This window comes from Astyanax mexicanus, chromosome 2 (genome assembly GCF_023375975.1).
Source record: "Astyanax mexicanus isolate ESR-SI-001 chromosome 2, AstMex3_surface, whole genome shotgun sequence".
In the NCBI taxonomy this organism is placed as follows: Eukaryota; Metazoa; Chordata; class Actinopteri; order Characiformes; family Acestrorhamphidae; genus Astyanax; species Astyanax mexicanus.
In genome coordinates, this window is record NC_064409.1 from 30,939,965 (window position 1) to 31,063,283 (window position 123,319).

At 37.9% G+C, this 123,319-nt stretch overlaps 1 protein-coding gene across 2 annotated transcripts; it reads right to left on the minus strand.

The window, feature by feature from the left end:
- Positions 1-911: 911 nt before the first annotated feature.
- ptpro (protein tyrosine phosphatase receptor type O) lies at positions 912-107,797 on the minus strand. 2 transcript variants are annotated; one of them, XM_007256013.4, is made up of 27 exons: positions 107,402-107,797; positions 55,164-55,443; positions 54,213-54,368; positions 53,449-53,601; positions 51,383-51,931; positions 49,426-49,587; positions 45,956-46,152; positions 44,540-44,660; positions 43,424-43,617; positions 41,258-41,369; positions 39,448-39,611; positions 33,504-33,624; positions 32,281-32,414; positions 28,265-28,403; positions 25,203-25,323; positions 24,971-25,039; positions 23,679-23,762; positions 22,087-22,122; positions 21,581-21,662; positions 14,585-14,675; positions 14,343-14,419; positions 13,718-13,852; positions 12,338-12,460; positions 10,718-10,872; positions 5,660-5,795; positions 5,390-5,509; positions 912-4,686 (listed from the first exon to the last, which is right to left on the minus strand). In XM_007256013.4, the coding sequence occupies exons 1-26, from the start codon at positions 107,534-107,536 to the stop codon at positions 5,405-5,407; spliced, it is 3,831 nt and encodes a 1,276-aa protein (XP_007256075.3). In that variant the 5' UTR covers positions 107,537-107,797; the 3' UTR covers positions 912-4,686; positions 5,390-5,404. The 2 variants fall into 2 exon arrangements, with proteins under 2 accessions (XP_007256075.3, XP_007256076.3); XM_007256014.4 differs by lacking the exon at positions 23,679-23,762.
- Between the last annotated feature and the right edge of the window lie 15,522 nt (positions 107,798-123,319).

Here is a 123,319-nt window from a genome sequence, read left to right on the forward strand (position 1 = left end):
GTGCGCCTTATGTATAAAAAATAAACCCAGAAAATAGACAGAAATACGGTAAGCAGTGCTTGACAAATATTTATATCATTAAGAAAAAAATACTCAGTTTTGTGTCTGTGTACCAAGATGAGTATAAGAATAAGAAAGCTTAAAGAACTGTCTGATGATTCTAGATGATCTCAAGACTTCAAGTCTACTATTACAAGCCACTATAGCTAACCTTGTTGGATGTGTACGGAAGAGCAGAATGAATCAGAATTTTGGTGGCTAAAGAACCTCAGTCAAATTTCTAGCCAATTCAAGCTGGCCTGCACACACGACACACGGTCCAGTCATGGTTCAGATGGTGTTGCCATCTGAATTACATGAGATTATTATGTTAGGAGATCAAGGGAAAGACATAGAGACATAGTTACAGAAATGTACCTGAAAAAATGTCCTGTGGATAGAGGTTTTGCTTCCTCTGCCTCAGTTTTTTAAATGTGTGCATGATATTATGAATATCTAAAGACCAGTTTTTACCAGTGATTACTTTTTTTTTGTCAGTGTAGAGACCAGTTTCAGAGGTTATGGCTATTCCAGCAAAGCAATGATTTAAAATAAAACTCTGTTTTCTGAAGTATTTCTAAAGAATTCTGAAGTGGTCATCAATGACCCCAGATCTGAATTCTATTGAAAGGTGGAGAAACAGCAGCTGAATTAAAAAGCAGCTTACTTTTTTTTCTTTTCTTCCTTTTTTGTGTTGTTCCAATGTTAATAAATAAATAAACAAACATGTAATATTAAAGAATTTGAAATTGCAACAGTGTTCTGGGAGGAGTGTTGCATTTTCTGAAAGAAGTGCAGGAATGGAAATATTTTATATATTGTTTCCAACAATTCAGAAAAGTAATTTGATTCATCCAGGAAAAGAAAACATATTTAAACATTTGCATTTCTTGTTTTATTTCCAGTAATCACACATAAAACTTCTGTGAAGATGATCAGTGATCGCCCCTCTAGTTTAAGTGACACATTGCACAAAAAAATGGCACCAAAGACAAACCGGACGCAAGTCTGAACTCAACGCACACTACGATAAAGAAAAAAAGAACAAAAAAAGAGCAGAAAAGCCCATTTTCCTTCTCTTCTATAATGTGCCTGCTGGTGCTGGGAAGAGCTGTCTCGGCCGATCCACTACATGCCAGCTCTCCGAGCAGGAAACGTGAGGTGACTCTCAAACGACGATTCAGAAATTCTCCACAAGTATCTGCACAGCTTCCTAAAGTAGTGGATATTTGATCCGGTCATTTGCTGCTGAGAGAAATCTTTACAGTGAATAACTTTACTATTCGGCAGATCATCCTAGAAAAAGCTGCTGTATTTAACGCTGAATTTGTTAACACTGTAGAGCTGGATTTGATCCACTTATTTTCTACATGGTGGACATGCTGTTATCTTAAAGGCTCTGTAAATGAACTCTGCTGCTACTGTCTGAATGAACTGATTATACAGGCATGTCTAATGTGTGGGTGAGATTTTAGATTTTGTTCAATAGCATGCATTGTTCCCTATTCTATACCCCATACTGGAAAACAGCTAAGGGATTCTTGAAAATCAAGTTATTGTCAATTAATATCCTACAGTGATTAGAATCCTCAGTTTTTACACTGCAGCAGACATCTATACTGTGTCTTTAAAGGGAAATTCCACAGATTTTCACAATCTCTGCAGTAATCTATTGTTCATCTTTAAGAAAATGTATTAAGAGTGGTTTTCTTTGTCGTAATAAATTCACAGTGATCGTCACAGGAACCAGAGGGTGGAAGAATTTAACTTTTTTTTTTTGTTGCTATTATAAGTTATTTTGACATTATGTCAAGAAGTGCCTTCTTGAATGGAGAAATAGAAGTTTAAATAATTTTAGGTTTTTGTGATGTAAAAAAGTTCAATGAAAGAGATCGTGTTCTGAGACCAAGTTTCCAAATGAGACCAAGCACCATTTATGGTAGAGGAGGGCAGTGTGACCACATCTTATATTATTGTGTTGTTTTCATGGTGAATAATATATATAATAATATAATAATAATAATATAATTTTCCTGAGCATATTATATACATGGACAATGACCAATGAAAACAGATGAGCTGTATGTTTTATTACTGAGAATATAATTAAGTAACGTTTATTAAAGTGAAGTGCAGCACATTATAATGTGGGTTTAGGGTTATATTTTTAGGAATATGGCACTATTGATGGATTTTGTCTGCATGTCAATATATCACAAATAATACTGTTTATCATACAAGTTTATCATGTTATCATATATATTAATCGTTCACCTCTAATACATGCATTTTTAATACAGCTGTCAGCGAAACAAATAAAAATAAAAACATGTGCAGGTGGGTTTGGATAGTAAATTAAATGACAACACTATATAGACAGAAGTATTGCCTATACCTTGCCTGTAGTTTCGGTTTAATCTGAACTCAAATGTATTATCCTGTAGGAGGAGCTGTTGCTAACTTTTTCTACTAGATTTTGGAGCACTGCTGTGACGATCTGATTGCTGAACTCCCATTCCAGAGAACACAGTTCCACTGCTGCACAGCTCAATACTGGGGGGATTTAACCTTTCAAATAATTGTATTGTTCTTCTTGTCTTCAGTGTCTTTTTGTCTTATATGTCTAACAGGGATCTTAAGATACAACACTTTACTGTATCTTGTGCTTTTTCCTTTTTATTTTTCCCATTTTTTAGTGCATATTATTGAATTGTTAAATGTCTGAATGTTTAGTGCTGCACTGTGGGTCTGAGAGTAACTGTGCTGTACAGTATTGCAGTATTGACTTTAATGTCATCAATGAACACCACTTAATGCATTCGTTTTTTAGATGTATTTTTGGGTTAAAGACATTGTGCTCTTGGTTGCTATAACCACCACTGTAAATAAAGGTGAGTTTATTAAACCACTCTCAACTACTTTTTTCTACATCTTGATGACGGAGCTGTGCAGAGAATTTGAAAAAACGGTATAATTTTCCTTTAAGAGAGTGTGCTGTATCGTGGTATAGAGTGTGCTCACAGTCATGAGACTCTGAAGAAGAGCTGAAGAAGAACTCTAAGGACTGTCTGTAGTATCAGTAGTGCTATACTGGGGCTCTAAACTCATTTTCAGTTTATAACAACAGAGAATTTACACTTCCAGTCACTCAAAGTCCAGCTGTTCAGACCTCAGACACAAGTTTAAACAGAAACGCTTGAAGATACGATGTACCGGGATACCGGACTTGCGTGACCATTACAGATAGTTTCACATTGGCTGATACAGTTGCGAATACAGCTGTTGCACACCTCATACGTTGTAAGCACAAATACAGGTGATAACAGTTGAATATCAAACAGCTTCACCACCTTCAAGCCTCCGCACATGAAGGACACACCCCACTTCATGCATCCCTCCTGGAACAGATATGTTTCTTGTCCGAGTTGATCAGTTGGTTAAGCCAGTCAAACTCAACAGGTCTTGGAGTTCCCTTTTAAACTGATGTTGTTTTATCATTCAGTCTGCGAGTCAGCTACTGTTGATTATGTGTGAGAATACTGATATGCACATTCCTGTTCTGGACACTCCAGACACTTTGGGTTCCCTCAGCTTTGATGCGGTAAAGTCCTCTAAGCGTGGGTTTTGTTCTTGAACTTGTTCCGCAATGAAACAGTCCAGCCAGTAGGAGGAGCTGTTGCGAAGAGCACAGAAGCTGCTGCTCAGTTCACTCTCCACAGTGGCGTAACACAGCTGAGCATCAGCGTAGCAGCGCATAGCGTACAGTACAGAGAATACAGTGCAAATCATACAGTACCGAATGTGGGCAGTTTAAACCGTGCCTTGTCACCTCAACAAATCCTATATCCAGTGGGCCCTAGTACCAAAGAATAGTTTGTGTGTGTGGAGAAAGTTTTACAGCAGTAGATAACGCACGCACACGCAGATGCACATACACACTTCACTTATACGGAATGTTCCCCTGCAGGGAGTGGCAGTGTGACAGTTAAGAGTCCGACGCAGCTGGCTTTAGCGCTTTTTAGCATGCTGCAGCCGCAGAAACCAAGGCAATGAATACTAACACTATTCCATGTGTACGGGTTACAATGTGTGTGAAACGAGCACACGAAATTACACTCTACAACAGCCTAGAACAAACTCGGAGACTGAACCCCTGGACAAACGCCTGGTCCTCCTGCTCTTCACTGTGCTGCGCACTCAGCCGTGTCCACTGGCAGGGTTATACAGATAACTCCTGAGATAAAAAAAAATATATATAATAAAAATAAAACAAAATAACAAAACAAACAAAAAACTCTAACACTAATCCAAGTTTCTTTTTCTTGCCTCCACTAGAGGGCGCCAGTGCTTCAACATGCTCTCGCCTCCATGGCTCCCACTAGAACATTTTGCAGTCACTTTCTCTCTTCACGACCAGGGTTGCAGAAAGTATCCTGGCTTGTGGACGGACGGTGATGTAGGTTCCTTAAGGCAAATGTTTTCTTCTGTCATGCTTTTACCAATTCGAACAACAGAATGGGGGTAACTTGGGTGGTGTCTTTCTCTCCTTGGCTGCAGTTTTCTTCTCGTTTTTTTTGTTGTTGTTGTAGGCCTCTAAGCAGAGAACAGATGTCTGAAGCAAAGGAGAGTGAAGTGCTTTGCCACAGCCTGCAACAAACACAAAGCCACGCCTGGATTAGATTTAGCAAAACATCAAAAGTTAGGGTCAGTTTTCTGGGCTGGGATTTAGTCAGGTCAAAGACTACACTTTCCTTTCGAAATGTCCATTCAAAATACTATGTACCATATTTTTCGGACTTTAAGGCATACTTGAAATCCTTTAATTTTTTCCAAATATCATCAGTGTGCCTTATAATCCTTATAATGCGCCTTATGTAAGAATTTTACCAGTCAGGTTGTAAGGAGCAGTCAAGCTGCTCTGCTTAAGTGCAGCGTTATACAGAAGTTTCAGCAGTATTAGCAGTAGTTGCTTAGTTCAACATTTGTAAGTTAAAAGAACCATAAGCAGAAAAGGTACAAAGGTTCTTATCCTTTTCCCTGAAGGAAACACAGCTCATGAGAAAACAAAATGTTTTTTTTTTAGATAAGCCTCATTAATATTTTATTATAGTTAATCTTATTAGTAGGTATGATGATTCATTTTTTATAAAAAAAATTCTCTACCTTTAGTCTGCTCTCTGCAAATATCACATTTTTGTTGTGTTAAATAAAACTTGATTAACTCCAGTCTTTAACTCAATAACAGTAATTGCGACTTTATATTTTAGCTACAGCATTGTTATTTGAGTAAGACAACAAAACAATTTGAATGATTGAAATAAACGTTTTAGTTTTCTATTTGCATACGTACTTGTCGTGGGCATCATTAGGACTTGGTGACGTTCTCATAGATCACATCACTTGTGAGACTCTGCTGTTTCTTCTTTTTCCACATAAGCAGGACGCACTGATGAATGAAGACGTACTGCTCCTGCACAGGAGGTTCAACAACAGTTCAGCACTTGCATTTTTATATGTGCTCCAAGCTTATAAAGAATATTTCTTTTTTATTATTTATTTATTCTATGACTGATAACAGATGCTCATAGAGACAAGACAGATATCAAATCCCCCTCATTACCTCTGTTTGAACCATGGAGAGTCGATGGGAGCGCATCTCTGATACCATGCCCAAAATATCAGCGTACTCATGCTCCCGAATGTGCTGCATCAGACGGTCCAGAGCAATGAACGTGCCCGTCCGACCCACTCCAGCACTGCAAACAGAAACCACATAAAAACAAGCGTTCAGATCCTTCTTCCTTTCATATGATTTATATCTGAATAATTCCTGCTTTTACTAATACATTTATTAATCACGGTCACAGCAAGCAGTCACACAGACAATACAGAGAACCCACTTACAATAAAAACAGTATACATAAATACACTATACAGCTCTGTACAAAAATAAGAGATCACTTCAGTTTCTGAATCAGTTTCTCTGATGTTGTTTTATTCTATAAACTATGGACAACATTTCTCTCAAATTCCAAATAAAAATATTGTCATTTAGAGCATTTATTTCCAGTCCATATTCATAAAGTTTTAAGAGTTTAGAAATCAATATTTGGTGGAATAACCCTGGTTTTTAATCACAGTTTTTATGCATCTTGGCATGTTCTCCTCCACCAGTCTTACACACTGCTTTTGGATAACTTTATGCCACTACTGGTGCAAAAATGCAAGCAGTTCAGTTTGGTTTGATGGCTTGTGATCACCAATCTTCCTCTTGATTATATTCCAGAGTTCTTCAATTTGGTAAAATCAAAGAAACTCAAGTTTAATTGGTGCTTAATTAACACATTATAGACTGTCTTAACTACCTCAGGGGGGCGCTTCATGGCACTAAACAGGACAAACTGAATTTGTACAACAGGCAAGAAAGAAAAATGGTGAATCTGTGTATTTAGAGCAGTCTAAAAATAAAAATTTAAATGAAATCATCCAGTTACAACTGCACCCAACTACCTTGAATGTGTCTGATGGAGGTCACAGAAAGAGAGGGCCAGCAGTCCTTACAAACAGCAGGTGCTCGACAGCAGGAGCAGCATGAGCCAAATCAAGCCAGTGTCCAGCTGCTACGTTTAACCTCAGGCCTGAGACTGTGACAGCAAGCCTGTCTGAGCTGAGAGCTCACTGACAGCTATGTGAGAAACTCAACTACAGGCAGTAAGATTAAACAGAGGCACAACAGAATTAAAGCTTTACTAAAGCAACGTATCAAAGTCCTTATAGACAAGTCTGTTCACTTGCCAGACATTGTTGCAATGCAGTTCAGCAGTTTCTATTCACACAAAACTAGCCTTCAATATGAATAGGGAGAGACCGAAGAAGGAAATATACAGCTCTGAAAAAAATAAGAGAGAGCACTTAAAAATGTTAAGTTTCTTTGATTTTACCAAATTGAAAAACCTCTGGAATATAATCAAGAGTAAGATGAATGATCACAAGCCATCAAACCAAGCTGAACTGCTTGAATTGTTGCACCAGGAGTGGCATAAAGTTATTAAAAAGCAGTGTGTAAGACTGATGCATGAAAACTGTGATTAAAACCAGGGTTATTCTACCAAATATTGATTTTTTAACACTTAACCACTTTATAAATATGAACTTGTTTTCTTTGCATTATTTGTGGTCTGAAAGCTCTACATCTTTTTTGTTATTTCAGCCATTTCTCATTTTCTGCGTAGCAGTAGAATTTCAGAAACTTATAAAATCAAATAGTTTGTAATGTTTGGTACAAAAATGCATGTAAAATGTTATTTATTGGGCTTGTCTTGTATTTGGTGCTAGCACATGTCACCGCTCTCACGGTGTAACCAGCAAGCTGATTAGCTGCTCTATTGACGGGCGGGACTTCATCCACAAACTGATGCCATGTTGAATGTTACAATAAATTCAATACATATTTCAACCAGTAACCTGTCTGCTCACATACAATGTTTCAGAATGTGTTTGCTCTAATGGCTAACCCATGTTTAAGAGTAGCTATGATTTGCAATAGTGCTGTGTGGCGTAAAAGTGAAAAATAATCATACTCTTTCTTAGACAGGGGCATGCCACAAGTCATGATTGACTTGATCGAGACAAAAGATTATCAAATAAAAGAAGCCCTGAAGAAAAATAAACTCTAAAGATTGTACAGCTTGACCTCAACATATGAAAAAAAGAGCATGATTTTACACTTCTTGGAGGAATACTACTGAAATCCATACACTGTAACTATTTTAGTTTATTAGAGGATGTATTATTTTAAAGCAAAGACACAATTTTTTTAATACATTTAAACAACTGTTGAAGGCAGCACATGTATCTATTTATGCCTCAAAGTGAAAGAGAAACCCAGTTGAAGAAAAGCTTCATTTAGTTTGCAGAAAACTGAAGCATTCTTTTTCTGTAGAACAGAGGGGCTTAAACCCAGGGTCTAAGGTTCATTGCTGTGGTTTGAGAATAAAACAGGGAATGTGGCTTAGAGGCACTGTTAACTGTAAAGCTGGGTTACATGAAGCAATCTTAAGCAGCTCACAGATACTGTGAAACATGGACTAATAATATACGTACACTAAATGCAGTCTGTGTATTCAGGTATGCAATAAAAAAGTCCTACAGTGTAGATTCTCAATGATTAAACTGGATTATACTTTAATGGTATAGAGCATAATGTCACAGTCAGGCAAAAACAGCTCCAAAATATCAAATGAAAAAAATATATATATTTTGATCCATTCATCATGAAAATGACAACATACAAAGATCACCTGCCAGATTCACATTCAGATATTGTAAGTAAGAGGACTTAAGGAACAATGGATTCTCCACCCACAACATTCACTGCTGCTGTGACCAAGGCAGGTGTTGACTAGCTGTCCACTGCTACTGGTGTGTATTCACTGCCAAAATCACTAGTGGAGTGAACACCTACCTCATCTGTCCTATATATGTATATATACACATATATATAACCTATCCCACTCGACCCTCGATGCCGCCTCCACCCCAGCCCTTTCTCTCAACAGGGCAGGGCCTGCCTTCTCCCAAAAGCCAAGGGTCATAACATTTTTGATTAGCTGACATTATAATGTTGACATTATAAGCTTGCATTATAGAGGGTTCTGTTATTGTAACAAAAATACCTTCTGTAATGCAGTATTATTTAGTTGATACTTTACCTTTTTCCCCCTAAATGCACAAACAATAGAAAAAGTGGGGACAAACAATGTTGAATAAAACTGTGTGCAGTCACTACGCCATCACCTTCGGGTTCGTGGAAGATTAGGATTTGTCTTGATACAGTCTCTGTAACGTCCTCTTAACCAGACTCTTCTGCCTCACACTGAATCAATAACTGGCAACCAGCCACAACGATTGCAACTGTCTACTCAGCCCACTTTGTAACAGTAGTCCACTGTAGTGTAAATTAGTCTAAATGCTTCACTGATGTGCTTCTGAGACTCTCTAACATTAACAGAGCTCTCATACTCCACTTGTTTCAGACTGGTTTTCTCTGAATGACCACTAAACATTGCCAAGGACTGCGGGTTTTTTTTTTGTGGTTCAGAATTTTTAATATTATCTGCTAGAGTTTCTGCCTCTTGCTAGCTGAGCTCAAACTGCAGTCGGATGACTGAATGACTGAATGGGGCTGTTACAAGTATCCAGTGTGAATCACATTACCCTCTCAGCTGCTTGATGCTTTAACTATCACACTGGCGTTCTGTGAATGAATCCATTGTTCTCATTCTTTTCTCCTGAAATAATGCAAACCCTTATAAAAAAGAACTGAAGAATACCACTGGAATAAAGAGCGAGTGTAGAACTCTCCACTGAGCTGTAGAGGAACTTCTATGTGTTTTTTTCTCTCACAGACAGTGGATGGAATTTATTAGTTACATTTGCTCGGTAACATGTATCTCAAAACGTTTTTTTTCTAATGATAATATGTTTATTGAGTACATTTGTTAATAAAAAGTAATCTATCCTTTAAATTAATTCAATTTAAATCTGTCTGCATGCTGATGCAGGGTAGAAGAGTACAATGATATAATATTGGAGCTAACGTGCATATAAGTGAAAGTGAGGTACAGTATTTGGGGAAGACTAGGGTGTCCAGGTTGTGGTTGTAACCAGACAAGCTAAAGTATACATAGATCTTTCTGTTCATATGTGTAGGTGTAGTTCTTATGCTTGTCGATATACAGCCCTGGGAAAAAATAAGAGAGCACTTAAAAATTATGAGTTTCTTTGATTTTACCAAATTGAAATCCTCTGGAATATAATCAAGAGTAAGATGGATGATCACAAACCATTAAACCATCAAGCTGAACTGCACCAGGAGTGGCATAAAGTTATCCAAAAGCAGTATGTAATATTGGTGTAGGAGAACGTGCCAAGACGCATGAAAACTGTAATTAAAAACCAGGGTTATCCCACCAAATACTGAATTCTGAACTATTGAAACTGTCTTTGATTTTTCAAGGTCTGAAAGCTCAATGTTTAAATGTTCATTTTACACAAACATATATATATATATATATATATATATATATATATATATATATATATATATATATATATATATATATAAATAGCAAAATCAGAGAAACTGGTTTAGAAACTGAAGTTGTCTCCTAATTTTTTTTGTCTAATTTTCTTTACAGTCCATTGTTCATTGTTATAAATTGTCTTAATATAACACTAATATTGTTTATTGCGCTTATGTTTGGGAAAATATATTGTCCAAACAAATATAGTTATTGTAACAGTAACTAATATAGCTAATATAGGATAAATTAGTGTTTTCATTAATTCAGTAGTATTTCTAAATGTCTTCATTCTCCTTAAAAATGTGTAAAAAAAAAAATAAAGATAAAAAATAAAAACAATGAAGTCTTTCAGAAAGAGCACTGTGGTAGTCACAGCCTGAAGCTGTTGGGAGATAAATATTTCACTGATGTAAGAATATTTTTACTCCTACATGTGATTAAGCTGCTCTACACACCTCTGGGTTAGTACGGTCATTGTTTAGATGTTTTCAACACAGCAAACATATTTCCTCAGTTTTCTTTCTTTTCAGCCTATCAAAACCTGATATATAAAGATATCCAGAGAGCTTCTTCTGAAGCAGAGCAGTGCTCACCTGCAGTGGACTATAACTGGCCCTTTAGTCCTGTTGACCTGCTGACGGACAAGCTGCACAAACTGCAGGATGCTCTCAATGGCGTTCACCGTGGGGACCCCGTGGTCAGGCCAAGACGTGTAGTTAAAATGCAGAACGTCCTGCGTCTCATCTGCCTGTAGGGGGCAACAGCAACAGCTACACTGAGAGCAAGTCATGAGACAGAGGAGCACAAGACACAAACCTGACTCCACACACAACAGCTCTCAAGAGCTGTGACTCACAACACGCAGTACTAGCTGCTAGCATGAGCTATTTAAAAACCCACCACATCTAGTTCCGTCACATACTATTTATGCAGTGTTGGTCTTTCTTTCTTAGAAAAAGAAAAGAAGAAAGAAGCAGCTGCACTGAAAATAACTCATACACACCAGTACACATAAGGCACACTGGATTATAAGGCGCATTATGCAACAATAGTAAGGAATAGGGGTGTTCCATGTTTTCCTTCTAATTCAGTTGGTCTCACTGCTGGGTGGTGGCTTGGCTAAGCTAAGCTAAGCTAAAAAAAACGAATGCTGGATGTAAATCTACACATATTTCTCTAACGAAAACTGTTTATTTTGGTGAGTAAAGCACTTCCTTTTATTTACAGTAGACTTAGATTTGCAAATTTCCTGGGTGCGGCACCATTAGCATTAGCAGCCAACCGCTAGTGCTAGGCTAATGCCGCCCAACAGCGCTACACTGAGATACCCTGAGTCTTCCGGTAAGCCAGGGCAATATTATATAGCACATAGTTTGCCCCACGTTGCATGTTTAAACATGGTAAACACACAGGCTACAGTCTGATATACTTGCCTCTGGATGGCAAAAAAGAAAGAACGCTTAGTGCGGTTAACCGGTAATACTAATGCTGCTCCAGTTGAGCTAGCCAGAGTTAGCAGCAGGCTACAGGCCAAAAATACTCACCTTTGAATGGCTAAAGAGCTAGCGCTAAGCGCGGTTTTCGGCTAATGCTACTCCAGTCCCGAGTCTCAGTACTGGAGAACCCCACTCCACAGCAGAGTGGCTTTACTGCTCCTTACAGCAGTAAATAATGATCCCAATTTCAGTTGGAAACAATGACCACAGCAGATTTTCAGGCTGTATTTTTAGTTTGCAAAAGCACTTCTGCTTGTGTAGTCACTAGTCCCTCACTCAGACAGAACACAATATATACACCTCTGCCCCAAGCACTGGACACTAATGGGCAGATTAGTAAAAGAGCTAGGCTAAGGGGCGTGGCCAATGTAGCATGTTATTTACTCAGTTCTACAGTGCAACCTCATAATTAATCTATGACCACAGCATTCTTCTATCAACATGTTTCTGAAAGGTAGACGGTTTTTAGCTTAAAACCTCTGTTTCACTCATTAGTTTAAAAATTGTGAACAGTTGTTCCAAGTTACATTTATAGTTTCTTTTATAAAACACTTTTTAGTTTGTGGTTTTGGTGCTTCTGAGTGCTGGTAAAGCAGTAACTTCTGCACTGTGATTAGGGTTGTAACGATGTTGACATATGTTTTAAGTCAACTAATCATTGCAGCGCTAATTTTGATACAGATGCTTTCTAGCATCTCCTGTCTCTCATATACTCACATATCCCAGCCGAAAGTTCCTGATGGTCCACTCAGGAGACTCGCTCTCCGACAGCATCTCCACTGTGATCTCCCCATATGACACGGGCTCATCTGTAAACGGCCAGTAGTGATCACACTTCACCTGCGGGAGAAACCACAGAACATATTAACAAAAATAACAGGCATAATTTATAGTACACCATTCCCAATAACATGTGGATGCTTGGATTTGTCTTTATTAATCAGCATTATTCAAACACTATATGTCCAAATACTTGTGGACACCCTTCTAATAAAAGAATTCAAGCCATACAAAGATGTTGTCCTTGCATTTTCATTTATTGTTAAAAATTTCAGGATAAATGTGCTAATAGAAATGATCCAGTATTACTTTCAATAAAACACCTTTACATTGACTTCTATTGAGAAAAACAAACAAACATTTGGTTTCATGTAAAGCTGTAATTTGAGAGAAACAGTGTTTGTGTAACAGTGCTGATATGCTTATTTAGAAAAAAAAACATGCTTTTGCATCTTTGATTACACAGTTACACAGTATTGTCTGGGGTGTTGATACCACATTGTGAAACTTTAATAAAAAATACATAAACCTCAAAAATTCTACATAAACTGTAGTTTTGTAAATGTATTTATATGTATGTTTATTTTTTGATAAAACCCATTTTAAGAGGCAATAAACAAATATAGTTTGCACAAATTTGAAAAAGGCTAAAAAATGTGAGGGGTAGTTTGGACAGGTAACTGGTTGATGTATGGGTTTAAAGGCAGGGCAGGAGGGAGTGCTGATTGGCTGAGCAGCATCAGTGTGCCTCTGATAGCGGTGAGATGCAGATGGTGGGACGTCAGCAGGGGGGTTGTATTATTGATTGACTGATCTGCAATATTATGATGTGTCTGCGTACCAAAGTACACAAACACATCATCCACGCCTATAGCACAGTTGAACCTGAGAGGGCGCTGCAGAGGTGGAAATTACCATAATAAAAAGCCTTTTTAAAGGGTTAGAAAATGTTTCTTAATGTTTTAAGCAGCACTTCAAAGGAACATGTTTCAGCTATTAATGAAAAAAAAATAGTTTTCAGGGTTTAGTGGCTCTTTAAGGTGAAAAAGCCCATTCATTTGAGTTTTGTACTTTTACAAAAATCTATTTGCTAAAGAGCTGTCAGTGTTTAAACAGTGTTAAAAAATGTGTAAAACACTTTTCTAACACTCAGTCAGATCCTACACAGAAATCCAGTTCAGATCATCCTCTTTTTCCTCTGTAATGATTGTGGGCTTGAGTTAAGCGAAGCTGTCACTTTCTGCGCTCATTAATTACGGTGCCATGGGGTCCAGAAGAATAAAGGACAGACTCAACCAAGTTGCCATGGGAACTGACCCTCCTGCGCTCGTTGCACTGAGTCAACATGACGATGACGTGTGAGTTCTGCTGCAGCACCATCTTCCAGAAATCGTTGCGTGTCTCTGGGAGCGGCCCCTGCGTGGCGATGTACTCACGAGGAGACTTATAGCCCTGTTGAGAACACAGTGAAGAGGTGAACATTACTCTGTTTAGTAACACTGACTAACTTCAGTCTGTTATAACGACTGAAAACAGCTGAAAGTGCAGACTAGCACCTGTTGATTCAGAAGTAATTTTAATGCAAATGTCCTTAAGATAACTGAGGTCTTCCTAATAAATAACTATGAATAAACAATTAGGCCCTTTTGGGAGAAATAAATTATATTGTCAGTTGTTTTATGAATGAATAAATTCATAAAATCTAAATAAAGTCTATATAAAGAACATTGTAGTTTTTGTCCACATTATGTAAAACATAAGAACACTTGATCTCTCCTATAAGAAAGAAATGCTCAATAAATGTTTATTTGTTGTTGTTAGGACCTTTTTACAAATTTCTTTTTCAATTATGTAGCATTTAAATAAAAAAATAAAATAATCCTTCTTACAGAATACTGTAGTGTTTATGTGCTCACAGGTGAAACGTCATGGCAGTACTCACTGGGATATAGTTGGCGTTGATGTAGTCTGAACCTTCGTCATTGTGCATAGAGATAAGCTTAACTCGACTGAAGTCATCTGTGTGAAAACATGCACCTCATCAGCGCCAGTGATAGCAGACAGTGACATAATGTCTTTATAAACACAAGAGACATAACAAAGCATATTACACACAACTTATTCTTATCACTCTGTATGTGTGTGTGCACTCTTAGTGATGACTGGGTGTGCAAGTTCACTCACATGGCAAAATGTTGGTATAGCGGTTTTTGGGTCTGTTTACTGGCAGATCAGCTGCATCATGGGAAAGGTCCAGCCCCACACTCTTCAACTCCTGTTGAATACACACACACACAAGATGATCGTGCGGGATCGTGCACTTAGAGTTCATGCCTTTAAGAGTTCAAAAACTATATTATTAAGGGAAGCAGCAGTGTGTATATAATAAAATAAGTATCAGAGTGGATCATTACTGCCCATTAGGTTACTTTAACTTTAATAAGCACAGCAAATGTTTATGGACACCCATTGCATTGTTTGTGTTTAGATACTTTAGGTACTTTTTCTGATATAGATGTGTATGTCTCTGTAAAGAAGTACTGTCAGTACAACAGGTCCCTATAGTGCAGATCTACATGAACCTATTGGCACCATGCCCAATGCCAGACATGGGCTAGAGGAATAAAAAGCCTCCAGTAGTGAGCGGTGGAGCAGTGGAACTGTGTTTCTCTGGAATGATGGTGCTCATGGTGATCATTTTATAATTGTTGAGAAGAAACCACAAACGAGCAGGTATCATTCAATACCAAATATCAACAACACCCAGAAACGCAGCCGGCTTCTCTGGACCGGAGCTCATCATTTGATCTGAAACAAAGTGAAAAAGTGTCCTGTATTCTGAAGAGTCCACATTTTAAATTGTTTTGAGAAATCATGAACATTGTGTTCTCCGGGCCAAAGGCAAGGCAAGGCAAGGCAAGTTTATTTATATAGCACCTTTCATACACAACGGTCATTCAAAGTGCTTTACAAATTAGAAAATACACAGAGAAATCAAATAAAAAAATAAAAATAAAGATAAGTCAAATTAAAAATATGTAAAAGAACAAAAAGAATTTGAAATAAAAATAAAATAAGAATAAAGCATGAATAAAACATACATGATTAAAACAAAGAGAAGTAAAATTAAAAACATGTAAAAGAACAACAAGGAATTGGAAATAAAATTAAAATAAGAAAAAACATAATATAAAAGTGCCGTTACAAAGTAAAAGTGGGCGGAGCTGCAGTGTTTTAAACTGAGCTGAAAGCCTGATCAAACATGTAGGTTTTCAGTCTGGATTTAAACATGTTTAGTGTTGGAGCTCTTCTAATGCTCTCTGTTAACTGGTTCCATTTAAGAGCAGCGTAGTAACTAAACGCTGCCTCTCCGTGTTTAGTTTTTACTTTAGGCAGCTCTAACTGAGCAGTTCCTGATGATCTGAGAGTTCTGCTCGGCTCATACTGCTGGAGCTCATTAGATAAATATGCTGGTCCTGCACCATTAACACATTTATAGACCAGTAACAGTACCTTAAAGTCTATTCTGTAACATACTGGTATCCAGTGTAGGGATTTAAGGATGGGGGTGATGTGCTCCCTTATTTTACTCCTAGTCAGAACTCTGGCTGCTGAATTCTGAATCAGCTGAAGCTGTTTGATGGTCTTTTTTGGGAGTCCAGTTAGGAGTCCATTACAGTAATCAATCCTACTAGAAATAAAGGCGTGGATGAGTTTCTCCAGATCTGCTTTAGACAGAAAATCTCTGATCTTATTTATGTTCTTGAGGTGATAAAATGCTGATTTGGTGACGGCTTTGACGTGACTGTTAAAAGTGAGAAGAGATTTGTACACCAAGATTACGCACTAGTTCTTTAGATTTTAGACTTTTTGAATCCAGATAGGTAGCTAGTCTGTGCCTCTCATTACTATTCCCAAATAAAATAATCTCTGTTTTATCTTTATTTAACTGCAGAAAGTTCTGTCCCATCCATTTATTTATCTGCTCAAGGCATTTACACAGTGAGTCAATGGGACCATAGTTGTTTGGGCAGAGGGCCATGTAGATCTGAGTGTCATCTGCATAGCTGTGGTAAGATATCCCATAGTCACGCATGATTTCACCCAGAGGAATCATATATAAATTAAATAAGAGTGGCCCAAGAATTGAACCCTGGGGTACACCACAGGTCACTGGCACAGTCTCAGACACATTATTTTCCATTTCCACAAAGTATTTCCTTCCTTGAAGGTATGAACTAAACCATTTTAGGACAGTTCCAGAAAGTCCAACCCGGTTCTCAAGTCTATCTATGAGAATGTTGTGGTCAATGGTGTCAAAAGCAGCACTGAGATCCAGCAGTAGTAGAATAGACATTTTTCCTGAGTCTGTGTTTAAGCGAATGTCATTGATAACCTTAATAAGCGCAGTCTCAGTACTATGATTGGGCCGGAAACCTGACTGAAATTGGTCTAGACAGTTATTTATGGACAGGAAGTGCATAACTTGCTTGAAGACAATTTTTTCAATTATTTTTCCAATGAATGGTAGATTAGAAATTGGTCTGTAATTGTTTAATAAGTTTGTATCTAAATTTTTCTTTTTTAAGAGAGGCTTCACAACGGCTGTTTTTAATGAATTTGGAAAATCACCCGACATGAGTGAGGTATTTACTATTTGAAGAATGTCTGCTGATATTGAGTAAAACACATTCTTTAAAAACTTGGTTGGTAATGTATCAAGACTGCAAGTGGATGATTTGAGATGTCTCACTGTATCAATTAAAACTTCTTCATTAATAGTATTAAACTGGGACATGTTGACTATGATGCATGGTTTTGGAGAGCACATGGGCTCCTTGGTGGATAGAGATGTACTGATGTCTTGCCTGATATTGTGGATTTTAGTATTAAAAAATTTAGCAAACTCATTACATCTCTCAGTTGAAACTAGCTCAGAGGTCATATATGTAGGTGAGTTAGTTAGTCTGTCAACCACAGTGAAAAGAATTTTGCTATTGTTAATATTATTGTTAATAATGCTGGAGAAGTAGGTTTGTCTACATGTGCACATTATTTTATTGTAATCACGCAATCTATCTTTAAAAATTTCTTTGTGAATGTGAAGCTTGGTTTTACGCCATCTGCGCTCAGCCTTTCTGCATTCTCTCTTTTGGAGCTGAACTGCAGCATCATTTCTCCATGGAGCTTTCTGCTTGCATGGCATGGTTTTAACTCTAACTGGTGCAATCTCATCTAAAACTCTAGCTGTTTTTGAGTTAAAACTATCCAGCAGAGTATCTACAGAGTCTGATGGTTTGCATGGTGCAGAGAACACTTTGCTCACAAAAAGTTCAGCTGTCATGTCATTTATCTGCCTTTTCTTGTACCTAATCTGTCTGGTTTCACTGTGTATTGAAGTCCACATTTCAAAGAATACACAGTAGTGATCTGATAGTGCAACATCCTTAATAGAGGCTGATATGTTGAGACCCTTTGAAATAACCAAATCCAGGGTGTGACCATGACAGTGTGTGCTTCCAGTCACATGCTGAGAGAGTTCAAAAGAGTCAAATACATCATAGAGTTCTCTGGCATAATTATCCTTGGAATTATCAATATGAATGTTAAAATCACCAGCAATAATAAAATGATCAAATTCAGTAGAAATAAAAGACAGCATATCTGTAAAATCATCAATAAAATCAGCATTGTACCTTGGAGGCCTGTAGACAATTACTAGTAATATTCTTGGTGTCCCTTTTAAAACTGCACCTAAATATTCAAAAGATGTGAAGTCACCAAGTGATAACTGCTTGCATTGGAAAGTATCATCAAACAGCATAGCTACACCTCCACCTTTCTTGCCGGTACGTGAGACATTTAAAAAGTTAAAGTTTGGTGGAGCCGACTCAATTAATACACTTTCAGCACTACATGAATTTAACCATGTCTCTGTTAAAAACAGAAAATCAAGCCCATAATTTGTAATAAAATCATTAATTAGATAGGACTTGTTTGTAAGAGATCTGATATTTAGCAGAGCTAACTTAATAACCTGTGTGTTTTGTTCCAAAGACTGTGGGTTACAATTTATATACTGCAAGTTGGATATATTCACATTATCTGACCTATACTCTCTGTTCTTTCTGCTTCTGATAAGAACTGGAATGGGGGAGATAATTGGCACACAGGGTCCGTACTTGTTTTGAAAACATGTACTGCTGACTTCACCACTGTAGCAGCACGGACCCAAAAGATATCAGTTTGCTGGATTACTTGTGGCGGCCTCTTCCCTTATGGTGGAGGGAGGTGGGAGGGGCTCCTGCTGGTGAAGAAGTCGAGAGCGGAGCAGTCTGTCCGGTGGTTTAGGAGCTTGTCTCTTCTTTTTGGGTTGTGGGGGGAGTTTGTTTAATACTTCCTCATGTTCATGTTCACTGGGCTTCATTTTGGTCCCCTTTTCTAACTCCTTAATTGGGGAGTGTAGTGGTGGTGAGGATGGGGGTTGCTGTGTCCGTGAGGCAGTAGGTGACTGTGGAGGAGAAGTTGTGCTGATTTTCCGCTGTACCTGAGGACTCGCTGACAGAGAAAGCGTCAGTCTTGTCCCTGCAGATACCAGCTTCTCCATGGTTGCTGGGAAGTTCAGGTGGGGTGATGATGGGGTGGAGATGGAGGATGATGATGATGAGGTAGAGATGGAGGATGGTGTGGAGTGTTCATGCAGTTGCGGTGTTTCCGGCAGCTGATACAGCAGAACATGGCTCCCGTCCGATAACTCCGCAGTCTCTGTGGGGGGAGGATGTTGTGTCTCTGTACTGCAGACAGTGTCCTTGGGTGCTAAAGCTGACGTGTCTTCACCAGTGGGAACAGAGAAGTTGCACAGAGAAAAAATGAAGTTCTCTGACAGGAATTTGACTCCTCTCTTGTTGGTGTGCAGTCCATCTCGCCTGAAAAACTCTCTCTTTCCAAAAAACAGATTGAAATTGTCAATGAAGTTCAGTCCGTTTGACCTGCAGGTTTTCTGAAGCCAAATGTTTAAAGCCAACAGCCTAGAGAACATATTGCAGCCTCTTGCAGGCAGAGGACCACTGATGAATGTCTGAATGTTGAATTTGTGCAGTGTGGTAAAAAGATCATTAAAGTCCCTTTTTAACACCTCAGACTCCTCTTTCCTTGTATCGTTCTTTCCAACATGAACAATAATCCGTTTCACTGTTCTGTATTCAGCCAGTAGTGTTGGAAGCTTCTCATTCAGTTCAGAAACTGTGATGTTTGGCTCACATCGAACGATGAGTTTGTGATTATTTTTCATGCCATGAACAGAGTCATCCCCCAAAACAAGGGTGTCTGCTGTGGCCACAGCCTGGAGCCCTGTGGCTCTCCTGGGGTGTTTTGAATGGCTGAATCTTCTGGTTCTTTCTGTATCATACTGGCTGGTATTAGGAAAGTCATTGAGGTCTTGCAGTGGCTCAAATCTGTTTTGCAAACTAAGTGACTGGAACTGATTTCCTCTGGCTCTGTGCTCTGATCTCCGAGCAATAGCTTTAGCATTAGCATTAGCCAGATGTGCTATGTTAGCAGGAGTGGAGGATACTACAGAGCTGTATGTGGCATGCTGTTTGGGTTTAGCTCCAATGCGAACCCATTGCTGGTTTTGCCCATATCTTTCAGCTGTACTCACATTAGGGATGTCCACATGATCTGCTGGTCCAGTTCTGTTCGTCTCCACTGCTCGCTGCTCCGTTAAAATCCCTGCCCGTTGTCCGCTGGCAGCACTCCCACACTCCGATGGTCCTCGAACAGCGCAGAAATGCCAGTCCTTAAACTCCGATAACAAGGACCGAAAATTTGTTTCCAAAACAGTCATTCTTTGTAGAAGATTGTAGCAGTTCTGGCAGCACAGGTGCTCTGAACCCACACAAGGAGGCATCTTGTAGATTTCTTCTTTAGTACTCTACAGAAACTTGTCTGATTCCTGTGCCTATGGCTCTACTATAAAATGTCCAAAAGAAACTAGAAAACATAAAATAAGAAACAAAATATGGTAGTGCTAGTGCTAATCTAGACACTGTAGCTCTAAAATGTCTAAAAATAAAGAAAAGTATGAAAGATAGCAGAGCTAAGCAGAGAAGCGTCTGAACGGCACAGAAGCAGGAGGAAAAAAGAGGAAAAGGGCCATCCGGATTGTTATCAGCATCTCTGATGGTATGGGGGTGTGGTGGAGCCTATGGAATGGTTAACTTGCACATCTGTGAAGCATCAATATTGCTGAAAGATACGTACAGGTTTTGAAGCAACATGTGCAGCTATCCAAACAACATCTTTAAGTAAGACAAGGCCAAACCACATTCTGCATGTTACAACAGTGTGGCTTCATAGTAAAAAAATGCAGGTACTACAATGACCTGCCTAAAGTCCAGACCTGTCTCCCTTTGAAAATGTGTGGAGCATTATGAGGAGACAAATATGACAACAGAGACCCCGGACTGCTGAGCAACTGAAGTTTTACATCAAGAAAGAAAATGGGAAGAATTCCACCTACAAAACTTCAACAAACCTGAGTGTCAATAGGAAAGGTGATGTAACACAGTGGTAAATATGACACTGTCCCAACTTCTTTGAAATGTGTTGCAGCATCAAATTCAAAATGAGTGAATATTTGCTAAAACCAATAAATTTGATCCATTTATACATTAAATATCTCCTCTTTGTAGTTTATTCAATTGAATATAGGTTGAAAAGGATTTGCAAATCATTGTATTCTGTTTTTATTTATGTTTTACATAACAAACCAACTTCATTGAGGTATTTGGGGTTGTATGCTACATGTGCTGAATGAAACCTTTTGGGTGAGGTGGCTGAAAAGGCCAAGTTTGGGCAGCACTTAAAAAAAATAAGATTTTGGACTATTTATTTTGGTTCATTTAATGAGCACACAATATAAAGAGCAATTTTTGAATCGTCAATTCCCACCCACTAGCTAGGACTCTCCTATCTATTCAAAACCACCTGTGCTGCAAGGAGGTCTAAGAAATGCTTCCTCCAATAAACCTGAAGCATTTCCACATCTCTTCAAGCAGCTGACCTTGCCTATGGGATTTTTTTCTCTCCTCTGGAGTTTCATCACAGCATGATTTCTGATCACAAGGTTATGATTTCAGGTAAAGTATTTGTAAGCTTTGACAGAATGTGTTTCCTCACCTCAAACTGCAGGGAGAACTTGTAGGCAGAGTCTTTGCTCATGTCTTTGATGTAGGCTTCAAAGTCATCTAACTGCACCGGGCTGCACACAGAAGAGAAGCGTCCACAACAGGCACTGATATTTCATTTATTTATTTATTAATGTATATATGTAATTATTTATTCTACTTCACAAACAGAACAGCGAAGAGCACACTACAGTCTACGGTCTATCACTGCTACAAAATCTTAACTGTACTTTCACTTCTGATTCATAATTAATAACAGCCTCCTTCACTACATCATGCAGCGCTTCACACCAAGAGTTTGCACTAAAATCAATCCTCAGAACTAATCCCCTCTGAATGGAGTGTTAGGTGACTTTAGTTTTAGTAAAGCTTTTAGTCAAAAACCTAAAAAAGCTTAAAAAAAACTTGTACACACAGGACAACAAGCGAGACACACACACACACACACATGTAGATGCAAAAATACACACACAGAGAGAGTCTGTTAGTTAGTATTACCTTGTTAGCTTCCTTTTCTTTAGAGCAGTCTTGCTCCTACAGGCAGAGAAATGAGTGGTACACACTTAAATATATAAAGCGTTTTTATTTTATTTATAATCAGGGTCCAAAAGTCTGAGGTTTGTATTATTTTGTAATATAACAGCTTAGCAATGTGAGTGAACAACAGAATGACTTTTATTTGTGAAAAAGCCTCTGATGAGTAGATCAAACACACTCGTCTGTATTGTACTCATCTAAACACGAGCTTCAGTGGAAGAGATAAAAAATGGTTTGATCTTTTGATCCAAAGGAGTTAACATCTAATATTTTCCCAAAAATAATGCAGAATAGTAACAGATTTAGTTCCTAATATTTATCCTTAATTTTTTCACAACAGCACTTCTTATTTTACAAATTACAAACTGAATGAATCAGCTCATTTCAAAGTGTCTCAGACTTTTGCACCTCACTGTATTACATGGCCTCTCACTTTTATTACTGCATTCTATACGCTCGTCCAGTAGAACCAAAGAGAGGATCACATGTAAAATCTATAAACTACAAGCCTCATGATGTTCATCAGACATGAGAAGGCATTTGTTCAGCATACAGACTTAGTAGTAAAACGGTATATTCCTGAAAGCATGCATTTCTTCCTCAGGCTGAGCAATCAATCATCAGTCTACAGTTCACACATTTTCACACTTATCTCATACCCAGATTCACATTCACAGTATCGGTTGTAAAGAGCCACTACATTCAGTAAACAATGCATGCAAAACAGAGGACCTAAACCTAGGACTCCTACATCTACTCTCTATCAGTGCACACTGCTAGTGTTGCTATGAAGGGTTAGTGATCTGGTGTTTAGTGAGCATGCAGCTTGTGTTAGCTCTAATATGACCTTCTCATGCTTTTTGTGTTATTTTGTTTGCATGCTATTAGTGAATATTCTAGATTACTTTCAGTGTTTAGGCACAACCATAGACAGAGCGTTCCATTGAAAAGTACCAACAAGGATCCAATACAGATTTGAATCCTTGTCGTGAGCAGAGCGTGAAAGCTCATGTTTTTTCACTATTCAACATGAAAAATAGATCTCCGAACATTAAGCATCATTATTTAGGGAATGCTTCTCACTGGGACAGTACTACACTCTTAAAAGCTAAAGATGGAGATTTATCATAAAAATGATATTCAATTCAAGCTTTTTTAGTTTTAAGTTATTCTACATAATTTAAAGATTCTTTACCAACTCAAGAGAGAAGTGGGTTGTGGGCATAGCTTGTATAACTGAGAGGCAGCATCCCAGACAGAGATTAAACCTATTCTACTAGTCATTAACTACTTTCTTGAGTGGAAAATCTCCATTCACAATATTGTGTAGTCCAAGACTAGGTTTAATCAATATTTGGGAAACTGCCCCTGTAAATGCCAGGACCTTTACTTTTAGGAGTGTATTCTGTGCTTTTTAGTGAGAAAAGTAAATATGTAAGAATGTGCTGCTGCTGCTGCTGCTGTGTCTATGGTCGCCGCCGGCACAGGCTGTGGGCCTCTTAAACATGCCTCCATGATGCAGCGTCTTTCTGTCTGTCAGCGCTTTTACTTACCACGGATTAATATAAAAAGCCAAAAGATAGTCAGTCCAAAGGCAGGATGGCAGAAGAGTAAGGAAGGCAAAGAGGCTCCTTCGCCTGAAGGGGTTCAAATAAAGGAAAACAAAAACAAAAACAACAACAAAAAAGAAAAAAAAAAGAAAAGAAAAACACCAAGGGCGAAAAGTTGGGGACAAAACATGGTGCTCCATTAGTAATAGTGACAGACAGTGATGACTGAGACGTACTTAATTAGTGCTTCATACAGGGTTAATTAATGCCTCATGCAGTCCAGTGTCATTAGCTTATCAACTGCACTTATGGGCGCGTGTGGTCAATGGCGCATGGACAGCAGACGCGGAATTTAACCCTCAACAAAAAATACGACATTTATTCTACTCAGCTGCAGAGAGGACAATTCACTTCTATCAAATGATTAAATGTTTTATTATGAAGTGCACTTCATATTCAGTGCTACTCTGGGCCACTCTGTTCTACCCTGATATAAAGCTTAAACACAACAACATTAACGATCACTGTAGCAGCAGACAGATATAAGACATTTACATAAACACTGTACAGAATGCATTTTCTGATAATGGGAATGGGAAAAAAGCTTTTTTGGACGAACAGTCTCCAAACAGAAGGAGGTCTTTAACTTTCCCGATGGAAACAACAGCTCAATTTGACTTTGGTGAAAGCCAAAATCTGCCTTAACTGACTGTCTTTAAGCTGTTATATTAATCACACATGTATGGAATCGCCCACAGTGTCCTTACAGGATCAGTGTGTGTGTGCGCTGTGTGAGTGTGTGTGTTGTAACAAAAAGTCAGCAAAGTTCTGGAAACCTCCTAAAAAAAGAGATACATTGAACTGTGACTAAGAAAAGACTTTATTCACACTCTAATTCCAACAGCTCTGTTCAAAAAGCCACACCACTTGGGGAGATTCCTCATTTTCTCTTCTGTGTGGGGAGTTATTCTAGTAAACCCCTGATCTGTCATATCCTAATTCCCTTAATCTGTAAGGGTTATTAGGCTGGGCGTTCCGGGACGCTGTGGATATTCTACAAACGTGCCGCCTCGTGCGAAGATGCGAACAAAGCCACGTGCGTTTGAGTTTAAGGGCCAGATTAAAAATCCTGCGGCTTTCTGTCTCTCTCTCTCTCTCTCTCTCTCTCTCTGTCTGTGACTGGCTGATGTGTGTGACTTCTGTCATCTCTTATCTCTATCATTTATATACTGACATTTAACTTCTATTTAACATTTCATTTATTTTTACTCTATAGGGATAAAGAGGACTCCTACCAGTTGTAGGGAAGTTTGCCATCCCGCTCGAAAGAGGCAAAGTTGACGAACGTTTCAGCTCCACACTCTCTGTAATAAAAACAAATACACCAGGGCTGCCTTTTAGTACCTTACAGTAAACCAGTGTAAATAAGCAGAGGCCATTGTGTTATCAGAACAACATCAAGAGTACAACTGTAGAACTTACATGTTAAGGGTTTTAATAATTAATATAAAAATCCTAAGCTCTCACCTGGTCATCTGCATGTGCTTCTTGCGCAGCACCAGCAGGAAGAGCACCAGCAGACTGATGAGCAGCACACTGAGCACTGCCAGTGCTGAGATTGCAGCTACACTGGGATTCATCTCCCGGGCTGTAACACAAAAACACACACACCTCAGTTAAAACCAGTTTCACAGGAAATTATTTTTAATGCTGTCATTGTCAGAAAATTTATCTCAACAACAGTAACTTCAGAGGAGAAGATGGAAAACACACACTAGTGAGGGAAGTAATTTCTGATAATGTGGTTTAAAGCTAGAAGAATAAAAATGCTGTAGAACAATATGTGCATGCACCCATGGTGTTTTTCCCACCTTCAGGATACAGAAGAGATTAGTTAAGCTTGATCTAGTTAAGCTTTGTGCTTTTAAATCCAATGAGACAGAAATTCTTTACAGTCTAAACAAAATCTGCTAATACTAAGAGAATTATCAACATTTCTTTGAATAGAACAACACAGTACAAACTTTAAATACACCAAAGCTTTAGTTTTAAAAGCTTTAGTTTTCCTAAAATAATAAAATAAAAATTTGGTGCTTTACATATACCATCTTTTTCGCACTATAAGGCACACTTAAAATTCTTGAATTTTCCCAAAAATCGTCAGTATGCCTTATAATCCAGTGTGTCTTGTGTATGAATTTTATCAGTCAGGTTGTAAGGAGCAGTAAAGCCACTCTGCCAATTTGCAGTGTTTATACAGGAGTAGTATTAGCATAACTGCTATTTCCCCGTTCAGAGGGGAGAATTTTCGGCCTGTAGTCTGCAGCTAACCCTGGCTAGCACTCCTGGCGCGGTTAGCTGCTAATGCTAATACTCCAGCCTATTGCTGGAGAGATTTGGAAATCTAAGCTTATTGCAAATAAACAAAAGCGCTTTCCCCACCCAAATAAACAGTTTTCAGATGAGAATCTGTGTAGATTAACATCCAGCACTTAACTTTACTTAACTTAGTTAGCTAACCTCCCCACCACCACCCAGCGGTAAGACCTGCTTTTACATGTTAAAATTAACATGACTTCCACAATTTGTGCAACACTGGCATGACTTTCCTCACTTTATTCTGTAAAAACAGCAATTTTCCAGGTGGCACAAACCTTTATACCGCTTGCTTGCTATTTTTTATCCCCTCTGTTACAGTGGTACTGAATGTAGCCCTGGTGTGGCAAAAGTATGGATAAAGGTATCTGTTCCCGCTTTGTAAATGTCGAGTTTTTGTTCTCACAAGCAACTTTTATTAAGTTCAGCCACTCACATAAATAAATTTGCTCTCCCTAGAAGGAGTCAAACTCAGCAGATGAACCAATAAGTATCTTTCCAGCTAGCATTTAATTTAATGTAATGTAATGTAACGTATATGAGAAATAATGTTCCAGGAACGTGCTGTAAATATGTGACATAATAATCACTGCTGTTCTTTAGACATTTTAGTGATCAGGATCAAAACAAACAGTGACACTGTCCATAAATAGATAAATTTAATCTCCAATTCAGTTTAACCAATTAACCCACCGACTCTCTGGACCCCCTTTTAATGCTCCCAGTAATAGAAGGCTCAGATGAGCCTCTCTTCCAACTGTCGTTAATGCAGCTTCACTGTACAGTAAACGTGCTCAGAAGAATGCGCCTGATCCCTAGCTCTGATACATCAGATAACGCACGACTATGCTGACCAATAAGAGCAATGGAGGTGAGAGAGAGCCATCTATCCACTCAGAGAGTAGGGCTTCAGCTGCTGATGACCTGGAACTCAAACTGGTGATCTTAAGGCCACAGTGCCAGCGTCTTAATCGGCTAATCCACTTGTAGCTCTCATGAAAAGATGTATCGGGAGATCATACTATATTACGGTTCTCACTCAGACTGACTAAAAACTTAACGAGTGGAGATTTAGTTATTCAGTGTCTCTGTTGTCTATTATCAGCCAGAGGAAGTTGCTGCTGTTTTACTCGTGCGCTTTAACCACAATGTGCTAATGATATTTTATATGAAAAACATCAGGCCTATTTTCTATTGAAAGGAACAATAAAATGGATATTCCAATTAGGGGTGGGAATCGTTTACTATCTCACGATTCGATTCGATTCCGATTTTGGGGGCCACGATTCGATTCAAAATCGATTTTTGATTCAAAACGATTTGAATTATAAATATTTCTGCTTCTGGCTTATGAATCGTATTGAAAAAAAACCCTCCATAATATACACTGGTCCTGGAGCAAGTAATGTGTTACAAAAACAATAAAATGTGCAGGAATGTGGGTCCTCAGTGACAGAGGAATCACTGGGATATCACAATGACGTTAATGAACAATAAATAAATAATAAATAACACTGCTTTATTACCAGGCTACTAGCGGTGGTGTGTAGGTGACGCTGCTGGGCTGATGTGATGATAGCAGTGGAGCGCTAAAGTTCAGGAGCAGCTGCTGATTAACTAGTTAATTTAAGGTCGTTGTATTTCTTCAGAAAGGGGGCAGGAGGTGGAGAAATTAATTCATATGGTCCATTCCTTAATTCCTCTGTGATGAGGAGCTGAAATTAGCTCTGATTAGCTTATTGTATTTTTCTGTTCCGCCTTAAATGCTGCAGCCCGCTGCCACCTGTAGCGTTATTTAAGGTGGAACTGGAAAGTTAGCTAGTTAGCTAGCTAACAGTTACTGAAACTAACTACTAGCGATCTTTTTTATGCTTGTTATGAAGCATTCTGCCATAAAACATTGAAACTACACGTTAATCTAAGGTAATATAGTGCTTGTTCTGCCATCTTACCGGTGATTCTCAAACACCTACGCTCTGTGTGTGTCTGGAAGATCTCCGTTTGAAAGGACAAGCGCTATCCCCAGGGTTGCCAGGTCCAACAAAAATACCCAGCCCAAAATCAGTCTAAAACCCGCCCCTCAGAATCGATTTTGGGACATTTTAAATCGATTCTGAATCGTAGTAAATGAGAATCAAGATTCTTATGTGAATCGATTTTTTGGCACACCTCTAATTCCAATAAAATGTCCTGTAATGAGTTCTGTAACTTACCGAGGGTGGAGATGGTGATGTAGGTGGGCTCGCTGGGTGTGCTGTAGCTGTAACTGGTCACACTGCAGTTGTAGGAGGTGGAGGGTTGCAGGTTACCCACAGTCAAAACGTGTGTGAGTGCTGTCAGTGGCTCGCCAGCCTGCAACAGACAAAGACCATTTATTATAAAAATATTATATATTATTAGGAACAGCATACCGTTATTGGATACACACATGCTTTACTCTCAAAAGTAGCTTCAATTCTTCCTGGATTCATGAATTCAACAAGATGCTGAAAACTATTTTTCCCAATTCCTTCAGATTTGTCAAGTACACCTTTCAGGTATTCTTTCTTTTTATTTGTAGATTTGGACTTTGCTTTGTGATGAGGTGCATTAGTGGATGAAAAATTATTGCTGTTCATTGTAATCCTAATAATTTGTTTAGTAAGTACACCTATATGATCTGCTTATCTACTGTTTACTCTGAAATCAAAGGTATTAAAATACTTTATCTTGTTTTTTTTAAGAGTCTGCTTCAAAAAACATTAGATTACATTATTACTCATCTCAATATTATAATTCCAGAGAAGACAGCATCACTGCTTCACAGCTCAATGCTGGGTAGAGGGGTGTATACCCTTCTAGCCCACACCTGGTAGCAGGTATGGTGCCAATAGGTTCATGTTTATCAGCACCAGAGAGTTCTATTCTAATGGACACTGAATAATTTTCTACTGGGACTAAACCAGCTGTACAACAGGCGCAATTTAAAGTAGCTGAATGCATTCATTAAAAAAACATACATGTAAACATATTGTGTATCTTGTTTTTTATGATATTGCTGTTAGAATATTGTAAGCTTATTGTATTGTTTTGTTTGAGTAACTGGATCAAATTTCAATGCCAGCTGTTTTCTAAATGCATATACTTTTTTCTAGTTGTCTAAGACAAAATTACTGAAACAACCAAAAATGAACTTAACTAACTAAACTTTACCAGACAATGCTTCACACCTTCCTCATCATTTTTCCACTAAACAGTGAGAGTGACATGCTCAACCTATTAAACTTTCCTGACTGCATTGTTTAATCAGGTTTCCACTGCAGTTTAGAGGAAGTGGGGGGTTATGGCTGGAGCAGATGCATCTGTGCTGATGATGGCATGTGGGCATACGTTAACAAATGAACAACCGTCGTGCCCTGCATCCCCCGGGCATTCTGATTTCTGCTGCCGTGGCAACCGAGTGAATCACCCACATGAAACTCACTACTTTTTTAATGACTCTAATAAACTACAGAGCCCCTGTGACAGTCCCCGGAGGCGTCGTGACTGTGCTTTATCCACCATGCACGATGCCTAGAAGCACGGAAAAGCTGCCGGTGTCAATATTTTCCTCTGTGTTTATTGCAAAATGTTTGAATAACTTGTGAGAGGCAGTTGAGGCTATTGGAGCCTGTGGGTGGCCCTTAAGCTTCAACCTGGCAGATTTTGTGTCTAAGGGTGTCAGACTTGTCAAACTGAGCAGACACTTACAGATATAAAAACACATTAGGTGTCATTAAAAGACTAACATGAACTGACATAAGACATACGTCAGTCGGGATGTTTTTTTTTTAGTTAATTCATGCAGCTACCTTTCAGTATGTACACAGTGCCTCTTTTTTGAACATCAACAAAGCTTCTCTTCTTAACTGATCAGCAGTTGCTTTAAAACCTGTTCCACTGTCTTTGACTACAGTGCGAAAAATAAGTATTTGATACGCTGCAGATTTTACATGTTTTCCCACCTACAAAGAATGGAGAGGTCTGTAATTTTTATTGTAGATGCACTTCAACTGTGAGAGGCATGTATAACATGTATAACAAGTATGATTTTTAAATATTTAATTTGCATTTTATTATATGAATTAAGTTTTTAATACAATAGAAAAACACAACTAGATGTTTGGTACAGAAACCTTTGTTTCCAATTACAAGTAGAGGTCAGGCATTTCCTGTAGTTCTTGATCAAGTTTGCACACAATGCAGCAGGAATTTTGCCTCCATACAGATCTCCTCCAGATCTTTCAGGTTTGGGGTTGTTACTGGCCAACATTGAGTTTCATCATCCTCTAAAGCTTGTCTATAGGGTTCAGGTGTGAAGACTGGCTAGGCTACTCCGAGACTTTTGAATGCTTCTTATGGAGCCACTCCTTAGTTGTACTCCTTGACTGTGTGGTCCGGGTCATTGTCGTGCTGGAAGACCCGGCTATGACCTTTAATGACCTGATCTTCAATGCTCCAATTCCGGTAGTTGGCCAAAAAATACTTGATACATGATCACATCCATCCTCTCTTCAATAGAGTGAAGTGGCTTCCACCCCCATGCTTCACGGTTGTGACAGTGTTCTTGGGGTTGTACACATCCCTCTTCTGCCCCCAAACACGGCGATCCTCCCCTGTAGTTCTGGACTGATTTCTGACCTTTCTCAGAATCATCCTAAGGCAATATCTTACAATTTTGTCCCTGGTTTTCTTAGACAGGACTTTGGTCTTGGCACTGGTAGAAAGGTTGGGGTGTATCTATGGTAAAAATGACAGACCTCTCCATTCTTTGCAGGTGGGACAACTTTCAAACACGCCAGCATATCAAATACTTATTTTAATAGATATTTACTTATACATGGCAAATGTTATGGGATAGCAGTATGTAAACTGATCATGAAATGTTACCTAGGGGGATGGCCTGAGAACACTTGGTTGCCACGGACAGCAGTGCAAGAGATATGAATATCAAGCAATGTGGACGATCTAGCACTACGAATTGAGCACCATGCTGCATCCACAACAGATAAGAACCACCCTTGATATGTTTGATGACTGAGGTTGATGGTAAAGTCCATAGTAGTGTAGGTTGCTCTACATTTCTCATCTTCTGGCATGATCATTTGATTAAATTGAATGGGTTCCTTTTAAAGCTTTACAAGATTATTTTGCTATTCTATTTATATTACAAGCACAAAGGAACACAATGATATCAGTATCAGATTAAAGTGATGTTTTAGACTGATATTTGATGGTGATGATTTAGTAAACTCCAAATGAACAGTGTTTTGACTCTAGGCTAATCAAAATATTTGCATTTTATATTCTCTTTTTATCATAACCTAATAGATATACAGAATTGCGTTTGTAATGCTGATCAAGATATTTATATAATCAATATCTCACTCTAAATGCTAATGTAATAAATTTGAGTAAAAAATTAAATGTATCTGAATTTTACCATTTGCTCCCAAATTTCCGATCAGAAAAACTCTAATAAACCCATAACTGCATAGTTTATATAATACCCTAATCAAATCAAATAAAATGTATTTATATAGCGCTTTTTACAACTGATGTCACAAAGCAGCTTTACAGAATCAGACAAAACACTGAACATATAATACAGAACCCTCAGTGAGCTCAGAGGCAAGGAGAAACTCCCTCAGAGCTGGAGGAGGAAGAAACCTTGAGAGAACCAAGACTTATATATAAGGGGGAACCATCCAACCACTGCATAGTTTCAGACAGCTTTTAAATGAATGAATCACATGCACATTTAATTTACACTCAATATATACATGTTTAAATAAAGAAAAACTGTTAGTATTGATAACAATGTACATAAATGGCACTAAACCCAATGAAGTATGTACCACCTTTTCTCAATGAGCTACAATTCATAATTAGTCTCATAGTCTAAGAGTTTGTCGTGCTTTTGAGATCACTGCTTATAGCTATGATGGTTAATTTTGTATTAGTGTAAATCTTCTATAATAAAAAGATTCTGCTTTTATTACACATGAGAGAAAATAAGTACATTTCCCTGAGCTAATTTGTGATTTTTTTTTTTTTTGCAGCTTTCCCACGCACCAGCTAAATCCATCATACAAATAGGTTTCCACAGTAACAGCCTAATTAACACAGCAAGGTAGAGAAGTTGTGGTCTAATCTGAGCTAACTGAATCTTAACTGAACACGTCCTCGTGCTGTAAGGATAACTCCATACCTTCAGAGGTTTGTTGGGTCCTAGTTGTTTGCAGCTGACCTGGTAGAAGTCCACCACTCCCTCCTCAGTCCAGAGCAGGGTGACGGCAGAGTGCGTGGCGTTGACTGCGTACAGAGACCTGGGGGGTGCTGGATCTGTTACAGTCAACAAAAAGCATGTGGTGACTGCACTACACACCAAGTAACTTCCAGTAAAAAAGCATTAAAAAGTACAGTAAGCTGTAGGCTCCCAGACAGCTCTACAATGAGGAACTATGAGTGTTCTGGTGAGCCAGGGCACTATCAGCTAGCAGTTTGTCCCACGTAGCTTGTTTTAACACTGTAAACATGCAGGCTACAGATCGATATACTCACTTCTGAAGAGCGAATGAGCTAGCAGTGTGGTTAGCACCTAATGCTAATACTGTTCTATTAATAACTTTATACAAACAGCAAAGAGTGTTTCCTCTTTTCAGCAGCTGTAACAAACCTGCTGCTCTGCAATAAAGTGACAACTGGAAGAGCTAATAAACGGCAGGTTTAAGTTAATTTTTACACTCCATTCGCATACTTTACAACAATAAACTGTTATATAAGCTAACAAATATAAGCTGTGCAGGGCTAGGATGGTAAAGACAGGTGATCTAATTTTGTATTTTTTTGTTTACTGAAAGTCTGCCTGCCTTTTGCAATGTACTGTCTGTGGGCACCATGTATAAAATGTTAGTGCAATTTATAATATTAATAAATAACAAAAATATACTATTTCTTTTATGCTCTCACGTCTTCACTGTGTGGTCACTGTGGCCTACAGAAACTGAAACTGGTTTAGAGGAACAGAAAGCTGGATCTCTAATATAAAGTGTGGTCTAAGGTCTCAGTACATTCTTCACATCAGCAGCTTTTCTTTGACATGCTAATATTTCCATGCAGGTTCTGGACGAGCAACGCATCAAAGAATCACCGGTCGTGTTTGATACTGTGCTATTTTCTGCTCTCTGATGTTCCTATGTCACTTTTTTCCGTCAGAAGGAGCCGAGCTTTCAGCTTCTGAGAGCGAAGTAAACATCAAATCAGGGACGTGTCGACTGTGAAGGTGAAGATGTTTCTGAGTGAACATCAAGCGAGGATTTTCTCTGCTATGCAGCGGTAATGCTCGCTCAGTAACACTCATGCTTTTTTCAGGATGACTGGCTGACACTGAGAGAGACAGAGGTGTGGAAAAGGTGGAGGTCAACTACTGACCCAGTTTCATGATGTGGGGCATGGAGGTGTTGCGGCTGCGCTCAGTACATGCGGTGACTGTCAGGTTGTAGATGTCGCCGGGAGGGAGGGCTAGCGTGGCCTTCATCATGTTACGAGTCACCTGTAGAGAGGAGAAAGAAAAACACTGAAAATAACGGAATAACTAATTTTTTGATTTAGCTGTGGATGAGTTGCTCATTACAACAGCAGTTACATGATAGTAGATTTAATACAAGTTTTATCATTTTACTCTCAAAATATGACCTGCTTTTTAATAGTACACAATCGTTCTTTATTTAACTGAAGTTCACAAAAAAAGGAGGTAATATTTTGTACGTAATCATCTTGTTATAACTGTCAATCAATTTTTACTCTGATTATGAATTCTGCAGTCTCTTCAGACCTTAGAGCTATTGTCAGAATCCCTCCAGTAAGGCTTCTGTCTGTATATACAGTGGCGTGTCATACTTATTTTTTTTAGATTATCAAACAAACTTTAATATCAGACAAATATAACCTGAGTAAATATAAATGACTTCATTAAAAGAAAAAGTTAATTTTTTCATTTCAAGAAAAAGTGTTAGCCTCCATAAATTAACTGTGATTAATGACCACAACCAGGCCTGATTACTGCCAGACTGGTAGAAAGAAATAGAACCTGTCTGACAACATGAAGCAGATAAAAAAAGAGCACTACATTATGCAGCGATGTGAAGACATGTAAAAACAGATGAGAAAACATTAATCATTAATCATCTATTATGCTAAAAAGGTTACAAAGTCATTTCTAAGGCTTTGGGACTCCAGCAGACCACAGTGAGAGTTGTTATTCACAACTGGAGAAAACATGGAACACTGATGAACTTCAGGACCTCCAGGAGTGACTGGCCGACCAGAATTATTCCAAAGGGAATGAACAACTCATCCAGGAGGTCACAAAAGAACCCAGAACAACATTTAAAAACTGCAGGTCTCACTTGCCTCAGTAAAGGTCAGTATTAATGATTCAAAAAAAGAAAGAGACTGATCGATAATGATATCAATGAGAGAGTTCCAAAGCAAAAAACATTGCTGTCCCAAAAGAACGCAACTGCCCAATTTACATTTACCAACAAACATCTTGATGATCCCCAGAGCTTTGGATAAATAGTAATTGAACTCACGTAACAAAAGTGGAACATTTTGGAAGGTGTGTGTCCCGTTACATGTGGTGCAAACCTGTAAGACTGAACCTTATTTGTCACGTCTGGTGCTGAAAGCGCTACTGTTTCTCCCACACTCAGCTCTAACGGAGGTTCTCAGTTTATCAACTACACTACCCAGAACGCACCACCCGCTGACATCACACACACACACACACGATCACATAACCATCACCTGCTTCCTCCAGGAAGTCCTGAGTATTGATTACTGGCACTATAAAAGAGCTCCTCACTCACACACCTGTGCCGAGTATTGTTGGTTTATCCTCATTACAAAGCGTTAGAGCGTTCTCTATCTCTGTATTTTTCGTGTATGACCTTGTTCTTTGTTTTTTTTTTTACGCCGATTTTTGCCTGCTCCCTTCTGTTTGGATTTACCGTGTTTGACGTGGACTGTTTATTGTTTTTGCCTTTTTGTCTACCTCTGCTGCTGGCCTTCCCGTGTATGATTCTCTGGACTGTTTCCGTTTATGGTATGGTTTTGTCTACGTGGCTACTGTCCTGTCTACGTGAGTCCTGTCCCCAATATGACATTATTAGGTTTAGGGGGCTAACACTTTTTCATACAGGGCTAGGTTTGTTTGGATAGTTTTTTCCTTTCACAAATAAAATGATCATTTAAAAAAAGTGCTTTTTATACTTTGTATGATACCTGATATTATTCCAAATACCTTTTCACACCACTGTAACTAATAAATAGGAAATTTGTATAATATTACTTGCTTAATAGCTCATATTATTTTGGAATTAACTAATATTTGCAGGACATTCCTAGCAATTGTATAATTTTTCCATGACTGGAAAAAGTCTCTAAAAGTCCAAGTTTTCCAGATTTCTAAAACATTTGAAAAGCCTAATATAAAGTAAGGATGCATCGATAGAAGAACTGCAGGCGGTACACTCAATACTTTTTTAATTACATAGCAAACCTGCTATTGCTGATATACCAGTATTTTGTTTTTTTTTGTAGTTAAAAATGCTGACAAGTTTAGATATTTAGGTGCTGTAGTACAACTTTAAATACAACTACAACATCTAAACATACTGGAGTTCAAAGAATGCATCAAATACTTCCTGTTTTTATGTTAAATGTTAAGTCAATAGACAAAATGTGGCAGCAGTATTCTCTGCAGTGTTCTTCTTTTTAATTTACTGTACTGTACATTTCTTACACTCAGAATATTCTGTCAATCAAAATGTTAATTAGTGAGTCAATTAAATCTTTCACATATGGAAAGACAGTCTGTAAAGCAGCATGAAACAACTCTGATCACAATATTAAATGTGCTTGACTGGATGTTTTAATGTTTCAGCTCTTAGGGCAAGCTACACATTTAAGCTATCGACTTAACAATATAATAATGGGGGATGTTAGAGGCTTAGGAATCAATGGCAACATACAAAGGATTGATCTGGAGCCTGAACCTGCATGAATGCAGCCTTCAGTGGTAATTTACTCCCACTGCGTCTGCTTGCATCACATGCATTTAAGGCTGCGAGAACCATGATAAAGAATATGCCTCCATACTCTTTAGAAACAAGTAAAGCAATGGTTTTTGAATAAACTGAAGAGATGATGCCCCTATGCTCAAACACACAAGCAGCACACTAAAAGTTGATCTACAGTAATTCTTCCTTAGCTCTTTCTGCATAAGGAAACAGGCTGTGGCCGGCAAAGCTGGTGGGCGGATAGCCATCTCTTACTATCTCTGTCTGGAAACATTTAGCAGTCTCTAATTAATCCTTTTGCTCAGCGTTAGATAAATATGTGTGGTGAGTAATTGGATTCATTATAGGGTACAGCCAGAGCACTGAGAGAGCGAGCGGAGGAAGGCACAAGTGTCACCCTGCACCTTCTTAATTAGGCCTCAAAAGTACATCAAGCATGTAATCAGCAGCATCTATTCATCATTAGATACCAGTGCTGAAGATGCTCCATCCCAGACCACACAGAACAGCCTGAGACCACCTTTTCACAACATAGCAGCACCGTATAATGGTAAAGGTGACAGGAATTGTGGCAACTGACGGTAAATGTGGTGTTAAATTAGAGCTGGACAATATGACCAAAACTGATACACTGATATATTTGTTCATTTTGGCTGATATGATATGATATGATGATTTATCCTAATTTTTTTAGTAACAGTATAAAAGCCACCATCAGCAATGTGTTACACTGACGTAAATACACTGACGTTGCTAGTTTTTTTGTCATTAGTCAAATATAATGTAATAATATAGAGCTAAGCTAAAATAAAACCTTAGTGTGTAGCACTGTATGTAAACAGGCTGATGTTAATGTTAGCTGCAATGCTAACTGTTTTTCTGAGCTGAATTATGTAATGGGTGGGGAGCGATAGCTCTCCAGCCCAGAAGGTTGTAGAATCCAAGTGCAGAGCAGTAGATCTCCAAGCAGGTAAACCTCCCAAAAAAAGGATAATAATAATAATAATAATAATAATAATAATAATAATAATAATAAGAAGAAGAAGAAGAAGAAGAAGAAGAAGAAGAAGAATTAATATATAATCGTTAATATATATATTAATAGGATATATAATAATATTATATAATAATATTATATATATATATATATATATAATTATTATTATTATTAAACCCCGCTCCACGCGGGGATCGAACTCAGCGAGCGGATTGGGACGCGGCCGCTTTAATCACTCTTTAAAGGGCCTCCGCTTATGAGACGAGGTGAAGGATTAACTAAACAAAAGGGGCTTCCAGCGAAAACAAAACAAAACTGAGGTGCTTATGGATTTAAACGCTGCTCCACCAGAGAGGGGAGGAACAGCGCGGGAGAGGGAAGGTAAACAAGCCACGTGCCTCGCGGTGAGAAACAAACACACACGCACGCACGCAGAGACTCGAGAGGGGCGGCAGAAAGAGCACACCGCTCTGCTCCACCAAACTAGAGACAGATAGATGTCGGCCGTGGAGCTCACTGCTCTACACAGCTCCACCAAACTCGAAGGGAATAAGGGATAGAGATAGAGAGCCGGGGCTCGCTCGGAAAACCGGCATAGATTCGCTCTCACGAGCTTCAAAGATCCAGCGCCGAGTGGCTAGTTGGCGTTGCTTATAAGCTGTTGAAAGCAGGTGTTGATAATTAGCCAATTAACCCTCGGCGCTGGCCTGGCGCGCCCTCCGATGCCCTGGAGGACGCCTCGATCGGGCACCAGCCCTTACAAATTACTCACTTTCATCACACTTGAATGTGCCTGGACTGGTTAGGTAGAGCTGTGCGCTCTGATATGTATATTATGTCTGTACATTACACTGATCCACAGTTTTTTTGAATAATATTGAAGTATTTAAAAATATTAAAAAAAACATTTACATCAACATTATTTAAATATTTTTGATCATGATAAACCATACCTGTCAAGTTTTAGATTTAAAAATAAGGGATATTTTCCTCTGTCCGCTTAAAGCCGTCCCACCAGCCCAACGAAGGTTCAGTATCCCTTACATTTTAAGACAGGTTTACAAAAAAATCTAAAATAACCACAAGTGAACCACTTACACACTACAATTACAATTATTCCCCACACTGACCCTCCTTTGCAAGCTGATTGGCTGTTTCTCCTGAAAGTCGGGACTTTCTCCTTGAATCGGCTCCACGATTGGTTAAGAGACACAGAGCGGTCAGTGCCCTGTCTCCTCAATAATATATATTTTTTTATTTTAATAGAATACGGGAAATTTACGGGAAAATACTAATACGGGAGGACGGCGGGAAAGAGGAGTAAAATACGGTAGTTTCCCGGCCAAAACAGGAGACTTGACAGGTATGTGATAAACTAGTGTTGGGCGGTATACCAGTTCATCTAGTAAACCGGTTCATCTGGTATACTGGAGAGGAAATTAGAACGTATGCATTTTTTTACATACCGCCATACTGCTAAAGGGACTGTGGAGCGCCGCAAAGAACAGCACCGCCAAAGAAGTAGATACAGATTGCTAGCTAACGCTAGCCAGTTAGCATAACAAGCTAACACACTGAAAGCTAGCTCTGTCCTGCCTGGAGAGAAATGAGAACAGCACTTTATCTGAGGAACTCCTGCTCCTGCTGCTGTTCTTCACTGACACTGACTATTTTAGGTCTATTTATAGTGTTTATGGAAGTATTTAAAATATTTAGTTTTGTAAATGAAGCCGTATTGTTTACATTAATTAGCCGTTTTTCTGCTAATGCAAACCTATATGAGCCTATTTTTATTAATTTTTAATAACTATAATAAAAGTATTGTGATATACCGCGAAACCGTCGAAACAAATCTTGACAAATACTATGATATACATTTTTGTCCATACCGCCCAGCACTAAGATATATACATCGCTATAAAATTATTATCCAGCCTTATGACAAATACAGGCAGCATGCAGGTTACGTGTGTATAGACTGACCACACAAACTCTATTTTTGCTGTCCAAAATTCCTTTTGGTCCATTCAACAAGACATTCTGACAGTTTGCATGTTCAAATTATATAGTAAACTAAAAATTAACAAAAATGCAGATACTCGTTTTTCATTGGGCAGGGGCGATAGTCCCCCCTGTGACTGTATACAGATAAAGTAGAAAAATGGCTACTACAAATGCAGAGGAAACTATCATAATGTAATAGATGTTAGTGAAGCACTTGCTAAGCTGCCCAGATATTATATAAGTGATTATGTAAAAAGCGGAATAGATTAAACGCTGTTGTCCAGAGACTTACATCTGTAGAGAAGCGTCTCCTAGAGCCCTTCTTGCCCTCGGCCACCACCTGCCAGTGGAGCATTCTGGAGTGAGAAAGGTCAGTGAAAAGGTCCCCGTAGGTCCAGCGCACGTACAAGACCCCGTGAGAGTAATCCACTGAGGAGATGTGGGGGGACTCAGGAGCTGAGAAAAAAAATTATAATACATTTTGTTTTGTCATCTACATTAAAAAGTCATATGTAATATACAGTACTATAGCCTACCACAACATTACGGAAAAACTTTACTCTCTGTCTTATACTAATCAGAGACACTAATTGTCCTTAATCACTGTTAATTAGTACTAAAATGCTGTATCTTTCACTTTTACTTTATTACATATTTTGGAAGAGCTTAATACATTTAATCTGCTAGGTTTTCAATGTGCTGCATTATTACTTGTTACAATAATAAAAATGTTAGATACAATTCATTCCAAACCCACATTATCACTAAAGCCATATGATCAAGCTGATCTTATAAGAAGACCTCGCTGCTCCCGCTCTGCTTTTCACTTTCCACTGCTTTCTGTAAAAACTACATAACACAGTACCATACTTTTACTTTCAGTACTTCACTACTACATTTTAGACTATACTATACTTAACTACAAAAGATGTAAGTTAAGTGTGGAGCTTGAAGAACACTTCAACTTCTTCTGAAGTGACTTGTACTGTTGATTTTGACAGAGCACTTATACTGTTACTGGGCCTGTCGAGATAATTAAGTTATCGACTTATCGTACGATAGCCCAATGTCTGTTCTTAATACTAAAAAATGGTGTAATAGTATTATTATGCTAGTATATTATTACTGTGACCGACTCTCCTCAAAGCAGGAAAAAAAAATCTATAGTGACGCTTTAAAATGAAAATATTATCGCTTATCGCAATAATTTCTGGGACAATAAATCGTCCTGAAAATTTTGTTATCGTGACAGGCCTAACTGTTACTTAAGTTTGGGGCTTTAGTGCTTTATACATCTCTGCCTGTAACACATTTCAAAATTACTTGTAGGGATGTTTCTTCCAATACTTTATAACATTTATTTGGTCCAGTTCAATACCCTCTTCTTCCACAGACATGTCTTTGTAATGAGTGCCGCATTTGGTTTTGCATTGTCTTGGTGAAAGCATATGTTTTATCATTGATCACAATGTACATTTTTGCGTTAATGCTGCAGTCACTGAAGTTTAGTGACACTCCATGACAGATGCTGGCTTTCTGTATTTTGCAGCATTCATACCGGATATGGAATACTGATACGTTTTTCCACTGTGTGATGGTCCATTGCAGATACATCAGACCCCAGAGAAATCTACACCATAGCATAGTTAATACTACGTGTTGCACTGAAAAGTTTTACATTTTTAATATTTTTAAATATTACTCTGTATTGTAATGCAGTTCTTGCTGGTTTAATGATATTATCATGCACTTTAAAAGAGGAACTATGTGAATCCCTTTCCATGTTTCTGTGAACATTGTTTTTAAATATTTCAATAATTATCTCACATATTTGTTACAAGCTGGAGATTCACTGCCCATTTTTGCTCATGCTTTGGTACCAAATCATAACTCCAGTCACCTGTTTGAAATCACATCATTATTTAGATTAGTTTAACCTCATTACTGGTCCAAATTTATCCTCATCCTATGAAAAACATAGAATGTGTTTCAGACCTGAAATGTAGACATGGATGAAAGTAAACAGAAGTCAAAGCAAATGTAAATATCAGGTGTAATATGCAGGTGCTCAAGAACAGGTGCTGAGTGCTGTATAAACCTACCAGTAATGAAGCTCACTGTGGAGCCATCACAGCAGCTGAGTGGCGGGTCACCCCAGGTTACCATGGTCACCCGGAAATTGTAGTACCATGCAGGCAACAGGTCCGTCACTCTCTGTTTGGAGAGAAAGAAGATATATATAAAAAAGGTTAATGCTCTTTCATTTAGGCAAGAGCTTTTTGGGAGTGATTTCTTCTGTGCACAAAGTCACTTTGCAGCCTAAAGTTATGGTTAAAGGAACATCAATACAGTTTTTCTGTGTTTCCAACAAAAGCTCCATTACCACTCCTGATTTAATACCTTTACTAAAGCAATCCCTGTCTCTCCCTCTGCCTCCCTGTAGCTCGGCCACTTCAATCAGACGCTCAGGATCAGGTGGGATGACTGGCCTTTGCACTCATTGATCTGTTTCTGTATCACATTACACCCCCTGATTTAATTAGCTTGTAAACGCTGCCCTCTACCCCGACCTTGTTTAAACGTCTGTATTGTGTTCCTACTTCACTGCTTCAGCAGCCCTTAATTCTTACTTAAAGCCAATAAACACCCGCACGCTGTTCCACCACTGAATGGGTGAGAGGGCAATTTAAATTATGCTGCAAGCAATTAAGCATGAATATAATAATTAAAAAAAGGAAACTACTCGCTGGGATATCATTTACGTATTAGCATGAGCAATGACTTCAGAAGACGAGGATGAAGGCTAACCAATCCTCACGTCTTATTTGAGTTCTTAAGTACTTGTATTGTGTCATGTTAAAGCACATCACTCCAAAAACAAATGTACTGAATAAATTGAGTGCTTCGCTTGACTGGTTATATTTTCATTCATTCGCAAAACTGTGATCACACAGACCAGAAACACAAAACACAACTGCTTAAAGCTACACAAAACTGATTTAATGCTCCATTGCTTTTTGGCTGTTGCTGTAAGCAGCACTACAGCAGGCATTACCTACACTCTTGTAAACATACTCACACTGTTATTGTGGTGACTGAAATAAAACAACAGATCAGGAAGGCCTTTTATTTATTTATTTTTTTACAAAGCAAGACCTATTAGATAAGAAATCTAAAGCTAGTACATCAAGCTGAGGGGCATTTCTACTCCACAGTCCTCACCTCAAAATGTAATTATTTAGATGTATCTCACTGGTTTAACGACATTCTGGGCCTTATTAGAGCTTAACTGACATTCAGAATCTGTAACTGATGCAGAGTTGCATGATTTAAATGGCGATCTGTTAATATTGTTCCCACAGTGTGTGTTAATGAACTGTCCACCTGAATACATACTACCATGTGTGTAGTTATGTAAAAGTGAGAATACATTGTGGAATTCTTACACTTCTACAACTGTTTTTGGGATCAGGCGAAGTTTCAGTTTAATCATATGCTGTGGAGTGTGTTGTATACATAAAGCAACAAAAAGTGATGAACATATTATGACCATCCGATTTGCCAAAATGCTTGTTGAGCATTTTTACATTCAGGAGTGTCTCTAGCGCTTTTTAGTCTTGTTTAGTCTCTTTACTCTGTTATTGTATTTATATTAAAGCCAGTGTGACTAGTACTATCTGTATGTGTATCAGAAAATTCTCCCATAGCTAATGTGGGGGAAATGTTTGATAATAATATGTAAAAATGTGCCCCCAACAGTTTTATGTTCTTATCTGCTGAAAAGCCCAGTTAGACATTCTGTCTCTTTTTTCTTTAGTTAGACTGTCATACTCAGATTGGCAAAAATAATCAGCCACACTCTGACCCTGACCCTAACCATTTAAAAACTGAATCCACATTAGAATTTTACCAGTATTTTGCTAAGCATTACTCTTAACTCTGAACTGCTAAAAGAGCAGTTCAGAGTTAAGAGTAATGCTTTGCATTATGATTCGTTCTATGAATTATTCTGGTTTCAGGTGTATGGAAAAACACACCAGTAATCTTTATGCTGAGTACTGTATGAACAGAATGCTTTATCCTCTTAACCTCAGTGTAAACCCTTGATGCTATAGCTCCTTCTTTGACTACTTTACACTGTATTACAGGCTGGACTTCAGGCCGGTACCGGTAATTAACATTCATGTACTGTGTGGGGTATATTTCTTCTTAATTAACGTAACACAAAAGCAGGACAGGTTTCAGGGCTGGGCTGAGTGGAGTATTACCACAGAGGCGATGACAGATGCAGTAGCTGTGATCTCGTAGTAGGTGGTCCACTGGGAAGTTTGAGTAGCCGAGTTAAAGAAGAAAGTCTGCAGCACGTATTTGCGGAAGGCAACGTGGTACGGCCTCTGCCAACTCAGTATGACCGTTGTTGGACTCAGTGAATACACCACCAGATCCCGCACTCCTGTTGGCTCTGCCGAAGAGACAGGGATCAGCATTAGACAAGTATGATATGGTAACAAGAGCTAGGTATGGAACAAGCAGAACAGAGTGTTCACTGACAAAGAAAGATAAACATAGCCAATACTAAATGCTCCCACATTTGAGGGCAAAACTAAAACTAAACTAAATATATGAACATATTCCCTACAGAGAACAGGTGCTCTTTACAGTTTTTACTGTTTTATAGCTAAATTGAACATATGAGCAGAAAAACAGAATGCGCTATACACAAAGAATACAACACTAAATGCTTATTTACCTTATTTAGTTTATGATGTTTTATATTTATATATAAAACATCATATATATATATATATATATATATATATATATATATATATATATATATATATATATATTTATTTATTATTTATAATGATTTATTTTTTTACATGTTTAATTTGCAAGTAAACTCGTATATAAAATAATTTCCCTTTTATAGATCTGAACAAAGAAAACAACTAACAAAGAAAAATGTAACCTTCAATTTAGGGCTACGATGTCAATTACAAAATTCTGTTGATTCCAAGTTTCAGTGTAAACTAATTGTTAATTTGTAACAGCAATGTACTACACAAAATGGAGGAGGGTTAAGGGCTGCTCACTTTAGGTTACAAAGAAAAAAAAACACAACAGACTGCATATTTTCTCACTGAAAATCAGCAAATTTCACTCAGATTTAAATGTCTGGTATTTAAAGAGCATTTAAAACTAGGAACAGAAGCAGTACTCACAGGAAGTAGAGATGCCCTCCATCTCTGCTTCCTGTGGGTACTGCTCCTGTTCCTAGCTTTAAATGCTCTTTGAATACCATGACAGAAATAATGGTTGACTAATTGGAAAAACCGACTACCAAAATAAACATTAGTTGCAACCCTACTTTAAACACTTACCTATATCAATAATAACTGGTTCAGAGGGAGGGCTAATTAGAGGTCCGTTGGTGTGATATACCACCACTCTGTATTGAGCACCTGGGGTAAGGTTTGTGATGATGTCACTTGTGGTGTTTTCCTGTAACACAAAAGATGGGAAAATCAGTAAAGTGAAACAGTTTAATATAGTCTGACTTACTGCTGGACCAGTTTTATTTCCCCTTCGGTATGCATTTTTCACCATACCACTAGAGGCGCTGTGAAGCACTGCGTAGAACAGGACCACAAAAGAAGAATACAGGCACAGCTCTTTAGCTAACGCTAGCCAGTTAACATAACATGAGAAATGGTAGAAATGGTAGTAATAGTAGTAATAATCGATCCACAGTTCAGACAAAAGCTTTTCTCGTCCCTCAGACGAGCCCAGATTCAGTCCTGGGTGCAGAATCATTTATTTGAGTGATAAAACTCTGTAAAACTCTGGATATGAGGTGCAAAAAGAGCAGTAACTATAGCCCTTTTTATTATTTTATTAACATTGTACCATGAAGGGTAATATAAGTTAAGTAAACCGAAAATGCTGAGGGATTTTTAAGTCAGTTTTAAGTATTTCCAAATGTTTACATCTGGATCTACAGGTCTTAAAAGATTTGGCTCCTCAGGTAAAACAAAGCCTCAAATGAACAAATCATTATCAAAACGATGTTCAACACCTGAATACTTATTTACCATAACTTATATTACACACTTTCTAACCAACTCTTAAATGCTGGTCTAAACAAAGGCCTCCTCTGATACATGAGAAATCATCCAAAACCTCTTTTTCCACTACTAATGATATAGCATCAGTAGGTAGCCAGCACACTAAGAAGAAAGCACATTAATACAGAACAAGTGTACTCTCTCAGGCTGCGGATGCTGAAGGCACAGCAGCATGAGCTGAAATTTGAACTTTATATCAAGGAACCATCCATTTTTTTACTCAGATAGCAATCAATCTAGCTTTTCACTGCACTATATTTCTGTGTTAAAAAAACAGAAAAGGAAATATTTTGACGTTTATTTTACGACTAAAGCATGGTTTGGACCTGTAAATTATTGGTTATGAAAGTTTATCAAGAAATGGTTATGAAAAATATGTGTCCAATGATACCACTGTTACAGTATACTAGAGCACCAACACATTTCTAATCTTCTTTTTCCCTATATCATATTGACATTCACTCTAAAAACCACAGTCTGAAACACACTCAGACCCATTTGTAACTTTAAAATTTTAAAGCTGTAGTTCTGGTTCTTATGAGGTGTTCTCCTTTAGCCCCTCTTTCCTGCTGAAGAGTCACTACAGGGGTTTAAACCTTTACATTAAAGAATGTTGATACTGTTGATTCTTGCACTTAAAACAGAGGAGAAAAGGTGAGGTGAGTGTTTTACCTCAGAGCAGTAGGTGTTCTCCATGCGCTGGCTGAGGCTGGGTTTGAGGCAGGTCAGAGACACGACTGAGACCAGGCTGCCGTTGTGGCTCTGAATGGATGGAGCCCAGGACACAGAGGCGGTGCTTGTTCCTAACATCTTTACACTCACTGCCTGCGGACGCTCTGTTGGCTGCTCCAGCCACTCACCTGTAGGACCTGCAGCACAGAGATACTGTTGATGAGATCTGATTTATGAAGGACAGAGAGATAACTGGAGAGACTGGTGTTTAAGGTGAAAGCGTGAAGTGGAAGTCTCTGTCCAGTACCTTTATGCCTGAAATAATTGCATTTTTTATATAGAAATATATACTATATTTGCTCCCTTAGAGATTTATTTAGGTTTTTTTTTTTTGTCATACCTACAGATTATCAGATATTTGCACATATTGATACCAGACAATACAAAAAGTACAAAATGTTTTTAAATGTTTTTATTTATTAAGGGAAAAAGCTATCTTAACCAATCTGGCCCTATGCAAAAAAGGATTGTCTGATAAACAGCAGAATTCCTGGGTCCATCTATTACAGCAAGTTGTTCAGGCAAAGCAGCCCCAGACCATCACACTACCACCACCATGTTTTACATTCAGTATGATGTTCTTTTTCTATTTCTTTTTATCCAAAGTCCTATGGACCAAAGTTTTCTGGCAACTGTGGGATGAGCTGTTGTTATTTTTAGTCAGCAGTGGTTTGTGCCTTGGAACTCTCCCATAAAGACCCTTTTCGGCCAGTCTCTCCTCCCCTTATCACTCCTGCTTGGCTTCTCCTGTCTCGTCTGGCACTGCTATTCCTTAAGAGACTCTCTTCACACTGCTCTTCAAACTAAAAGAAATGGATTTGATCAAATGGTCTCTCAATGCAATTGACACCATCTTCTCGACGAGAAGCCTGGGTTCGGGGGAACCTGCTTGTCCTGATGGAACGTTTGCAGCTGGCTACACGAGGGACGCATGGGAGACGTGGCGGACCGTGTGCCTGGCGACTCTTTCTGTGGAGGACATCGAAGACGTCTACCTTTTCGGCACAATGATCACAGGGTACTTGCTGATTGGATTAGGCATTGCCCTGGTGTATCGTGAAATTAAAAGTGTGGGGACAGCTGTCAAGGGCCCCCAAAAGCTGCCCGACCTGATTGATGCGGTGGGCAGAGCTGTCGGCACTCAGACTGTGACTTTTAACCGCAACATGGAAAACATCTCGGAGAAGCAAACGGCTTTGCAAAGGAAAGTGGAGAAAATTGAGACCATGATGGACAATAGAGAGTGACCATGCTAAACTGGAGAGCGGTCACTCGCCTAAACAACTGAAGTCTAATCTGCTTTCGGCTCCCGCCCTATCAGCACTCGGCCTTGTGGATGATAGGGAGCATTCCTCCAAAGAACACTGTGACTTGAATCTCTCCCTGTTTACCTAACGGCCCCCCCCCACCTCCCGTACCCTTTCCCACGCCTTCATTGCTTGGTCTTTTGTGTATATTGTATGTGCCTATGTGCTGAGGTTTTTTTTGATGTTCCTATACTGTGCTCTTTAGGGCACAGTCTAGGGGTATGTTTTTTACCCTCTTCTTTCCCCTTGTATCCCTCTAACTGAAGAAATGATGGCTGCGCGTGCACACGCTGTGGCTTACCCTGTCTTCCTGTCCTGTCCTGTTTCCCCCTTGTATGTTATTGTATGGATGGGTTGATGGCTAATTTCGCTGGTACTTGTGACCATGTGACAATAAAGGCAATTCTGATTCTGATTATCTTTCTTATTAATAATTCATTAACACTGACTTTAACTGAGGCAAGTGAGACCTCCAGTTCTTTAAATGTTGTTCCTGCTGCATGAGTTGTTCATGCCCTATTGGAGTAACTTTAGTTGGCCAGTCACTCCTGGGAAGGTTCACCAGTTTTCCATGTTTTCTCTATTTGTGAATAATAGCTCTCACTGTGGTCTGCTGGAGTCTCAAAGCATTAGAAATGACTTAGTAACCTTTTCCAAACTGACAGATTTTCATCTGTTTTTGAATTTCTTCAGACCGAGGCATAATTTGTTGATTTTTGAGATCTTTTATGTGCTGTCTTTTATCTTTTATCTGTTGAGATTTTATATGTTGTCAGACGGGTTCTATTTAAATGATTTTTATTCCACAGGTTCTATTTAAATGATTTTTTTATTCTACAGGTCTGGCGGTAATCAGGCCTGGTTGTGGTTAGTGAAATTGAATTCCAAGCTTTCTAAAAAGTGTGATAAATTACACTTAATTCCACACAGTGCTAAATTGTTATATATATATATATATATATATATATATATATACACACACAACATTAATGTGCTGTAGAGTAATGTAAGTCTTAGCTTAGTAAGTCTTAGTAAGAATTAGCTCTCAAATCACATTAGCAGCTTGAAGCAGATAGTGATCACTACTTCCCAGTGGACTGACATTCAAAGCGATTAATACTTTGCTCTTGACAGTTGCTAAACTCATTTTCTCTTTGGTTATATATTTGTCCTTCATGTTCATTTGAGAATGTGCCAAAAGCATGGATAATTGGACAGACTGCTTCAGTTTATGGCCTTAGGAGCACTTTGTTGAACATAACTACCCAATCAATGAATTCTAAGTTCTCCACTCAGTTACATTACTGACGTGAAGCTAATATTTTTGTGCTCTATTTAATAAAGATGTGACATTTAATCATTAAAGCTGCTAAAGCTGATTCACTTGCACTGCAACGTTTTATGATATTGTTACTATAGTTTGTATACATGACCTAATTACTGTCTGCTGCTGTTGGCTGTCCATATACACAGTACAGACAAAATATTATAATCCCCTCCTTTTTAATACACTCACTGTCCATATTATAAGTTCCACTGGAGCTGTGTCTGTGGGAAGGGATCAGACACAGCAGTGCTGCTGGAGTTTTAAACACCTTTGTGTTAGTGGCCTGAGAATAGACCACTAACCAAATATCTAGCCAACAGCGTTTTGTGAGCAGCGTCCTGTTACCACTGATGTTACCACTGTCTCATTTTACATCTACATGGTGGAGCATCTAGGAGGTAGGAGTGTCTAATAGAGAGGAGGACAGTGAGAGAAAACAGTGTTTAAAAACTCCAGCAGCACTGCTGTGTCTGATACACTCGTACCAGAACAACACACACTAATACCTCATAGTACAGCAACACCATGCCAGTGTCACTACAGTGCTGAGACTGAACCAACAGTATAAATAGAGGATAATAAATTATGCAGAGAATCCCATGGACTACAATCTGTAATTACAGAACTACAAAGTGCTCCTTTATGGTCAGTAGAGCTGTAAAAAGGGACAAAGAGTGTAAAAAACAGGGGGTCATCATATTTAAACTAGACTGTGTGTATCTATACTTAGTCTATTTACACTACTGCTATGCTTTATTGTGAAGAGAAGTACGCACTGAGGTAGAAGGTGAATCCTGTGTGTGAAGCGCTCTCCCTGGGCTCGCAGTCTCCTGAGGAGCTAACAGTAGTAACAACCACACGGTAAGTTCCAGGCTCAGACATCTCAGTAAAGAATTCATGAGTGTTTTCGTCCACTGTGGCTGTCTCTGTTGAGTTACCTGGAGAAAGAAGTCACAATTTAAAAATGATACTGTAGATTAAAAATTTGTTCCTTACACTTGTTACTCAGTTACTCAACAAAAAACGTTCCTTCAAAAACTCAGTCATTAATGTACAGTGGTGCTTAAAAAGTGTGTGATGCCCTTTAAATTGTTTTATATATATGTTTTATATACAGGTCCCAAAAGTAGATAAGGTGACACCAGTTAAACAAATGAGGCAAAAATATAATACTTGGTTATTTATCAGAGTATTCTAATGGAAAATGCCAGGACATTTGTTCATGAACTGAATCTCAAGACAAGGTGGGTCTTAAATCAAGACAGCGACCCTAAGCACACAATTCGTATCGCCAAAGAATGTTTCAAGAAGTATGAAGTTAATGTTTTGGAACCTTTATTATATTAAAATTTTGTGGAAGAACCTGAAGCGAGCAGAAACCCACAAACGTTCCATAATTGAAGCTGTTCTGTACGAAGGAATGGGTTAAAATACCTCAGGAATGATCAGTTTTTGGCTGCAAATGGGCATCACACCAGATATTGAAAGCAAAGGTTCACATATTTTTGCCACTGACAAAGTGTCATTTATTTATTGAGGGAAAGTATTTAAAATGAAATGAGTATAATACTTTAGTCTCATTTGTTTAAATGGGTTCTCTTTAACTACTTTATTTTTTATCAGTCATGTTTATGATGAAATCTAGAAAAAAAAAATACATATACACTACCGTTCAAAAGTTTGGGGTCACTCAAACAATTTTGTGTTTTCCATGAAAAGTCACACTTATTCACCACCATACGTTGTGAAATGAATAGAAATTAGAGTCAAGACATTGACAAGGTTAGAAATAATGATTTGTATTTGAAATAACATTATTTTTACATCAAACTTTGCTTTCATCAAAGAATCCTCCATTGCAGCAATTACAGCATTGCACACCTTTGGCATTCTAGCTGTTAATTTGTTGAGGTAAGCTGGAGAAATTGCACCCCACGCTTCTAGAAGCAGCTCCCACAAGTTGGATTGGTTGGAAACTAGAGACTCTAATGTACTTATCTTCTTGCTTAGTTGTGCAACGCGGCCTCCCACTTCTTTTTCTACTCTGGTTAGAGCCTGTTTGTGCTGTCCTCTGAAGGGAGTAGTACACACCGTTGTAGGAAATCTTCAATTTCTTAGCAATTTCTCGCATGGAATAGCCTTCATTTCTAAGAACAAGAATAGACTGTCGAGTTTCAGATGAAAGTTCTCTTTTTCTGGCTATTTTGAGCGTTTAATTGACCCCACAAATGTGATGCTCCAGAAACTCAATCTGCTCAAAGGAAGGTCAGTTTTGTAGCTTCTGTAATGAGTTAGACTGTTTTCAGGTGTGTGAACATGATTGCACAAGGGTTTTCTAATCATCAATTAGCCTTCTGAGCCAATGAGCAAACACATTGTACCATTAGAACACTGGAGTGATAGTTGCTGGAAATGGGCCTCTATACACTTATGTAGATATTGCACCAAAACCAGACATTTGCAGCTAGAATAGTCATTTACCACATTAGCAATGTACAGAGTGTATTTGTTTAAAGTTAGGACTAGTTTAAAGTTATCTTCATTGAAAAGTACAAGGCTTTTCCTTCAAAAATAAGGACGTTTCAATGTGACCCCAAACTTTTGAACGGTAGTGTAAATTATTACTTAATATTAATATTACTATGACTTAATAGAAATGCATGCAAATAAACATTAATACAGATAAAGAAAAAAACAGGAACCGTTTTATAAGAGTCTGGGGAGCTAACTCACCATCTCGGTAGACGTAGATATTAAATCCGTCGAATGCGCTGGGAGGGCGAGGGGGCAGCCAGCGGAGCTCTAGCAGAATGGGGGGCAGTTTTGTAGGTCTGACCATGGGCTCTGGGGTGAGGTCCATGGCTGAGCCTGGTTCATTTGAGTCTTCATATTCAGTAACTACCGCATTCACAAAGTCATCGTCGGTAGGAGAGGCGCTTCCTGTCGGCCACGAGGCGTTGGTGGGGTACTCATCTTCCGTAACGATGCTGGTGTTAGTGTTAACAAGTTCTTCAGCCGTTGTGGATTCAACAGTACTCAGAGTTTGTGCTAAGCTGCTGTTTACACTGAGAGGTGTCTGAGTAACTGTTTTAGTGCTCTCCCCCTGATGTGGATCCTCGTCTTCTCCCTGAACGTCCGTATGTTCCTGTTCCTCTATCAGGTGGATGTTGCGGATTCTCCGTGAAAGAGGGACTTCGCGGGTTACCTTCTTCTTGGTTTCATGGAAGCCTCTTCCGCTGAGATGAACAATCTTCAGAGACACGTTGAGAGGAGGGTTCGGTACTAGAGTCGGGAAAAAGAGTGAGGATTATTTTATCAATAAGTAATGACCTCCTCTGGGATGCAGCAAATTTAATCGCATCTCGTTATGAGGATAATGAACTCAGTGCAGGTCACAGAGACTCTGAAGGGTGCTCGGAGTTTACTAGCATTCAAATTGGCCTGAATAATTAATGTCGACCCAACTGTGACAGATCTGTCCTCTCACATTTCAACAGTAAGTGAAACAAATTGGCTGGCCAAATGTTTTTAGTGATGAAACAAATATGGTAATTCTACACTAACAACCGGTGCAGAGACTCATAAAACACCTGCGTATGTTTTACCAAACCTCTATCCATAACAAACCAAAAAATTCAGATCAGGGGTGGCAAATGTATGGACTGCAGGCCATGAACCCAAACGTATGGACCCATGTTCTCATTGGTGAATACATAACTGAGTTCTCCCTAAACCACATAAACAGTTTGAGAGTTCATTTCACCTGGGGGCAAGACAATAAGCTAAATCAGTCAAAATCAGAGGCAGGACCAATCAGAATCTTCCTTTTGCAGGAGTTACTTATTTTGCTGGTGAAAAGCAGAACCAAAATCAGAATCTTCCTTTCGGAGAGAGGAGGGACTTCCTCACATGTGCAGAATGAAACATCTGCAGCTGATTAACCCAGTAAATGTTCTTACTGTGACATACAAACTAACATTAATACAGTTGGTCACAGATTATGTTCTAAACTGTGAGGAATTTACTAAATGTCGTTCACAGTAATTTTTATCTGCTAAGGTATGATCTAACGTATCACTGTAAGAGCCCCTTTTAAATCTTGCAGCAAATATCGACATTAACTGCATGTAACTCATTGTTTAAAATATGTTTTTACATCCCTGATTTGTTGCTTGCAACAGGGCAAGCAAACCAATCAATTGCCCCAGGACACCGACTGGATATGACTTGAATACAATGATAAACTGTGTGAGCGCCCCTTTAAACACCTTCAGAGGGCCCCTCTTACTAGTTCCTGACAGTAGCCAGCCATCCAGGTTCATGATTCCTGCAGCTGGCAAAATATGAAACATCAGCTATTAAATAGCGCAGTTATCCATCAGGAAGCCACTAGAGAAAGGCATTTTGCTTGGGGCCAACAAAAACATAGAAACGGCCCTGCATATCATTATGATACTTTGAGGTCAACTTTAGTATAGTCTAAAAACCAGTCAAAATAACCTACTCATTGATCAAATTTGATCAAGCCACCAATCTACAGACTTCAAACATAACTTTTAGGTAACTGGTAGGTTCTCTCTGCAGATTTTCTGGGCATGTCACATATTTTTACTTTACTGACTGAATGTAAATGTACAAAGAAAAAAAGGGACAGCACCACAACAAGCATTTTAAATTATAAAACACCCTCATCAGAGAGATCTCTAAATCTTAATGTCACCATCAATTAAAGACTATAGCATTAACTATATATTTAACTATTAAATATCGCTATCTTTAACTCTGATGCTGAAACGTACCTGTCCTGTGGTGTCGCGCCTCATGTCTCACGTCACTCTTCTTCACCAGGGTGCTTTTGTTGACTGTAGCTTCTGAGATCAGCTGGAATGTGATGTTGCTGTAGCACGTTCCAGGCAGCCAGTGCTTGAATACTGTTTTTCCCTTTGAGAAATCTGGGCAAAAACAGTTGTCCATTAATTGCAGAAAAAAAAAACTCATGGCAAACATGAAATATCCAACAATATGAACTGTAACATAATTAAAAACAAACATAAAAATAAAATAAATGAAACACTGGGGAATTAATGTATTAATTCACTGACCTGACTCTTTAAATATGAAAAATAAGAAATGTCTGAATAATTTCAATTTTGATGTTTAGGACACACTACTATTGTCTTTGCTTAGTATTAGCCAGAGAAGTGGTGCTTAGACCAGCCATGTCAAATATTACTGAAGCTGTACTGATTAAGGTTTATCATTCAATTAAATAAAACCTAACACATTATCATTCAAGTCAATGTAGGATAACATTAATCCTATGAAACTATAACTAAAACAAAGAACTAAATAGAAAACTTCAGGGCAAAATCTGTACTATAGTTAATGACTCAACAATAGATGCGCATGCAAATGTGTGGCACTAGAGGGAAAACTGTTCAATTCGACTCGAGTCTTTTCCTACATATTCCCTGTTGGACAGGATTTTAATTTAAGTCATTTTTTGCTGCACTAGCTAATGACCCCAGTAGGCAGCGCCCATCTGTTCTCCCCAAGGTCTGACCTTTGTAGAGCATAGAGCGTGGCTCCCGGCCCTCTGAGTAGCTGATGTTCACTCTGCTGAAGGTGTTTCTATCAGGGGAGCTGAGCTCAAACACTACTCCAGTCTCTGGAGCGGCCGGGTAGTCTGAAATCTGCACACTCTCCACTGCAAGAGGCTCTGTGAAAGAAAAGAAACAATATGCGTAAAGGAACAGAACAATATTCAGGTTAGATTATAAGTAGAGGTGTAATTAAATGTATAGTAAAGGTAAAATATTGTGCATATAGGACAGTTCTATGGGTATCATTGTTACTAATAATATTAGACTCTAATTGACAATATTATACTAGTGTATAAAGTCTACTCATTACTACACAATTGACTAAGGCAAGCATTACCAACTTTTGCATCTCGTTCCACAAAACGTTTTATGCATGACATGAAAATTGGTGCCATGTGGGTCAGCCAGACCTCTTCCTGTACCAGTTTTCTCCAAAGTCTTTTTAAGGTGTAGGAAACAGTACTCACCACTGATTTCATCTTTTTTTTTTAAAGATTTTTTTAGAATTCTTTACAATATACAGTACTTTAACATTTTTTACAATAGTAAAATATTTTTTTCAGTTTTTAGTTAATTTGTGCTCCTCAAAGGTCCTGGCAGTTTACACAATTGTGTACACTGGATTTTGTACCATTTTCACTTATTGACTGTCCATGAGCTTAAAAGGCAAAAATAAATAGATAAAATGAGGGTGTTCATTAACGTTTGGTCAGTGATTTTATTATTTATTAATCTAATGAAAGATTTGACAAAAATATTGCTTCACTAATTGAACATCCATAGATACTTTGCAAAGAAACTAATGTACTGTATTGTATAAAATACAGTAAGAGCATTTTTATTTGTTTTTATTAAATACTAAATTCTATCTATTTTGCTGTCTACCTGTATTAATCCTAAAGTTGTCTTACTTGTGAGCAGAGCCACAGTTTTGGCTGGTTTGGACCAGGTGACGCCGTTGCCTATTAGGAGGCTGATGGTGTAGCAGAGCCCATGGTAGGACGCATTATAAAGGAGGGTTGCTGGGGCCAGCTGGCTGTTGTTGGCACTCTGAAAGGGCAGGATGTGGTTGTGCGGCTCTCCAGATATTTTTGCAGCATATGCAGTAAAGTTTTCCCTCAGATCTGAGGGTTCCAGCGTCATAGAGATGTACTGCTCATCCTGTAGTGTAACCTGAAAGGGAGTCACGATCTGAGGAGCAAAGACAAAAGAGAGAAAAAAACATTTTAAATAATGTGAAATTATTACACATATACATCAAAAGCTACAGAAAAATACAGAACATACAAAATACCGTACACAAACACAGATTTACTTTCTGATATCAGACTTGTTCTGCATCGACTTCATCAACGCTATAATGCTTTGAATGAAAGATTATTAAATATATGCTTTATTATATGCATAGCTCAATGTGTTTACTACCGTAAATATTTTTTAAATTATTCCATAATTGTAATAAAATCAACAAAGAACAGCCTTAGATCTTTAAATCATATAGTAATCATGCAGCCTTTACTCTTACCCACCCACGTAACCCCTACTGTGACCAGCGAAGCAGGAAATTTAAATGAACACAGAAACTGAGGGCAACTACTGCTGCAGGAGAAAACAGGCCTAAATGACATCGTTCATCAGTACTTGAAAGCAGATGTCTGTAGTGGTGACAAGCTCTAGACTTTTTAAAAGTTCATGATGGTATCCTTAATATATGTATTTCAATTTGTATTTAAACATGTTCAGCTCCTGATCGGCCCCATTGGGTTTTTGAATCCTACAGAACAAAAAAAAATGTCTCGTCTGAAAAAAACATTTTCTGCCATTTCCTGCATCCACAATGAAGTGGGTCACCACTGTCTCTGAGCAAACACAACATAATTGATTAAGACTGTTGACACTGCAAGAAAAATAGTGCCAATATGTGCCACTTCCAGTTCAGACAGCTAGATCAATGGTCCTGTCTCAGTGAGAACACTCAACACAATATGGGACAGTATGAAGAAAAACAGTGTTCTCACATTTTCTTCAACTTTCCTTTCTTCAACAAACATCAGAAATCTGCAGATATCTTATGTTTTATCTGCTTTCGTTCATTTCATTTGTTAATATACATCTATTCTCACATTTTAAGACCTGCAACGTGAACATTTTCACTTATTGACTGTCCATGAGCTTAAAAGGCAAAAATATATAGATAAAATGAGGGTGTTCATTAACGTTTGATCAGTGATTTTATTATTTATTAATCTAATGAAAGATTTGACAAAAATATTGCTGCAACGTTTCAAACAAGGTTGCTATGAAGGAAATTTTGAGCAAGTAATGAGAAAAAAGATAATAATACACATAATGTGTTTTCAACCAGGTGATGTCAACAGATAATGGTAATGATGATATAATACAAAAGAAGAAGGATACATGTAAGGCTTACTCTACAGTTTGTAATAAATGCTCAAATGTTAAGATTTTTTTTTCCAAACAATATTCCTCAATTTTTCAGTACATAAAAGAGAAGTGTCAGTACACATCTTTGATAGCAGCAATAATGCAGAAAAGTACATTGAAGATCTTTAAGCAACAAAATTACATATTGTACAATGATGATTGTGCGTTTTCAACAATACAATGCAAAGCCATATACTGCACACATTACAAAGGCTGTGGAAAATACTATACTACAGGTACTGGACTGGTCTGCCTGCAGTCCTGATACAGAATGTGTGGAATTTTAAAATGAAAAATGTGTCGATCACGACCCTGTCCTGGTAGAGATCTTAACAAAATGACACCTGAAATTGTAAATCGTTTGGTTTCCTCAACATTATAATGTGGTAAATATTTCACTATGACAATGCTTTTCGGAAAGTGTTTCAGTGTTTCAAGTTGATCATACTGTCTTTAATAAAATAAAAAGGTCAAAGTAAATAAAAAGTAATAAAAACAGTGTTGTTTATGCTGTGTGTATCTTTAATACTGTTCCAGCTTTTGTTGATTTGGGATTGTATTATTTTTTAACTCCGACTAACACTCAGACTAAGAAGGCTCTAAAATAAGCAGTGCCACTGCAACTAAGTAGCATTGGACAGATGGTTCTCAGCCATGGGCAAACTACAGTCCCAACAAACACTCACTTATCTTTTCAGAATAAGATCTAAATCTAATAGGGGATCGTCTAACAGAGATTAACCATTGTTATTCGCTGTTTGATGAGCAGAGCATATCCTCAAGATAGGATTAAAATCCCCCTGCTGAGCTGGGCTCATGTTATTTAGCTGCGCACACATAAATACTTACATATGTTTTTAATATATTATCAAGTCTCAGAAAAAATATGCTCTGAAAGACATTTCTACATATTTTTAGGATTAAATAACTATATAATGAAAACATAAATATGCTTGGAGATCTATGAACTTTTGTCTAGTTTGTAAATATAAAAAAAAATAGACAAATAAATAATATAATATAAATATAATATAATATAAAGTGCAACAAAATAATTAATGTAACAAACATAATGTAACGTAGCAAAAAAAAAAACTACCACAATACTAAAGTGGACAATACATATTGCACACATATAAACTGCAAATCTAATACCAATTTACCAGTTCATCCAGTATACCGGAGGGGAAATTAAAACCAGTATGCATTTTTCACAAACAGCCATACCGCTAAAAGTCCTGCGGAGCACGGTGTAGAATAGCACCAAAAGAAGCATACTGACACAGCTCACTAGCTAATGCTAGGCAGTTAGCATAACAAGCTAACACATTGGAGTAATGGTAGCTCAGCTCTGTGTAGTCAAACGCATATCTAGCTCTGTCCTGCATGGAGAAAAATGAGTACAGTACTTTATCTGTGGAGCTCCTGTTGCTGATCCTTAATGTTTTATATTATATTTACTCCTCACAGTACAGTACTCAGTCATACAAAAAAAATTATTTATAATAACAATAAAAATACTGTGACATACCGTAAAACGTTCAGTATCTAGGAAAATACTGTGTAAATGTTTGATCATATCACCCAGCACTATAACCAATTATACCAAAATACGATTAAAGTTTCACAGTAACTAAATCAACCCAAAAAATAGAAAAATACTGTTACTATCATGATACAGATTTTTTAAAGCACAATATTATCACGAGATATTGTGTAAAATAAAATTTTATCTTTTTAATACAGAAAATTTGATTTCAATGCTCAGAAAAAAAAAACATTTTATTGTGTCCATATTTTTAGGATTAAATGCATATATGATTAAATAATAAATATACCTAGGGATCTATGAACGTTTGTCTATTTTGTAAATATCTTTTAAAAATAAACAGACTAATATAATATATATATTATATCAGTATTTAGTATACAATATAATTACATTGATAAGTTAATTACGATTGGCCTGTTACCCACCTTTTTATTTAACTAATAATTTTAAGCTTAAGCTCATAAAGTATTTTAAAAAACACCAACCAAAGAAAACCTTACACAGCATTTAGAGAATTGTTTAAATGCTGATTAGTGGACAAATGTAATTTATCTTTTCATTATTAATAGTCAGTTCATGCATCTATCTATCTATCTATCTTCTTATCTGGTTCTTTCTTGTAAAGATGGCGATGGGTTTGGAACCTATCTGCACCTATCACTGGGCGCAGGACAGGGCTATACACTGGATGTTCACCAGTTCAGCATTGGATACTACACACATTTACTCATTTTCTTACACCTTGCGCTACTGTGCTGTCCGAGACTGATCACTCTGTTTTTATAGCTGCTTCAAGTGGATCACTCTGGATAACACACCTGCTATTCCCAGAGCAGACTGTTCAATACCTGCAAGAGTATTCACTTAGTTTCCATACTAAGAGTGCTTAGGCAGGACTCCAAAAGCTACCATCACCCACCACTGTATGTGATGACTTTGTAAAAGCACGTCCACGAAACATCCTTGATATTTACTTATCATCAATACTGGACCAAAAGCTTGTATCTCCAAAGTGCTAACATTCCTATGACGGCTGAAATATGGGTTGCACAGTGCATGTGTGGGGGAACCCATCATTAAGGCCCAGAATTCTGTTGCTGCCACTGTTGTTAAGCTGTTTTGAAAACTGTTTAGCCAGGCGGTCAATTGTCTAATTATACATGGATTGTGTTTTGTTCAGTCATATTTGTAAAAATGCATAGATGAGAACACTGTAAAAATGCATAGATGAGACTCACTTATGTGTAAGAACTTAGATTAAACTTAATGTTTCACTCACAAAACTGTGCATGAATCTGCACAATCTGGTGCTGTACATTATGGTAAAAAGTGAAAAATGGCAGAAATGTTTATTCTCTTAAATAAGGTCTTGTTTTGTCTTGACTATATAACATAATAAAGGCATGGCATTTACCCGCCCCGCCATGACACATGGGTAGTAACCGGCAATTAAATAAGAAAAGCCCCATCATGTAGATTATAGTACAAATAATGTCCACAATTTCAGTGCTAGTTTATGTATCACAAAGGCTAATTTTATAATTGATAATTAGTATGTTTGCACAATGGACTGAACTTTAGGTGCTTTTTCAATAATACGTCGTCACAAATGATTCGGTTCTTTAGTGTTTGATGCTTTCAATACTGTATAAAGCCCAGTTACAAGTGTCAAAGGAGTTAAATTAGTAGGCGTGATTTGATTCACTTCATAAGAAAACTGATTCACACCGCGGCCAGAGTAACAGGATTGAGGTAAACCTAGTATTCTGAAGAAATTAATCAATTCATGAGTATTCATTTGACTTGGTTGAGCGACACACACATGCAAGCCAGCAGCGAGAGACCAGCAGCGAGAGACCAGCAGCGGGAGAGCAGCAGCGTACGTAGAATGGTGACGATTAATATAATATATGTCCTCTGACTTGTGACCAAAATTGGCTCAAGGAGGGGAGAGTGAGCATACTAGGGACTGCTAATCCAACTGTTAAAGCGTCAAGGATATGCTAGTCAACCGTCTTTCCATGTAAACTCAAGATGTTCACGTTTTTCTGTCTCTATCGTAAGTTGGATGTCAGGCACGTAGCCTGCTTGATTGTTACATTGAGCAAGGGCTTATTTAAAACTGGTGATGGTGATAATAAAACGGAGCAATGAATGTTCAAATTAACTTAACATTACTTTATTTTCCTTATTCAGAACTTAAATTCTGCCACCCCTTCAACTTCATACAGTCAGGCTACCATTACATCTGTGCCACAGAGACAGAGAGAATATGATAAATCCTCCAAAGAAGCAGAAAGACTAAAGAGTGTGGGCCGCACCGTTGCTTAAAGAATCCTAATGTTAAAGGAAACCCTGCAATATGACTTCAAAAAATTTGTCTTTGTATGGAATAAACAATGAAGTCTTTTTACTTACTACACTGAAAATGCTTTGCCAAATATTTAATGCCTCCATATAAATAAAAAAAACATATATTGTACAAGTCTATACACAGTAGTACAGTCCCCTCTCGGAGTGTAAAATGGATTAAGTCATCTTTCCAACCACATTCAAAGCAGCGTTTAAGAAGCGACTCCGCCGGAGTAGAACATAAAGCCAGAGTCACGTGCTCTCAGCATTCTGTCTGCATCTCGTTTCCATAACCTCCCCTGGGCCACTTCCAGTCCAGACAGCTGGATCAATGGCATCAAAGAGAGCTCCATCACATGTGCTTAGCAAGATACTGAGAGGAAGAAGAGGGTGAAGAGGGCCCTCAAAGTCAAACAGAGGCTTCCTCAGCTTAGCTTAACGTCCTCGGGGAGGCAATTTTGCGGCTATGAGCCATGTTCTCCTTCACTTCAAACACTATTTTTATTCAAACCGGGAGGCTCTGGGGTGGCGAAAGCAAACAGCAAAAAGCCCTCTCTGCTTTTCTGGATACACAGAGGCGTGTCTGACTCCACCGGGAGACACTTGACTGACCTCTGCTTTATTCTGTTTCCTGGCAAGTTGGTTGTAACGCTAAAGCAGACGCCTTCCCCGCCTCACAGCCCCAGAACCAGTCTATCGCTCCCAGCAACTCACAATTGAGGCCATTAAACACAAATTAAGAACAATGTGGCTTGAACAGTGAAAGCAGTGGTTAAAAAAAGCACTAAGTGTGTTTTTATCCTGCACTCCCAGTGAGTTTAAAACACAGAACAAGCAGGGCTTTTAAAGAAATGTGGGCATGGTTTACGGCTGGGCAGTGTAACAAAACATTTTAATCTTAATACAGTTTACGACTTTCAAACCAATGACAGGAAGTTAAAGCAGTCTTTAAACAAATCAGAGGAAAAAAGAATCTGTGTTGTGCCGAAATCCGACTCCCCTCGGCATGCGTCACACAGCAGTATGAACTGAAACGCTTAGACTGGAAATTTATTTATTTACTGTAACAGTAAATGTAACATTAAAACAGTAAAGAGTAAAAGTAAACCTTATTTATAAACAGAAATAAAAGCAATCTGAGGATAAACTTTCACACTCATTCTGCTGCAGAGTTTATGTACGGTAAGGGAAGTCGTATTCTGACAGAGAGCTAGCCTTGCATAACACCAGGCTATGTTGTTTTTAGGCTGCTCACTAAACTGCAGTGTGAAACCAAAACTAAACCAAAAATAAACGTACAACTCTTTGTGGTATTTGAATGATTCAGTAAAACTGATTATGTTGTTTTATTATACCAAGTACACCATTTTTTTAAAAGCTATTTAAGATATAATACCCAGTCATAGTATGAATCCTTCATAATGTTTAAAATAGGGATCCTGAAATGATTCAGTGCCAGAGCTGGAGCAGGTTGTAATTGATTAGAAATTGTCGTATGGAAGTGTTTGGGGTTTAAAGAGATTTTTTAAACTATTTTTCATCTAACTTATTAATTAACTAAGTCAAGACTAGTTTACAAAGAAAAAAATCCAAAAATCATTTCAATGTTTCCTTGCTGACAGTGCCATGAACTGCTTCTGGTGTAAAACTGCGGTTAACAGCAAAAGAAATACATAAAATTGGAAAACAAACTAATATAATCAAATACAATCAAAACTAAATAAACCAGTAATATGTATCATATTTAAAAATAGTTAAATGTCTAAATATTGTAACAAATATTTGTATTTTTTTAAACAACCTGAAGAGCAACAGCGTCTTAGCTAGACCACTATGGGCCACAGGTTGGACGCCACTGCTCTATATTTTTCATAACATGTCATCACACACAAACACAGGTCAAGACACCTGAGAGAGAACTGCAGACATCAGCAGAGGCAGTAAACGGTCGTTCATCCTCCTGAACTGTGGCCTCCTTCTAAACACCTCTCTTCCTCACCGTCAAGGGCTGTGTAATACTGCACAGTCCCCCACATTCACCACTGGAAAGGTCAGTCGCTGCCCCTTCCAGTCAGCCTTCCACCAAATACCCAAACAACACCGAGGCTGCCTTCACAGAACCTCAGCACTACAATCCAATATAATCTTCATGCCAATGCTACACACTGTCGATCGTAATCAGTCATCATCTGCGTTTATCTGATATCGCTCCATATTGCGCATTCCCTGTCTGACAGTGAAAAAGCTGCGAGGGAGGCGGAGGGTTATTTTGTCTCAGATAAGGTGGATTCCTGTAGGACAGGCCGTGCTGTGGGGAGCGGGCAGAGATAAGATGCTCTTTCATTAACTCAAACAGTGGGGATGGTTCCAGCTCGCAGCCCCTGGCAGGAGGTGCCAAAATGAAGGCACGGAGCATCTGTGCTCAGGTCGCCGTTAAAGATAGTGTCCTTACTAAAAAACACACACTCACACAGACAGGTTCCGGAAAAACACATTATGCACTGTAGGAGTGTGCCACACTGTAGAGTTCACAGTAATATCAGCATCATTTTTTTATCCATATTGTGATATAGTAACACACTTACATATAGTAGTATTCTGTCTTGAAAGCAGTCTATTTTATATTTGTTTAACTTTTTACTGAGAAGCTCTAGTCAGGGCTCTAGACTTACTTTCTGCTTTCAGAGTCCCCATGGGATGCTGTATCAGGACTGGTACTGACGAGAGTTAGTTATTGTATATTTTTCTGATGTTTTATAGATATTGCTTAGATATGCAATAGAATATTTCTTTTAAAAAAAGCCTTGCCCAATATTATAACTATTCGTAATAGATTTATTATTGATTTTAAATTTATACATAATTCTGTTAATATTATTGTGGCTGCTGCTGGTGTTGACAAGTCACGGTACCCATTGAAAACACTGGGCTGTATCTTACATCTTGTGTAAGACACGGTACGATGCTCTGTTCTATCTTACACTCCGCCAACAGTTTATTTTCATGCCTTGTGCCTGCAACGATTTAACAGCAACAGTGCTTGTGAATATATCTGTGGTGATGGGTGTGGAAGTCTTGAAATAAGGTGTGTTTAGGTTCATTTCTGCACTATAGCTATTTTGGCAGTGAAAAAAGGCAGTTGCGCCACTGACTGATTTAAATCCTGACAACAGTCAATAGTCACTCTTACACCCCCACTTAATACACACACATGGACACACAGGCATACACAAACCCAATGTTTACATGAACAAATAAACAGAATACTAAATAAAATAATATTGCTGTTCCCTCTGCTAATTGTCCCCTGCTGAGAAGCACAGATGTGTTGCACCGTTAAAATACCAATCCACCAAAGTCACAGCACACCTGTCTCCTAAAGGCAATGGCACGTGACATGCCTATTGGTTCATTTTACATTATGTTAGGAAAATTATTACATGCCTTTTACATGTTTCGAATATCAAATATTATATTCATAAAACTGTTTGCAGTAATTATGTATGTATTAAATGATCTGTACTTTAGTATTGAGGTACATGTTTAGTACTAATGTAAGTCTTGGTAAGTTACTGCTGCTTTTTTCCATCAGTTAGTCCCTTTAAAACTAGATGGAGAGGAATATTCTGCTTGTTCTGCAGAAAGTAGAAATGACATGCACTGCTCTACAGAAATTTAGAAATTCTAAAGACTAGTACAGGCCTACTCACTTGACCCCTGTACTAAGAGGGCTGTGTTGTGCTATAGGGTCATTTTGCTGGTATGTTTTGTGTCCACCTGTCCTCTTGTCTGTGCAAATCTTATCCAAGTTATTCTCACAGGTCATCTTTATCTCATACTTGATGCTGGATTAGATATCAGTACTCTCAGAATGTACTGGATTTATAATAAGAGTGTAAAATACATTGTTTCACTATTGTTAATGCAATTTAATGCAGGGCTAATTCAAATAAACACAGTACTGATTGACACAATAAGAAGGCTCCCACTGGTCCTATATTCCAGATGACACATGTGTTACATAAAGGGAAAAGATAAGAATTGGGTGATGTTTATCTGCTGTGTGAATGCAGATGTGTTTCACTCAGGTGTTTGTTTGTTTGTTTGTTTGTTTGTTTGTTTGGTTGGATGGATGGATGGATAGATATGTGTGCATGAGTCCATTCAGCATTTCACCCCTGTGTATGATTTAAAGTGTTAAGATGAAGTTTGAATTTTGAGACCAAACTAAAAGAATTGTATAGGATTATCACTGAGATTCTCATCAAATTAATTCAACAAAGTAACAGATAAAAATCACAGCCCCCACAGGGGGTTTCCCAATTACTGACTGATAAAAAGAAGCTTGATTAAAAGAGGATGACTCTCGGGGAACAGAAGGTTATCTCTCTCTCTTTCTGAGAGCTGATGGATTTGATAAATCAATCGATGGGCTGTGATCTGTTAGGCTCCTCTTAAAGGTTCTCTCAGCCACAGCACAGCTCAGGAAGGGTTTGATCACTAATTGAAGATTCTCCAGTGCAGAGTAAAGGCACTCTCTGTTCTGCTAGGCCGGGGTGTGGAGGTCTACTGACACTTCTGAAGATCAGAAAGCTCAAAGGTAAAAGTACCGCACACTGACACAGACTGCTAGAGGTGAGGGCTGCACAAACAATTATTTTTAATGAACAAAATACGTTTGTATTTTTTACAACACAAATATTGCAAATAAGCCTCTAATAGAATAATAATAATGTGTTTTTAGGTGTTTTGGGAGCATAAATTATAAGAAAGTAACAACAAATTGTACCAAAATTATATGGGTAAACAATTTTGCAGGCCAGAATAAACTAGATCAGAGGTTTTATTATAGCCAGGTTTTGTGTGTGGACACAAGGAGGACACTGAATCTCCTTATGTGAATGAATAAAGTCACACTTATATAGCACCTTTCTAGAACCCCAAGGATGCTTTACTATTTACACGTTTTACACACAACCATTCATACTCAGCACTCATCCAGACACCGGTGAGAAGCGGCAGCCAATATTGCACAGCGTACTCTCAACCGGAAACAAACACAGACACAAGGAGAACATGGAAACTCTACTCAGATAGGGGCTTGAAGGGTGAAAGATTTAAGAGGGTCTTTTCCTGAAAACTAATGCTACATTCACACTGACCCGGCATGTTTATGAACTGCAATGCATCCCATTCCCAGACGGGCTGAATTACGTTCGGGAGAAGCAGTTTAGCAAAAAGCTGAGTCGAGACAAACTTTATGCAAATCAATCTGGTCGATATCTATGCCTCTGTCCAATCAGAAAAAGAGCTGTCCAATCAAAAAAAAAAGTTATATGGCAAAAACAGATAAAGATATGTTTAAAATATAGCAATTCTCCCCAGATATGTTCGGGACTCAGACACAGTCACAATCTTTAAGTCTAGACTGAAAACTTACTTGTTTAGTTTAGCTTTTGGTAATTAATGTTTTTTTCCTTTAGATAAGGCTGCAGATCCAAGGGTTCATGGACAGAGGAAATTGTGGTAAACTGAGATGCTGGTGCTGTTGTTCTCCCACTGCACACGGTCACTCAGGTTTGTGGACGGTGGAGTGGGTGGATGCTGGTGTTTCATGGTGCCTCCATGTCTATGTTACCTTCTGGCTCTCTGCCTTTAGTTAGGCTGTTTTATTCAGATCTGCCGGAGTCATTAGCCACACTCTGATAATGTTTTATATTCTCTGTTTTACATAAATCCAGTCAAAACTAATTCCATCTCTCTGCTTTCCTCCGAGTTACTGACTGCCCACCTGTCTGACCCGATACCGATGTTGGACCCTCAGGCTCTCTCGTCTCCTGTCCGGCCAGACTGATGGAAGTTTCTGAAGTCAGCTCTTCTCCATCCACCACCCACCACAAATCAGCTGCTCATCATCCATCTTACTCTCCACTACAGATTACATCCAAGTTACATGAACTCGAACTGCTTCCATTAGTGTTGCTGCTATACTCCTGAATATATAAAACCTATGTGGATGTATTAAGACTTTTTAAAATTAATTTAAAAGCCGTTTGACCAGTGGTAGGATGGTCCCCCCCTTAAATGTGAGTCTTGGTCCTCCCAAGGTTTCTTCCTCCTCCTGCAGCTCTGAGGGAGTTTTTCCTTGCCTCCGCGCTCACTGGGGGTTCTGTATGCTGTATTTTCTATGTTTATTGTTTTGCCTGATTCTTTGTCCTGTAATCATGTTTCTGTAAAGCTGCTTTGTGCCAACACCAGTTGTAAAAAGCGCTATGCAAATAAATTTGATTTGATTTGAATTATTTATTTTTGCCAAACAAAAAATTCTTAATTTGTTCCATAATCAGACATCACAGTGAAGCACAGAGAAGAAAACTCCTTTATGGATTTTCTCAAGAAGGATAACATCTGCTTGGGAGTAAATATAATTTTAAATCAAGCCTTTTTTAAACCTAAAAATTAATAAAAACAAGACAATAAAGGACCACTAATCATATAAAGTGAGATTCCGAAATGTTAAAATGACTATTTTTAGAATATAAAGCTGTTGTGTTGTTTTTAGACCTACTACAAGTTGTTAGCAGACCTCAAAGACACATCTAAAATCAAAGATTCATGCAGGACAAGACCTAAAACATTTTTTTTATTTTTTCAACACATTATGCTGTTGTCACAATCCCATTTTTTATATCACGACATTACTGTGTCACGATATATTGTGTATGATATAATAGGGCCCACGCCTTCTTTGTATTGTATGATTTTTTAATGTTTAAAATAAAAAAGGGGGAAGCCAAAATGGCATTTTTTGACTATGACTATGTTAAACATTTAACATTTATAACACTTCTATATCTAATCCCTTGGCACTGCATGTTCTTTGTCACAGAGAATTCAAGACATTTTAAAACGTTGAGATCAAAACACACAAACATACACATTGGAGCTGAGAGAATATTCTCAGGAGGAGATTAAGAACCTCTCTTTATATATTACAGGAAGTAAAGGATAAATGTATCGGTGTGTGAGATGTGCGCACACACTGGGTGATGGTACACACTGTTTTTCTGATAGGACAGTATAAACATTCATGGTAGAGATATGTTTACTAGCCTCTGTGACGTACAGCGATTTAAAACAGCATGAAATGAATGGTTTCTTTCTGCTTCCAAAGATTAAGAGCAAGCTTAGACACACTAAGCCTAAATGTGTGTGATTTAACATGAGAGCATATGTCACAATCTGCTTCTGTGAGCATGTGGCGGACATCATCAGCACTGAAAAAACACTGACCACCTGCGTTTCATTCCAAAAATAGAGCAGAATCACTCTGAGCTAAGTGAACTGCAAGCCATATTACTGTTGAATATGATAATATGAAAGTTTGTCATATCGGCCACCACTAATGAATAAGCAGATTCATACTGGTGTAGTCTGATAATTGCTTTGGGGGAACACTCTACAGTATATTTCCTATAATTATTGTCCCTAACAACAGTTAGCCCTCCATCTTCCCTATTAATCAACACAATACTGGCTCCTGCAGGCATTTGTTAGCTGTTAGCTTGTGATAAAGCTTAAAAAGATGTGGTAGCTCTTTCAGGTGTAGAAAGAGGTCTGGCTGACCCACATGTCAATGCCTTTAGCTCATCTTAGCACTGAATTAAGTCTCAGTTTCAGCAATAAAGAGAAGACTTATAGGTCTAACAGGAAGTGCAGTAAAACATTTCTCCCAAATTCCAAATAAAAATATTGTAATTTAGAGCATTTATTTGCAGAAAATTAGAGATGCAAAGCTTTCAGAATTTTTTTTAATCACAGCTTTCATGCATCTTGGCATGTTCTCCTCCACCAGTCTTACACACTGCTTTTTGATAACTTGCCACTCCTGGTGCAAAAATTCAAGCAGTTCATCTTGGTTTGATGGCTTGTGATCATCCATCTTCATCTTGATTATATTATAGAGGTTTTTAATTAGGTAAAATCAAAGAAACTCATCATTTTGTAAGTGATCTCGTATTTGTTTCCAGAGCAAATATTTCCTGACTTCTGTGCTGCTGTAATGTTGCAAATTCCCCTGCTGTGGGATAAATAAAGGATTAATTTATTTTATCTTATCTTACTTTGCATGCAGAAATTTCAAGAAAGAAATCTCAAAAACCCTCGTAAGTCGGATGCTAACAGTGCTTACTTTTTGGTAAAATTCACCAAAAAAATCTTGTAAATGGGTGTAAAAGCCTTTGAGGTAAACTCCACAAGCTAACTGTGTTTTATAGAAATGTTTTGAAATGGTGTACAACTATCTGAATGTGTAACTGAAACACTCCATCCAAACCATACATTCAAATATATAGCATCCAAAATATATATATATATAAAAAATAAATCAGCATCAGACATAGGTTTAGGACAAGAAAATGTTTAGACTTGCTGGACTTTATTAATATTAATGTACTGTGGTGCTTGAAAGTTTGTGAACCCTTTAGAATTTTCTATTTCTGCATGAATATGACCTAAAGTCCTACAAGTAGATAATGAGAACCCAGTTAAAAAAACGATAGAAAAATATTATATTAGGTAATTTATATATTGAGAAAAAATAGCCAATATTTTATATTTGTAAGTGGCAAAAATATGTGAACTTTTGCTTTTAGTATCCCCCCTTTTCATCGATACCTGAAACAAAATGTTTTTAATAACTGTTGATCAGTCCTGCACACCAGCTTGGAGGAATTTTAGCCAATTTCTACGTACAGAACAGCTTCAGCTCTGGGATGTTGGTTGGATTCTTCACATTAACTGTTCACTTCAGGTCCTTCCACAATTTCAACTCAATTTTGACTGGTTTAATGTCAGACTTTGACTTGACCATTCCAAAACATTAATTTTATTCTTCTTGGATCATTTCTTGATACAATGACTTGTGTGCTTAGGGTCATTGTGTTGCTGTATGGCCCATCTTCTCCATACAGACTGTTGTTGTTCAGTGTTCTCCTGATGTGTTGATGTAAACACACACGCCTCCACCGCGGGTCTTCCCGGAGCCCCGCCCCCACCTCGCTTTCTCGGATCACATGTGTGTTTGGCTGACACCAACATACACACCACTCATCAGACGCTCCAGACCAGTTCAGAAGCAGGTGAAAACCTGGCCGGCAGGCTTCATATCTGCCCTTCAGGACTGTTTTGAGTGCACTGCATGGGACATGTTTAGGGAGGCTGGCTGCTACTGAAGGCGATTCTGTTGATTTGGAGGAGTATGCAGCATCAGTCACTGGCTACATCAGCAAGTGTATTGATTATGTCACTGTCTCCAAGACCATCACCACACGCCCAAACCAGAAGCCTTGGATGACTGCTGAGGTACGTGCGCTGCTGAGGACCCGCGACTCCGCCTTCAGAGTGGGTGACAAGGTGGCCCTGAGGAAAGCGAGAGCCGACCTGTCAAGAGCTATCAGAGAGGCAAAGCTCGCACACGCCCAGAGAATCCACAGCCACTTCAAGGACACGGGTGACGCGCGGCGCATGTGGCAGGGCATCCAGGCAATCACCAACTACAGGACAATGCCACCGTCCTGTGAACGTGATGCCTCCCTCCCTGATGCCCTAAACAACTTTTATGCACGGTTTGAGGCACAAAACAACACGATGGCGAGAAAGACCATGCCCAAGCCGGACGAGCAGGTGTTGTGCCTGACTGCAGTGGATGTGAGGAACACTCTGCGCAGAGTCAACCCACGAAAAGCTGCAGGACCAGACAACATCCCCGGCAGAGTGCTCAGGGAGTGCGCAGACCAGCTGACAGATGTTCTCACGGACATCTTCAACATCTCCCTGTGCAGCGCCACTGTCCCAACGTGCCTCAAGTCCACCACCATCGTCCCCGTGCCGAAGAAGTCCACAGTGTCCTGCCTCAATGACTACCGTCCCGTTGCACTTACACCCATCATCATGAAGTGCTTCGAGAGGCTAGTCATGAGGAACATCAAGACACAACTGCCCTCTTCACTGGACCCCCTGCAGTTTGCGTATCGTCCCAATCGCTCGGCGGACGATGCCATCACCACCACCCTTCATCTCTCCCTCACCCACCTGGAGAAGGACACTTACGTCAGAATGCTGTTTATGGACTTCAGTTCAGCATTCAACACCATCATCCCACAGAACCTCACCAGGAAGCTAAGCTCGCTCGGCCTCAACACCCCCCTCTGCAACTGGATCCTGGACTTTCTGACGGGGAGACCCCAGTCAGTCTGGTTCGGGGGCAGCACCTCCAGCACCATCACACTGAACACGGGGGCCCCCCAGGGCAGTGTCCTGAGTCCTCTGCTGTTCACCCTGCTGACTCATGACTGTGCTGCAAAACACAGTTCTAACAGCTTTATCAAGTTCGCCGATGATACAACCGTGCTGGGTCTCATCCCCAAAGGCGACGAGTCAGCATACAGAGAGGAGGTGCAGCTGCTGACAGACTGGTGTACAGTCAACAACCTTCACCTGAATGTGGACAAGACAAAGGAAATGGTTGTTGACTTCAGGAGAGCACAACACACCCACTCTCCACTCAACATCGACGGGTCCTCTGTGGAGATTGTTAAGAGCACCAAGTTCCTTGGTGTCCACTTAGCAGATAACCTCACCTGGACCCTGAACACCAGCTCTACAGCCAAGAAAGCCCAGCAGCGTCTCTACTTCCTCCGGAAGCTGAGAAAGGCCCGTCTCCCACCACCCATCCTCACACTCTTCTATAGAGGGACCATTGAGAGCATCTTGAGCAGCTGCATCACTGCCTGGTTTGGGACCTGCACCGTCTCTGACCGCAAGACCCTCCAGCGTATTGTGAGGACAGCTGAGAGGATCATCGGCGTCTCTCTCCCCTCCATCACGGACATTTACACCACCCGCAGCATCCGCAAAGCAACCAGCATTGTGAATGACCCCACTCATCCCTCACACGAACTGTTCTCCCTCCTGCCTTCAGGAAGAAGGTACCGCAGCATCCGGTCCAGCACGACCAGATTCTGCAACAGCTTTTACCCCCAAGCCATCAGACTCCTTAACTGCAGAGACTGAACTGATGTTTTTTCTGTACATGCACACACACTCTTACCCCACTTACCCCAGAAAATGTAAAGCACTAAAAACCCTACTACCTCACTGGTCTCTATTGCACACTGTGTAATAGAGGTAATTACTACCTCACTGGTCTTTTTTGCATACTTTTTGCACACTGCATAATTTGCACACTGTCTTGTTATTTATTATTTTTTGTCTGTATTGTGTTGTATTGTCTGTCTGCACTTTTGTACTGTTGCACTATTGTTCTGTCTACATTGTGTTTATGTGCACCACACACTAAGAAAAGTGAGTACAGATTTGTACCTAAAAGAGTACAAAGCTTGTCGCTGGGGCTGTACCTTATATTGAGGTACAAAAAAGTACCTTTCAGGGAAAGTCCTTTTTTGTACCCATATTTTTGTGCCAGTAAAGATTATAAAGATTATAAACATTATCATCAACTGAATATGTGTCAAGAACTTGATGATCCAAAATTGTCTGGCTTTCAAATAAAAGAATGTGCAATTAAAATAAATATTGTTTATTAGTGCAGTGATACAGAATACTGAATGTACCCTTTGGCTGCTTAAATGGTACAAATTTGTACTTATAGCTGTTAGAAATGACTTTGTACTTCAAAGGGAACAAATCTGACCCTGTAAAGACCAGTATTGTACCATTGAGGGTACAATTATAAAGAATGTACCTTTGCGTACCTCTGTTTTTTAGAGTGCATGGTCCTTGGAGGAACGTTGTTTCGTTTCACTGTGTACTCTGTATATAGCTGAAATGACAATAAAAACCACTTTGACTTTGACTTTTGACTTTGACTTGAATTAATGGTTAATATTGGCCAATGTGAGCCATGTTCTGTACATAAAACAGTGTTCCCACTTACACATGATTGTCATCCAATTAAATGAAAACACCTGACTCTAATTTCACCTTAAAATGAACTGCCTATCCAAAAGGTTCACATACTTTTGCCACTCACAAATAAGTAATATTGGATCATTAAATAATCTACTTTTAGGACCTGTGAAAAATGTGTAAAACTCTGATGATGTTTAAGGTCATTTTTATTCAGAAATAAATTAAATTCTGAAGAGTTCACAAACTATTAAGTACTGCTGTAATATTAATTCAGGTGTATTCTGTAGCCCATTTAATAAATGGTTTATAAATGTTTATTAATTTTGTGACTATGTGATTTTTTGTGAATATTTTATATATTCTAAGTTGTAATAGCAATGATTTAGCAGAATGGTCTATAGTGGAGAAGTAAGGCTTGCTTTATGTAACTGTCGTTGTGCTCCAACTGATTAAATAAGTGAAGTGAGGTGTGTGGTGAGGAAATGTCAGAACACTGGTGTTTATTTACTAATGTGAAAATGCTCCATAGTGTGGGCGGGTGCTTGTCATCACATAGAATGCAGGATCTCATTATTACTATGGCCCAGTCTCACAGGGGGAGTGTGTGGGTGGGCTGGAGAGAAATTACTCACATATATGCGTTTATATTAAAATGCCCCTGACAACAAAACCATTACAGGTAACTGATAAAAACAAATACCCTGCAATACGTAAGTAAGGAAGTTTTTTCATATAAAACACATTTCAGCACAAGATTCACAAACGATCTGGAACAGTAAAAGAGTAGAGCCATATTTAACATAAGATATTAAAAATATACATAAGCACTGTTTTAGCATGCACTTCTATATTCACTCCCACAAGCAGTAGGACAGGAGGAGTCATGGAAATGTACTGTAGCTTTAGCATTGCTCTACCAGACTAATGAGGGTAAAGTCAGTGGGGAACCCTCACGGTCCTCTGCATCTTTAGAGAATAACTTATGATTTCTGGCACCTACAATATTTCTGGGTTAATTTTATGTGACAAAATTATAACGCTTGTACTTAAAGATTCTTCAAAACAATAAAAAACAACATTGCAACATCGCAAGTTCTGATAACATTTAAATATTTCTACACAACAGAGTTAAGCAATACTGCAGACAAGTACCACTATAGAATATTCTCAAAAAAGCATAATGTATATATTAAAATATCACCATCTTGCTGCCCCGCCTCCTCTGAATGGTAATGTTATTGTTGTGTACTGAGGAGTAAAGAAGGCAGAAAATTCTCCTTTTCTGTACACAGCCTCCTGGACAGAAGGGGTGTGCCATATTGTATTGTATACAATATAATATGAGACGGTAATATCACAATCTTTATCATACATGCTAATAAAAGATGAAAGTTTTTTTTGTGATTATATGAGTTTATATGCACCACTAAATATTCTGCAATTTTGCTACATTACATTATTATTATGTTTCATTTAGAGCTGGACAAAATATTAATATGAATATAAATTTTAATAATAATCATATTAACAATCAAATATCAGGGATATTGTTACTGCTTAAATATCAATGACACAACTGTGAATTTCATCACAGAAAGAGTAAAAATCGTATTAAATTGAATCATGTGCAGCTAAAATTTTATATAAATTATTGTGCGATATTCATTAAAGAATTTTAAAAGAATCTGCCACTCCTGGGGCATTTTGTCAGCCAGTCAAAACATGATAAATAATGTTTCATAATTTCATATTATTTTATATGGACCAAAATTACATGTGATAGAAAGTTTGGTCATATCCATATTTTGGTCGAATTCAGCTGTAGTTACATTATACATTTTATAATATTATTATTATTTTAAACAAAATTATAGTCTTGGTAAGGTACTTGTGTTTTCAAAAGAGACAGGTTTAACATTAAGGTTAAAAGTATATACTAACAATGTTCACACCAAAAACTAAGTAGTTTAAGTTCTATGAACTGGCCGTAAATACTCATGGCCCTGTTTTAGTGATCTTTAGGCGAGCTGTCAACTGTGCAGCTAGATTTAGGTCAGGTTATGTCGGTGTGTCTTTGCTATCGCAATGACAGGTAGGTCTTGAAAAAGTACATCTTGCAGAGCTCAAAACATGAAGGCCTTAATTATGGGTGTGCTTTGGAAGTAATGTGAAATAAACCAATCAGTGTCACTTGCTATTCACTTTAAGAGGCAGGTGCGCTCTGAGTTTGGTGCTTTGCTATTTTAACTGTGCGGAGCTTCTGCACTTTTGAGCAAAGGAAACTGACCCACTCGTTCACGATGTGAAGGTTTATAGTTGATGTAAAAGTCTGCATTGCTGCCAACTGGCACGCACTATTAGTTTTGGGCACTGCTGCGTGTCCTTGTTTGCATAACAAGCAGTGGTGAGCTCTATAGCGTGTTACTGGTTCTATTTAAATGACGCAGACATAGGCAGTGAAAAAAGTCTTTTGGCGGGGTGTAAGATAGGGCCCTTCCTTGTTTAATGTGTTAGTTTAAAATTTAAATAGAAGTTAAAATTAATTCACAATATTTTATACTTCAAACCAAGGTATTTAAGTGTTAAGATGACACATGATCTCTCCTAGTACACTTGTTCCTCTTACGTATGAGCAGCATTTAACACCTGCAGTGTGTATCAAATCTTGTCGGTGTGTGTATGCTAACCTTAGTATTAAGTGTTTTTGCTGTTTGTGATGCATCTAAATTTACTCTGTACTAAATTTAGTTCTGCACTTTTTTGATGGACCTTGGTTTTAATTAAGAAATGTAGAAATGTCCATCAAGGTGAACAGCTACAGTGGATGGACCTGAATATTGTTTAGTGCTATTCCACGAGGGCTGTGGCTCTACAGCAGGTTAGTATCAATATACTGGGTCAGGCCATGTGATCAGTCCTGTAAATGTTCGAAAATCATCCCAAAAAGTTTTCTGAAACGCTTCTAACTGGACCTAACTGCACTAAGAAAACACTAGCTAGCATTTCAATATTTTGCCATTCTGGGATATATACTGTGATAATGGAAAATTCAGGAATTTTCACCAGATTTCTTCAGAAATAAATCAGGTACAATATCATATTAATAATCCACTCCTGTTACTCGTTACTTACAGTATCATACTGAATCATACTGGACAAGTATAATCTGCTTCTATTAGATATAAATCTAAAAATATTTTAAAGCCAGCTAAAGTTAGCTTAAGTTTAACGTAAATTAAATTTATATGTAACAGTAACTACATACTTTAATAAAATAATCCTTCTGGGTGGGTAGATGGCGCTCTCTCCCCACATCACTCCTAGGGTGATGTCCGCAGCAAAGGGTGTCTGTGAGCTGATGAATCAGAACCAAGTCGCTGCGCTTTCCTCCGAGTGCGCTGTGATGCTACTCGGCAATGCTGCATCAGCAGCAGCTCGAAAAGAAGCGGTGGCTGACTTCACATGTATCAGAGGAAGCATGTGTTAGTCCTCACCCTCCTGGTGTGTTGGGGCATCACTAGTGATAGGGGGAGTCCTAATGAGTGGGTTGGGTAATTGGCTGTGTAAATTGGGGAGAAAATGGGAAAAATGTAATTGTTTTTTTATAAAAAATAAAAAAATGTACTGCAAAATTGGTCTTGTGGCCTAAATGTTTAGCTCTCCTCACCAGTATTATAAATAGAGGGAATGACAAAAAATTATTGCAACAAATCGAACAAATCGGTAGATTAGATGACTACTAAAATAGTCATTACTTGCAACCCTATTGTACATGAGCACACTGATATTACTGAATTGATATTTTGCACAGCCCTACTTCTAAAAGAAAACTCCAGATTAAAACTAAAACTGATCTTCATACCAAAAAACACCCACTATCTGACCAACAGCTGCCCGGGGAACGATGTTATGGGCAAAGAAAATGTCTGGCCAAGGTTATTGCTGAACAGCTCTGCATTACTGTGATTGTACATCCCACCAGGCCATTAAAGTATTAAGAAATAGACAGTGTTGCTATGCACTTTAGAAAATCAGTGAAAGGCATTTCTTGGTTGGCGCTGAACACTTTATCATAATCTCCAGCCAGCAGCCACTCAATGCCTGCCGCACATTTTCACATAGACCTTTCAGCAGACCTGCTCAACCTGAATTTATGACTGTGTTACAAGATTGGTTTGATTAGGAAATATGTTCTCCAGATGAATTCAATCACAAAACGATTTCTTAAGCAGAGTCTCATGTCTTAATATTAAACACTTTCGTAAAACTTTGCGTTTCATATCCAAGAACAAACAGTGGCACTGATATAAAGCAAAGACAGCTATTCAGACTAAAATACAATGACTACAATAAGACATATTCCGTATAGTCTTATATACTGTAGGTATTTGTATTGGTGCAAGAAGGTACAAGAATCTTTTTCGTCATGTCCTGTCCCCTTAGTCAGTCTTTATTTCTGAAGGTTTATTTTCCTGTCTGTAGCTGCTAATACGCTTCAAGGCTTAAATACACATTGGTAAATGGGCACAACCGTCTGCTTAGCAATTACAACACTCTGCACTCGGCTCTCCCTCATTTCTTTTCTTCAGAAAATGAGTGCAGTTGCCCAGTCAGAAAATACCACAGAGCTGTAATGAACCTCAAGTGCTGTCTGCCTGAGCCATTTTAAAAGGTCAGTGCTGCTTTTCGTGAGGCTTCTCCTCAGTAAAGAACAAGTGGAAAGTCTCATCCTCCTGCAGCACAGCACTAAACATGTAAAATATTCACCATCATATATTTACAGCAATATTATCATCTGACTGGATCAGCAACAGATGATCTTACATAATTATTCACAAATATACAGACGCAAGTCTTCATATCAAACCATACAATGCTGTGAAAAATACTTATTTTTTCAGATTAGGAAACAGATTTCATTATTAGATGAAGATAACCAGATTAAATCTAAATCAGTTTTTAAATGATGATTTATAAAGGGGAAAAAATATCCTAAACCAACGTGGCCCTATGTGAAAAAGTAATTGCCCTTTTAACAACATTTTTTGGAAAACGGAGATCAGCTTCACTAACAACAACCAGGTTACTACCAGACCTGTTTTACCAAGAAATGACTTAAATATAACCTGTCTGACAACAAAAAAACAGATAAAAGATACCAACAATGTCATCAAAATGTTATTTCTAAGGCTTTGGGACTCCAGTGAAGAGTGAGAGCGTGTATTCACAAATGGAGAAAACATGGAACACTGGTGAACCTTCCCAGGAGTGACAGTCCTACAGAATTTATTCCAAAAGAGAATGGACAACCTATCCAGGAGGTCCCAAAATAACAAGAACAACATGTAAACAACTGCAGGTCTCATCTGCTTCAGTTAAGGTCAGTGTTCTTGATAAAACAATAAAAACTTGACAGTCAAAAATGTTATTCATGAAAGAGTTCCAAGGCACAGCTGACCAAAAAGAACACAACAACCTGTCTGACATTTGTCAAAAAAATATCTTGATTATCTGACAAGATAAAAGTGGAACTTTTTGCAAGGTGTTTGTCCCATTACATTTGGTGAAAAATTGACACATAATTTTAGAAAAAGATCATCATACTGAACGTAAAACATGGTGGTGGTAGTGTGATGATCTGGGGCTGCTTTGCTACTTTAAGACCTGGACAACTTGAATTAATGGACTCAAGAATTCTGCTGTTTACCAGAAAATCCTGAAGGAGAATGTCCAGCCATCAGTTCATGACCACAAGTTCCGTCATACTACACAATTAGTATTGTTTTGTTATACACTGCCTGGACAAAAAAAGTCGCCACCTGGATTGACTACCTAAATATACTGAATATAGATCATGTTATTCCACCAATGGATTTTTTTTCTGTCCTGATGGGAATATTCCAAGATGACAATTCCAGGATTAATCAGGCTGGAATTGTGAAAGAGTGATTTAGGGAGCATGAGATCATCATTTTCACACATGGATTAAGAGTTCACCACAGAGTCCAGACCTTAACCTCATTGAGAATCTTTGGGATGTGCTGGATGGAGAAGACTTTGTGCAGTGCTCAGACTCTTCCATCATCAATGCTGCAAGATCTTGGTGAAAAATTAATGAAAAACTAGATTGAAATAAATCTTGTGACACTGCAGAAACTAATTGAAACAATGCCACAGTGAATGTGTGCTGCAATCAAAGCTAAAGGGGATCCAACCAAATATTGGAATGTGGACCTTTTTTTGGGTGGCGACATTTTTTGACCAGGCAGTAAATGTGCACATTTTTGTTCATATATAAAATATATAAGTGATTTCACACAGTTCCCTCATTCTTAAGAAGAAAAGAATACAAGTTATGCGTGTGTAAGTGTTAAGACTATTATTTGTTAATAAGGTTAAAGGAAGCAAATCCAATATAATGGTTGTGCTTGTGCTCTCTTATACTCACATTCGCAAATCATTTCTCATATTTAAATCATGAAGGTAAGGAGAGAAGAGCTGTGAAGGACAAATGAATATTAAGGACAACAGTTGAGCTGATGAATATGTATATTCAGCTAAGAGCGTGAGAGTAATACACGGACGCTGGTGATTTGTTGAGAAAATGTCAGCCATTATTTCACTCGAACACCAGCGCCACTGTGCTCCTCCAATATTATATGATTGCAAACAAATTTAGAGAAATGTCACATTTAATATCCCTTCCCTAAATGAGGAGCAAGGCCGAAAATTGACCCCAGCCTCTTTAAGTGAGACATTTTTCCTGAAGACAAATAGCTCACACAATGCATGTGGGACAGCTTTAAGCACAATGACTCATTCTGCTGTGATTTCTACACAGACAAGAACAACTCTGCATTCAAATCCCAGACTATACACTAAAACTACAGGCTATTCGCTGACAATCTGAACTACTGAGAGAGTAGAGTTATTAAAGTGTGATTTAAAAATCTAAATATCATTAACATCCCACTGATCTACAAAACATGCTACTAAAGACCTTAATATCAGCAAATATGAACATGGACTGATTATTAATGCTTGACTAATGAGGAAAGACCCAAGAGTTATAAAAACATACTGATCATATTACATTTCAGAGCTGCACAGTATTACCATAAAACACTCATTTTTTTATTTGAATCAGAAATTCAAATACATATAGGTTGTCAAATACTGAGATGACAAGGTGACAAAAAAAGCAAAGCTGCACTAAACACAGACCTTAATCATTTCTCTATGGAATTATTTAGAAATCCTAGGAGAATAGACTGAATACTGACAATTTAGCACACTGAGGAGACTAGGGGTGTCACGATTCTCTAAATTCTCGATTCAATTTTATTTCCGATTTTAGGGTCACGATTCGATTCGATTCTCGATTTTCATTTTTTTTTTACAGCAGAGAGGCCTATGCCAGTTTTAGATTAGTCTATGGTCAGTCATTGGTTTGATTAATCAAATTTACAATATCTTATTTCAAAAGGTGGGCTTGATATAAGTGATGCAAGGTGATACAAGTGATCTGTAATACACCACATTACTGGCACTAATGGTCAAATTTTAATAATTTAATTAAGATATATATGTAATGCCATCTAGTGGCTTTTTCGGTAGCAGCAGTGTGCACTATTAAAACAGCAATGTGCAACATAAAATAAATAATACAAAGATACAGGAACAGTCATGTACAAAATAATAGAACAATTAGAGCCTAAACAAACTGAACTCTGTCCTACTATAACAGTTAAACATGAAAAATAAGACTTTAAGTCTTTTTCGGTCCCTGAGAATGACAAGTTTTTTTCTTTAACAAAGATATATTATTAACTTTATCTGAGAGAAAGATGCTCCTTAAGGTACCAAAACTTTTTTGAGGCTGGACAAAACAACTGTTATTTTGATATTTTAGAGTTTTTCTTTAAGAAGATGAGAATGTCCACATTCTCTGGAGAAAGGGCTGCTCTTTGAGCAGTCACAATGTCCGCGGAGTCGGCTACAGTGTGCTGCGCCATTTGCGTAGCAAGCTTAAAGGGAGGGATCGTCGATCCTCTTTTTGACTTCGAGGCTCGAGACCATGACATAATTTCGATCGGTTTCGATAAAATATTGAAATTGTGACACCCCTAGAGTAGACACACACTGCTGTCTCTTCACTGAAAAACGCTAATTATCAAAGCAAGGCTGTAAAACAAGCAATTCCAAAACTCCGTCCACACAAATCTGAATATTCAAGGTTTTTGTCTCCGTTTTTAAAAATATCTTCGACCAGACGAGCAGTGTTTTCAAAAATATCCCTGTCACAGAAACGCCCTACCACTCAAAAACGCTGAAATGAACAGGGATACTCTAGACATTCTGAGGTTTTCTCGCCATTTCTCAGCAACAACTACTTCATTTTTTAAAATTGTCCCACCAGGTGCTTGTTCCTCCAGCAATTGTCCAGAATCTCTGTTCATGGATAGGTTTCTATCTCCAGACAGGAGGATCGTAAAAAAAATTCAAGCAGTGCATTTTGGTGTCTTTGGGTTTGACGTCAGCGTTTTTAGAAAGCTCCGTTTTCCCAATCCACACGACTCTATTGGTAGCGGAGTTTTCGAAAATGTCCACCTAGAAAGACGTTTTCAAAAAGCTCTAATTTTTGTGTTTTTAAAAATATCTGGATTTGTGTGGACGGGCCTAAGAGGCACCTTTTACAGCCCCAAAATGTAAAAACTATGCCATGCTATCTGGTTCTCCCTAACCACAGCAGTGATGTTAACCAGCCAATTAAAGCAGAGCTCCTCATTTTTTGTAATTTAGTTTTTTTGTGTTTTTCAAAATAACAGGGTATTCTATTTATTTTATTAAAGAAAAATAACTTAAAATACTAAACAAATGCATAATTTCTTTTTTGGAGTTTTAGGACTCTCTGTTTAACTGGCAAAAAAAATTTGTCTAGCGAAAGCAAGGTTTGAGATATGGCTGTTAGATATTCTGCAGTGCTACAAAAACGCTTCACTGTCTCAGACTGGAACAAGTCTTATTGTCAGTGGTGAGACATGCACTGTGACTCCTGTAAGCAGTCACTCTGATTTTCTCAGGCAGCAGCACCGCGGAGGCCCGCGTTTCAGCCTGCTGCCTCGCCTCTGCTCAGGCACCCATGGCCCGAGCTCTGCTTGACATAAGTTGTCCGATGGTTTCTGTTCTTTTCAGATGACACAAAGCACAGAGGGATGACATCCTTGGCTGAACCTGCAAAAAAAAGCCTTTGTTATCCCGTCAAGGCCCAGCGCTTTCTACTGAGTAACAAGCAGACGAGGCAGGAAGAAAACACTGAAATGGAAGACGGACGAGCTGAAATATGGCATGAGCTAGCCATACTCTTCAGGAATTTCACCCTTCTTCTATACATCCACTGCCCAGAGAAACAATTCCTTACACAAGTCAGTCATTGTCCTGCAGCAAGTCGAACCTAAGCTTTGGTGGAAGTCGTGTGACACACACACACACACACACACACAGACAATTCAGATCCTTATTTAGTTTGTTTGACAATGGAAAACTCATGTATGTGTTCTTTAATTAAGAGAACAGAAAAAAGATTATCATTTATAATACATCAACAGTAATTTTTATTTCTTATAAAGTTTACTATCAAACACTCAAAATGCTGTAAAAAATTTAGTGCAAAGATGATCTACACGGAAGATGATCTACTTTTTCTTTTAAAAAAAGTAGTAAGAAAAATACTTTTCTTCTATTTTTCAACGCACTGCTGCATGTGTTTATCAAACTACTACATTTTACACTGTTCTAAGTTGTTCTCACCTCTACTTTATTTAATGTAAGACCTGACCGGATAAAGCTACTGTTAGCTTAGCATGTTAGCTGATTCACCGGTTTCCGATGGCTTCTGAAGCTTCATTAATGTTCTGGAACCACGTTATGTTTTACCCACACATAAATATTTGAGTAAAGTGGCCATTCCAAACCTGTATAGAGATGTAAAGACCTGTGTGTGAATTAACTACATTAAATGATATTAAAAAAAGAATGTATTTGTTGTGTTAAGTCTTCATAAAATAAACACAAATATTTTAATAATGGACGTTTGAGTATTCCTTGTATATCTACAAGGTTTTATAATTAAAATAACATTCGTATTGTTTTACAAAAATTTCCTTTAATGAATCGATATTAAATCGAATCAGGACCTTAAGAATCGGAACTGAATCAAACTGGGAAATCAGTGGCTATCCCCACCCCTACTACAGAGTGAATAATAAATGAGTTAATGAGTGAACAGTTCTGAACACAGCTCTAGTTTGGAGTTGTCACAGTTTGTTTTAAGGCATCTGTGACGTGAGTGTGGGTTTAAATTCATTTTTGTCTTACTAAATGTTGGTGCACTAATGCTGCACTTCTGCAGTTACAAATTAGAAGCACACTAAAGCACAGGTGTCAAACTGAGCTTTCCACCTGTGATCGAACCATAAAGGCCTCTCTAGTCAGAGTTGCGTCAGCTGTGTTAAACTCTGCAGACAGGCATTTGACACGTGCACTAAACATAGACTCTCAGTTCTCTTAATACAACGGTACTCAGTTTATACTGAGCATGTAAAACTTCACTTAAACAATGTTCAGATTGGATTAATTTTACATGGGGAGGTGGATTAATGATATTTTATTACAGGATGTTTGTAACATTTATGTTTACTTTTGCATGGGAGAGTAATATCAACACAGAAAAGAGTGGGAATGTATGCCTTTACATTACATTCAAACCCATAACCCACTTATTGTAATAATGATATTTGAGCTGGAAAATGTTAATTAGGGGTGGGAATTACAGGGCATGTCATAATACGATATTATCACAAGAGCTAACGTGGCTAGACAGACAACGGGAGTTGGTGCAAAGACCGACCGATAAACATAGACTAACAGGTACTATATATAGTAACATGAAACACTGAACACCTGGGGAAAAGGCGGAGCTACAAATTACACACACGTGACGGAAAATTACTGGGGAAACACACTAGGAAACGCTGAAACACAGGGGAACAGAGCGAGGCCATGACAATCACAATTCTGTTATACTCGATAAATCACACAAGACAATTCACTAAATCTCTATGATAATTCACGGCATCTACGTTACTGACAAGGATAAAATAAATACTAAGAAGGATAAAATTCTCCAAAGTAATCACATTGTAAATAAAATATGTTCATTTTTCATCACTTTTATGATAAAAATTCATAATCAACATTGAACTGAAAGAAATGAAGTACAGAATCCAGACATTCTACTCTAAATGTATTGCCAGTGAGACAGGGATAATAAACCAAACTGAAGAAAGATGAATGAAAGATGGCCTGCTGAAGCTAAATCAGACAAATACAGTATTAATACACTTTTATGGGAAACATGCTTACTTGCTTATTCATACCATTCTATTCAATTAAATTATATTCCTTGTAAGGTGTCCAGTGGTCCAGTGGAATAATGTGCTGCCACTATGATCCGAGAATCGACAGAAAAAGTTTACTTCCTACCAACAATTAAGTAATTGCAAAAAAACAGCAAAAACAACAGTCAAAACTACACACTCCGGCCTGGGCACTTAGTCAACACTTGAATACACTATGGTGTTTTTTTTATTGACATTTATTTTTCTGGTATAAAACATTTAAAATAATAATCAGCATGTTATTCCTAAACAGCAGATTTTAAAGACAGTGTTGGAATTTCTTTAAATGAGTAAATCACATAAGTTGTTAAAAGAAACTGCATTAAAACAAGTGAGAGCCTTAATGACACCTTTTACATGTTAAATATTAACTGCTGTAATCTCATTAACAAACCTCACGTTTTATGTGCACGATAAGCATGAGTACGGTAATCCAAAATACACAATAAAAAGTCTATATGAAGGCACATCTATGGTAAAACAAATATGTATCTAATGTAATTTCCTACAAAATCCTTAGGCTTTCTCATCACAAATACACAGAATGAACCTGTTTGTAAACAGTGAATTTACTCAGCTGTCACCCTAAGGAATAGTGATTGAGTTGTTAAAATGTTGAAAAAGCCAAGAACAACCAGTGATTAAAGGGGTTAAGAAACCTGATTTATAATAGATGCTTTTCCTTTGCTGTGTAACTTCATAGATGTTGTTCTTGAATTTATGCTGGGTATGAAAGTATGATCTCACAGATGCCAGAACTTTAGTGCAATCAGTACTTCAGTACTTAATATCCTCAAGAGTCCAATCACAAAAATGACATTGTTTATTATGCTATTATATTATCAGTATATCTGTGGTATAAAATGGTCTTAAAAAGAGAATAATATTGTTTATTGAAATAATTACTGGGACATTATATTTTCCATGCAAAAAGAGCTTTATAGACAAGCCTGATTTAAATCTACAAACGTAAATGTATTCTATAAGAGTATGCTGTATTCTAGTGCTGGTCGGTATTACAAAAAATACATATCACAGTATTTTTCAAAATTCGGACGGTTTCACGGTATATCACTGTATTTATTTATTTATTTTTATTATTATTGTTTGCATGACTGGGCTTTAATATAGGTTTGTGACTTACTGTACTGTTAGGAGTACTTATAATATAAAACATTAAGGCTTTAATGTTAAGGCACAAAATTACACAATATATGAAGAAATCGGACTTTATTATCAACAACTTTAAGACAACTTCCTTTACAAAATATTAAAAATATTTTAAAAGTTTCATAAGCACAATAAATGGACATAAAATACTCAGTGTTTATGTATTCAAAGAGATATTTCTCAAACGCTCTGTTGCACAAGTAAGACACAACTTAATATAAATTTACTGTATGTTATTCCTGAAGCCATTATAGGCATAACAGTATTTCATTCAGCCACAATAAAAAATAAATACAGCCTATTTCTCCAGTTAAGAGATACATTTAAATCATCCTTTAAGCTACAGTGTTAATATATTTAAAAGGGCTGTATTTACTGCTATTTACTGTGTGTTTTTCTTTGATGGTTCTGTTCCGTACGACGCTCTATCGGTATGGCGGTATGAAAGAAACACATACCGGTTCAGGTTCCCCCCACGGTATACCGCCCAGCACTACTGTATTCTGTAATATGCTATAAAATGTGCTCTCTCTCACTGGGTTTGACTAATTCTGGAAAACACAAGCCGCTCAAAGGTCTTGCTTCAAACAAACAGCATTCTGTAACACTGAAATGCTGCTTTGAGCTCATGGTTATGAGGTAATCCCTTTCTACTCAAGGTGAAGGGAGGCACTGTTTAATCTCACGACCAAGACCAATATAGTTCAAGCTGAGAGCAGTAATGTTTATTCAGATACCCCACACACGTGCACACACACACATACGCACATACACACAAGGCCCGCCGTGGGTTGAAAGAGGAAGAGTGTGACCCTAGTTTGTGGAATGAATGTGGGGTCACTCACTGAAAGGATGAGAGCAGTGCCCACAGACAGCTGCCAATATTATCATGCAAACTTAAGTGTATTCTTCCTCCTTGACGACCGAGCTAGAGAACCAAAGGAGAAGAGTGGCCACAATACCATAGAAATCCGCCTCAGTAAAACCCCCCTGGGGCCCTGCAGGCACCCTCAACTATACGAAATAATCTGACAACTTAGGCTCCATTAGTTTAAGACTAAGACTCCCTCCTGAGGCAGAACACTTGGAGTGACATGTGCTTTCTTCCTGATGAGCCAAACTAGCAAAGTTTCCAATGAAACGTCCATCATTCCCTTCTTAAAGTTTAATAAAGTAAAAAAGTGAAGTAAAGTTATACAGTATTGAGGAGATTGTTAAAGTTTTTATATAACCCCTATTTCAAAAAGAAAGTTTCTATAGGTCTATATATAGACTCTATAAAATAAAAAATAAGAGCCCACTTAAAAATGACAAGTTTCTTTGATTGTACCAAATTGAAAACATCTGGAATATAATCAAGAGGAGGATGGATAATCACAAGCCATCAAACCAAGCTAAGCTGATACTGCTTGATTTTTTGCATCAGTAGTGACATAAAGATATCCAAAAGCAGTGTGTAAGACTGGTGGAGGAGATGCCAAGAGGCATGAAAACTGTGATTAAAAAAACAGGGTTATTTCACCAAATAATCATTTCTAAACATTGAACTCTATGAATGTGAATTTCTTTGCATTACTTGAGGTCTGAAAGCTTTGCATCTGTTTTGTTATTTCAGCCATTTCTCATTTTCTGCAAATAAATGCTCTAAATGACAATATCTGTATTTGAAATTTGGGAGAAATATTGTCTGTACATTATAGAATAAAACAACAAAGTTCATTTTACATATATATATATATATATATATATATATATATATATATAAATAGCAAAATCAGAGAAACTGATTCAGAAACTGAAGTGGTCTCTTAATTTTTTCCAGAGCTCTATATATAACATATAAGTTTCGATGAGGAGTTATTAAATTGCTGTGAGGATCAACAATCAACAATTTAAAGCTTTCTGTTCACCTGCTACAAAAGCCTTCTTGGAGTGTTTTTTGGGGGGCAATTTCCTGCTTGTCCTGAATGGTTCTCACCCAAGACTAAGATTCTGGGCTTATAGTGGCAGAAAGCCCATCCTCCCCTCCCCCACCCCAAAGACAGAATACTGGTAGGAAGAGATGAAAAACACCAGGTTTCTTCTTCTCCAATTCTATCCATGTCATCTGAGGCTTGTAATCTGTTTGACCTGAGTTCAGTCTATCTATATATGGCTTAAATACCCTTTTTCTTTGTAAAGCACTTTGTCAAGTATTGCCATTCTTGATATTACTGTTCTGATTTTGATGCCATGTTTTGTAACAAATCAGATTATTATTGTGCTTATCAACTGGTTGTTCTGGTCTTCAGGCTTTTTTAAGACTAAACCATTGAAAACCTTTTATATCTGCAAGCATCTGATTAATTATTCACCCTGTGAGTTTGTTTTCAGAAGAACAATGATATAAATAAAATACCTGAGAAAAGATATCTCACTAAATTAATCTTTCTTCATTATGATGCACATTCCTTTACTGCCAGCAAAGGGGACTGCATTCCAACAACGAAGCACACTGGCCATTAATTATGGCTAAATACTCCAATTACTGTGGTGACCAGCTGAGACGTGCATACCTGACGTTTTATCTGCGAAAGGGAGGAGGTGTCATTCAGCACCGGGTTGCAGTTCCTCTGACATTTAATTAAAAGTAAACATAAAGGAATGTGCGCCATGCTGACAGTCGGACACAGGGAGGACACCACCAACCCCCCACCAATTACCCAGGAAAGAAAACAAAGAGTTCTCACTGGAAGAGGCTGACCGCCCACTGCCCAGCTAAATGGAAGGCCACTACAATGGCTCTGTTTTGCACAATCATCACTCCCAGCAGGGATGGAGGCGCTGTCCAAAAACTGATCTGATTTAGGTCCTGCAGTTCCTCCCCCTCCACCTGAATCATATTATTAGTACCACCTTATTCGTTAGATACTCTGTCAGGGGTCGGCAATTAGTTTTGGCTGCGGACCAGATATTTTCCAAGCCACTACGTGGCGGGCCAAAAAAAAATCTGTTTTTGGAAAATGAAGTAGGTAAACCCAGGAAGAAAGGACAATAAATAAATAAACACACCCCTCCTCACGCTGGGATTAAACCTGAGTTGTTAGGATCGTGTTTTAATATACTCCCGCTGTTCCGGCTGGTGAATTGAGACACGGTTGGGAAAAACGTTTTAAAAGGAGATAAGGAGTCCGAGAACGGGAGGAAAAACGAGAACAGGCAGAAACTACAGTCATGCTCGACAGAGAGACAGGGGAGGCATGTAAACTAAAGTTCGCCAGAGAAGCGTTTTATTATTATTTTTTTCATTATGGTTCATTATAGTTTAAACCACGTCACGAGCCAGATATTTCACGCTTGCGGGCCACATCTGGCCCTCGGGCCGCCTACTGCCGACCTATGCTCTATGTCAACTCATTACTATGAAAAAAAGAGGTTTCTAAATGGAACAAGAGTTTTATTGTGTGAATTTAAACTATTGTAAAATATGTCAATGCTAATGCAAATACTTCATAAAATTTACAAAATTCTCAATGTTTATTAGCACATAGTGCAGAACACTGTGATTTAATTTGTCTATACATCAAATTATGCACTACATGGACAAAATGATTGAGACACCTGCTAGTTTACTGTTGCTTCTGAAATCATGGGTATTATAAAGAGTTTTTCCTGCTCTTGTTGGAGTAGCTGTCTCTACTGTCTACTAGATTTTGAAGCATTGCTGTGAGGATCTGATTGCATTCAGCAAAAAAAGCATAGTGAGGTCTCATACTCCAAAAGTACTGGATGAATGCAGAATGCTTCACAGCTCACTACTTGGGGGCTCAATGCCCCTATAGTCTAATGCCGCTCTAGCCCCTCCCTGGCATTATGGTGCCAACAGGTTTTTGTTTATCTACTCCAGAGAGTCCTATTATATTGGCAGTTCTTTTCTACAAGGTTATACAAGCTATGTGTGTGCATTTATACGTCTGTGACAGTAATAGGTGTGAATTACTGCAGCTTAATGCTAATATTTAGACAACATACTTTCAAAAAATATTTTTAAAAACTTTTTTAAACAATTTTTAACCAATGGTTATGCAAACTGTCTGCCACACCATTCAGCTCCATAGGGAGTGAACTTTCTGATTTAATCGATAAAGAACATGATATCATAATCCAAACTACAGACATGGATGCTTTTTTGAGTGGATTGGGAGATATTTCTGTTTGATGTTTCAATAAAACTGGGAGCTAACAGTTTGGGATACTGGGATATACAGTGTTTTCAAAGCATCTTCTATCAGTTAGATATATTAAAGGAGCCTCCAGCAGAGCAGACTCTGAGAGATGATAGAAATATTGAAAGCTGTTTGGCTTCCCCATACGAATGTGCTGAGTCTCGAGGGAACTTAAAATTCGCAGCATTTAGAGCTGTGGGTTGCTGCTGGCATGGGGGCTTCCAGTAAGGAGGGTCCCAGCAAGGGGCCTCCAAGCGATCGATTCAAAAGAGCTAGCTGCAACTCAGGCTCTTAGCCTCAGGATCAAAAATAACCTCTTCAGAATTCTGTGTATTGTTTTTTTATTGCTTTTTTTCAGTCTGTAAAATTTTACTGAAGCCTGCTAACTGCTAAGCTACTTCCCCAAAACTCTACAGTCAGCATGCCAGACGTCCGTCTGTATCAGACATCTGGGTATGAGCTCCATGTTGGCCCATATAACACCCCTTATTTTCTGCACCACCAATGGAGGCCAATGAGGCATGTGGACACAAAAAAGTGTAACTCTTTGCCAACCTCCCGGTGCTTCTCTTTAGGGGCTCTGTGCTCAAACGCGGGCCTCATGTGCCAACTCCAATCACGCCACAGAAGGAATAATGTCCCCAGACACCCCAGACAGACTCAATGAGCATTCTGTGCCCTCCATGAGAGAGCGAGGGAAAAAAAACGAGGCCGCCACCCAAATCTTACTTGCAGAGTCTTGGGAACAGTGCTGCGTAACTGATCACAGATTTAACCCATCTGCAGTGCTTTGTAGGGTTCTGTAGTGTCGGTTAACTAGGCAAGGCTGCAAAAAATGCAATGTGATATTGTTCCTGCTACATAAAAATGGCAGATTTTCACTGATTTTTGATATATTCCTACTTTTGCAAGTGTTTGGTGTGCACTGTCACAGACCACAGATATGCACATAACTCATTATACACAAAGAGCCCAATGATGCAGAAAACACAGAGGGAGTTGCAAAACTGAGGGACATAAATACAGATATCAGACATAAAGAGAAATACAGTGGCGTGAAAAAGTATTTGCCCCCTTACAGATTTCTTTTGTTTTTGCATTTTTGCCATATTGTATTTTTCAGCTTATTAAACAAACTTTAAAATCAGACAAATATAACCTAAGTATATATAAAAAGCACTTTTGAAATGATTTCATTTATTAAGGGAAAAAAAACTATCCAAACTAATCAAGCTCTTCGTGAAAAAGTGTTTGCCCCCCATAAATTAACTGAAATTTATCACACTTTTCGGAAAGCTGAGTCCAATTTCACTACTAACCAAAATCAGGCCTGGTTACTGCCAGACCTGTAGAATCAAGAAATCACTTAAACATTAATTTCTAAGGCTTTGGGACTGCAGTCGACCGCAAAACATGAAACACTGGTGAACCTTCCCAGGAGTGGCCAGCCAACCAAAGTTATTCCAAAAGCGCATGGACACTTCATCCAGGAGGTCACAAAAACATGAGTACCAAAAAAGACTTACACTGAAAGGTACTCTGTGGTACCTCAATATCTGGTACAGCCCCAACGACAAGCTTTGTACTCTTTTAAGTACAAATCTGTACTTATATTTCTTAGTATGTAGGGGCAAATACCTTTTTACAAATCTTATGCATCATAATTGTATTTCATTTCAAAAACATATATTGGAATCTACTAGAATCACTTTAAATAAAAATGTGTGTGTTGTGTGGTCCTTCTTTAATTAATTCTTATATGAATGTGGTTATCGGTTGGTCTTGATTCAGACACTTGCTATTATCACACCCTGAAGTAATGAACTGATGTGATGAGTGCAAAAATAGATTCATGCTCTTTGATGTTCCATCATTAGTTAAAGAAAACGGTGTGCTGTGTGAAAATAAAAAATGCCTACCAAAGACTCTATAAGACCATGCTTTGATTGGTTATTTATGACATGTGCCTTTGTGGCTACGTTTATAATGCATTTTATTAAACATCTTATTTCCCATGCCGTGACATCAGATTTCATCTTATTGAAATGAACTCAGAGCAGGGGGAGGTATCGCCCTAGTTCAAAGTGATGGAGAAACAGCAGTGTGCTCATGAGACAGGTCTTTGATGAACTTTTCATGTGCTGAGCAAACACAAGTCTGTGTAGCGAAGCCAGGCTGAGCTATTTTACAAACCTTTAAATTCAGGAGAAAATGCCATCAGAGTTCCACACTCACTCACGCTTACCATTCATTACAGTGCTTTTGATGTGTTGACCTTAGATTAATAGAAAAGTACAGTGCCCATAAAAAAGTATTCAACCTCTATGTATTGTTTTTATCAAATAAAATTATGGTCAATATTATTAACGATGCCCCGGAATATTTATTTTCCATCAGTTTCACTTTTCTTTCAATTCTGTGTAAAGTGCTTTCAACATTAGTGTAGCTATAAAAGCTGTAACATATATAAAAATAATATGCTGTTTTAGCCCGAGGGGCAGAGGCTTAAAAGAAAAAGATAAAGAGGTGATGTGCTATGGTCTAATGGGGGCTTATGATGTGCTAATCAGATTGTTATTGTGCTAATCTTTCTAACTACTCTACTCTTAATGGATGATGGAACAGACTTGGCTCATCAGGGGCTTATCTGAGACAAGCCACTTTGTGGAAAACTTCTATAATGTAAGAGATGTAAACTAGGGCTTCACAATATATCATTTCAGCACCGCCATCATAATGTGCACATATGCAAGTCCCATCACAGGACGTGTAAGGTAATTTAAATAATAGTTTAGGTCATGCAGCAACTTGCTTCATACAAAAACGAACATTTGCTCAGATTATATCTGCCTAATATTATTATATCTACACAGTTTTCAGGTTAGATAATTTCATTATCCAGGGTTCTGGGGAAAATGCATGCTATTTTTAATATCACAACTAACTAATTAAGAGACCACTTCAGTTTCTGAATCAGTTCCTCTGATTGTGCTATTTATAGGTATATGTTTGAGTAAAATGAGAAATGCTGTTTAGTTTTATAAACAATGGACAATTCTCCCCAACTCCAAATACAAATATTGTCATTTAGAGCATTTATTTGCAGAAAATGAGAAATGACTGAAATAACAAAAAAGATGCAGAGCGTTCAGACCTCAAATAATGCAAAGAAAACAACAAGTTCATATTCATAAAGTTTAAACAGTTCAGAAATTAATATTTGGTGGAATAACCCTGGTTTTTAATCACAGTTTTTATGCATCTTGGCATGTTCTCCTCCACCAGTCTTACACACTGCTTTTGAATAACTTTATGCCACTCCTGGTGCAAAAACTCAAGCAGTTCAGCTTGATTTGATGGCTTGTGATCATCCATCTTCCTCTTGATTATATTCCAGGGGTTTGTTGTTGAGCTATGTGGTCAGAGCTAAGATTGCCCTTTTGGAGTTGGTCTATTTCCAGGTTCTTTTTTAGGACAACAGGAAATCAAGTTGTGCCAAATTGGTGCAAGTTGGGCAAGAATCTACACATTTGTAGCAGCTGGCATTTTAAACAAGGGAAAACCACATATGCCAGCTTAAAAGAGGAGCACCATTCATTATATAACCTTATTACAAAGACGCTATCAGATCTCTCCGGTCTGCAATAACACATGCAGAGCAGTGCTCGTCCCCTCTGCTTTCCTCTCCCAAGAATTAATCAGTGAGACAGTCTGTGGGCCCAGCAGAGTAATATTTTAAGCCCTATAAACCCACTTCTTTTTTTCCCCTCTCTTTAGCCACCAATCGTGCACAGACATAATAAGGTTTCCGTACCAAATTCAACCTCTATCAACAGCCAACACTGACCGTAATACAAAAACATAACAAGAAAACAAGCACTGACAGACAGAACAGCAGCTCAGATCTGTCTCCTCAAGCCTGTTGCCTGATTCTGTTTTGTCTGACTGGCTAAAAACTGTCAAGTTCATCTCAACAGCATTTGCTCTGTTTGTGTGGGTTAGGAGAATCAGGAATGACCTGTGACACCAAACTTCAGATCAGTCCAACAGCCCAGAACCACCAACGCATGAACTCCTCAAGACATTCATGAGTCAGCGTTAACTTTTAAAGCTCTATTGGGGGTTCGGATCAGGTGCTCTTTACTCTCAATATGCAGATCCATGGGCCTCCTTGAACCACTTCTGATCGATAACAACCACTGGATACCAGGAACTTTAGTGGTATTATTGTTATGGCTAATCTGTGTACATATTAAATCACAAATACATGAATGATGATATCTGGATTTAAATACTGACCTCTGGTCGGGATATTTAGAATCTAAGTTCCTGTGCATTAAGGAAGCAAAACACAGGGCATATTACGATACAATATTATACCAATATATTACAATAAACGGAAGATAGTCCAGAGTTCATACACAGGCAGGCAGTATCACAGGGTAGGCACAAATCCAAAGTAGTAAACACAGTCCAGGTCATACACAGAAATCCAACACAAGGGAACAGGCAAAAATCGGTAGAAAACGGAAACGGAAATAGACAAGGGCAAGATAAACGCTTTGTATTGTAGGAAAAAACAAACAGATACTCGGCGAGGTGTGAGCGTTAGCATGGTCCTTATATACTGAGGGAAATCAGTACTCAGAACTTCCTGGAGGTGTCATGTCGTGGTGTGGTGCGTTCTGGGTATTGTGGGAATCGCAGATAGAGCTGGATGTGGGAGACTTAGACATGCTTTCAGCACCAGACATGAAAATTACACTTGTTTATTTATTTATTATTATTATACTTGTTACATACATTTTGTCCTACTCCTAATCACTTTAAATGAGATATGGTTGTATCATATTCAAAGTAAATATAGACTCAAGTAGCTGCTGTTGTCGACACTGATCATGAAGAAGCTAGTCCTGCTAATCCAACATTCCAACAGGCTATTTATAATTATTTAAAGCTAAATTAGAGCATACTAACAAACACAGAAAGATGTTTTAAATGTAGTGCCTTTAACCACAGGTGCAGGTCTTCTCACAAAGGCAGTGGAAAAAAGTTATATAGTGCCCTGCAAAAATCCATACTTTTTGGGCTGTGTTTGCTGTTCATGAGGAAGTCTCCTTTAACTGAGCTTATTATGCTACTCATTAAAGAAGTAAGGAAAGATCAATGTGAGTTGTCATATTTTGTTTTGCAATACTGTATCAATTTTAATAAACACAGAATAGATTTATTATTATTTATTACATTATTATTTAATTATTATTTTATTGAACTGTAACCCCTGTATAAGCTTCAGACAATACCCAGCTCTACTATTCATACGTATGTTTATTATTGCTGTGGTTGGAGTCTTTATCAACCGATTTGCACTGGTTCTAACACAGAGTAAATCAATAGTAACATTGCTGCCTGAATGTCATCTACAGCCTCAAGAAGCATAGCGCACATTTCTAAGATTTTTTTTAGGAACTAACACTCCTTTACATATTATTATGACTGTCATATGTCTGTACACTCTGTGTCTTTTTTCCTGTATTCAAATTTCATCAGTATGAAGCAGGCACATTTACAGCACTGCCTCAATCCCTCCATCAGTGCATTAGTGGTTCACGGACATGCATTATCGCTTTTAAATACATCGTAAAAATGATAAATTGCTGGAATGAACCCACCTACATTTACAGCATTACCTCCAGGGACCCACAACTTCAGTGGAAACAGACACAATAAAACTGTATTTATGCATGTAAACCAAATAAAAGCCTCACCTGATGACCTAAAACAATGTAGGATAAATCAGTGATCTGTGCTGATGTGCAGATGACCCAACAGCAGAGATCATACTGTCAGCAGACCACCATTAAATAAGCCTCTTCTCTAGCAATGACTGGCACTGATGGCTCAGTCTCTTTATTACACAACACAAAGCAATTAATCCACAAGCAGCCCCTACACAAAGGAGCTAGTGTCCACGGGGAAAGCGTACAACTAAGAGTCTCTTATCCTGAAAGACTTTATTACATCACTGAAACTAATTCATAAACCACTGATTGCAGATTCGAAATAAATCATTAGGAATAAGTATGATGATTTGCTTGTTGAATGGATGCACTAATGTGAATTCCTGCCAATCGCACTGCATAAAGCCTCTAATTGCAACAGTACTTGTACTTGGCAGTAGAACTGACTGGCTCTGATTCAGCCTGAAGATCTCCAATCACTGGAACTGAATCAAAAATGCTGTAGAGCAAAATCACCATTGTTAAATTACCACCTACACTGCGCATCTCCACACTAACTCCAGCAGTTTCAAATGCCCCCTGTAAGTGTTCATTTACGAGTAGCGAGATTACTGAGATTACTGTGTTTAGAACGCAGTTGAATGCATCATCTGAGAGAGCTTAGAAACACACACACACACATGCACATTGATGACGTTTTTACAAATACAACAAAATGATTAAACTATTGTTTTAGGAAAGCGGTGCTAGATTTAAAATAATGGTGATAAATCTGATCAGTGACAATTGTATTGATTGTTGCTTCAGTGCCTTGTCTAATCAATAGTGTCTGGCATTAGTAATAGATTACACTCATTGTGTTTGTCACTGAACACTGGGGGCACTAATTTGAACTGTGTTCAATAAATACAGCAATAACTACGATGTGTGTATTTTGTGATCGATTTTTATATGCTAGAAAAGGTCTAGGTGTAATTTTGGTATTTAAGTATCTGCATGCGATAATCAATAAATCATCAACTATGAATTTTTAGTATGTATGATATTTGAACATGTACGATTTAAAAAAAAGGTCTATCCAGATGAGATTAGTTTTTTTTTTTCTCAGACTGAATTACCTGCTGTTTTTCTGCTCAACTCCATGGTCCTCTGGTAATTTTAGTCCCGTCCGGATGCACATCTCTGAGCCTCATCACTTCACGTTTAATAAAATAGCTATTTATCCACTGGCAAACAAGGTAATTACACTTATGTGTAACCACAATAATCCCCATAAACACAACCGCGAGTGGAAATGGAGGAGCTACTGAACACGATGTTGTGATCGAGAAAGCCAAAAAACTCATTGGTCCTCCTGTTTTTTAATTGCAGTCTTGATACAAGAGTTTTATCACTGAGTAGAAGTGTGAAATATTAATAATAATAACAATATGTCTGGATAGGACTATAGTAGAACTTTCACATTAACACATTTTTGTCTTTTATGCTCTGTAAACAGGGCCATAGATCATATAAATCTCCATTCTTTCAGTTTATATCTGTGCTTTCTAATTTCTAGATAGACTTAGACTTATAAAAAAACTAGATAGCCGTTCAGCTCTGCTCTAGAATATATTTATTGATTGGATCTAAAGCAGAAATCCTTAAGATTTTTTTTCTTTAAAATTGAAAGCAGTAGCATTCCTGATTGAAAAGAGTGCTAAATAATACAATAAATGCATCAATATGCTTTTACCTACCATTTATTTAAAGTCATACTATATTGTTATTCTGTAAACAGGGTGTTTGGTAGGTCCCAGAACATTTGTTTGGCTAATATAGCTTTTGCTTGTAGCATCAACCATGGTGGTGCTAAAGGTGCTGATACAGGAGTTACTGCAAACTCGGAGATACCAGAACAACAAACTCAGTATTTATTTGTTCTTTCACTTATCGTTAAACGAAGAAACACACAAGTATAAGTGAATAGAGCTGCAGAGCAAAATGAGAGCACAAACAAATCCTCACTAAAATCACCAGATTCATCCACTCTAAAGAAAATAAATTAAAAGAAGAAATCAAGAAAATCACTAAATGAAAAGGTGTGTCCAAACTTTTGACTGGTACTGTACCTCTCAGCTAGTACCCTGACTTCAAACCCTGCCATGACTTCTGAAATGATCAGATGAATGGAAGACAGATTTGAAATGTCTAATGCAGGTGCATTAGTGCGGACTCTCCTGCTATGAAAGCAATGAGATCATATCTGCTCTAATGGACGGCTATTGGGTTAGCTATCATAACATTCCACATGGCGGAACGTGCAGCAGCTCTGAATCTCTAAATCTTTACCATCTTCATTTCACCATTTAGCTGATAGTGCTGAACTTCCTGAATCTTGCACATAATCCACAGGAAACTGTATTTTAGTGAACTATGTAAGAAATACCTGTAACACGACACACAGGGCTTAAAAACTCAATTATAGATCAGACAGAACTAACATTTTAACAGTTCCATTCTAAATCAGTTAGAACAACATGAAAAACTTGCCGATTCTGTTTTTGTATTACTATTTATTCATTCATTACAATGCGACTAAACAGAAGGTTTGGAAAGGTTTGAAACTCTGCACTAGGAGTGGGCGATATGGCCCTAAAATAATATCACGATATTTCATGGTGTTTTTGCGATAGTGATACTCTTGGCTTTTTTTTTCTTCAAGAATACACTACTGCACAATACTAATAATGCACTCCACATATCTTAATATATCCAGTACTTCAGTAAAATGAATGATACTGGACAGATATAATCTGTCTCTAGTAGATATATAATGGGAAATGAGAACAGTGTGAATTTTTCTTTTGATAAAAACTGTAAAAAACTAGTACCCTGATGTGATAATTAGGGGTGGGTGATATGGCACGATATTTCAGGGTTTAATATCATTCACGATATTCAAAAATGTTGCCGATATTATCGTGTACGATATGATACGGCACAGCCCTACTGCACTATTTATTTCTTTGTAGTATATGCAGTATAAAGCCATATAAAGCCAAGTGAGATTAACTGCATGATTTATTGAACATACATTTAAAACACAGTAACTGTTTATTTACCAAATGTAATATACTGGGAAAAAAATACCGGTACATAGAAACAAAGCAAAACAATGCCAGTTTTGCTGTTTTAAAATATGATGATTCTAAAAAAATAGATACCCATATAAAAAAATATCATCGTGCAAAAGTCAATGATTAAATTCATCATTACATCAAGTAAATCAGAGTTTAGGCCAATAATGGCCAGCCTACTAACTTTCTGGGGCTCCTAAATTCCCACTACCGCCAAGAGATTAAAGGATCAATCCTCCTTAAATAATGTGTTAACTCCCCCACACACATCCAGTGGAATTGCCAGATTATTTATATTTAAACAGTTGTTGTTGTTTTTATTTTATAAGAAAAAAGAGCTTTAACAAATGTGTAAACTATCACACTGTAATTGTCAGCAGTTGTCATGTGGCTGCTGTTGTGTTAAAGCTGAAAGCTTTACGCTTTCAGGCTTTACATTTTGTTGTGCTAAAGGTTCATCTATAGTACTGTAGGCTAGACTCCTCACAGAGTTGGACCATGGCCCAGATTATGACAGAGAAAGTGTTCAGTGTGGTGCTTGTCCCATCGTTTCAGAATCATTTTAGTGCTAAAATGCTTTTAGGAAACCCAGCACTTGATCCAGTGTTTTGGGCCCAGTTTTGACTTGACACAGACACACTCAGACGCTCAACACTAGAGCCATGTCTACAGCTGGATACAGATTTATGTTAAACTATCTGGTGCCAAAGGTCAGCTCAAGCGTCAAAGCCCAAAGCGGTCCAGAGTGTGGTTACATTTTTTTAAACCTGATGCAGGCAGAGTGCTCTGTCATATCTGCAATGCACTGATGGCTATAAAAATACAAAATATCTAAAACCTAAAAAAGAGCACCATATTTGATGGACTGCTGCTACATCACTACAGCTTTTGCCAAAGAAGTTGGACTGCCCACTAGAGATAGGAGGATCGATATTCGGGAGTTGAGGTTCAACTCAAACAACCGCTGAATGGAACTCTGTAGCTGGAGCACAGCTGCAGACTCTACTCGCTCGTCAGCAGCCAGTCAGGGTCAGAGCACCGTCTCAGGCTGGAGGTTCGGCTCGGCCAGTCTGGAGTACCTGCTGTTCATATCTGTAAAACGTGTAGCTAAAACTTATGGAGAAAAAGAATGATGGATTTTAACCCCACTAACCAGATAATACCACTGTCAACCCACACTGTGAGTAGCAGAGCTAACAACCAACACAGTTAACCACAGCAAACAGCAAACGTTCAGAATAATGGAGCTCTGGATAAGCAGCTCTTTTCAGTTGTGTTCCTGCTTTAAGATCCACAGTGTTGTATCTACCGGGGGATTCACAGACTCTCTCAGCTGGAGTTTCACAGTTTTTTAATGTGGATGATTGTAAAAAGTAAAGTACATTTCATATTGAGTGATGATGCACAGTATATTACAGAAGCCCCCCAATTTATGATTTTGTCTAAGCAAACAAAATCATAAAAATTCTTATCATGTTTTAAAAGCAGTTTAAATATTATAGTTTTCTTAATAGTTACTGTTAAGCTTTAGGGGCATTGCTGTAGAACTGTTATGTTTGCAGTTTATTGCATTTTAGCTAGACTTTATTTTTTATGTTAAATTATTAGGTATACATAATTTTGTAACATTATTATTCATATGTTATTGTTGTTTACAACATAAACACAAGGTTACAGATTGTGTGTTTTCCTTTAAAACGAAAGTAGCAATATTCCTAAGCGGGGACAGGGCACAATATTACAATAAATGGCATCAGTGTGCTACTGATACCTGATAATATTCTGATATTTCTACAAAGCCACATATATTCATCTTAAAAACAATGTGTGTGGTAGGTTTTTCTGGCTATTATAGCTTTTGCTGGTTACTTGGTGGTACTGATGGCACTGAAACAAGAGCTACTGCGAACATAGAGATATCAAAACAGCGAACACAGTCTTTAACCCTATGAACTCTTGCATCCTGACCAGTGAGTTTTTTGGCTTTCTTGATCACATGACATCTCGTTCAGTAGCTCCTAAATTTTCATTCACTGTTGTGTTTACGTGGATCTCCATGGAAATGCATGTCCAAAGAGTAATTCTGGAGTGTAGAAGTGGACAAATAGCTATTTTATTAAGAGCCAAGTGACAAAACTCAGACATGCGAATCTGGACAGAATTTAAAATACCGAATTCACCCTGTCACTTTCTCAGAGGACATCTGGGAATAACACATACATAGTCAATCTGGATGGGTATAAAATCACAGAGGACCCCCCCCATAAAAGAGAAAATGACCCCAGGACCCTCTGAGAATCTAATCCTGTCTGGATATGGCTTTTATCTGTAATTCACTCATGATAAATCAAAGAATAAAACTGGAATAAAACTGAAGCGCGCTGTTGAGCTAAATTAGAGCACAACAGAGTAATCGCTAAAAATCACCAGATTCATCTACTCTGATTACAGACTGCACCACAATGCACCGTTTTAAAAGTACTTTATAGCATACTCTATGCAATTACACATTCTTACTAAATACCTACAGACTGTCTGTTTAAAATCCAATAATGTCAAATGAATCTTATCGTTATACCTGAATTCTTTGTAACAAATGCTAATGTGAAGTCTGTATGTTCCTCACTTCATGCAGGGTGTTGGAAACTGATATCTATCTCACGGCTACTGGCAGCACATCTGTTTTATATTATCAGAAGTTGCTGTTGCTGCTATGACCTACACAGTAATAACAAACAATAACCTACAATCTCCTGACCCAAATCACCCCACACGCCCTGGCCCGTGCTCCATTATTAATGCCTGACTTATTTGCAGAGCCCTGTCGCTATGGTTACTAGGCTCAGGTGTGATTGTGAAAAATGATGTCACCACTGGGGAGAAAGCCTTAACCATGGATTTAGCACCTAAAAATAGTGACAGCTGTCGGATTAAAAACGCCAAATTACTGAACATGTCCAATCGCCGGTATAAAAAAGGCATCGCAAGTAACAGAAGAGAGGCAGCAGTAATATTTAACAGTAACTCTGTGGTGCTGAAACGGATTTCAGTTTAGTGCGGGATCTCTGCAGAAACGCAGGATATCTGTTTATTAAGGAGCAGACTGTGCCATATGGTTCAAGATCAACTGCAGGCCCTCAACATCTTTGACACATGCTGATGCAATCAAAGCAAATCAAGAAGAAATTCCCAAACCAAGGGCTTTAGAAGAACGACAAATTCAGAGCTGCACACATGCAGCAGATTTTCAAACATTGCTAAACACTTATTGATGCCTACACACTGGGAGAAGCACTGGAATGCACCAAATTCAAATATGTACATCATAGTGGTGCAACAATTCAGAAATTCTGGTTTGGTGACAGTATCGGATATTTCTATTTTAGGTAGACAACATACACTGGCATTCACTAATGATCCTGTAAATGAAGTTAAATGATGACCTACTTTCAACTGAACTGGCATGAAGGTTTTGGGAAGATTAGCAATATTAGGCAATATTAGCACTTTTTTTGTAAATGCTAAACATGGGTCACTGCAGTGTAAACCTTTTGCATGGGGTATATTAGACCAAAACTAGACTTTCCTGAATTTATAGTAATGTAGACCCTAGATCTCTCATGACAAAGTTTTTTCTTAGAACAATACTGTCCCAGAAATGATTGTGATATACAATATTATTAAAACTAGAGACCGACCGATATGGGTTTTTCTAAGGCCGATGCCGATACCGATCATTAGTGGTCAGAGTCAGCCGATGGCCGATGTGACCTGCCGATTTTTAGGGCCGATATGCTATCGTATTATACTTATTTGGCATGCTAAAAAACATACTAGTAAGAGGAGGCACAACAGTTGTAAACTTCACACAATTTATTGAAAATAAGGTTAGCATTTTATAGTGACTTTAATGTTACTATATCACTATATGTTAATAAAAAAAATATTAATTTTATTTAGATTGTATTATCCATAACATTTTATTTTATTCATTATATAACATATGTTCTATATACACTATATATTCATGTTTATAGTAGAAATATTATGTTGGCTATTATATAAAATTTACTATAGGGGCCTACTAATTAACAAATGTATGACTTGTTGCAGTCTGTTAGTCTATTAATTATTCATTTTAATATGTTTAACAGAGTGCAAGAAGACTTCCATAATGAGTAACTTTAGATAGTTACTCCAAAACGGCAAAGCTCATTTCTTCTTCAACTCCATGCAGTTGAAAACGAATGGACATGGGAGGACAATGTTATAAAATGTTCACATTAGGGCTGCAGCTATTATTTTACAAAAATGGGTGACGTTTAAATTAAGAATAAAATTATAAATAATGCAAAAACAGACAGGTGCTGTAATTTAAATATAGCTTTATCTGTTTTTTTTTTTCTTCTTCAAATGAGCTCCTTAGCCAGAGAAACGCGTCTCATCAGCTGTACTGGAGGTTCGGTGTGTGAGCGGAAAATGAGTTGAGAAAGCTGAAGAGCGCGGACTTTATAGGTTCAGGATAAAATGAGCTTTTATCAGAAAAGTCTGGAGGGGGTTCTAAAGTAGAACCCGAAAAAACAGAAAATTCTGCTCATCGTTTCATTTAATATCTAACAGCGCAAACTGCTTTAAACGGGTGAGTTTTACAGCAGAACAGCAGGAGGCGGCATGATTTAATGTCTGTTTGTAGTGAAGGAAAAAGAGATGTTTTATTTTAACTCCATTATTTTAGAAACTATTTGTTTTATTAATTCGTTTACAATAAAGCTTATTTATATATAAGGAGAAGTACAGTCCTCTAATAATCCTGACTAACCAGTAATTATTATTTCAGCGCAGCTGATGCTGCGAATATCCTTAAACAGTTTTAGTCCTGCCCTTTTTCATTTCGTCTAAAAATAATTTAAATACTGAAAATATCAAGTGTTAATTTGATTTTATTTACTTAGATTTTCGTTTCTGAAGAAGAGACGTCAGTTATTTTATACTAGAGCTTATAGATAGGGCTTGCCTTGCATAGTCAGGGCGCATTCCAAATGCACTCCTGCCATCAACGCTAAGCATAGTTTCGTTTGGAGAGAAATGCTACAACACCGATGCAGTTGAAATTCTATTCTTTTTCAGTAAATGAAGCAACATCACAGATTACTAATCATGAGAGAAAATATAGACTTTGGGACACTGGATTGTAAAAATGGATGCCTTACCCGTTGAAAGTCTTGCTCACTCTTGAAACCTTGCGCTGCGTTCCAAGTAGCTGCCCGCAGATGTGCCGGATTAAAATCGGCGCGGCCAAATAAGAAAATCGGCCGATGCCGATTGATAAAAAAATAACAAAAATCGGCCGATTAAATCGGCTGGCCGATCGATCGGTCGGCCTCTAATTAAAACCATGTTAAGCCACTAATATTGTGATATTATAAAAGCATTACAGTTTATTAAGAATATTCACACATTGGAATTGGAATATGTTTTTTAAAATATATATCCTAAATAAATAAAACAATTATCATAAAATATTTTTAAACAAAGTCGATATACCTGCTTATTTACATTAATAGGCAATGCTGAGGTCAACTAAATGTATTATTCTTTAGAACTGCTCATATTTTTTATTGAAAGATAAGTGCAATTATTGTGACAAAACTAGCTGACCCCAAGTGCAACACAGTTATCAACACAGCAATACAGGCTATCAAACCCCAGCCAATTTCTATAATATTTTTTGGGCTGGTTCTTTTTTGCAGTCATACTGAAACTCCATATTCAGTTCCCTTTTTTTCTTTTCAGTCATCACACTGTTTAATGTCCAGCCAGCAGCTCATTTTTTACCTAAAACAAATTTGGATGTTTCTGACTCTATAGCTGACTTATATTGAGGCAGCTCATTCGAAAGCACACACACTGGATTTCAAATGTTGTGTAGGTGTGTATGTTTGTATACTGGCTGCATATCTCAAACTGGTCAATACAACAATTATCTTTTGATTAAAACAGAATTATAATCAAAAGATGACCTTATTTTCAAAAATCATACAGTTAAAGATATCACATTCCTTTAGAAAAGAGCCTAAAGCAGAAGTACAATAAAGTATAATTCTGTGAGATTCCAAGGCTGTACTGCATGCACTGCTAATTTAAGATCTATCCACAGATTTTTGACTATGATTAAATTGGAGGGCTGTGAGGATTGTGGCAGTTTCTTCAGCTTGCACCTCTTGAGGCAGTCTATTATGGATTTGAAGGTGTGTTCAGTATGATTACTCTGTCATAGAAGAATTCCTCTCAGTATCTTAATTTTTTTACACATAATATGAATTTTGCTTCCAGAAATAGCTGTTATTTTACTGATTCCGACTTTCCTCTGCCAGTGGAATGTTCCCTGCTCTACTGTCTGCATCTTTTTTCATGAAATTTGGTAACCTGCTGTTATATTTGTGCATGTCTTTTGAAGTCAAATGGTCACTTTGCCTTGTTAGCATTTCTTAACCCATTTTACTTTAAATATGTATTCTATTATTACTATTATGCTTGAAAGATTATAAATCTACATTCAAAGCAATGCAAACTGTTAAAACAACCGAGAACCACCAGTGGTTCCAATGAATTAGGTTAATTCCATTACAAATCGAAGAAAGGGCTACCTGAAAACCCTTGCTATCTACTTATAGATTTCTACTGCTTTGTGAGCATCACTTATTTTAATTTTCAGAGATATGGATAGCTGCTTACAGACTTCATGACTGCAGATTGTTGAGAAAAGTTTTGAGGAGTCTTTTAACTTTAAGACTTTTGTAGATCCATTTCTCTTAAACTTGCTTTACTTGCTATTGTGACAACTCTTCATTGTTTGTCCAAAACAAGAGTATTAGAAGAGTTTATGGCTCTCTTGTTAGAGTGACTATCTCTACTTTTAACTACATTTTGGAGCATTGCTGTGAGAGAATGTTGATCAGATTCAGTGATTTGACAAGAGCTTTAGAGAGGTCAGGATGTTGAATGATTACGACACCACCTCATCCCTACTCCCCAACTCATCCTGAAAGTATTGGATGTAACTCCATTCCTCCAAAGAACACAGTTTCACTGGTCCACAGATCAATGCAGGGGGCTTTAACAACCCTCAAGCCCACAGGAGCTGAATGAATTTATTAGAAGGAGTGTCCACAAACATTTTGATATACAGCTCTGAAAAAAAATAAGAGACCACTTAAAAATTATTTTCTTTGATTCTACCAAATAAAATAAAAAAGCTGGAATATAATCAAAAGGAAGATGGATGATCACAAGCTGAACTGCTTGGATTTTTTCACCAGGAGTGGAATAAAGTTATCCAAAAGCAATGTCTAAGACTGGTGGAGGACACATGCCAAGATGCATGAAAACTGTATAGAGGGGTTGGACAATGAAACTAAACACTTGGTTTTAGACCACAATAATTTATTGTCCAGACGGACAATTCTGGTGGAAACAGGAGAGTTGAGGTGCACATTGAATTCTGCCGTGATTTGATCAGACGTGGTTTTATGTTTTTTGGATACAATCCGGGTTAGCACCCGAACATTCCTTTCAGACAGCTTCCTCTTGCATCCACAGTTAATCCTGTTGGATGTGGTTCGTCCTTCTTAGTGGTATGCTGACACTACCCTGGATACCGTGGCTCTTGATACATCAAAAAGACTTGCTGTCTTGGTCACACCTGCACCAGCAAGAAGTGCACCAACAATTTGTCCTCTTTTGAACTCTGGTATGTCACCCATAATGTTGTGTGAATTGCAATATTTTGAGCAAAACTGTGCTCACCCTGCTAATTGAACCTTCAGACTCTGCTCTTACTGGTGCAATGTGCAATTAATGAAGATTGGCTACCAGGCTGATCCAATTAACCATGAAACCTCCCACAAGTAGCTATTGAGCTGATGTGAGCCTTTTACATATTACAAAATGATAAACAAAATTCAATATCAGTTAATATACAGCTCTGGAAAAAAATCATTTTATCTGATTTTGCTATTCATAGGTATATGTTTGAGTAAAAGTAACATTGTTGTTTCATTCTATAAACTACAGACATTTTTCCCAAATTCCAAATAAAAATATTGTCATTTAGAGCATTTATGTGCAGAAAATGAAAAATGAAATGACAAAAAAGAAAATTCCGGTGGAATAACCTTGGATTTTACTCACAGTTTTCATGCATTTTGGTTTAATGGCTGTGATCATCTAGCTCCCTCTTGACTATATTCCAGATGTTCTCAAATTGGTAAAACCAAAGAAACTCATCATTTTAAGTGGACTTTTATTTTTCCAGAGCTGTATTTTAAGAAGATAAAGTGAATATTTATTACACATAATAATAAATATGTCCTGTCCTATATTTTACCCTCCTAAATTCCTCTTTGTTTAATCTTTTATCTGACATAAATTGAAAGCACTGACGGTGTCAATGTGAATAACAGAACACTTAATCTGAACCAGTAAATTAATCTGAACCAGAGTTTGATTGAAATGTGTTTAAAACCCGATTTAAACTGATGAGTTATTTGAGCTCGGGCTCAGTGAGCACTGCAGCACAGTGAGCTGTGTTGTTCTGTTGTGTGTAAAATGTGTGCTGGGCCTTTTTTAATCTCTGCAGCTGAAGCAGTTCAGTAAACAGTGAGCTGGACAGCATCTTTCTCAGGGTTCAGAGCTGAGGCTGCTAAGCAGCTGATAAAGAAATGCTCCCAAATAAAAAACATTTACAGCCTGGCTCTGCTCTGCCGCTTCCAGACTGCTCTCAGATCCCCAGACCGGCGCTGGACTCTGCAGTGGCAGGAGCAGATCCTCAGGCACAGAGCTTCAGCTGGAATGACCCAATTTTGCCTCAAGAAACATCAGCCTATGGGGAGCCGCACGGAGAGAGGCAAATACGATCAGCTCCAGAGCTCCGGAGCGGCGGCTGGAGATGGAGGAGATGGAGAAGAAGCGGTCGATTTCGCTTCGGGGAGGATTAATTAAGAAGATAAGCGAGTTTAATAATAATAAGGGATGTGGAGTGAACCGCCTGCCCGCTGCTGCTGCTGCCGCTGATGGTGAAGTAGGCAGACAGGGCATATGGCTCCCCCTCCTCCCCCACACTGTATCAGAAAGGGGGTGGGGGGTAATATCGCTGGGGTAAAAGACTGTATCCTACCTGGATGCTGAGGAGGAGGAGGAGAAGGAGGGCATGAGTCGGTGCTGCAGTCATCCTCGCTCCGCTCTGCGTCCAAACGCTGTTCCTCTGCTGCTGCTGCTGCTGCTGCTGCTCGATTCCCCGCGCCGCGCACATCCGAACAATGGCGAATTTTCTGCAGCATCAGACCGCTCGCTCCCCCGACCCCGGTGGTCCTCCAGCGCTAACCCCCACCACCGCCGCCGCCTCCGCGCGGTCTGCCCGACGCCCTTACGGCTCCCTCTGACTGTGTACCGCCGCTGAACAGCTCCTACATCCGTCCATGTGCTTCTTCTGGGTCCGACCGAGGAGGCAGCTCCAACCACGGACCACCAGCTTCAGGAGAGCAGACGGGCTGAATGGCTTTCTCTGTCTGCCCCTCTCTCTCTCTCTCTTTCTCTCTCACAAACACACACACACACACACACACACATTCACATACACATACACACTGACTCTCTCTCTCTCTCTCTCTCTCTCTCTCTCTCTCTCGCTCTCCTCCAGGCCCCGCCCTTCTCGCTGATTGGCAGGAGGGCGGCTAGAGACGGGAATGTCGATTCAGTACAGCTGAACCGATTCTATAGAACAGCTCGCTTAAATAAAACGGATCGAAACTGTTCGAACCATAACGTTTAAACGTCCCATATGATCAACTTTTAAACACATGTTTGTTAATTATACAGTAATTAAGGTTCGTTTGGCCTTATATACAGAACCAGTCAAAACTTTAGACACACCTCTTTCCAGTCTACGTCTTTTTTCCCTTTTTATAATTTAAAAAATGTTTTATAACATTTTATTCTAAAATATAGAAATAAAGAAAAACATTGAATGAGAAGGAGAACTTTTGACTGGTAAAAATACATAACCATTTTAACCTTTTCATTCATCTTTTTCTTATAGACTTATAGACTGCTGTGGTACGCTCTCTTTGAGCGTGATATATGTGAATTAGCTGTGCTGCATTTCATTTGTCTTAAAAAAACTGTAAAAACATTTTTTTACAACTACAGCATCTTAAAAACTACAAGATGAACTAAATACGCATTATTAAATGAACGTAAATATGCGGGGCTAGCTATCAGTTTAGACTGTTTTTAAATAAACTTAGGGTTGTGCAATGTGCAATTAATGAAGATTGGCCACCAGGCTGCTCCAATTAGCCATGAAACCTCCCACACGATATTAGTGCTAAAAAAGAAAACACTGAAAGTAGCTATCACTTGATCATCAGTCAAGTCACCATTTTAATTTAACACTGCACAGAGTATGAGTGTAACTGTAAACTGAAAATATTCCACTATCTCAGTGTGTTTCGCTGTGATTAAGTAAAAGGGTGAAGGGTTGTTATTAGAGGTGTGTTACACGTGGACAGCGTGTGGACAAAGCAAGAAAGATGGATTCAGTCATCCGATTCATCGTAAAGAATCGGTTCAATAGAAAGATTCGTTCAGAAGCCGGACCTCCAGAGTGAGGGGAGGAGAAATGGTGGTGGGGGAGGTTTAGTGGGACAGAGGGTCGACCACATGCTTTTCTTCTCGTGGCTAAAGGCTAACTCAGGCTGTGTGTTTTCAGGTTTCTTTTACTTGTACAAATCTACAGCTCCATGTTGATAAAATCGCGGAGAAGAGTAAAGAGAAACAGAGAGCAGGAGCCGTGTATTACTTTCAGCACCATGCTGCTTCACTAACTCAACATAATAGCTCATCTCAGCGCCTACACGATACAAGGCATATTCAGCCGAATCGGTGCTGTTTCTGTCCTCAGGAAATTACATATATACATGTGCACACAAAATAACTTATATATACATTTTTTAATTAATCACAGTGTCTTGTTCACTGACCTGGTTGCAAAAGTGAGATATGTAATTAAAAAAATAACAACTAAGTTAAATAGCATTTGTTACACAGAAAAAATAGCATTTGTTACCTGTCTGCACTCTCTAACTAAACCAAGAAATATAATTGTAAAAATCTTTCAGATGTATTTTTTTGCATTGTTGTGTGACTGCAATTTTTTTCATGATAAATCCATAATATTTAAGTTAAAATACACATTTAAGTTGTGTCCCTGGGTTTTCACTCCTGTTACCATAACACATTACCCCATCTGAAACATCTGGAACATTCTATAAGTCACATCTACAACAGGAAGTTACATCAGTAGGTTCTTTTGAAGATCATGGGAAGACCAAAATTAGGTTCTCTCATTTGTTTTGCTGTATATTTAATATTATTGTAACTATGACTGAGGATGTCTCAATGTTCTGTCCTGTTACCTCCATTAATTCTTAGATCTTATTTATTTGTTTATTTTTAAAATAAAAATTTGGGGGAAATCACTAGAATGTGCTCAGTGTCCTCATGATATTAGCATAGCCGTCATTTAGCTGTTTTTCATGTTTTTGCTAATTCTATGCTAAAAACTTAGTCCTGTTACTTTCAGTCCTGTTACTCTTTATGTTTTGAGTAACGAGACGGAAAGTAACAGGAGTGAGTTTGAGTAACAGGAATAAGTGCCAGTAACATGAGTGAGTGCCAGTAACAGGACTGCGTGCCAGTAACAGGAGTGAGTTTCAGTAACAGTAGTGGGTACTGTCCCTTGGTTTATGCATTTATTAATGTAAATATTAGCTAGTGTAAACCGCTTCTTTCCAATTCTGTTTGGTTCATCATTCATTCATCTGTTTAATAAATTGCACAATAAATATAATAATAATAATAATAATAATAATAATAATAATAATAATAATAATAATAATAATAATAATAATAATAATTTGATTAAATTCAGGGTTGGGTCTTCTTGATAAGATAAAAATAGCTTTGCATATTTTAGAAGAAATACATAAAAAGTGATTATTTTCTCATAAATATCAATTATTTGAACATGCAGTCAACCATTTCTTTAAATTAAATACTTATTTGAGAAAAAATAAATGGAATTGATGTTTTTAAATGTCACATGAGTTTTGTAACCATATTTGGCTTAAAAACCTTGTTAAAATTAAGTAAAGCTGCCTGACATTGACCAGTACATATTTTGCATAGTTAAATATGTGTTATTAGATAAAAACAATTAGGTTAAGTTAAATTAAGTTACAGCAAGCAAATGGCACCCATTTGGTAAAATTGACCAAAAACAGTAAAAATATATTGGCCAGAGACACACCTAGAGAGCATCTGTTTTTGTCAACTTCACATTCAAACCAGTATTTGTGTATTAGTAGCCTCCCCTGAGCTTTACTGTTCACATCTTTACTGATCTTTGGCTCGTGAAAAACATTATCACTTAAAACTTAAAATTTTTAAGTAATGTTTACTGAAAACGTAGGCTAAAAAAATTCTAAATGATTATATAAAAAATATAAATTGCTTTACACAATAATTCTACTTTAACTTTTGTGGTTAGGTAAATAAAATAGATTTGTATCAAGTATTTTTTTATTTCATTGAACTAAAACAAAGATAAATACTCAGAAAATTAGATGGAGAAAGAAAATGCTATAGAGTGAACAGCGTTGCACACACGAGTTAGCAGCTCGGAAAATAAGACTTGCAAAAAGAACAAAAAGGCAAAGTAGTCAATAGTACAGACTAAACTCAGTAATTATAAGTTGATTCAACTCAAACATTGGAATGTATATGTGGCCACAAAGGTTCACCTAACTAAAAGAAGTTGAGTAAGGATTGGAAATATCCAATTTACATAAAACAGAATTCATTTATTTGAGTTCAAACTAATTGTGGGTTTACAGTGTATAGGCAGATAAACAGTAAATCAAATACCTTATGCATAAGAAAGAGTATAAAAATGAGTGTCGATGTAAAAATGTGTTAAAATAGAACATTTACATAATATAAAATTTGCTATGTGCAGATCTGAGGAAGCATACAATATATGATTATTAACAACATATTTACCACTATTTACCACTTAGTTCTGCAAATAAATGGGAAACATATTACAGTGTCCAGAAAATGCCATATTTAAATTTGACCTATTCTCAGGTTGTTGCATATGACCCTTTTTAAACAATAATGCAGGTTTGTTTTGTAATGATTGGGTTCTGAGAAGTGATCAGTTACATCATGTTATAATACAAGAAAATATTGTGATTGGATTCATGACACAAAACTAGTAATGAGAATCACATTCTATATTTTTGTAGCTTCAAAAATGAGTGGCTTTTAGTAAGATCTGAAAACCATGAAAAGGGTGATTGCATGTATGTGTACGTATGTACATAATGTGCACAATTTAAAACATTTAAAGTTTTTAAAAGTCACATTTTAATTCTAAAAACTCACCAGTGATCCCATGCTTAAATACATCACTTACATTTTAGTTTCATACTAGTTACTGAATAATTTATTACAGTTACTGAATAAGAAGCCTTAAAGTGAATAATTAAATAATATTCCTGCAGAGTAGAGCTCACTTAAATATCTTCACTGAGCTCATTTTTTCTATATTGAGTATCAAATATTGATGTTTTAACTTCAGACATTTTCTCAGTTCAGGGTCATATTTAGATTGATTTGTGGGGGCACACCCTGGACTAAAGTGTATCTAAATGCATAATCTTACCGCCACTTCCTCTATGCACTGCTAATGGACAGAATGCTTGAATGTGCATTAAAAGTGTCTAGGATTTAGATTTATGTGGGATCAAAACCAGCCTCTGGTTGACTTTTTGTGCTTTTTTGTAAAATCCAGTCAAAAATAATCCAGTCAAAATAGTATTAGAATTATGGCATACTGTTTGACACAAGTTGAAAACAAAATCCTTGGGTTCACAGCGTGCATTTACAGATTTCTACAGCATTTGCTCTACTCTTCTGTAAGTGTTTGATTCGGATTGCAGTACAAAATATAATTTTTAAATTATCAGATAAGTAGCATGACTGATAATGAGAGAATTTCCACTTGAAATTGTTCCTAATTCTAGTGTATTGTCTTGTAATTTCTATAGAGGTTAAGAACATGATAACAGAATTATGAAATGAGTAATAGCTATAGGTTTCTTGGTATCCCTACAACCAATGATCCAATGAGGTCCTCAACGCATCACACCAAAACAGGGCCCAACTACAACTTCACTTTCAGTCAGTCAGTCAGTCAGTCAGACAGTCAGACAAAACAGCACATGTGCAACTGTAACAGGTTCATGGAGGAGCCCATTCTAACTAGCTGCATTACACTGTAGTACAGCAGCACAATGCAAAGCTACCATGATGCAGAATTGTCAGAAGACGTCATTTATTCATTCAAATATTTTGCCTGTGAATTCTACACCCCTCTATAGCTGAAAAGTGTACAAACCCTGGTTTGGAACAAATGCCTTTTACTTAAATGATGCACAAAAATGAGTACATGTCTTCATTACATCAAGGCTAGACTATTGTAATGCACTACTGTCAGGATGTTCCAGCATTAATTTAAATAAACTTCAGCTAGGTCACTCAGGTTTTGGACGGTGGAGTTGTTGGATGCCTGTGTTTCATGGTGCCTCTGTGTTTATGTTACTTTCTGGCTTTCTGCCTTTAGTTAGGTTGTTTTACTCAGATCTGCCGGAGTCATTAGCCACACTCTGATAATGTTTCATATTTTCTGTTTTCCATAAATCCACTCAAAACTAATTTCATCTTTCTGCCTTTCTCCGAGTTACTGACTGCCCACCTGTTTGGCCAAAGGATGTTTGACCATTCCTGTGACCTGTGCTTCCAGACTGATGGAAGTCAGGCTTCCCCATCACCCACAAAGCAGCTTTATTCCACCCAGCTCAGACTAGTTGCTCACTCTCCACTACTGATTACATTGAAGTTTATATGAACACTAACTGGAACTTTTCTAACTGCTTCCATTGCTGGTGTGGCTATTTACCTATGTATATTATAATGACTTTTGTAAATTACATTACTATTAAATTAAAGAACTTGTAAATTAACTTTGATAGTACATGTGTCATTGTGAGCACAGAATACAGACACGTGCAGATACTGATAAAATTGTGTTTATTATAAAATGAACAGGTGTAAGACATAGTCGATACAGAAAAATGGGTAATCACCAATAACCAGAGCAATGAAGACAAAACCATACCATAAACGAGAGACAGTCCAGAGTTCATAAACGAGAGAGCCAATGTCAGAGGTAATCCAAGAGGCAGTAGTGAAAACACAGTCCAGGTAATACACAAGCAATCCAATGTCAGAGGCAAGGCAATAATCGGCATCGAGAAAAACAAAGGCAAGGTCATACACAGCATAAACTGAGACAAGAGATATAGAACGCTTTGTAATCAGGAGAACCTACAATACGCGGCATGGGTGTTTGTGTGGAGTGCTCTTTTATAGTGCCAGTAATCAGTATTCGGGACTTCCTGGAGGAAGCAGGTGAGGTGTCACGTGACCAGGTGAGTGCGTGATGTCAGCGGGTGGTGCATTCTGGGTAATGTAGTTGTTGACCTGAGAACCTCCGTTAGAGCTGGGTGTGGAAGGGACAGAGGAGCTAACAGCACCAGACGTGACAACATGTGATAGAACAAGGTACAAGGTTTTGCATCACTAAATCAGAACACGGTTAACTTGTGTTGTACAGCAAAGTTTGAAGTATTATTTGTGAAATTGTTGAATGGTTTATTAGTATTATGTGCTGTAAACATGCAAATCCCATTTTTTCTTTGTTTTTAAATATTTTATTGATTTTCTCAAGCAATTGTTGACAAAATGCAGACCATACTTCTCTGCCTCAGCCCTGAACTGCAGAAATGGTTGTATAGTTAATAAATGAAATAAAACTAACCAGATATAACATGAAATATCTGTGTTTCATACTGTATGCAATTAAAGCAAGCAAAGGTAAGAAAAACTAGGCTCTATACATTCTTAAAGGTAACTTTTTTTATTTTAAATAGCTGGGACTCTGAACTCATTCTACTCAATTATACTAATTCTACAGTTGTTAAGAAGTAAGGAAAGTCATTGAGTGATTTGTTATGAAATTCTCAGAACTAGAAAAATGTACTGACTGTGTTTTTTTTTTTACAGTGAAAAATATTTCACACTTCTACTTGCATCCGGACTGCAATTGAAAAAAACAGGAGGACCAGTTTTTTGAATGGTTGCAATCTACAGTATAATACATCACAGTCTTATACTAATCTAGTATTGCAATACTATTACCGTCAAAGACATTATTACAGTTTTTTAAGGCTTGAGTTTGATTACATATTTGATTATAATATTTACACTGTAAAACATTAACACAGTACATTTAATCATGATAAAATGTATATTCATTAAAAAAGAAACTGTATTAAACCTTTTTAGAGTTTGTAGCCATCATAGTTTGAAGATTTCACCAGACCATCTACAAACCATTATATTTGCAATGTAGAATGAAGTATGTCACATCAAACTCTGGCAATGATCGTTCTTTACTTTGTTAGTCCATGTACATGTACATGTAAAATATAAATAATTGAGCAATTTAAAATGCATAATGTCTTTTAGTTGTTAAATCGTCATTAACCATGAAAAACTATATTATTAACCAGTAAGATTATTTAACCATTTCATTTAATTCCCCACTAACCCATCATCTAGCATTAAATACTCAGCATACTCTGAGACATTACGGTAGATATGAGCTGTGTGGTGATTCTCTGAGAATCTAAGAATTATATCTGATAGTTGACCAGAGAAGCATTTGATAAAATACATTTCCCCATCTCAGGCATGAAATCCCAATAAGCATTTCTTTCTCACTGAAGGTTTGTTTAAGCTCAACCCCATCATGGACAGTTTATCCCCTGTACAATTTTAAAAGATCCTCAAGTAAATTATTGTAGAACCCTAATAATGATATGTCACTTGTGTATGATCACTTATTTATTTTATTTGAAAATACTCACAATTTGAGTTTCAAGCAGTTGAAAACTTTTCCAGTTTTTAACTTAACATATTTTGTATTCAAAACTATGCCTTAACATTAAGATTTTATGAGATGTCTATATTTTTCTGGATTTAGGCACATTTGGGCACTGATGTCCATTAAAAATGTAAATGTTTGCTGTCTACTACTAGACAACACATTTAAAAATATAATAATGTAATTTTAAAAAAGTAGTTTTACATCATAATGCAAAGACACTTAGTTCTATTATATGATGACTTTAAATGCATTTTCAAGTCAAGTCAAGTAGTTTTATTGTCAATACTGCATATGTACAGGACATACAGAGAATTGAAATTACGTTACTCTCCTTCCCAATTTTACAGCAAGTACAGATAATAGATAATAAAAGAGATTGGGAGACACTATGGGTACAATACAGCAGGGACACAAATAGACATACATGAGACAAAAACAAGGTGCAGTAGTGTGGGGGAGAAATAGATAAATAAATATAAGTAAAAAAAAAAGAAATAGATATATAATATAAAAGAGTGGGAGACACTATATGTACAATACAACAAGACACAATAAACATACGTAAGACGGAAGACAATAGTGCAATATTGATGGTGATTGAGATGGAATGACAGTATAAATAGTGTATAACAGTAGTGCAAATATGGTATATAGCTTAAGGCTGGTAAAGTGAATGAGTGCGTAAAGTTCTTAAAGTTCACAGTTTTTGGGGAATTAAAGTGACAATTGACAGTGCAAGTATATCAGTAGTGCAGGTATTGGGTGTGTAGTGCAAGTCCTTTTGGAAGGGACCAGTTTTTGTGGTTTCCATTAAGTAAAAGTCTTTGATGTAAGGTTTGGGGTCGTAAATCACACCAAATTTGGAGAATCACCCATTGATATTTGTCTTTCAGTTTTAAATGTTTAATAATAACATTACATATTTGGACAAACTAAAGCCTTTTCTGAATCTTCAAAAGAATGCAAAAGCTCCTGACTAACTGTAAATGACTATGATAATCCCTGTGACCTGACTCTCATTTCCACAGTATTCATTTGCAGCATTACAGCCAGGAAAAATAGATGGACATGATATTGTGATGATGATGATGCTGATGATGGCATGCTTGAGAAATCCCAATGTGACAGTATCCAACTGCTGCCTCTCGCCAGCAACAAGGATTAAGAGTGCTGTCCAATCACATTTGAGCAGTTTTATTAGATAAATGCTTGTCAGCCATTGGCTGGTGGATGAGCCTTACCCTGGAGGAGTGAGTGCTGGCATGTGAAGAAACAGCACGTGAATGTCGGATCATCTCTATCATATAATTTTATATCATATTATGGTTTCAACCATAAAATTTGAGAAAGAACAGTGAAATCATTTTTAACGCAGTTAGGCCTGCTTAAAGTAAAATTTCCTTTTATACACTCTGGTGTGTCTTAGTTCCTTCAGTTTGTGTAAAGATTCAGGGGCATCACTAGAGATTTTATGAACAGAGGGGGGTGGGGGTGGGGGCTAAGCTTTTACTTTGTTGTAAAAAAAAAAAAAAGCCTTCCAGCAGAACAAAACAAGTCCTGCAATATATTATGAATATTTTTTAAATTACAGAACAGACAACTATTTGGAGAAAACTTACAACCATCTCAATACCTCTACCCAGTCTCTGCTGCTTGACTATTTTGTGTTTTTAATGTGTTTAAGAGCATCAGTTGTAAAGTTGTGAAGAGGTAGAGTTGGTAGGCTGTACAGTGAATATCTCTATTTGAGTAATGTTTTGATCCATATTATAGAAAAGGAGCTACTTAACTAAATGAAGAAAAACAAATCAAAACGTTGTGATGAAACTGGCTCTCATCAGGACTGCCCCAGGAAAGGAACACCAAGAGTTCCCTCTGTTGCACAGGATAGCTTGATTACATTTACCGGCCTCAGAAACTGCAAGTTACCAGCACCCCACATAAGAGCACCTAAATATTTATTATATCTTATTATATTTTTGTATTGTATATAAATGTATTATAATTATTATTTTTATTATTATTAAAGAACATTTAGTTCTAAAAGTCATTAGGTCTAACCTTATCCATGAAATGGTTTATGAGGTTAAAGTCCTCTCACCCAGCAATTATTTTTGTTTGTTTGTAAACGCAGAGCTGGTATTGCCCCCTAGTGTTGCTTTATAGAAACACACACACACACCCACACACACACACACTCACACACACTCAGAGTGAATGAAAAAAAAAATACACACTGTGGAGATTAGTTTGAATCTGCACAGTTCAGTCAGCAGCTGAGGGGGTGGGAGAGTGGATGTGAGGCGAGCTGTTGGTGTTCTCTGTGTGGGTGTTGGACTGCGCTCCTGTTAGTGATATTCATGAGCAGGGTGAACAGGGGGTGTTCTTCTCTGTTTGTAGGTGAAGTTGTGCTGCTGGTTTCTGCGTGGGGGTCCTCCAGCGCGCGCTCTAGTGGTTTACAGCTACAGTAAGTGTGAAGCGGCCTGGATGTGAGAATCACGGAGGTGTGTGATCCTAACCCGGAGGTGAGGTATACAGGTCCTTCTCAAAAATGATTTCAAGTTCTTTAAGTTCATTCTTTTCCGTAATGAAATGATAAAAATTTAACTTTCATACATTTTAGATTCATTGCACACCAACTGAAATATTTCAGGTCTTTTATTGTTTTAATACTGATGATTTTGGCATACAGCTCATGAAAACCCATAATTCCTATCTCACAAAATTAGCATATCATGAAAAGTTTCTCTAAACGAGCTATTACACTAATCATCCCAATCAACGAATTAACTCTAAACACCTGCAAAAGATTCCTGAGGCTTTTAAAAACTCCCAGCCTGGTTCATTACTCAAAACCGCAATCATGGGTAAGACTGCCGACCTGACTGCTGTCCAGAAGGCCATCATTGACACCCTCAAGCAACAGGGTAAGACACAGAAAGAAATTTCTGAACGAATAGGCTGCTCCCAGAGTGCTGTATCAAGGCACCTCAGTGGGAAGTCTGTGGGAAGGAAAAAGTGTGGTAGAAAACGCTGCACAACGAGAAGAGGTGACCGGACCCTGAGGAAGATTGTGGAGAAGGGCCGATTCCAGACCTTAGGGGACACGCGGAAGCAGTGGACTGAGTCTGGAGTAGAAACATGCAGAGCCACCGTGCACAGGCGTGTGCAGGAAATGGGCTACAGGTGCCGCATTCCCCAGGTCAAGCCACTTTTGAACCAGAAACAGCGGCAGAAGTGCCGGACCTGGGCTACAGAGAAGCAGCACTGGACTGTTGCTCAGTGGTCCAAAGTACTTTTTTTCAGATGAAAGCAATTTTTGCATGTCATTCGGAAATCAAGGTGCCAGAGTCTGGAGGAAGACTGGGGAGAAGGAAATGCCAAAATGCCTGAAGTCCAGTGTCAAGTACCCACAGTCAGTGATGGTCTGGGGTGCCATGTCAGCTACTGGTGTTGGTCCACAGGGTCAATACAGCTAGCTATCAGGAGATTTTGGAGCACTTCATGCTTCCATCTCCTGAAAAGCTATATGGAGATGAAGATTTCATTTTTCAGCAGGACCTGGCACCTGCTCACAGTGCCAAAACCAATTCATTAAACACACTTCAGTTGTGTTTAATGAATCTAAAATACATGAAAGTCTAATGTTTATCAGTACATTACAGAAAATAATGAACTATTTCACAATATGCTAATTTTTTGAGAAAGACCTGTAGTTCTGCAGGATTTTGTTTTGTTGCTGAGTGAAGAGGGATCGTGAGGCTGATTGGAGTAAAACAGAAATGTTCCAGACAGCAGCTGAAGAGAATGAGAGCTGAGCCATGGAGTAAAGCTCTGGATGTAGCAGTCAATCAATCTATGGTCAGTCAGATACTCACCAAGAGAAAGGGATTCTTCCTTGTAAACAACAAGGTTGTTCTCAGTTCCTGCTTCCTCCTCTATTGTTATGCTTGATCTGTGTATATACACATAGTGAGGAGCTCACAGCATGCTCAATGCCCCTTCTCTTTTGATGGGGGTGTTTGGGAAGTTCTTTGTTTATTTGGGGGTGGGGGTTGGGGTTAGGCATTATATTTGTTGGTATAATTTAATTGTTGCGCTTTCATTGGTGCCATGTTATTCACCCTCCTGATGTTGGGGTACAGGGTGGATAAGAGTCTGCACCAGTGGAACCCCCATTTTATAAGAGAACCACTTAGAAAAAATAGAAACTGTTTGAAATAAAATTGCTAAACAAAACTTTATGCAAATGATCTTGACTTTATGTAAACATCTACAATCTAGCTTTCTTAACTCTTACACTAGACCATTTTTTATAGTTTGATGCACACTTTGTTCGATGCACACGCCTTAACCCTCCTGTTATATTACGGGTCAAACTGAAGTTTGAATATCTAGGAAAAATAGTTAAAAGTATTTTTTCAGTATAAAACTTCTTCTACTTGCCTTAAGTTGTATAATCAATATATAATATGAAAATGGTTCATCTCTCATATTTGCAACCACCCCCTGCAAAATCAATTATGTTTTAGTGTTATGTAAAACTATTGCTTATATGTTGGTCTTTCAAAAGTTATAAAACAGTCAATCATTTAAAAAAGTTTGAACATATACTTATTTTTATGAAAAATGATTAAATTATCCTAATTCAACCATTATCTGTTAGGGGTAATGAACAACACTAAATATTGTTAGAATAATTATCAATGGAGTTAATAAAGAAATATTCACACTGCTTGTCAGGATTATTTGGTTTCAGACATCTTTTGGATAATTAAACATGCACTGAATCAAATTGACCCGGTAACACCATTTGTCAGGATTGGCTAGGCAGGGAGACGTGGAGGCGGACGTAATCGCAGGTAAGAAGGATACATTTATAAAATAACTAACAAAGAAACAAAGAAACAAACCAAAACAAACTAGAGATACTAATAAACAAACAGGGAGGCTAAAACAAGAAGAATAAACTAACAGGTCAAAGAACATAAACAAGGAATAAACAAGAAATAAACAAGAAATAAACAAAGAGAAAACAAGGAGCAAAGAGCTATGGCGATAAACGAGGATAAACACAGAACGACTAAACAACAGAGGAAAGTGCAAAGACTGAAACACTGGGACTGTATAACACGGGAAGTAGAAACACCTGAGGTTATGGGGCGGAGCTACAAATTAACACAGGTGAATGGAAAACTACTGGGGAAGAAAGACTTCTCAAATATACTGTATATTAAAGAGTAACTACACTTTAATAATGTTTACATTAATAACTAATATATGTTGCTCTGTAATAATAAAATATTCCAGCCTGCTTAAAAATTAGATTTTTGAGATTACACTCCCCTCCAAATGTATTGTAACAGTGATCCCAATCTATTTATTTCTGCTGTAGACTGAAAATATTAGTTGTTGACATTAAAAGATGGATATGATACAAAAGATGAACATTTTAGCCTTTATTTGCAGGTATTTACATCTAGATCTGAAACACAGTTCAGAGGATAGCATATTGTGTTTGCAACCCACCACTTTTAATGTGAGTAAAATATTGGAACAGATAAACTTACATTATACAGTATTTACAGCATCTATTACTGACTGATGTTTATTACAGGGAGTTTTTAAATCTATCCCAGAAATGAATTTGTTAATTTGCTCCTTAGCTAAAATTCATTAAAATTGTACAGTTTAAAATACTTTGATGATGAATGTGATTTAATGTGATTTATTTAGATGAATTAATCACAGAACATTTAATTAATTTGACTAATTTAAATTGCCTGACATCACTACAAAACATCTTCAAAACTTATAATAAAACTGTGTTATTTAGCCACTCTTTATGTAGCTTTCTTCTATGAAGTCATTACTTTGTAATTTGTTGCTAAGTGTATTGTTATGTAGATTCTATGGTATGCACTTCAGTAAATTGGAGTCTTACAGCATCTTGTCAGCAGTTGTCTTGCCCTGAAAATAAATTAAGTGGTGCCATTTGCGCAGACTGCATCGTGGCAGTGGTGATGACGGTATTGACTGCTGCAGGTGGTGCTGGTGACAGGGCGGTGGATGCTGCAGGAGGGTAACAGGAAAGGGCAGCAGGAGCAGGAGAGTCAAACCTGTTGTAAAAGTTGTTAAACTGATTTGCTCTGTCTACATCCCCATCTTCTGGGTTGCCGCTGTTATTCTTGCACCCAGTGATGTTGTTGTCTTGCAGCTTCCTTTCCACCTTTTCCTGTAAGACTCCTTGGCCTCTTTAACATGCATGCACCTATATACAATTCCCAACAGGCATGAAATTACAGAACACCAAAATAGGTTTTCATGTCATTGGGAATGTCCTTGGTGTTGTGGGTGCAGTGGATGGGACGCTTATCCCTATACATGATATATTCCCGGCCTGTTACATCTGATTTACGCTTGTCATAAATGATACTCTGCATTAAATGTGCAGGTAGTATGCAACCATCAAGGGCTATTTACTAACATTGTTACCAAGTGGCCAGGGAGCACGCATGATACGTTCATCTGTGTTAACTGGGGTGTGTCAGCTTGAAAGGACGGTGGATTTGCTGGTGGATGTCTGCTGGGGGATAGCGGGAATCCTCTCTGTGCGTACCTGTTAATTCCTGTGACAAACCCCCCAAACTGCAGCTGAGGAGAGGTTCAACAGGGCACACAGGAAGACATGCAGTGTAGTGGAGCGTGCTCTGGGCATCCTGAAGATGTGTTTTTGATGCCTTCACAAATCATCGTGGGGGCTCTGTTTCACACCCGCTGCTGTGCTGTCATTGTGATGTGCGCTATGTTCCTCATGATGCAGAGGACATTGAAGAGGAGAGGAAGACACAGAGGAACTTTGTGTGATTGAACTGCCCGGGGAAAGGAGAGAGGGGGTTTACCAGGCGTGATTGAATGCCCGAGATAATATTATTACAAATGTCTTTGCTTAAATTTTTATTTATATTTAAAGTATGTGCCTTAGTTAAGTTTGTGTTAGTTCTTAAAATTGTTTAATTATTAAATTATTAAATAATTAAATTATTTGTGTCGTGCCACTTTTTATTGGTTTATTGCATTTCTATAGCAGAAAGAAAAGAAAAAAATGTAATCAAATTATATCAATACAATCAAAGTAAAATACACATATTAAACAACTTGGTGTCTTAAACATCAGAAGGCTCGTCTGTTGTGTTTGAAACATTAACATAAATTAGTGTTCTAAACATAGTCATGATATGCAGACACATCAAGCTTGTGTGTTTTTCTGTTGAGGGGAAAAAATGGCACAGAAATAGAGGGTGTGCTAAACTGAGCCTCAGCCAGTTCCAACTGTTTGGCCAACATTTGAAGCTTTAACTTCTCTATGCTGAGTAGCTCCTGGTGGTGTCTCTCATGCTGTTGCAGTTCTTCACGCCTTAACTGAAGCTCTTTTCAGTTGTACCTGGTATTTGTCGGTCTGCAGCCTCTCCTTTTCTAGTGCAATTAATTCCTCACTGCACCCACAAGTGCTGGACCTTTTGTTCCTCTCTGTTTGAGGCCTTGTACATGGTCCTGTAAGTGATGGCCCTGTGTGTGAGGGTCCTGCAGAGGAGGCAATACTGGAGAGGCAGGCTGTGGTGAGGTGGATGGAAATTCATTTAAGCAAACATCTACCCCTCCAGATAATTCTTCTGTTACAGTTGGGCCCAACATGGCCAAGAACCTTTCCTACTCTGAGGTGAGGGGCACTCATGGGCGCAGATGGCACTGGGGACGTTATAGTGACCTCATCCGAAATCTAGCATCTACAAGCATAAACGTTGGGGTTTTAATTTAATTAACTGTACGTTTGTGGAATTCTGTGTTCCACAATGCCCTCGTTTTTAAACTAGGAAGCGTTCAGTTCAGAGGTTACATTGTTCGGAGCTCCGTGTTCCAGTTCCAATGTAAATTTAACGCACCTTCTCAAGTCCGGGG

Coding starts and splice junctions, on each gene's coding strand:
- ptpro (XM_007256013.4), bottom strand. CDS start 107,536: ATGTGCGCGGCGCGGGGAATCGAGCAGCAGCAGCAGCAGCAGCAGCAG. Junction 53,602..54,212: donor ACGCTCTATGCTCTACAAAG/GTCAGACCTTGG, acceptor GTTTTTGCCCAG/ATTTCTCAAAGGGAAAAACA. Junction 49,588..51,382: donor TATCTACGTCTACCGAGATG/GTGAGTTAGCTC, acceptor TTCTTTCTCCAG/GTAACTCAACAGAGACAGCC.